The 144,179-nt window shown below is 45.1% G+C and overlaps 1 protein-coding gene across 1 annotated transcript; it reads left to right on the plus strand.

Moving 5' to 3' along the window:
• The first annotated feature begins 31,858 nt into the window (after positions 1 to 31,858).
• On the plus strand, positions 31,859 to 92,796 carry pfkl (phosphofructokinase, liver type). The gene is made up of 22 exons (XM_033024340.1): positions 31,859 to 32,029; positions 45,834 to 45,907; positions 53,871 to 53,948; positions 56,512 to 56,701; positions 58,570 to 58,735; positions 63,541 to 63,585; positions 68,264 to 68,372; positions 68,759 to 68,854; positions 69,241 to 69,333; positions 72,141 to 72,266; positions 74,095 to 74,159; positions 76,049 to 76,112; positions 79,132 to 79,278; positions 79,845 to 79,915; positions 83,540 to 83,627; positions 84,847 to 84,999; positions 85,957 to 86,121; positions 87,626 to 87,687; positions 88,653 to 88,764; positions 89,138 to 89,237; positions 89,716 to 89,821; positions 90,866 to 92,796. Exons 1-22 carry the CDS (start codon positions 31,945 to 31,947, stop codon positions 91,011 to 91,013), a joined length of 2,343 nt encoding a protein of 780 aa, XP_032880231.1. The 5' UTR covers positions 31,859 to 31,944; the 3' UTR covers positions 91,014 to 92,796.
• Positions 92,797 to 144,179: the final 51,383 nt, after the last annotated feature.

Consider the following 144,179-nt stretch of genomic DNA (forward strand, 5'->3'; position numbering starts at 1 on the left):
TCCTCTTGCAATAAATTTGATTTTAGTTTATTGAGCTTGATTTTAGTTTATTGCCATTTGCAGGTACAATGAAAAGCTTTTGTTGTGTGCTTACAGTCAGCAGAAATGCAATACATGATTACAATCGAGTCATCCACAGTGTACAAATACATGATAAAGGGAACAATATGAATAACATTTAGTAGAAACATAAAAACGTAGAAAATAGATGCAGGAGTAGGCCATTTGGCCCTTCAAGCCAGCACCGCCATTTAATATGATCATGGCTGATCATCCAGAATCAGTATCCCATTCCTGCTTTCTCCCCATATCCATTGATTTTGTTAGCCCTAATAGGCACATCCAACTCTCTCTTGGATACATCCAGTGAATTGGCCTCCACTGCCTTCTGTGGCAGAGAATTCCACATAGTCACAACTCTCTAGGTGAAAAGGTTTTTCCTCATCTCTGTCCTAAATGGCTTGTCTCGTATTCTTAAACTGTGACCGCTGGTTCTGGACTCCCCCAACATTTTTTCTGCATCTAGCCTGTCCAATCCCTTAAGAATGTTATATATTTCTATAAGATTCCCTCTCATCCTTCTAAATTCCAGTAAATATTGGCCCCGTCGATCCATTCTTTCGTTGGTCATTCATTCATTCTTTCGTGCAAAAATGTCCCGTAAGTCCAGTAAAGTCCGATCGTAGATAGTCCAAGGGCCTCCAATGAGGTAAATAGTAGCTCAGGACTGCTGCTGTAGGCTGCCATACAATTTAACTTCCTAATTACAATATCTGCAGTACTTGTCTGATAACTTGGTGATTTATACATCAACCAGGTCTGTCTGAACACCAATACCATTTCAAATGCTCACCAAACCTTATTTACATGCAGCAAGCAAGCTGCCAGGTTGTTTCGCCTTCACTTCAGGAATGCCCAGGAGTCAGCAGAAACTGAAATTTAAGAAACCCAGGAGAATAAACAGCTGGTTTTATTACAATTTCTTTGAAGACATTCATTAGTTATAAAAACATTTGCAATAATTGGAAAAGGGCTATATAGCTGAGACTTAAAAAAACATCCAATTGAGCAACGAGCCTGTTGAACCAAAGGTGGAACATCACAACGATGGCCATGCAAGACAACCTATAGTGGGAGTAAAACAGTTGGAGGTAGAAGTTAAGCTAGATTGCAATTCCACACTAGCTCCTAAACTGGGCTCGGAGGCAGCTTGCCTGTTGCGTGCGGAATTTGTCAAATTAACCACTTGAGATAGAGCGTGGATGGGTCCATACCTAATACATTACCAATATGTCTTTTCCAATGTGACTAATCTGCTTCTGTGCTTCCATTTTGCTTTGGTTGTTTTATTTAATCCATGTCTTTAAATTTTTGTGTGATTTTTTTATTTTCTTATTATTGTGCTTCAGCAGTATTGAATGTGGATGGCAAATACCTGATATTCTTTCATACCATTTGTTACCTTTAAACAGTCTCAGCAATATGCTATGGTATTATGCAGCAATTGGAATTCCATTATCAAACAGTGAAGGTTGTGCAATGACCTTTACAGAAAGTCATTATGAAATACATTAGGCTCAGACACAAATGTCAGGCGATGGATTTACAAGTTAATTAAAGTGCCCACGATCGATGCTTAAAATTGCAGCAATATTTAGTCACGCATTGGTCATCGTTAATGTTGAGATTCATGATAAGAATTATTGACTGAAGTGATTGTGGTTGTTTTGCCTGCATTAAAGTAGAAATCTGTGATCAAGACGAAGTGAATGCTGCAAAATACTAAAATAAATTTTGCTATCTTGTTGATAAATTATACTTACTACTCCACAGCCAACAATTGTGCTTTATCTGATAACAATTGTATGGCATGGCACCTTTTATTTCCAATGATTCAGTTACAGATGATACTGAACTGAACTAAAAGTCAAGAGTCAAGAGTCAAGAGTGTTTTATTGTCATATGTCCGGGACAGGACAATGAAATTCTTACTTGCTGCAACACAACAATATGTGATATGTAAACATTGTATATAACGGGAAAAAAAGAAAACGTTCACTAAATAACAAATATAGTGCAAATAACAAATAATAATATAGTCATACATCACAAGGAAGATGCATAATGCCAATGCTCAGTTGGTACCAGTCCAATGACTATTTCAGAATGTTGTGGGTTCCAGTCCTATTCCTGAGACTAAAGGCTAAAAGACAAGACTGAACAGTGCTGAACTACCAAAGGTTCTGTCTTTCAACTGAGATGACAAACCCTTTCTGACCTCTCAGATGGACACAAAAGATCCCTCTGCACTATTTCAGAAGAATTATCCCAGGTGAAATATTTACCCTTCAACCCACACCTGTGGTAGATTCTCTACAATGCCACATTCCTAGTGTCCTGGCCAATATTAGGTTCTCAGTCAACATTGCTATATTTTGCGTCTATTATTACTATATTAGATAACTGGTAATTTAGCACATTGGTGTTCATGGAACCTTGCTTGCTCACAAATCTCTTGACTATTTCCATAATTTCATTTAAAAATCAAACATGTTTTCACACAGAAAAAGGATGGGATTCGTCAGCAGTTATATAAAAGGGGATATTGATAACTGGAGACTAACATTAAAGGTGGAGAAATGGATTAGAAAAAAATCTGAACTGTAATATAAGCTGTCAGTTGAATTTTACCAAAGGGTTTGATAAAGTTCCAATAGGAAGAACTGTTCAGAAAAGTAAAACCACATGGATACAATAAAAAGTGAATGACAGATGCAAAAGTATCCCATCTGGTCAGTAGCAGGTTACCAGTGATATGGATGAAGTGTGGTTCAGTGCTAAGAGCATGGATTTCTTTTTGAGACGTATCAATAATTTAGGCTTGAAAGTAAGGAGCATTATTAAGAGGTTTGCTTATGATACCAAGGCTCTTTATGGTATGATATCAAGGCTAATTGTGAGAAAGAAAGCTAAAGATTGCAGGAGGTTATAAATGCACCTCTCAGGTGGACAATAACGTGGAAATAGAAATTTTAATCAAGGGCTGTGTGGTAATGCATTTGGAGATTTAGAGAGCTGAGGGAAATACATAAACTATAGACATTTTTATTTTTCTCAGGCAGACCCTCAGGATTGAGGATGATTTACATCCATTGGTTTTCTGGATTCTGATGAGCCGATGTGGGAACCACTGATTCTTCCACAGTTTGGGCACAAGCTACCTGGCTCTGGGTAATTTAGAAAATAGTGTGCACTTTCTGCCACTTTGGACTTCTATGCCCATGGACCTAATGTTCTCATTGCCATCACATTTTCTCCATCTCTACTTTGAGTGGTCATGGGCCAGATTTATTTTAAGGAGACTTTGAACACATTCTTGAATATTTTCTTCTGTCCACTGATAATCCCTTCACAATTTAAGGGTAACTTATGGAGGCCAAGTCAATGGATATTTTGAAGGCAGAGTTCGACAAATTCTTGATTAGAACGGGTGTCAAGGGTCATGGGGAGAAGGCAGGAAAATGGGATTAGGAGGCAGAGATCAGCCGTGATTGAATGGTGGTGTAGACTCGATGGGCCGAATGGCCTAATTTTGCTCCTATAACTTGTGAACTTAAGGAAATGTTCAATAAATGGCAGCATATTTAGATTTGCAGGGGTGCTTATGTGCAACAAAGGGACTGGTAGCACAGCCTCCTCTAGATAAGCTGGTCATGAAGGCTTATAAGATTTACTAACAGAAGAAGAGAAGGAAGACCAAAGAGGTTAAACCAGAGCAATACAGATATTACGTAGGGTGCAACAAGAGTGCAGCTCTGGTCACAATACATAAAGGAGGTGATAGCATTGGAGAAGACACAGAAGAGATTTATAATGGTATTGTCAGGATCAGTCAAATTTTGTTAGAGGAAAAATGGTATAAACTAGGGTTACTTTCCTTGATATAAAGGAAAGTGTCAGGAGATTAAATTAAATGTATAAATTATGAAAGACATATCATGAAAATAAAGACCTCTTTTCCTTGTCAGACAGATTATTAAGAAGGAGGTATAAATTTAAAACGTTGTGTGGAATAATTAGGTGGGTGATCATGAACAGCGTTTTCATTCATAGCGTAATGGGGTCTAGTACTTAAAGTCAGAAAAGGCTGGGGAATGAAATGCCTTCATCACATTTAAACAGTACTTGAAGAAGAATCTTGCTGAAATGCTCTGGATAGTCAGCCGAAAAGTCGGAACATTGTCGATAACAGTGGCTAGACTTCAGAAATATTTCATTATTTGTTAAATACTTAGGACGTAATATTAGTGTGAATTTTCCCAAATAAATTAAGGTTGAACCGTGCACTGGGTCACCTAGATCAAAGGCTCGTTATTATTAACAGGATATTATTTGAAATGCTTAAACAGGTCATTGGAACCAAATCATAACCTGACTGCTCATATTCACTTTAATCACTGACGCATTGATTGTTTCATATTACTATGGTCAATGCGTTAATCACGCGTGTGGGCATTTAGCAGATAGTGCTTGATCCGTAATGTAAACCATAAGCAGACAGGTACAGTATTTAAGTTCTCACAAACATAGCGACCATCAGTTATTTCCAAAGATAGACACAAAAAGCTGGGTGATGTTTTGGGTCGAGACCCTTCTTCAGACTGTTTAGGGATACTGGTTACCCATTCCTTCTCTCCATGCTGCCTGTCCCGCTGAGTTACTGCAGATTTTTGTGTCTATTGTCAGTTTAAACCAGCATCTGCAATTCCTTCCTATGCACGAGAAATATCCAATATAGTTTCATGGTTGCCATCTTAGATGCTGTAATACCATTTTAATCCAAAACATTGACAGTCATCTGATATGGATGGAATCCAATTCTGTTTTCACCAGCACACTTTTCCATAGATATATTAGATTAGTGGATCAATTATTCAGCAACAGAATTCTGGATTAATTTGTTCCCTTCTATGACAGAGGAAATTCAAGTCTTATTGCAGATCATATTCTGCTTTCCTTATTGAGGTTAGATTGAAATTCAGACGTAATCTTCTCATTGTGCATGGCAAAGCCATTCAATTTCAGTCCGTTTATTCACCAACTGCAATCAGGCTGGTACAATATATTCATGATGTGGGTTTAAAAAGTATATTGACAACATTTTGGTGATAGATGGTGTTAAATAATTTGGGAATTATATCCTTATGCGCTAAGAATAAATTGAGGTAAATCCCAATCACATAATCCAAAGTGAATGCGTTTTACAGTCATGGAAACCGTATCTAGCTCTGTGATCTGTTTTTGCCCCCCAGAAATCCAATTTCCTTTTATTTTGGCCTCTCATGCATATCTAATTTCCTCCACTTACCAGCAGGCCCTTTGAACAAAAAAGAACAAAAATCTGAATAGTATTTATTCAAAGTTCAGGAAATTACAAAAATATTATGAGCTATTATAAAAGACATTAGAACATAGAATAGTACAGCACAGCACAGGCACTTCTGCCAGAATATGGTCTATACCCCTCCATTTTCTCTTTCTGTATATATCTGTCTAAATGCTTCTTAAACATTGCTATAGTATCTTCTTCCACTGCTGCTCCTGGTAGCACATTCTAGACACCCTCCACTCTTGTGTGTAAAAATCCTGCCTCCTAAATCCATTCTCTCACCTTCAACCTCAGCCCTCTAGTATTTGATATTTTCACGCTGAAAAAAAGACTATCTCATCTGTCTGTGCCTTTCATAATTATATATTTCTCTATTAAGGTTGCCCCTCAGTCTCCAACACTTAAGGGAAAACAACCCAAGTTTGTCCAATTTCTTCATATAAATAATACTACCTAATCCAGGCATATCCAAATGAACCTCTTCTGTACCCTCTCCAAAGCCTCCACATCCATACTGTAATAAGGTGACTACAAATGCACACTGCTTTCCAAATGTAGCCTCACCAAAATTTTATAAAGCTGCAACATGACTTTCCAACTTTTATACCGAACATCCTGACCTGTGAAGGCAGGCATGCATTTGCTTTCTTATCACTCTATCTACTGTGTTTCCATATTCAGGCAGTGATAGACTTGCACCCCAAGATCCCTCTGTACATCACTGCTCCTAAGGACCCTGCTATATAACTATGTACTTTCCTCATACTTTTGACTTCCCAATGTACAATACCTGAACACTTGTCCAGATTAAACTCTATCTGCCACTTCTTTGTCCACATTTCCAACTGGTCTATAGCCTCATTTGACAACTATCCTCGCTATCCAAAGCGCAAATTTATGTTGTCTGCAAACTTACTAATCAGCGCACCATCATTTGTGTCAAAGATAGACACAAAATGCTGAAGTAACTCAGCGGGACAGGCAGCATCTCTGGAGAGAAGGAAATGGTGACGTTTCGGGTCAAGACCCTTCTTCAGCCAAATCATTTATACAAATCACAAACAGCAGTCTGAGCACTGATGCCATACTTCCAATCAGAATAACATGCCACCACCACTATCCTCTCCCTTCTTTGGCCAACCCAATTTTGAATCCAAACTACCAGTCTCCATGGTTCCCACGTGCCTAAGTTTTCTGGATCAGCCTACCACAAGGGACATTGCCTAAAGCTTTGCTTAATTCCCTGTGTAATCTACTGCCCTATCCTCATAATCTGCAACACCTTGCCCAAAAACTCATTCATGTTTGTAAGAAATCATCTCCCCCATATAAAGCCATGAAGAACATTCCTAATAAGCCTGTTTTCACTTGTTGGGGTATTATGGGGTATTGTGTGTAGATAGATGATTTAAAAAAAAGAATTATTCCATTTTAGAATAAGGCTGTAAGGTAACAAAATGTGGAAAACGTGAAGGGGCCTGAATACTTTCTGAATGTACTGTAGGTAGAAAAATAAAGAAAACAGTATGTAATGTTGTAAAGATGAAACTGTCTGTTTAAGCAAGAAAATTGAAAGCTATGTGTAGATTGGCTATTGCACGTTAGCCAATTAGAGTGTTTGTTAGTAGTAGCCTTGCCTAGTACATGTTTTATAATATTAGGAACTTGCCTGCATCAGACAGTAGATGCAGCAGCTTGGACATGTAATGTACTGCATATCCAATTCTGTGGAGTTCAATAAAGATGTGTTGTACCTTTAATAGTGTACGAGTCCGGTAATTACATGGTGTCGGAGAAGTGAACCGGTCCCATACCGCGATTTATTTCTTTTGTCAGTTTTATTTTATCACATTTCTCCTCGTTATGGCCAACACCTGCCGCAAACCTAGCCCTTTGATCTTTGATTCAGACATCGCCGAGCAATGGCGTATCTTCGAACGTGACTACTCATTATATTCGCATTGCTCATCGTAATGATGCTGATGATTTAAAGGCCTCGCTACTGCTCAATCTAGCGGGTCCAGAGGCAATGAATCGCGCAGACAACTTTGAATTTGCTCCTGCCATTCAAGATGCGAATGGCCAGGTCCTAGTGCCTGCTGAGACCATCGACAACCCAACATTTCTGCTCAGAAAATTCAGAGAGCTGTGTGACCTACCCTCGAATCGCATACTTGATAGAACAAAGTTATTTGCCCGTCAGCAACAGGTCGACGAACCTGTCGAACGATTCATCAGTGATTTACGACACATGGCTACACGCTGTTGTTTCAGTGAATTGACGAATGAACTTGTGAGAGATTGTGGGGGGTTTGATCGATCGCAAACTGAGGGCTGAGCTCCTTCGCAACCCAGAATTGACTTTGGAGCAAGCTATCCATTCATGTCGTACGTCAGAACTCGTTGCCCCACTTGCAGACTCTGCGTCTCTCAGCCCACGACAGCAGCATAACGTCAATCTTGCTAATTATTCTCCCCGCAAAAGCTCAAATGTGCCTCGCAAAAGCCCAAATGTGCCTGCTGCGCGATGTCCGAACTGCAATTATTTCCACTCGAGGGGGCGCCAGTTTTGCATGGCTTAAGGTAAAACCTGCCATCACTATAAGAAGCTTAATCATTTTACGATGTTACCGTTCCCTTGAGTACAGCGCTTCAAGGACAAACCTGCACCTGTTACGACAAGAGCTCTCGGACTCTGACTCCCAAGAGCTCGACAATGCCTCCCACGAGAACAACTCTGATAATGCTGACACCAGCTCTGCGATCCACTCCCTCCTACGATCCTCTGGCAAACTGCTCGACCCTGCAGTGACCATGTTCATAAACAACAGGCCCCTGATAGCCAAGGTAGATACGGGGGCAAAAGTCAACGTTATGTCGTTAAGGGAGTTTAATAAAATCCAGAACACCGAATGAATGCAAAATGACTCCTCCTCCTCACCCTCATGCTTATGGGAGTGAGGTTCTGCATCCACTTGGAAAAGCTGATTTAAAGTGCACGGTAGACGACCAGACAAAAAGCCTGCAGTTTTACATCGTGCAGTCAAATTCCGAGACCCTGCTTAGTATAAATGCATGTCATGACCTGGGCCTGGTGTATTTTGGATGTGCCGTCCACAAACTGTGTCTAACAGAAGAGCCAGCACAGCAGCTGCTATCCCAGTAGAAAGACCTGTTTGATGATGGACTTGGCAAGTTACCCACGACGTATAGGTTCACTGTGGATCCTACAGTCACACCTGTGGTCCGTGCACAACATCGCGTTCCCCATGCCATGCGGGACTGAATACACAATGAACTGAAACGCATGGTCTCCATTGGAGTAATTGTTGAAGTTAACGACCCGTCTGATTGCGTTTCCACCATGGTCGTGGCGACTATGAAAAACAAAGACGAGGTACGCATCTGCATCAACCCCAGGGACCTGAATACTGCAATCAAGCGCCCTCACTACCCGATGAGAACCACAGAGGACGTCGCTGCGCAGATTGGAAACGCAGCAGTGTTCTCAGTCCTGGATGCTAAAAGCTCTTTATGGCAAATACCACTAGATCCTGCATCATCCAACCTGACTACTTTTGCCACACCATTTGGCCACTACAAATTTTTAAGGATGCCCTTCGGCATCTACTCCGCCAGCGAAGTCCTTCAACGCGCAATGGACCAAATGTTTGCAGAACATCCGTGCGCTATCATTGTTGATGATATACTCGTCTATGGTCGTGATTTGGCTGAGCACGATGCTAACCTGAAGAAGATACTGAACCGTGCCAGAAACATTAACCTCAAACTTAATCCACTTAAGTGCAGATTTCGTGTTCTGGAGGTCACTTACATCGGACATGTTTTCACCACCAACGGCCTGATGCCAGATCCGCTAAAGACTGTAGCCATCAATGAACTCCCTGTTCCTACCGATGTCACCAGTTTGCAACGATTCCACGGTATGGTGAACTACCTGGGCAAATTTATTCCCAACCTCAGCGACCTGTCGGCCCCCCTGCGCCAATTGACACATAAAGACATGGTCCTGGTTCCCGCAGCACCAACGGGTTTTTGACACACTCAAACTTCAAATTGGCCAGCGCGCCAACACTGTCGTATTTTGACCTCAAATTTCTGGTCACCATCACATGCAATGTGTCCAAGTACGGGCTAGGCGCGGCATGCCTACAGCGACGGCGACGTAAGGCCAGTCTCATATGCATCCCGTACACTGACGGATACCGAACAACGTTATGCCCAGATTGAAAAAGAACTGCTTTCTGTAGTTTTCGCCTGTTCCAAATTCAAAGACTTCATTTTTGGTAAAACAGTCACAGTTGAAACTGACCATCAATCATTGGTCACTATTCTGAACAAGCCCATCCACGCGGCCCCGACACAGCTGCAGCGAATGATGATGCAGCCGCAGCGTTTTGACTTCCGCATCGTCTACAAGAAACGTAAAGACATGCACATAGTAGACACGCTTTCCAGAGCCCCGCGCACAACCAGCGAATGGCACCTCATCGAGCAGGACAAATTCTCGGTCCTGAAGGTCTCGTTTGTGCCGACAGATCGTTTACCACGCCTTGCCAAACACACGGCTGCAGACAATTGATGTCTACCATCATACGGAACGGTTGGCCCCACAAACCGCCGAACACCTCGCTCAAGATACGGCCATACTTCCTAGTTCGTGACGAATTAGTGCTACAGGACGGAATAGTCAAAGGTCACAAAGCGGTGGTTCCCTCCGCACTACGGGGCGAGTACTACGATGACATCCACAGAGTCCACCCCGGCATGGATGCCACCCTCCAACAGGCCCAAAGCATGTTCTACTGGCCCAGGATGACAAGATTCGTACGTGAAAAGACAGAAACGTGCGCTATCTGCAACAGTCTAGCACCACACCAGCAGAGGCAGCCTCTTCTGCCTCAACCAGCTCCTTCCCTCCCATGGTCCTCACTGGCCGCCGACATTTTTGAATAGCATGGACAACACAACCTTGTTCTTGTGGACTCTTACTCGGGTTGGTTCAAATTAGATTTACAACAAACTATTTCCTCTGAGTCTGTGATCGAGAAGCTGCAGCGACACCTGTCCATGCATGACTCCCCTGTGCGCATTCAGACTGCCAATGGCAGGCAATTCACCAGCCAACTATGCCAGAACTTTGCCAAAAGATGGAACTTCCAACACGTCACCAGTAGCCCAGAATTCCCGCAGTCCAACGGACTAGCCGAGCGCGCTGTTCGGAGTGCTAAACAACTTATGGAACGGTCCTACCAAGCAAATTCAGACGTTTACCAGGACTTGCTCAATCTACGATACATTGCACGGGACAGCGTTCTTGGCTCCCCCGCCCAGTGACTAATGTCTCGCCAGACACGTCCATCCTTGCCTGTCTCCCAGCAACAGCTGCAGCCGCGTGTCCGCTCCCAGCCCGCGGTGTAGAAGCAACTGCAATTTAAACGCGACACACAAAAGCGTTTTTACGACAGGTCCAGCAAGCCGCTTAAACCACTGACACGTGGACAAGTGATTCACCTGCAAACTGACAAAGGACATACCCGACTGGGGCACATCCATGGCCCTTCCAAAGAACCACGTTCCTACCTGATCGATGTGGACGGTGTCATCTACAGACGCAACCATCAACATATCCTTCCAGTGAAGGAACTGCGTCCTGTGCCTACAGGTCCTGATGCCCCGCCTATCGTGTTTGCACCAACGCCTGCTCCAGCTACTCTACCAGCTACCCGACCACCTGTTGTAACTGCTACCACGTGTTCCCCGCGTCGGTCTACCCCTGGCTCGCCTGTGGCGATTTCTCCCACCAGGGTCGCTGGTCGTGTCCCCACTCCCGGTTCCCATTTCTTCTCCCGCAAAGGAGGGTGAGGCGGTCTCTTACCGCACAAGGGCCAGACGGGTTTGCAGGCCACCCATCAGATACGGTGATTTTGTATAATCCTGTTAGATTCCCTCAGTGTATTGCTTAAGGCTCCGTATTTGCTTTTCATCTTCTACAAAAAGATATGTAGATTGGCTATTGCATGTTAGCCAATGAGAGTGTTTGTTTGTTGTAGCCCTGCCTAGTACATGTTTTATAATATGCATCAGGCAGTAGATGCACCAGCTTGGACATGTAATGTACTGCATATCCAATACTGTGAAGTTCAATAAAGATGCGTTGTGCCTTTAATAGTGTACGAGTACGGTAATTACACGATGTATATCATTTAAATGGTGAAAGTTGTTGAAGTCTATGATGTGCAGGAATCCGGGTGTTGCAGTGCATGATTCAAGTGACTAGTGTGAAGGTACAGAATTCTCGGGTACAGAACTAATTAGGAAACCTACCAAAATGTTATTGTTTAATGCATGGGAAATTGGATACAAGATGAGAGAAGTTGCACTTTAGCTACAAAGTCTTCTGGTGTGATCATGTCGGAGGTGTTGTGTACAACATTGGTTTTCATATCTAAGGAAGGACGTTCGTGCATTGCAATCAGTACATGTTTAATAGAATAGCAGCTAGAATAGGAGAATTACCACTGTGCCGCCTCTAAAGGTAATTAATGCAAGTTAATGCAAACGATGCACGTTCATTTCATTGTGTGTTATGATAACATCAGAGCAGCAAGATCTGGGATTTTGTTTTATATTCTGATGCTAGATCACCTGTAATTGTTTCGTCCCTCAGCTCCACAGATATTGCACTTTATTCTTCATCTTTGGTGGTGGATATATAGAATGAGCTGCCAGAGAGGGTAGTTGAGGGAGGTACGATAAACACATTTAAAAAGCATTTGGGCAGGTAATGGATAAGAAAGGTGTAGAGGGATATGGGCCAAATACAGGCAGGTGGGTCTACTGTAGATGGTGCATCTTGCTTGCAAATTGGGCCGAAGGGCCTGTTTCTATGCTGTATGACTCTACGACTCATCCAAAATTCTATAGCGCAAATAAAATATTTGTTCCTAATTTACAGAAATTGCCCCCCTGGCACATCTAGCTGTGTTCTTAAAACCTGAGTGGACCAACTGGCTGATTGGTTGCAGGCATCTTCATCCTCACGCTAAGATCCAAGGTTCCCACCTGCTTTAAAATGGCATCAATAATTCCAGTTCCCAAAAATCATAAGGTGACATGCCTCAATGACTACCGACCTGTGATAGTGATGTCCATGGCAGTAAACCGACCTGTAAAAGTGATGTCCATGGCAGGTTGATTATGACTCGCATCAACTCTTACCTTAGTAAGTACCTGGATCCATTACAATTCGCCTGGCGCCATAATAGATCAACCGACAGTGCAATCTCACTGGCTCGCCAATCTGCACTCGACCACTTGAGCAATAAGAACATATACATCGGCCTGTTGTTCATTGACCACTGCTCGCCATTTACCACCAACATCACCTCCAAACATACTATCAAATTTAAAGATATGTGTCGCTGCTCATCTTTATGTAATCAGATCCTTGACTTCCTCGCTATTAGACCACAAACAGAACAAATTGGCACATCACTTCATCCTTGATAGCCATCAGCACAAGAGCACAGGTCTGTGTGTTCATACTCTTGCTCTATACTCTCTATACCCATAAATGTGTAGACCAAGGAGCTTTGGTTGACTTCAGGAGGGAAAAACCGAGGATCCACAAATGTGTCTTCATTAATTGGATGGTGGTGGAGAAAGTAAACAGCTTCAGCTTCCTAGGTATGCATATCTCTGAAGATCTGTCTTGGGTCCAGCACATTGATGCAATCACAAAGAAAGCTCATCAGAGTCTCTACTTTCTTGGAAGATTGATGAGATCCAGTATGTTAACTATTAAGTTTCCACAAGTGTATGGTGGAGAACGTACTGACTGTTTGCATCACTGGATGGTTTAGCAACTTAAACGCCTAGGAACAAAGGAGATTAGAGTAATAGGCACTGCTCAATCAAAACGAAAGATGAAGCGTACAAATTAGCCAGAAAAAGCAGCCTACCAGAGGACTGGGAGAAATTCAGAGACCAGCAGAGGAGGACAAAGGGCTTAATTAAGAAAGGGAAAATAGATTATGAAAGAAAACTGGCAGGGAACATAAAAACGGACTGCAAAAGCTTTTATAGATATGTGAAGAGAAAAAGATTAGTTAAAACAAATGTAGGTCCCTTGCAGTCAGAAACGGGTGAATTGATCATGGGGTACAAGGACATGGCAGACCAATTGAATAACTACTTTGGTTTTGTCTTCACTAAGGAAAACATAAATAATCTGCCGGAAATAGCAGGGGACCGGGGGTCAAATGAGATGGAGGAACTGAGTGAAATCCAGGTTAGCCGGGAAGTGGTGTTAGGTAAATTGAATGGATTAAAGGCCGATAAATCCCCAGGGCCAGATAGGCTGCATCCCAGAGTACTTAAGGAAGTAGCCCCAGAAATAATGGATGCATTAGTGATAATTTTTCAAAACTCTTTAGATTCTGGAGTAGTTCCTGAGGATTGGAGGGTAGCTAATGTAACACCACTTTTTAAAAAGGGAGGGAGAGAGAAAACGGGGAATTACAGACCAGTTAGTCTAACGTCGGTAGTGGGGAAACTGCTAGAATCAGTTATTAAAGATGGGATAGCAGCACATTTGGAAAGTGGTGAAATCATTGGACAAAGTCAGCATGGATTTATGAAGGGTAAATAATGTCTGACGAATCTTATAGAATTTTTCGAGGATGTAACTAGTAGAGTGGATAAGGGAGAACCAGTGGATGTGTTATATCTGGACTTTCAGAAGACTTGCGACAAGATCCTTGCATAAGAGATTAGTATACAAACTTAAAGCACACGGTATTGGGGGTCCAGTATTGATGTGGATAGAGAACTGGCTGGCAGACAGGAAGCAAAGAGTAGGAGTAAACGGGTCCTTTTCACAATGGTTTGTACTCGCTAGAATTTAGAAGATTGAGGGGGGATCTTATAGAAACTTACAAAATTCTTAAGGGGTTGGACAGGCTAGATGCAGGAAGATTGTTCCCGATGTTGGGGAAGTCCAGAACAAGGGGTCACAGTTTAAGGATAAGGGGGAAATCTTTTAGGATCGAGATGAGGAAAACTTTTTTCACACAGAGAGTGGTGAATCTCTGGAATTCTCTGCCGCAGAAGGTAGTTGAGGCCAGTTCATTGGCTATATTTAAGAGGGAGTTAGATGTGGCCCTTGTGGCTAAAGGGATAAGGGGGTATGGAGAGAAGACAGGTACAGGATACTGTTGGATGATCAGCCATGATCTTATTGAATGGCGGTGCAGGCTCAAAGGGCCGAATGGCCTACTCCTGCACCTATTTTCTATGTTTCTATGTTTCAACCTGACAGGTACTGAACTCCCCACATTAAAGGGATCTATAGGAGGCACTGCCCATATTACCCTGGCCATGCTCTCATTTGCTCCTACCCTTGGGAAGAAGGTAAAGGAGTCTCATAACCATGACCACCACCAGGTTCAAGAATAGTATCTTTCCAACTACTGACAGGCTCTCATACACTGTACGACACTTTTGATCCTCTATCCTATTTTGTAATACAAGTAGAAAATGCAAACTTTCAAATAAAGTGATCTTCTTGCGTATGGCGTGCACAGCCTAAAGTTGTAGGACAACTTGTTCTATTTGATTTTATTTGATTGTGCATGCCAGGTTGATTGCATTTGTCGAAATAGGGCGGACCACGTGAAGGTTACAATCTCCTACCCCAAAGAAAGTGATAAAGAAACAAATGCTCCAATGATATTTCCACTGAGTTTCTCACAGCGATGTGCTAAACTAAGCTTCAATTCCTGGAAGGTGGACAATAGTAAGCAAGCATTGTGGGAAAATGAGCAGATTCCCGAAAAGGGATGCAAGGCCTTAAAACTTTCTCTGATAAAGATGCACATATATGCAATTTCATTCTAGAGGCTGTTATTCATAGGAATGATTCTGATGGATCTGCTAATAAACTGTCAATCACGAGGCACTATTTCAGGAAGATAAAATGGGTCACCCACTGTCTCTATTGTTTCACCATTCTTGGTGCCTGCTGGCAGAGAAGCTTGTTCAGACATTGGGGATATTATTAGTTTAATGAGGGAATACAAAAGTCAGCCCATTTGAAATCCTTAAATTTCTCATCACATGTTTGACCTTGTGTTTTTGAACTGCAGACAATAGACAATAGGTACAGGAGTAGGCCATTCAGTCCCTCGAACTAGCACCACCATTCAATGTGATCATGGCTGATCATCCACAATCAGTACCCCGTTCCTGCCTTCTCCCCATATCCCTTGAATTCACTATCTTTAAGAGCTCTGTCTAGCTCTCTCTTGAAAGCATCCAGAGAACCGGCCTTCACCGCCCTCTGAGGCCGAGAATTACACAAATTCACAACTGTGTGAAAAAGTTTTTCTTTATCATATTCTAAATGGCTTACCCCTCATTCTTAAAATGTGGCCCCTTGTTTCTGGACTCTCCCAACATCGGCAACATATTTCCTGCCTCTAGCGTGTTCAAACCCTTAATAATCTTATATGTTTCAATAAGGTCTCCTCTCATCCTTCTAAATTCTAGAGCATACAAGCCCAGCTGCATCATTATATCAATATATGACAGTCCCGCCATCCCAGGAATTAACCTGGTGAACCTACGCTGCACTCCCTCAAAAGCAAGAATGTCCTTCCTCAAATTGGGAGACCAAAACTGCACACAATACTCCAGGTGTGGTCTCACTAGGGCCCTGTACAACTGCAGAAGGATCTCTTTGCTCCTATACTCAACTCCTCTTATTATGAAGGCCAACATGCCATTTGCTTTCTTCACTACCTGCCTGCTTACTTTCATTGACTGATGAACAAGGACCCCCAGATCCCGTTGTAGTTCCCTTTTTTCCGACGACACCATTTAGATAATAATCTGCCTTCCTGTTTTTGCTACCAAAGTGGATAACCTCACATTTATCCACATTAAACTGCATCTGCCGTGCATCTGCCCACTCACCCAACCTGTCCAAGTCACCCTGCATCCTCATAGCATCCTCTTCACAGGTCACACTGCCACCCAGCTTTGTATCACAGGTCACTGCCTGCCATTCTGAAAGGGACCCGTTAATCCCTACTCTTTGTTTCCTGTCTGCCAAACAATTTTCTATCCATGTCAGCACCCTACTTTTCCATTTACCCTTTTTCTTCCTTTCCTTATACTAACCTTCTTTCAAACTGAGAACTTAAATTATTTTCCTTCCTTGTAGAACCCTCTAACAATAAGGACCAGCATTACGAATCTTAGCTTTTTCAAAGCTTGTTTATTAAAGCTTGTATCTAGGAGCCTGAAAAAATGATGCACGTATACGCCAAAGATTCAACGTTTTGCATAAACAATCACTGTTTAACCCTGTCATTGGCCTGATAATTGTAGATCAGCGACTCGTGTTATGAGTCATACTTTGTAGCTACGCCCACTAGTTTAACAGAAAGCCTCCCTTCCCTTTCTCTCTCACTTTTTAGAGTAACGTGTTATGATGAAGTTACCTATGCTGTAACGTTAATAAAGTCTTTAGATCTTAGTGTGTGTGTGTGACTTAAGTTATTCCAACAACATTGCTCAACATGGTGTCAGAAGTGGGATACGAACCCTGCCTCCAATTGGAGACCAGATTTCAGGGATATATGTGATAGCCTAGTCTGTGACCGTTTGGTCTATGTTGTTCGCAATGATAAATTACGCGACGAGTTAATGCGAGATGCTGAGTTTACTCTAGAGACTGCTGAAAACCGCTGTCGCATTGCTGAAATGGCTGATGCTCATACAAAAGTTTTAGGACACTCTACTGGTCATGAAATTAATGTTGCCTGTATGTCTTATCAAATTTCTCGCCATTCTCCTCAAGTGCCCGACAACTCTATCGTGATATTAATAGACAATTGTTTTAACTGTGTGGGTTCACATGCTGCTGTTCGTGACCTTGCCCTGCGTATGGAAAATTATGTCGATTTTGCAACAAAAGAAATAATTTCTTCAGACGTTGTCGTTCACGTAGCAACAGAGTTCAAACAAGGCAATCTGTTCATTCTCTTGGCCATGAGAACTTGCTCTCAGAATGCTCTCAACCAGCTCCCATGGATTTGCAGGCTGCTGGCGAAGGTTTTTACTTCGACGTACATTCCTTGTCTGATTTAATGCATAAACAAGTAGACCACAAGGTTGCTTTGCTAGTTAATGGCAAGAACTTTTATCTGAAAATGGACACGGCACAAGACGTAATGTGATTTGTCTAGCTGTGTTTAAAAAGTTACGAAAAACAGAGACTGTCACTCCTACGGCTGCCTCTCTTCTCCCATTTGGCAGGTGGTCCAGTGCACCCTATCAGTCAAGTTGAGTTACTCTGCTGTCTTAAATCACGTGTCCACAACCTGAGTTTCTATGTTGTTCGTGAGGATGTGCAGTCTCTGCTGGATGCCAACGCATGTCAAGACATGGGACTTGTCTCTTTCAGCCCTTCTGTTTGTCATCTGACTACAGTCTGTGACTTTAGCCAACAAATCCTGACACAATACAAAACTTTGTTTCACGACAAGCTGGGCAGGTTGCCTGTCACGTACACAATTACCATTGACCCTGAGGTAATTCCAGTTGTTCGTCCAGCTCATGCTATGCGTGACCGTGTTCAAAGTGAACTCAACAGAATGGTGTCTCTAGGTGTGTTTGCTCCCGTCACTGTTCCCTCGGATTGGGTTTCCACCATGGTCGTGGCAACGAAGAAGGATGAATAAAGATGAATAAAGAAGAATAAAGACGAAATAAAGACGGATTTGTATCAATCCTAAGGACTTAAACACAGTCATTAAACGACCTATCCCATGCACATTGTGGACGAGATTGCAGCGCAGATGGCTGAGGCAACTGTATTCACAGTACTAGATGCCAAGAGTTCATTCTGGCAGATTTCGCTGGAACACAGCTCCTCCAAGTTTACCACTTTCAGCACACCGTTCGGGCGTTACAGATTTCTTCGCATGCCCTTTGGCATATGCTCTGCTAGTGAAGTATTGCAACAAGCTATGGAGCAGTTGTTTGCAGGTTACCCATGCTCCATTGTAGTGGATAACATCCTCGTTGCGGGATGAACTGTCGAAGAACACGATGCTAATCTGACGAAGGTCCTGGATCGCGCCAAGGCCATCAACCTCAAGCTAAACCCTCAAAAATGCAAATTCATGGTGAGGTGAAATACATAGGCCATGTGTTTACTAAAGACGGCCTAAATACTGATCCGGCGAAAACAAGTGCTATCAACTAGTTCCCAGCACCCACAGACGTGCTCGTTCTGCAGAGATTCCTTGGCATGGTTAACTACTTGAGCAAATTTATTCCGGACTTCAGTGAAATTGCTCACACTGCTTCTAACAGTACTTTACAGTCACTTGCCTCCGTCATTAAGCGTGGCTGGTCAGACAAACACTACAACGTTCCGCTGCCAGTTCGGCCTTTCTTTGCCGTCCGTGATGAGCTAGTGCTGCAGGATGGCATTATTGTAAGAGGACACAAGGCTGTGGTCCCTGCTTCGCTGCACAGCAAGTATTTTAACGCTGTCCATGCAGGGCACCCAGGCGCTGAAGCTACCGTCCTATGGTCAAGAAACATGTTTTACTGGCCTGGCATGGCCGAATACATCACCGAGAATTCGGTGTCCTGTGCAGTGTGCAACAGCTTGGCACCTTATCAACAAAAGCAACCACTTCTTTCACATCCTGCTCCTGCACTCCCATGGTCTACAGTGGCAACTGACATATTTGAGCGGCATGGCAAGCAGTACCTGGTATTTGTCGATTTGTATTCAGGATGGTTTGACATTGATTTTCTTAGCAGCCCCACTTTTCGTGGGGTTGTTTCGAAGCTTGCTCGCCATTTTGCAGACCACGTAGCTCCGTGCAAGTCAATTTACCAGCCAACACTTCAAGGAGTTTGCTGCACGCTGGGGTTTTTCCCGCATCACCAGCAGCCCTGAATATCCAGTCAAATGGATTAGCTGAGCGAGCTGTCAAGAGTGCCAAACAGCTCATGGAACGTTCGTATAGAGCTAACTCCGACGTGTTCCTGGATATACTCAACTTACGCAACATCTCCCGCAACCCCATTTTGGGTTCACCTGCTCAACGTTTATTGTCGAGGCAGACCCGAGCCACGGTGCCTGTGGTGGATCATGCAATGATCCCACAGGTGGTTCCACCATCGGAAGTACAGTCCAGGTTGCAACAAAAGCGTGACATTCAAAAACAGTGGTATGACAAAACAAGTAGGCCACTGCCACCATTAACCATGGGGCAGGTGGTTTGTTTGTAGACTGACAAAGGCCATGACCGTATCGGTGTAATTTCTGGAACTGCTACTGAGCCACGCTCATATCTGGTCAGTGCCGATGGCAGCACCTACAGGCGTAACAGACAACATATCCTGCCTGTGAATGAGCCAGCTCCACCTCCATGTTATCCAGACCGTACAAGTGTCCTTCCATCCGTGTCCAGCACAACAACCCACTCCTGGAGCGGCTGCTTTGCCAGTGGCGATGTCCCCTCCGCCAAGGTCCCTTGTTTTATCACCGGGAATGCTAGTTCAGTCTCCGTCACCTGTGAAGCCACGGGCTCTGTCCCCGGTGGGAAAAAACAGAGATGGTCTTTATCGCACACGTGCTGGTCATGTTTGCAAGCCCACCGTGAAGTACTCGGGCTATGTTTGACTTTCCTTCAGCTTATTATCAATTGCTATGCATGCCTTATTTAGTCAATGGTTTTGTACTGACATTTAATTCTTTAAAAGGGAAGATGTAGATCAGTAACTCATGTTATGAATCATACTTTGCAGCTACGCCCATTAGTTTAACAGAAAGCCTCCCTTCCCTTTCTCTCTCACTTTTTAGAGTAACGTGCTAAGATGAAGTTACCTATGCTGTAACGTTAATAAAGTCTTTGGATCTTAATCACGGTGTGTGACTTAAGTTATTCCAACAGAGGCTCAACAATAATGAAAAAACATTCAAAGGTTTCATTATTAGTCACATACACCAATTGGTGTAGTGAAATGCTTGTTGCCAATGCAGCACATAAAAAAATACAGACATGACAATAATAAAGAAATTTAAACATAAAAAACATCCCCCCACAATGCTTTCCATTATGAGGGAAGGCACAAAGTCCAGTCCCCATCCCCATGTCCACCCATAGTTGGGCCTATTTTGGCCTCCGCAGTCGCCTTTACGGAGGCCCGATGTTCCAGGCCGTTCTCGCCGGATGATGGTGCTCCGGCGTTGGGAGAAACCTCACAGCAGCTTGGGTAACCCGGAACGGCCGCCTCCTTACTCGAGACCACGGCTTCCGAAGCCGGCAGGCCGCGCTGGATGGAGCTCCACCACTGGTGATCTCGGCGAGAGATCCCAGGCTCCCGATGTAAAGTTCAGCGCCACCGCCCGCAGCTGGCCGCTCCACAGACCCGCAGTTCCGCAATGTTTTTCTCGGCGGTCTCAGCTCACCGGAGTTCCAGCGCGGCGACCCGGGCAAGGCATCGCCCGCTCCGCGATAGCGCTCCAGCGCTGTGCCGCCGCGGAAGCCGAGGATCTGGCCAGTCCCGACAGGAAACGCCGCTCCAGGCCCGCTGGTAGGCCGCGAGGACGGGTCGAAGGTGCTGCCCGGAGAAAAGCCGCCTCTCCGACCAGGTGGGGACTCTAAAAAGCAGTTTCCCCCTCCCCCCCACATAAAAATAACTAGAGCTCCAGAACAAAACACTTTAACTAACTAAAAATTAAAAAAAGAGATGAAAAAAATGGACAGCTGCAGGCTGGGCAGCCATACCATACAGGACGGCACATTTTTACAATTCTTCTCTCACACCACTGGAGTAATTGTAACTCAGCTCCTCTGTGCACGTACATCGTGGAGATCAAGAGGCTGAGAGAGGCAGTGTCAAAGGGGAATAACTTACTTTATATAGTATCTATCCCACCACATGGAAGAAGTTACCTAAATACTTAGCACTGTCATACTATCAGCTATGTCTGGCTTGTTAATGTCTAGCCAGCCCAGTTAAGCTTTTAGCCTATATTGTGGTAGAAATCTATCCTGAGCACACTCAAAGTCAGTAACTCTCAGAAAGGAGAGTTAAAGTTAAAACTTAAAATTAAAATCCCAAACTAAAAATCACTTTATTTGCTGAATTATTGACTAATTTATATATTTATAAATGGTGCCAATTCATAACTATGACTAACAGTGCATAATTCAACTATTATGATCATAAATCATTTCCATTTTCCTTGTCTGCCTACAATTTCTGTATCAGCAGCAGGATTATACATCACCTCATGGTTCCTTCATTCTACCATTATTATCAACCCGAGGGACTAACTCTGTTTCAATGCAGAATGCAGAGGGGAAAGATGGACGACACGATACGATAGAACTTTATTTATTCCAGGGGGCAAATTAATTTGCCGACAGTCATAAAAAACACAAAATACATGAAACATGAAAATAAAGTGACGAATAGTAAGGCTTTGGGGATGTGCAAAGATTGAGGTGGTGGGTTCAATCTCACTCATACTCCATGACAGAAGGGGGAAGAGTTGTAAAGTTTGATAGCCACAGGGAAGAAGGATCTCCTGTGGCGTTCCATCCTGCATCTTGGTGGAACCAGTCTGAAGGTTCTCCTCAGGTTGACCAGTGTGTCATGGAGGTGGTGAGCTGTATTGTCCAAGATGCTCCGCAGTTTGAGGAGCATCCTCCCTTCCAAGACCACCCCCAGGACGGAGCCAGCCTTCCTGATGAGTTTGTTTATCCTATTGGCTGCCCCAGCACATGGCAGAGAAGAAGGTGGCACTGGCTATCACCGAGTGATAGAACATCTGCAGCATTTCACGAAGGGGTCCAGGTAAGGTTTAACCAGGGGTCGCAGGTGAGTGAGCACCAGCCTCTCCAGGGGCTTCATGATGTCTGAAGTCAGCACCACTGATCTGTAGTCATTGTAGGAGCTGGAGCAGGTCCTCTTTGGTACAGGAACCAGGCAGGATGTCTCCCATATCACAGGAACCCTCTCCAGGCACAGGTTGAAGATATGCTGTAGCACTCCACACAACAGGCTGGCACATGCCTTGAATACCCTAGGGCTGACATCATCGGGACCCATCGCTTTGCCTGGGCGGAGTCTACTCAGCTCATTCCTCACCTGCTCAGCCTTGGTGATCGGGCTTGGCAAAGAAAGGGCAGAGGAAGTGAACCCAAGGGAATTGAGGGGGAGATACTGTTGGGGAGCAGAGGGGAGGGTGGACAGAGGCCCCACCATCAAATCTATTTTAAAAAACAGGTTTAGCTCATTGGTTCTGTACAAAAAAGGAACTGCAGATACTGGCTTATAAAAAAAAGTCACAAAATGCTGGAGTAACTCAGCAGGTCAGGTTGCATCCCTGGAGAACATGGATAAGTGACATTTCAAGTCGGGACCTTTCTGCTCTCTGACTGGCTGGGGGGGGGGGGTGGGGGGGAGAAAGCTAGAAGAGAGGGGGGAAAGGACAAAGCATGCTAAGTAATTGGTGAACCCAGGCGAGGGGGGGGGTGTTTCATCAGAATCAATATGAAGGCCTAGATTCTTGGCTTTCTCAGTAGTAACTTTGATCTGGAGGTCTGTTTGACAAAATATTTTTGTGCAAAGTGAAAACAAATGCAGATCAAACTGTAACAGTGGGCTGTCTGATGGAGGACATAGTGGATGGTCAGATCACCCTTGAATATTTGTATTATTTAACCACTGATTAAAGTCCACCAAAGCCTCAAACAGCTCGGCAATAAAATCCTCTATAACATAATCATTATCCTATTTTAATTTAAAAGTCATCTCCAATCATCTCATTGAAAACATGGGCAGATGATGATCTACAATAGGTAATGCACAAAAGTTGGTCAATGCTGCCGTCGTGAAGAAAAATGTAAAAAAGAACAAAGTCCATTTTTAAAACAGAGAAATTGCTGTAAACATTCAGCAGGTGAAGCAGAGTTAACATTTCAGGTCAGAGACATTTTGTTAAAACTGGCAAAGAGAGAACAAACAAGTTGGTTTAAATTTGCAGAGAAAGAGAGGGGTTAGGATAGATATGGCAGGAGGAATATCTGTGATAGGATGAGAATGGATTAAATAGATTAATTGGGACCATGAGAGAGGGAAAATATGCTTATTTATGTCATGGGTTGCCAAATACCATCTCCTCCCTGTACAGGGACCCAACTTTTTCCCTGTCGGGTCTCTGGTGTCGTTGGGCCCAACATTGTGGAGCCGGCGGCGGCCTCCAACCGGAACCAACCTGCGGACTTGCCATCGCGGAGCTGGCCAACTTCGGAGCGGGGAGAGCTGTGGTGGCGCGTGGCTGCAACCCGACTTCGGAGCTTCGCAGGTCCCTGGTGGGAGATCGCTTTTCGGAGCTCCTGCAACGGCAACTTCTTCCGCCGGAATCGCGGGGTTTTAATGACTCGGAGCGGGACCTAACATCGCCCCGCACGGCTTAAACGGCCGCGGGACTTACCATCGCCTGCCGGGGGCTTTAACATCGTGAGCCCCAGTCGCCTCGACGCTGCAGTTGGACTGCTGGACCGCGAGAGAAGAACAAAGGGAGGAGATAAGACTTTTGCCTTCCATCACAGTGAGGAGGTATTGGAGATTCACTGCGATGGATGTTTGTGTTAAGTGTGTGTCTTGTTTTTTTTTGTAATGTCATGACTGCAGGAATGAAATTTTGTTCAAACCCTGTCTGTTTGAATGACAATAAAAGCCATTCTATTCTAAGGAACAGTTTATAACTCTTCCATTCCTACCAACCATTCATCTTACAGCATTAACCGTGAAGAGAGAGTGGACGCTGGCGTGCTTTGGCTGCCGCTGCCGCTGCTCTCTCTTCACACTGTGTTTTTGATTTTCTGTTTTTGGATTGAATTTTGTTTTTAATTTGTGTCTCCGTGATGTCTTTATTACTTGTTATATTCCGATTATATGTTATTCCGATTACTATGTAAGGTGTCCTTGAGATGTCTGAAAGGCGCCCATTAAATAAAATTTATTATTATTATTATTATTAACCCATTTGACTCAGCCTCACTTTATAACAAATATTCCCGACCCTTGTTAAAGCTTCTTTGCAACATAAAACTAACCTATTTGTCTCTTTCCGATTCTGAAAAAAGGCCTCTGTACCGAAGCATTAACTTGGTTTCTCATTCCATAAATGTTGCCTGATCTACTGAGTATTTTCAGCAATTCTTTGATTTTTGATTTAGATTTTGCAGTGTTTGCTGTTTTGTTTATGGTGTTCTTTTAAGAAAACATGAATGCCAATGCTTAACGCCGAGAGGCTGTGGATGCGCCTTTATTGGTATATTCATGTCCAAGATGATAGATTATCACAATTAATTAGAACGAGGACCAATAGGAATCAGGCAGGAAAGTGGAATTGAAGCCATGATAATAAACGGTGAAACAGGCTAGTAGTATCTTATGCCTGGCTCTTAATTCTGATATCTCAGACCACATGTCCTTTGTTACCACTCCTCTTTTTCTCCAAATTTCCTTCCCTCCCCTTATTCTTTTTGCACTTCTTACTTCTCCTCCTTAATACAATCTCTGCTTCGTGTGTTTGCTTAACTTCCTTCACAACTCAACCACAAAGCAGAATTGTCAACTGAACATCAATTCACCTTATACACCGAATACAACACTGATGAATGTATACCTGTAAATGCCGAGTATGTCAGAAGAGCTGTTGCACTGTTCTTGTTTTGTATATATTGTTTATTATTCTGAATAGTTTGTTTTTTGAAACAAAGAGTTTGAACTGTGCATGGGTTCAGCAACCACACAGCAAGTAATCGGATCATCCTATCCTCACAGCAAGTAAGCCATTTGCACAGTATATTTTCATTTATGAAATTGCCCTTAATACTTATGCCTGTAATAAAATTAGAGCATTATGACCTTTCAAGGACAGAGGCAAAAACAAAACAATCCTGACCATAAGGCACTTTGGATATACTGTGTTTGACAGCAGGGCCGCTCATGGAGTTTGAAAAGACGATAGAAGACAACAAATGCACCCTCGCAAAAATAAAATCAATCAATCCTAACCACAGCCTGCAATTTTGCCTAAAGAAAATATAGCCCAATATTACTGGAGACTTGAGACTGAAGATACTGTAATATTGAGCGACAAACTGCTAGAGGAACTCAGACTGATGATGGGTGGCAACCAGGGCCGGATTTACGTATAAACTAGACAAGCTTAAGCTTAGGGCCTCGAGATCTAGGGGGGCCTACTCACCTCGCTGCCTTGCCGGACCCGTCGAACCTCGCCCACCCACCGAACATCCGCCCACCGGGACCTCCTACTCTTTGCTCGCTGACCCTGGCCACTCCACCGTCCTCCAGCAGCCGTCGCCTTACATGCAGCCTGGACTCAGCACCGGGCCTGGAGTTTCCACGCTGCAGACTCCCACTCCCCCGGGTTTGACTGCGCTGGGTTCTAGTGCTAGTCCCCCAACCCTGGTATTCTCAGTGGCTGTTCCACTGGGTCTTCCCCATTCCCCTCAAACCATGTGACCCCAGCTCTTCCCCACCCACACGACAGCCGTCATACCCCCCTACCCACTGACCACCCCTCCACCAGATATCGCCTTGGCCTCAGTCCACTCACCTGCCTTCCTCCGGCCCCAACCCCCAACCCTGCCGTGTGTTCACCATCCACCCTGACCTCCCCCTCTCTGATACTGAATGGTCTGTTCTCAGCAGAGGTCTCACCTCCGTCCCCACCTCAATGAGTTCCGCACCCGCCACGATTTGGAGCTCTTCTTCCCTCGCCTCACACCGTTCTTCCATGGGAAGGAGTCCTCGACCCCATTGATGATCCCTTTTCCCATCTCCAACGGACCCCCTTCTCTTGGACACCCCCTCATGGACATTGGTACAATGAAATTTAGGGGTCACCATCCGACGTCGGAATGGGAGAACATTCTCAGTGGCTTGGACTTCTGAATCGGCCACTTCCTACCGGAGACCGCGGTTCCCAAAGTCCACAGGCTGAGCTGGGTGGAGATTCACGCTGGCGGCCCTCGGCAAAGGGATCCCAGGGCTCCGCGATATTGAAATCAGTACGGCCCGATGCTGGGAGCTCTGCAAACCACAGCTCCGTGATGCACGTGGAAACGAAAAGCCATGGATGACAGCAGAGGTGCGCTCGCTGCTGAGGGCTCGTGATGCAGCCTACAGAGCCGGTAACACAGCCGCTCTTCGATCTACCAGGACTGCACTGGAAAAAGGAATCAGGGCAGCGAAACGTGCCTACGCGGGGAAAATCCAGGGACACCTCTGTGACACAGGAGACACCAGGAGGATGTGGAAGGGAATCCAAACACTGACGGGGTACAAGGCAAGGCAGCAGGTAACTGACACGGACACTTCTCTCCCAGATGAACTGAACAACTTCTTTGCATGTTTTGATGCAGCAAACACCACACCCAAGGGGAGAGCCAGCCCCTGCTTAAGTACCGACCAGCCAGTCCTGACCATAGACTCAATGGACACACGGAGAATCCTGTCTAAGGTCAACCCGTGGAAAGCAGTCGGACCCGACAACATCCCAGGACGTGTGCTCAAGGAATGTGCTGAGGAGTTAGCAGATGTGCTAACAGACATCTTTAACATCTCCCTTAGTCAAGCCATTGTCCCCACATGCCTCAAAACTTCCATGATAATCCCCATAGCGAAGAAACCAGTGGTTGCCTGCCTAAATGACTACCGCCCTGTCGCCCTGACCCTAATAATAATGAAGTGTTTTGAACGCCTGGTGGGGCCAAGGAAAGAGCGTTCACGTCGCGGCCCTGTTTCAACCAATCTTTCCACCACCACGCACAAGAAGCACAAGAAGCGCAAGACAGACACCATTGTGCAGATGCCGAGAAGTGTGTTCAGCTCTGGCCGAACAACTTCTAATCTTGTGTGTGGACTCGATAAGAAGAAGAACGCCTGGTGAAACCCCACATTACTGCCAGCCTCCCCTCATCGTTAGACCCCTTCCAGTTTGCCTATCGCCCCAACCGTTCTACAGAGGATGCCATCTCTACCACGCTGCACACAGTACTCACTCATCTGGAAAACAAAAACACATACACCAGAATCCTGTACATTGACTTCAGCTCAGCGTTTAACACCATCATCCCACAGAGACTTGTGGAGAAACTAACCCTGCTGGGCCTCAACACCACCCTGTGTCACTGGATCTTGGACTTTCTGACAGAGAGACCGCAGTCAGTCCGTGTTGGCAAGAACACTTCAGGCTCGATCACGCTGAGCACCGGCTCCCCTCAAGGCTGTGTGCTCAGCCTGCTGTTGTTCACATTGCTCACACATGACTGTGCTGCCAGATTCAGGGACAATAAGATCATAACATTCGCGGATGACACAACAGTGGTGGGACTCATCAGCGGAGATGACGAATCAATGTACAGGGAGGAAGTAAAACAACTAGTGGACTGGTGCAGGCAAAAATAATCTAGAATTAAATGTCGACAAAACGAAGGAGATGGTTGTCGACTTCAGGAGGGCGCAGCCAAAGCATACACCCCTCAACATCAGTGGCACTACAGTGGAGAGAGTGGAGAGCATAAAGTTCCTCGGTGTGCAAATTACAGACAGCCTCACCTGGTCCAGGAACACCACTGGGACCGTCAAACGGGCCCATCAGCGACTGCACTTCCTGAGGAAACTAAAACAGGCCTCACTCCCCACCAACATCCTCAGGACTTTCTACAGGGGTACGGTGGAGTCTGTACTCACGTACTGCATAAATACGTGGTACTCCACCTGCAACTGCTCGGACAGGAAGGCTCTGCAGAGGGTAGTGAGGGGAGCAGAGAGGATCATTGGCGTCTCCCTACCCTCGGTACAAGAACTGTTCCAGAGCCGCTGTCTGAAAAAAGCTCAGAGAATTGCTAAGGACAAACTGCACCTCCTCCACATACACCTGGATCTCCTGCCATCAGGCAAGAGATATCGAAGCATCAAAGCCCGGACTACAAGACTGCTAAACAGCTTCCTACCACAGGCTGTGAGGCTGCTAAACAGTCACTCTGTACTCACAGTCACTTGATTCTGCGGCTGGCACGGATACTTTAATAACTGGCACTGGCCACTTTAATAACTGGCACTGGCCACTCAAATCTGCTGCCCCGGACATTTTATGATTGGTTTATTGTATTTTAACGTTGTGTTTTCCCCGCTTTTAACTATTTATACTGTTCCATCAGGGACTGGATTGTTTTTAGTATTATGTGTGAAATGTTTTAAATTTCATGTGCGATGCTCCGCTATTCCCTGGGAAACGTCTTTTCATTTTGCACTGTACAACTGTTGCTTGCAAGATGACAATAAAGGTTGATTGATTGATTGATTGATTGATTGATTGAAGCAGCAGGCCCAACACTCCAGAGTTTCAAACAGCGATCCAGGTGAAGCATCGTTCGCTCCGCGGTGAATCCAATATGTATTTTAAAACCAACTGTTTAATGATCTAAAAGTGTCACACTGTCGGGTAGTCATGGTCCTCTAGTCGTGGGGGTGGGGGATTGGGGGGCCTCACAAGTGAAATACCTTAGGGCCTCTCTTCATCTAGAAACATAGAAACATAGAAACATAGAAATTAGGTGCAGGAGTAGGCCATTCGGCCCTTCGAGCCTGCACCGCCATTCAATATGATCATGGCTGATCATCCACTCAGTATCCCGTACCTGCCTTCTCTCCATACCCTCTGATCCCCTTAGCCACAAGGGCCACATCTAACTCCCTCTTAAATATAGCCAATGAACTGGCCTCGACTACCCTCTGTGGCAGGGAGTTCCAGAGATTCACCACTCTCTGTGTGAAAAAAGTTCTTCTCATCTCGGTTTTAAAGGATTTCCCCCTTATCCTTAAGCTGTGACCCCTTGTCCTGGACTTCCCCAACATCGGGAGCAATCTTCCTGCATCTAGCCTGTCCAACCCCTTAAGAATTTTGTAAGTTTCTATAAGATCCCCTCTCAATCTCCTAAATTCTAGAGAGTATAAACCAAGTCTATCCAGTCTTTCTTCATAAGACAGTCCTGACATCCCAGGAATCAGTCTGGTGAACCTTCTCTGCACTCCCTCTATGGCAATAATGTCCTTCCTCAGATTTGGAGACCAAAACTGTACGCAATACTCCAGGTGTGGTCTCACCAAGACCCTGTACAACTGCAGTAGAACCTCCCTGCTCCTATACTCAAATCCTTTTGCTATAAAAGCTAACACACCATTCGCTTTCTTCACTGCCTGCTGCACCTGCATGCCCACTTTCAATGACTGGTGTACCATGACACCCAGGTCTCGCTGCATCTCCCCTTTCCTAGTCTGCCACCATTTAGATAATAGTCTGCTTTCCTGTTTTTGCCACCAAAATGGATAACCTCACATTTATCCACATTATACTGCATCTGCCAAACATTTGCCCACTCACCCAGCCTATCCAAGTCACCTTGCAGTCTCCTAGCATCCTCCTCACAGCTAACACTGCCCCCCAGCTTAGTGTCATCCGCAAACTTGGAGATATTGCCTTCAATTCCCTCATCCAGATCATTAATATATATTGTAAATAGCTGGGGTCCCAGCACTGAGCCTTGCGGTACCCCACTAGTCACTGCCTGCCATTGTGAAAAGGACCCGTTTACTCCTACTCTTTGCTTCCTGTTTGCCAGCCAGTTCTCTATCCACCTGGGGATTTATCGGCCTTTAATCCATTTAATTTACCCAACACCACTTCCCGGCTAACCTGGATTTCACTCAATTCCTCCAACTCCTTTGACCCGCGGTCCCCTGCTATTTCCGGCAGATTATTTATGTCTTCCTTAGTGAAGACGGAACCAAAGTAGTTATTCAATTGGTCCGCCATATCCTTGTTCCCCATGATCAACTCACCTGTTTCTGACTGCAAGGGACCTACATTTGTTTTAACTAATCTCTTTCTTTTCACATATCTATAAAAACTTTTGCAGTCAGTTTTTATGTTCCCTGCCAGTTTTCTTTCATAATCTATTTTTCCTTTCCTAATTAAGCCCTTTGTCCTCCTCTGCTGGTCTCTGAATTTCTCCCAGTCCTCCGGTATGCTGCTTTTTCTGGCTAATTTGTACGCATCATCCTTCGCTTTGATACTATCCCTGATTTCCCTTGTTATCCATGGATGCACTACCTTCCCTGATTTATTCTTTTGCCAAACTGGGATGAACAATTTTTGTAGTTCATCCATGCAGTCTTTAAATGTCTTCCATTGCATATCCACCGTCAACCCTTTTAGAATTAATTGCCAGTCAATCTTGGCCAATTCACGTCTCATACCCTCAAAGTTACCTTTCTTGTAAGTTCAGAACTATTGTTTCTGAATTAACAATGTCACTCTCCATCCTAATGAAGAACTCAACCATATTATGGTCACTCTTGCCCAAGGGGGCACGTACAACAAGACTGCTAACTAACCCTTCCTCATTACTCAATACCCAGTCTAAAATAGCCTGCTCTCTCGTTGGTTCCTCTACATGTTGATTTAGATAACCATCCCGCATACAATCCAAAAAATCCTCTTCCTCAGCACCCCTGCCAATTTGATTCACCCAATCTATATGTAGATTGAAGTCACCCATTATAACGGTTTTGCCTTTGTCGCACGCATTTCTAATTTCCTGTTTGATACCATCTCCAACTTCACTACTACTGTTAGGTGGCCTGTACACAACACCCACCAGCGTTTTCTGCCCCTTAGTGTTTCGCAGCTCTACCCATACCGATTCCACATCTAAATCCAGCCCTGGTGGCAACCTGATAAGTCTTCTGTCCATGTCCTCTACAGAGGCTGCCTGACCCACTAAATTCCTCCAGCAGATTATTGCAGCTGAAAGCTGCCGGATGGTGTTGCCTCTGATTTTAAGGGGGATGGGAGGATTCGCTGGAAGGGGGAGGGGAGGTAAAGGGTGGGGGTGTGAAATTTGGGTGTGAAATTTTGCTGGAGGAGGACGACGAGGGTGTGGGGAGAGAGCGAACAATCGCCAGGGGATCACCGGGAGGGGAAACCAGGAGACGGGCAGGTGGACTGGGAGGGGACGGGATGTTAGCATTCGCTGATGAGAGAGGAGTACGAGGGTGGGGAGAGGGGGAGATAGAGAGAGGGTGGGGAGAGGGGGAGATAGAGAGAGGGTGGGGAGAGGGGGAGATAGAGAGAGGGTGGGGAGAGGGGGAGATAGAGAGAGGGTGGGGAGAGGGAGAGAGAGAGAGAGAGGGTGGGGAGAGAGAGAGAGAGGATGGGGAGAGAGGTGGGGAGCGAGTGAGAGGGTTTGATGTAGGGGAGGGGCGTGGAGAGCCGCGGCGCGCATTGGCGAGTACGAGCCCGGGAGCAGCCGGAGCCAGATAGAAGCCAGCGGAGAGCGGACAGACAGACAGACAGACGGCCGGCATCCATCCATCCCGCACAGGACACCATGGCGCATCTCGACATCGAGCAGCTGAGGAGCAGGGGCGCCGGCAAGTCCATCGCTGTGTTGACCAGCGGGGGAGACGCGCAAGGTGAGACCGCCATGTCGGGGTGTTGGTCTGCCGCCCTCACCCTCCATTCACAGCAAACCCTCCGCCCTATCCCTCACCAGCCGGGATAGGGAGGGAGGGGGGTGAAGCCTTGTACCTTCTTCGCAAGGTGCAGGAGATGGGATCAGTCTGAAGAAGGGTCTCGACTCGAAACGTCACCCATTCCTTCTCTCCAGAGATGCTGCCTGTCCCACTGAATTACTCCAGCGCTTCCATCCTTCCCCCGCTGACCAGTGCCGGGCCGGGCCTCCTCCCTCCCCCTCCCCCTCCCCCCTCCCCCCTCACTCGCTCACTGACCGGTCACTAACGGACTTCCCTCGAGCCCAACGGCTGCGGCCGCCATCACAGAGACAAGCAACACACACACACACATTGCGATCGTGCATTTACTTAAAAACCTGAGTGTCTCTCAAGACCCGAAAGGTGGAAACCCTTGTTTAGTGCAAGCTTGTTTTTTTGGTTTAAAGACGTGTAGCTGACCTGCATTGAATGGGCTGTAAGGGAGGAACTGCAGCTTCCCGAGTTGCCAGTATCAAAGATGGCGACTGTGGCAGGGGAGACCACGTGGTGCGGACGTGCGTCCCTGCAGGTTGTCCCTGACACTCGGCAGCTCCTGGCGGAAGACAAGGCACCAGGGGCACACCGTACCTGCCCTCTAAACATTTCATCCAAGGTTGCTGCATGTTCAGACCTGCCATTTTGCTCTCACTGTGTTTAAAAATTGTAGCCAGTTATTACTTGTCTCGCAGCTCCCTACTGATGAGAGATACAGCGTCTGGGGAAACAAATTAGCACATCATTGTAACATCTTAAAACATATAACTTGATTCAATAAAACCACAGCTGATCTGAACATGCTGATCAATTAATTTGCTTTTATTCAATATGTGTCGTTTTGGTTCTCTTATTAAAGATAGTATATTCAAGCATTGATGCAGATCAGAAGAAATTCATTATTCCTGGGATTAGGGAGCTGGCGTTACATGGAGAGTCATAGAGTGAGTGATAGTGTGGAAACGGGCCCTTTGGCCCAACTTGCCCACATCGGCCAACAATGTCCCAGCTACACTAGTACCACTTTCCTGCACTTGGTCCATATCCCTCCAAACCCGTCCTATCAATGTACCTGTCTAACTGTTTCTTAAACAATGGGATAGTCCCAGCCTCAACTACCTCCTCTGGCAGCTTGTTCCATACACCCACCACCCTTTTGTGTGAAATTGTAACCCCCTCGGATTTCTATTAAATCTTTTCCCCTTCACCTTGAACCTGTGTCCTCTGGTCCTCGATTCCCCTACTCTGGGCAAGAGACTCTGCATCTGCCCGATCTATTCTTCTCATGATTTTGTACATCTCTATAAGATTCCTCCTCATCCTCCTGCACTCCAAGGAATAGAGACCTAGGCTACTCAACCTCTCCCTATAGCTCACACCCTCTAGTCCTGACAACATCCTCATAAATCATTTCTGAATCCTTCCAAGCTTGACAATATCTTTCCTATAACATGGTGCCCAGAACTGAACACAATATTCTAAATGCCGTCTCACCAACGTCTTATACACTGCAACAGAGTCTGAAGAAGGGTTTTGATCGAAATGTTGCCTTGCCTATTTCCTTCGCTCCATAGATGCTGCTGCACCCGCTGAGTTTCTCCAGCATTTTTGTGTACCTATGAATGGTTATAACATGAGTTCTGTATATCTATGCACCATTTCAGTATTTAAATTTGCTGGTGTCTAGACATAGAAACATAGAAAATAGGTGCAGGAGTAGGCCATTCGGCCCTTCGAGCCTGCACCGCCATTCAATATGATCATGGCTGATCATCCAACTCAGTATCCTGTACCTGCCTTCTCTCCATACCCCCTGATCCCTTTAGCCACAAGTGCCACATCTAACTCCCTCTTAAATATAGCCAATGAACTGGCCTCAACTACATTTTGTGGCAGAGAATTCCAGAGATTCACCACTCTCTGTAAAAAATGTTTTTCTCATCTCAGTCCTAAAAGATTTTCCCTTTATCTTTAAACTGTGACCCCTTGTTCTGGACTTCCCCCAACATCGGGAACAATCTTCCTGCATCTAGCCTGTCCAACTCCTTAAGAATTTTGTAATTTTCTATAAGATCCCCCCCCAATCTTCTAAATTGAAGACCGAGTCTATCCAGTCTTTCTTCATATGAAAGTCCTGACATCCCAGGAATCAGTCTGGTGAACCTTCTCTGTACTCCCTCTATGGCAAGAATGTCCTTCCTCAGATTAGGAGACCAAAACTGTATGCAATACTCCAGGTGTGGTCTCACCAAGACCCTGTACAACTGCAGTAGAACCTCCCTGCTCCTATACTCAAATCCTTTTGCTATGAATGCAAACATACAATTTGCTACACCTGCATGCCTACTTTCAATAACTGGTGTACCATGACACCCAGGTCTCGTTGCATCTCCCTTTTTCCTAATCGGTCACCATTCAGGTAATAGTCTACTTTCCTGTTTTTGCCACCAAAGTGGATAACCTCACATTTATCCACATTATACTGCATCTGCCAAACATTTGCCCACTCACCCAGCCTATCCAAGTCACCTTGCAGTCTCCTAGCATCCTCCTCACAGCTAACACTGTCCCCCAGCTTAGTGTCATCCGCAAACTTGGAGATATTGCCTTCAATTCCCTCATCCAGATCATTAATATATATTGTAAATAGCTGGGGTCCCAGCACTGAGCCTTGCGATACCCCACTAGTCACTGCCTGCCATTGTGAAAAGGACCCGTTTACTCCTACTCTTTGCTTCCTATTTGCCAGCCAGTTCTCTATCCACAACAATACTGAACCCCCAATGCCATGTGCTTTAAGTTTGTATACTAATCTCTTATGTGGGACCTTGTCGAAAGCCTTCTGGAAGTCCAGATACACCACATCCACTGGTTCTCCCCTATCCACGCTACTAGTTACATCCTCGAAAAATTCTATAAGATTCGTCAGACATGATTTACCTTTTGTAAATCCATGCTGACTTTGTCCAATGATTTCACCACTTTCCAAATGTGCAGCTATCCCATCTTTAATAACTGACTCTAGCAGTTTCCCCCATGTTAGATTAACTGGTCTGTAATTCCCCGTTTTCTCTCTCCCTCCCTTCTTAAAAAGTGGGGTTACGTTTGCTACCCGCCAATCCTCAGGAACTACTCCAGAATCTAAAGAGTTTTGAAAGATTATTACTAATGCATCCACTATTTCTGGAGCTACTTCCTTAAATACTCTGGGATGCAGCCTATCTGGCCCTGGGGATTTATCGGCCTTTAATCCATTCAATTTACCCAACACCACTTCCCGGCTAACTTGGATTTCACTCAATTCCTCCAACTCCTTTGACCCGCGGTCCCCTGCTATTTCCGGCAGATTATTTATGTCTTCCTTAGTGAAGACGGAACCAAAGTAGTTATTCAATTGGTCCGCCATATACTTGTTCCCCATGATCAACTCGCCTGTTTCTGACTGCATGGGACCTACATTTGTTTTAACTAATCTCTTTCTTTTCACATATCTATAAAAACTTTTGCAGTCAGTTCCCTGCCAGTTTTCTTTCATAATCTATTTTTCCTTTCCTAATTAAGCCCTTTGTCCTCCTCTGCTGGTCTCTAAATTTCTCCCAGTCCTCCGGTATGCTGCTTTTTTGGCTAATTTGTACGCATCATCCTTCGCTTTGATACTATCCCTGATTTCCCTTGTTATCCACGGATGCACTACCTTCCCTGATTTATTCTTTTGCCAAACTGGGATGAACAATTTTTGTAGTTCATCCATGCAGTCTTTAAATGTCTTCCATTGCATATCCACCGTCAACCCTTTTAGAATTAATTGCCAGTCAATCTTGGCCAATTCACGTCTCATACCCTCAAAGTTACCTTTCTTGTAAGTTCAGAACTATTGTTTCTGAATTAACAATGTCACTCTCCATCCTAATGAAGAACTCAACCATATTTTGGTCACTCTTGCCCAAGGGGGCACGTACAACAAGACTGCTAACTAACCCTTCCTCATTACTCAATACCCAGTCTAAAATAGCCTGCTCTCTCGTTGGTTCCTCTACATGTTGATTTAGATAACTATCCCGCATACATTCCAAGAAATCCTCTTCCTCAGCACCCCTGCCAATTTGATTCACCCAATCTATATGTAGATTGAAGTCACCCATTATAACGGTTTTCCCTTTGTCGCACGCATTTCTAATTTACTGTTTGATACCATCTCCAACTTCACTACTACTGTTAGGTGGCCTGTACACAACACCCACCTTAGTGTTTCGCAGCTCTACCCATACCGATTCCACATCCTCCAAACTAATGTCCTTCCTTTCCATTGCGTTAATCTCCTCTCTAATCAGCAACGCTACCCCACCTCCTTTTCCTTTCTCTCGATCCCTCCTGAATATTGAATATCCCTGGATGTTCAGCTCCCAGCCTTGGTCACCCTGGAGCCATGTCTCCGTGATCCCAACTATATCATAGTCATTAATAGCTATCTGCACATTCAACTCATCCACCTTATTACGAATGCTCCTTGCATTGAGACACAAAGCCTTCAGGCTTGTTTTTACAACACTCTTACCCCTTATACAATTATGTTGAAAAATGGCCCTTTCTGATTTTTGCCCTGGTTTTGTCTGCCTGCCACTTTTACTTTTCACCTTGCTACCTATTGCTTCTACCCTCATTTTACACCCCTCTGTCTCGATGCTCACACATTTAAGAAACTCTTTCCCTTTAACTCCATCCTCCACTATCCCATTCGACACCCCACCCCCCTTATTCAGTTTAAAACCACCCGTGTATCAGTGGCAAACCTGCCTGCCAGAATGCTGGTCCCACACCTGTTAAGATGCAATCCGTCCCTTTTGTACAGTTCCCCCTTACCCCAAAACAGATCCCAGTGATCTAAGAATCTAAATCCCTGCCCCGTGCACCAGTTCCTCAGCCACACGTTCAGGTCCCGTATCTCCCTGTTCCTGCTCTCGCCAGCACGAGGAACTGTAAGCAAACCGGAGATAACAACCCTGGAGGTCCTGCTTTTCAGCATTTTTCCGAGCTCTCTAAAGTCACGCTGCAGAATAGTCATCCCCTTCTTTCCGACATCGTTTGTGCCGACATGCACTACCACTTCCGGATGTTCACCTTCGCCCTTGAGGATTTTCTGCACTCTGTCCGTGACATCCTGGATCCTGGCACCAGGAAGGCAGCACACCATCCTCGCATCCCGTCTGTTGCCGCAGAAACCCCTGTCCGTACAATGGAGTCTCCCACTACAATGGCGTTGCCTGCCTTAGGCCTTTTTGGTTTTGGCTCAACAGCCCTATTCGCATCACAAGCCAGTCCGCCGCCCAGTGTAAACACCTCTTCTGTCCCTACAGCTTCTAAGTGGGCGAACCTGTTCACAAGAGGTACAACACCCGGGGACGTTGGCATTCCATGCTTCCCTCTCGTTCTCACTGTCTCCCACCTTCTCTCTTCCAGTACCTTAGGTGTAACAATCGTACTGTAGGACTTGTCGAGGAACGACTCCGTTTCTCGGACGAACCGGAGGTCATCCACTTGCTTCTCAAGTTCCCCAACACGGCCCTTGAGGAGCTCTACCTGGATGCACTTCTCGCATTTGTAGCAGCCAGAGGCTTATAAGGGCTTATAAGTGTAGTGTCATTTTTGCTCGGCGATTTTAATAGATGTCCTTTAGGCATTCGAGCATTTTTGTATATACAACAACTGCTGTCACTTTTATGTAATTGCTTACACACAGAAGTGATTTACTTTTGCAATAACAAGTTTCAATGCCATTTCTCAATATGTCATCGATCCTTTCAATTTTTTTTAGGCTGTCTATTCAAAACCAGATATTTTAAGAATGTTTATAGGGGCTTGACATTCACGTTCTATTGTCTCATGAAATAGAATTAAACCTGTACAAAAACCTTGTGAGACCTTTGTCAACCAGCATTTGTGGTTCCTTCTGTTTAACTTGTATAATATTTTTATTATCGAAGTATAGAAGTTGGGATGTAATGTTAAAATTGTACAAGGCATTGGTGAGGCCAATTCTGGAGTATGGTGTACAATTTTGGTCGCCAAATTATAGGAAAGATGTCAACAAAATAGAGAGAGTACAGAGGAGATTTACTAGTTGCCTGGGTTTCAGAAACTAAGTTACAGAGAAAGGTTGAACAAGATAGGTCTTTATTCTTTGGAGCACAGATGATTAAGGGGGGACTTGATAGAGGTCTTTAAAATGATGAGAGGGATAGATAGAGTTGACGTGGATAAGCTTTTTCCATTGAGAGTAGGGAAGATTCAAACAAGAGAACATGTTTTGAGAATTAAGGGACAGAAGTTTAGGGGTAGATTTGAGTATAGGAGCAGGGAGGTTCTACTGCAGTTGTACAGGTCCTTGGTGAGACCACACCTGGAGTATTGCGTACAGTTTTGGTCTCCTAATCTGAGGAAAGACATTCTTGCCATAGAGGGAGTACAGAGAAGGCTCACCAGACTGATTCCTGGGATGTCAGGACTTTCATATGAAGAAAGACTGGATAGACTCGGTTTGTACTCGCTAGAATTTAGAAGATTGAGGGGGGATCTTATAGAAACGTACAAAATTCTTAAGGGGTTGGACAGGCTAGATGCAGGAAGATTGTTCCCGATGTTGGGGAAGTCCAGAACAAGGGGTCACAGTTTAAGGATAAAGGGGGAATCTTTTAGGACCGAGATGAGGAAAACTTTTTTCACACAGAGAGTGGTGAATCTGTGGAATTCTCTCCCGCAGAAGGTAGTTGAGGCCAGCTCATTGGCTATATTTAAGAGGGAGTTAGATGTGGCCCTTGTGGCTAAAGGGATCAGGGGGTATGGAGAGAAGGCAGGTACAGGATACTGAGTTGGATGATCAGCCATGATCATATTGAATGGCGGTGCAGCCTCGAAGGGCCGAATGGCCTACTCCTGCACCTATTTTCTATGTTTCTATCAGGGGGAACTTCTTTACTCAGAGAGTGTGGAATGAGCTTCCAATGGAAGTGGTGGAGGCAGGTTCGATTTTATCATTTAAAAATAAACTGGATAGGTATATGGACGGGAAAGGAATGGAGCATTATGGTCTGAGTGCAGGTAGATGGGACTAGGGGAGAATAAGTGTTCGGCACGGACTAGAAGGGCCGTGATGTAATTGTTTTATGGTTATCAGATCTACTTATTGATTTTATTATCAGATATCAGATCTACTTTTCTTCACATCAATTGATCTTTTCTAATCAAACAATTATTTGCTGCCTTTTTGGGATATGTGAAAATATGACTTCTGTTTCCACTCTAGACCAATTGATTCTGAAGCAGTTAAGTTCTTTTTTAGGGTAATGCTTGCTCACTCTGGATTAATTAACACAAGCAGGGTCTCTGTACCATCTAAGCTAAATCTTTTATAGTTTAAACATCTCAAATAAATAACACATGGCCTTCTAAACAAAGAAAGCTTTCCTTTGCCTCCACCTACACTCCACCAAAACTTTTCCAGTTGTCTTGGCCAGACCCAATTTAAATCCATGAATCACTGCAGATGCAGGAATCTTGAACAAAAAATAACGTGCTGGAGGAACTCAGCATCTGTGGGGGGAATTGACGAATGACGTTTTGGGGTAATGGTACAATATAATATTTATATCAAATCCTGATCTGTTAATTTCATCATGGCCTACTTTTGTGGTGCCATTCATAACTTCATGATGTCAAGAGCAACAAAGTAATTTTGAAATACAATTATTGTTCCAATGCAGTCAGCCTCTTTATGCTCCAGAAAGTCCGACAAAACAGCAATGTGATAAATAACAGATCGTCTCTTTTAGAGGAGTCTGATCATGGGATCAATATTTGGACAGGATAATGAGGAGGAATTCTCTCTGAAAGAATAAACAGAGTTTAGATGTAACATCTGAATACCACCATAACCAGTTCTGTACTGACACGACACTGCTTTAAATTCCATGCAGGTCTGTGCAATGGTCCTTGAACATTGTTTTTTTCCGCAAGTGCTTCAAATGGAGGCAGATTTGATGCCACAGTGTCTTCTAATCGGCCAAAACAACAATTGAAATTTTTATTAATGTGATAGTTTTACAAATCGGGTCAATTTTATCTTGTAAAAATAAAATAAACTCAAACTCTTTATCTATTTTTCAATTAATTTCCAATAAGACAGTAAAATACTCGATGGGTATTTTCATTAACTCCACTAATTTTACCTTCCCCAATTTTCTCCTTATGCCCTACCTCAAACATAGTATTTGAAAAATATTGATAAACAAGAAGTTCAAGTAACAAGTGAATTGTTGTGTGGAAATACTCTATTAAGAGACAGAGGCCAATGATTCTGTAGCATTAAGTAATAATAAAAGGTAAAGAACATTATAGGATTAAAATTGTTCAAAGCTTCTGAAAAGAATTGACTTTGCCATGATATGCAATATCTTCCTCCCAAATCGATGGGTTTAAAGAACTTAAACTTTGAGGGTATCACAAACCAAAACCTAGCTATCTGGTTGGTATTGAGGTTTACTTAGGACCAGATTACACAAGTACAGAGTGTAGGGACGTTGCAAATCCAGATGAAATCAGATGTGTACTTTAATGTTATGCCATTGTGTATCTCTGCCTGTTCCCATTATTCCCATTGGCACCAGCCTATAAATGGCTTCACCCCTCGGTAAAACTCACTGGAAGCGCTGAAGGACCAAATCCATTGTATTTTAATAAAACCCTAATTGAAGACATTATTTTCGCTCTGAGTTTGAATTGATCTCTGCACAACAATTATTCTTGTTATTTTGTGATCAACTAAATACTTTCTAAGGTAAAGGCATTCTAGATATAGGATAATGCATTGGTTACAGATGCAGTTATAGTTGAGCTCTGAAAATATTCTGTAAGTAGCCTTTCAGCGTTGGAAAGAGTGCTGAGGTGTGAAATTTTAATTATAGCTTGCATATCTGCAATACCCTCTATAAAAATAACTGGGGGGGAAAATCATTTTTTCAGTTAGCACTATTTCAGCTGTTAGGGGACTGAAAATAAAATTGAGAGCACATATTTAGTTAGAGTTGTCCAGGAGCATTTTGCATGAAACCCAAAAACATTTTAATTAGCGTCACCCATTCCTGCCTAAACCACAGAACCCTCTTCTCCACAGTGGGCAACCTCCTCAAGCCTCGAGCCAACACTCTCCCTACCTCTACTCCGGATCTCTGCAACTCATTCCTCCACTTTTTCGCTGATAAAATCAGCACCATCTATCAATCTTTATCCCCTGTACCCGACTCCCCAGCATCTACTCCACCACCTACCACGGCCCCTCCTTTCAACATCTCCACTGACCTCCTTACCCCTCCTCCACACTGCTTCCTCTCCCAGTTTGACCTGGTCACCCCTATTGAAATCTCCAAACTCATCAGCTCTTCCAAACCCACCACCTGCTCCCTCGACCCTCTCCCCACTCCCCTGTTGAAGTCCTGCCTCCCCGTACTCTGCCCCTACCTCACTAATCTCTTCAACTCCTCATTGTCCCAAGGAATTGTCCCCTCCGCTTTCAAAACTGCTGCCGTTACACCAATCCTAAAGAAACCTGGTCTTGATCCCTCCTCTCTCATTAACTACCGCCCAATCTCAAACCTCCCCTTCCTTTCAAAAACCCTGGAGCGTATCGTTGCGTCGCAACTTCATTCCCACCTCCTTGCGTATAACCTACTTGAACCCCTCCAATCTGGCTTTCGCCCCCTCCATAGCACAGAAACTGCTCTCCTCAAAGTCCTCAACGACCTCCTCACCTCTGCTGACACTGGTTCCCTCAACATCCTCATCCTCCTCGACCTGAGCGCAGCCTTCGATACAGTGAACCATAACATCCTGCTCACCAGACTCAAGGACCTCGGCATTGAAGGCTCTGCACTCAGCTGGCTCCGTTCCTACCTTTCCAACAGATCCCACTTCATCTCTCTCCACAACCACACCTCTGCTACAGCCGCAGTCACTCAAGGCGTTCCCCAAGGCTCCGTACTCGGCCCCCTCCTCTTCATCATCTACATCCTCCCCCTTGGTCAGATACTCCGCCACTTCAATCTGGACTTCCACTGTTACGCTGATGACACCCAGATTTACCTTGGCACCAAATCCCCCCACAACCCCCCCCTCTCCCATATCAACTCCTGCTTGTCAGCTATAAAAACCTGGATGCAACATAATTTCCTCAAACTCAACAGCGATAAGACAGAATTCCTCCTCATAGGCTCCAAAGCCACACTCAGCAAAATCAATAACCCCACTCTCACCATCGACGGCACCACTGTCTCCCCATCTCCCCAGGCCCGCAACCTTGGCGTGATCTTTGATTCCACCCTCTCCCTTGAGCCTCACATCCGCCATGTCATTAAAACCTCCTTCTTTCATCTCCGCAACATCGCCAAACTCAGACCCTCTCTCACTCCGCCTGCTGCTGAAAGACTCATCCATGCCTTCATCTCCTCCCGACTGGACTATTGCAACTCACTTCTCCTTGGCATCAGCTCCACCTACATCAACCGACTCCAACTGGTCCAGAACGCAGCCGCCCGACTCATCACCCACACCAAATCCTGGCATCACATCACTCCAGTCCTCAAAAAACTTCACTGGCTTCCCATCTCCCACCGGATCACCTACAAAATCCTGGTCCTCACCTACAAAGCCCTCCACCATCTGGCCCCCACATATCTCATTGACCTCCTCTCCCCCTACCAACCCTCACGGTCCCTCAGATCCACATCAGCCGGTCTCCTCTCCATCCACAAGTCCAACCTCCGCAGTTTTGGGGACAGAGCCTTCTCCAGGGCAGCTCCCAGGCTCTGGAACTCCCTCCCCCAACTGATCCGCAATTCCGTGTCCCTCCCCATCTTCCAGTCCCGCCTCAAGACCCATCTCTTCACCTCTGCCTATCCTTAGCCCCACGTCCCCGTCCCTTTTCATCTGTGCATTAATTGCCTCATGCTGTGTTTTGTATTGAATTCTGTCTTTACTTTGTGTACTAGTCATGTCTCTACTATTTATTTCATTCCCCTTACATGTTTTTCCTATACATGCTCAATTTTTGTAAGGTGTCCTTGAGACTCTTGAAAGGCGCCCATAAATAAAATGTATTATTATTATTATAACGTCATGAGTGATAGGAGTAGAATTAGGCCATTCGGCCCATAAGTCTACTCCGCCATTCAATCATGGCTGATCTGTCTCTCCCTCCTAACACTATTCTCCTGCTTTCTCCCCATAGCCTCCGACACCTGTACTAATCAAAAATCTATTCATCTCTGCCTTAGAAATATCCACTGACGGCCACTACAGCCTTCTGTGGCAAATAAATCCACAGATTCACCACCCTCTGACTACAGAATTTTCCCCTCATCACTTTCCTAAACGAACGTCCTTTAATTCTGAGGATATGGCCTCTAGTCCTGGACTTTCCCACTAATGGAAACATCCTCTCCACATCCACTCTATCCAAGCCTTTCACTATTCTGCATGTTTTAATGAGGTTCCCACTCATTCTTCTAAACTCCAGCGAGTACAGGCCCAGAGCCGACAAACGCTCATCATAAGTTAAATTCCTTCTCTCCAAAGATGCTGCCAGTTCCGCTGTTACTCCAGCATTTTGTGTGTATCTTACCTAAAGATCACTTGGATTTCTTCTGATCACTTGGATTTTCTCAATTGCCTTTGGAATGTCATTAAAGCATCAGCTGAGATCATGAGATAAAAATGCAACAGATGAAGTACATTTAAAATATATTGATTAAGGCTTTTTATCTCGTTTAAATGAATTCCTGTGTAGTGGCAATGCTAATTGTAATGTGTCTCAACTCAGTTGATCATAAACCATTCAGTCCCGTTGTCAGCTGTTTCCTCATTCGCAGACCACAGTCTATCCGTATTGGTGGAAATGTGTCATCCTCGATAACAATCAGTACAGGAGCACCTCAAGGCTGCGTGCTCAGCCTGCTGTACTCTATACTCATGACTGCATAGCCGACATAGTGCGAACTCCATCATCAAGTTCGCCGTCAACACCACTGTTGTGGGACGTATCACTGATGGGGACGAGTCAGAGTATAGAAGTGAGATCGATCGATTGACCAAATGTTGCCAGCACAATAACCTGGCTCGCAACACCAGCAAAACCAAGGAACTGATTGTGGACTTCGGAAGGGGTAGGATGGGGGCCCACAGTCACTGTTTATATCGGGTCGAAGGTGGAAAGGGTCAAGAACTTCAAATTCCGAATCTCTCTCCTGGTCCCAGAACATTGATGCAATCATAAAGAAAGCACATCAGCGCCTCTACTTCCTGAGAAGATTACGGAGAGTCGGTATGTCAAGGAGGACTCTCAAACTTCTACAGGTGCACAGTAGAGAGCATGCTGACCGGTTGCACCGGTTGGCTTGGTACGGCACCCTGAGCGTCCAGGAGCGGAAAAGGCTGCAAAAAGTTGTAAACACTTGCCAGTCCATCATCGGCTCTGACCTCCCTACCATCGAGGGGATCTATCGCAGGCGCTGCCTCAAAAAGGCTGCCAGCATTATCAAGGACCCACACTCATCTATCCGCTGCCATCAGGTAGAAGGTACAGGAGCCTGAAATCTGCAACATTTAGGTTCAGGAACAGCTTCTTTCCCACAGCCATCAGACTATTAAACACAACTTCAAACAAACTATGAACTATAACAGCCTATTGCACTTTATCTGTGTATTTATGTGTGTGTATATATATTCTATGGTATATGGTCACACTGATCTGATCTGTATATATGCCTAAAATATTCTGTTGTGCTGCAGCAAGCAAGAATTTCATTGTCCTAACTGGGACACATGACAATAAACTCTCTTGACTTGAATGAGCTCTTCATTCCTACTCGACTTGTCCTTTCCCATGCATATTTTATTTTTCAACTATATCGTTCCTTCTGAAATTTAGGCACACGGAACTGCAGATGCTGTTTTACAAAAAAAGACGCACCTTGCTGGAGTAACTCAGCGGGTCAGACAACATCGGTAGAGAATATGGATAATCGATGTTTCAGGTTGAGACACTTCTTCAGACTTTCAACTCCTAGTCCCCCATTTCCTCAGCTTTACCTTGGATGTCCAGCCCCTTTACACCTCCATCCTCCCTCTACTAACATTCACCTGGCCCTCAACAACTTCTCTAATTCCCCTCACTATCTTCATTAAAGGTGTGCACTCACTTGGGTGCCCACCTTTAATGTGGGCACTCACTTGGTATGCCTCCAGATATGCCTGCATTTTTGTTGGTTACGTTGAACAAAACGTACACCAGCACTGTCCTCCAACTCTTTCTCCTCTACGTCGCGATTGCACCTGTGCAGAACCCTTTGATTTAATTAACTTTATCAAAAGTCGCCTTTCCATGTTCTCCAGAGATGCTGCTGACCCACTGTTACTCCAGAACTTTATGTCTCTTTCCGAAATTTGTTTCTGTCATCTCTTTAGGCACGGAATTTCAGATCTTCACTCCTGCTAAAAAAACATCTCACTTTTCCCCTCAGACATCCCTGCCCCCTTCCTTTTACGAGTTGTGTGATCTTGTTACTGCACTCCCAGGAGGTGTAAATTGTTTCATATTTACTCTGTCTTAAATATCTCATTGTTTTAAGCACCGCTATTAATTCTTCCTTTCAGATTTTCTGGTCTAACTACATGTTGTAATCTACAGGTATGAATGCTGCCGTGCGAGCAGTAGTACGGATGGGGATCTATGTGGGCGCTGATGTTTATTTTGTGTATGAGGTTAGTGTCACTGTTGGCCTAGATGTCTAATATTGACGATTTGATCCATATCAGGAAGGTTTCCATCCTATTATCTTGCTTTATTTGACTACTCACTTGTTTACAATGAACTTTGGTGCTCTGACCTTAGTCTCTAACTTTTTGCATGCCATTTTATTTTGTAAGGAAGAAGAGCAGATTAAAACAGATACAGTGCTCTCCATAATGTTTGGGCCAAAGACACATAATTTATTGATTTGCCTTTGTACTCCACAATCTGCACATTGTCAGATTTTATACATTTTGGTTTCACCATGTAGAAATTACAGCTGTGTTTATACACAGTCTCCCCCCCCCCCCCCCCCCCCCCCCCCCCATTTCAGGGCATCATCATGTTTGGGACACGTGGCTTCACAGGTGTTTGTAATTGCTCAGGTGTGTTTAAATGCCTCCTTAATGCAGGTATAGGAGAGCTCTCAACACCTAGTCTTTCCATCACCTTTGGGAAATGTTATTGCTGTTTATCAACATGAGGGTCAAAGTTGTGCCAATGAAAGTCAAAGAAGCCATTATGAGACTGAGAAACAAGAATAAAACTGTTAGAGACATCAGCCATACCTTAGGCTTACCAATGTTTGGAACATCATTAAGAAGAAATAGAACACTGGTGAGTTTACTAATCGCAAAGGGACTGGCAGGCCAAGGAAGACCTCCACAGCTGATGACAGAAGAATTCTCTGTATAATAAATAAAAATCCCCAAACACCTGTCCGACAGCTCAGATACACTCTTCAAGATTCAGGTGTGGATTTGTCAATGACCACTGTACGCAGAAAACCTCATGAACAGAAATACAGAGGCTACACTGCAAGATGCAAACCATTGGTTAGCTGCAAAAATAGATGGCCAGGTTATAGTTTGCCAAGAAGTGCTTAAACGAGCAACCACAGTTCTGGAAAAAAGTCTTGTGGACAGATGAGAATAAGATTAACTTAGATCAGAGTGATGGCAAGAGCAAAGTATGGAGGAGAGAAGGAACTGCCCAAATTCCAAAGCATACCACCTCATCTGTGAAACACGGTGGTGGAGGTGTTATGGCCTGGGCATGTATGGCTGCTGAAGGCACTGGCTCACTTATCATCATTGATGATACAACTGCTGATGATAGTAGCATAATGAATTCTGAAGTATATAGATACATCCTATCTGCTCAAGTTTAAACAAATGCCTCAAAACTCATTGGCCAGCAGTTCATTCTACAGCAAGACAATGATCCCAAACATGCTGCTAAAGCAACAAAGGAGTTTTTCAAAGCTAAAAAATGGTCCATTCTTGAGTGGCCAAGTCAATTGCCCGATCTGAACCCAATTGAGCATGCCTTATATCAGGGCTGCCAACTCTCACGCTTTGAGCGTGAGAATCACGCCCTCAAGCAAACTCTCACGCCCTCTCAGTCGCTCGCTGCAGCTTCGGCCATGGAGCACTCCGGACAGTGCGAGTGTCCCGGGCCGTCGGTGGCGTCGGAAGCACCGCTGCCGCGAGAGTCTCCGTGCCGAAGGGACAGACTCTCAAAGGGAGGTGGAGAGAGAGAGGGGGGAAGAAGACAGGGGGGAGAGACAGAGGGGGGGAGGGGGGTGAATGGAGAGAGAGAGAAGAGGTAGGGGGGAGAGTGAGGTGGGAGAGGGGGGGAAGAGAGAGAGGGGTGAGAGGGAAGAGAGGGGGTGGTGAGAGGGGGAAGAGGGAGGGGTGGTAAAAGAGAGAGGGGCAAAGAGAAAGAGGAGATAGAGAGAGAGCAAGGGGGAGAGTGATGTGGGAGGGAGATATGGGGGAGAGAGGAGAGACAGAGAGGAGAGACAGAGAGGGGAGTGTATGGAGAGGGAGGGAGAGAAGAGGGGGGAGAGAGAGGGGACGGAGAGGGGGGAGACGGGAGAGAGAGGGGTGAGAGGAGAGACAGAGGGAGAGAGGAGAGAGAGGGGAAAGAGAGATGGAGGGGAGAGATAGAGTTTGAGAGGAGAGAGAGTGCATCCTGGAGGACAACCAGTGGCTGCTGGAAGTAAGTACCAAGCACTGGGTAGAAACGGTGGAAGATAGTGGACTTCAAATGGGGGAGGTTGGAGAAAGCATCCTGCTTGCCTGCTAGATTTTCACTGACTGTAACTGCAGAAAAAATGTTCCCGATGTTGGGGGCATTCAGAACCATGGGTCACAGTTTAAGAATAAAGGGGGGGGGCAGTTAGGACTGAGATGGAGGACAAACTTTCTTCACGCAGAGAGTTGTGAATCTGTGGAATTCTCTGCCACAGAAGGCAGTGCAGGCCAATTCACTGGATGTTTTCAAGAAAGAGTTAGATTTAGTTCTTGGGGCTAACAACATCAAGGGATATGGGGAAAAAACAGGAAAGAGGTACTGATTTTAGATGAATAGCCATGATCATATTGAATGGCAGTGCTGGCTCGAAGTGCCGATGGCCTATTCCTGCACCTATTTTCTATGTTTCTATGCTTGAGAATATGGCAATAAAACTCGATCACTTGATTTTGAAGCATTCATGCATGGTGGAGGTATAATGTAGTCATAGAGTGATACAGTGTGAAAACAGGCCCTTCGGCACAACTTGCCCACACCCGCCAACATGTCCCAGCTATGCTACCTGCTTTTGGTCCATACCTCCAAACCTGTCCTATCCATGTATCAGTCTAACTTTTTCTTAAATGTTGGGATGGTCCCTGACTCAACTACCTCCTCTGGCAGCTTGTTCCATACACCCATCACCCTTTGTGTGGATAAAGTTACCCCTTAAAAAGTTACCTCTTAAAAATACTTCATACAAAAAACATTGAAATCATACTTCTACAGTGCACTAAAACATGATTTTAATACATCAAATTTCAAAAAGTTCCTACCCTTGGAGGGGGGGACCCCCTTCTTCCACACCCTCTCCCCACTCGGTTGCTCCACTCCCTCACCGGGTGCCCCCAAGGCCAGTGATCGCACAGTCTCCCCCCTTTCAAAAACGCTCCAATCCAATTTAAAGCATATATATTGTATTCAAGTGTAAGTTAAAAGACTCGCTGCAGTATACACCATATTGCACAATTCCAATGGGATTGTGCAATTGTCCTCCCACACCCACACCCCCCACCCCCGCCGGTCGCTATGCTCCCTCGTGCTTGGTCTCTTGCAATTTCTTACTCCCAACTCTCACCCAATGTTGGCAGCCCTGCTTATATGCTGGAGAGAATGAAGATGACTAGCCCCCAAAACATGCAGCAGCTAAAGATGGCTGCAATACTGGCCTGGCAGTGCATCACCAGAGAAGACACCCAGCAACTGATGATGTCCATAAATTGCAGACTTCAAGCAGTCATTGCATGCAAAGGATATGCAACAAAATACTAAACATGACTACTTTCATTTACATAACATTGCTGTGTCCAAAACATTATGATGCCCTGAAATGGGGGGACTATGTATAAACACAGCTGTAATTTCTACAAGGTGAAACCAACATGCATAAAAATTGCCTTTATTAAAATCTGACAGTGTGCACTTTAACCACATGTGATTTTTTTTTTTTGTATTACAAATCTCAAATTATGGAGTACAGAGGCAAATAGATTAATGATGGGTCTTTGTCCCAAACGTTACGGAGGGCATTGTATGCGTTTCAGGACATTAGCCTAATACCATTTTATGTGTGTTTACTCGTTATTGAGTGCTTTTCTCTGACCAATAACTCTGGCATTTTGACTACATCGCACTCAAAGATAGGCCCAGAATGCTTGTGTTTTTGGCAGAATATTCAACTCTAATCCTGTTGTTACACGGACATTTTTCTCTAGCCAGGCTGCCAAAGAAACAATTGAGAATTAGTACTTGTGTTTATCTGTACACTAATAGCCACATTTACTGGTAATGTTTTGAGAGTGAAGTGCTTATGGACAGGCTATAGAATTTTTTTTTTTCGCTTTCCATCCTTGGTTTTAGTCATGTAGATTTAAAACACACTCCTGGTGTCTGAAATTTCATGCCGTCAACAGTTCACTTGGATTAATGTCCTTAATTCCTTCATAAATTAAAAAACTTAATTTCATCTTGATGCTTGAAACAAATACCATATTCCCAGTTTCAGCAAGCCGTTCACTTTCTTAACTTCTGAACAATTTAAATAGTTCACGCTTAGTTTGCTATCTAGTAAGTTGTTACAGATTTTAACAAACTGAATTATTTGAAAAGTAAACTTCTATAACATGTCTGCCTTTCCCATGTTGAATTTAGTCCTGTTATATTCCCAATTTTTGGTTGAAATTGAGTGTTGCAATCTGGCTAGGGATTTGTATTTTCACTAACAGGGGCAAGCATTCAGCATCTTCCCAGAAAACTCTACGAAAAGGAAAGCTATTTTATTTGTTCTTTGGCCATGAAGCTCTGGAGTTACTCATGGGAACTTGAGCTGTCACTGAAACTCACAAAGTGAGTTAAAAGCAATTAGGATTTATATGCCTTTGTTACAGGAGTACAACCTCCCGAGGAAGTGTACAGGATTGTTAACAAACTGAATTTGACATCAAGCATCACAGGGAATATTAGTAGGAAATAACTGCAGATGTTGGTGTAAATCGATGGTAAACACAAAATGCTGGAGTAACTCAGCGGGACAGGCAGCATCTCTGGTGAGAAGGAATGGGTCACATTTCGGGTCGAGACCCTTCTTCAGACTGATGTCAGGGGAGTGGGCGGGTCAGAGATAGAATGCAGTCGGAGACAGTAAAACTGGTGGGAGAACTGGGGAGGGGAGGGGATGGAGAGAGAGGGAAAGCAAGGGCTATCTGAAGTTAGAGAAGTCAATGTTCATACCGCTGGGGTGCAAGCTACCCAAGCGAAATGTGAGGTGCTGTTCCTCTAATTTGCACTGGGCCTCACTTTGACAATGGAGGAGGCCCAGGACAGAAAGGTCAGATTGGGAATGGGAGGGACAGTTAAAGTGCTGAGCCACCGGGAGATCAGGTAGATTAAGGTGGGCTGCGCGGAGTTGTTCAGCGAAACGATCGCCGAGCCTGCGCTTGGTCGCGCCGATATACAGGAGTTGGCACCTGGAACAGTAGATGAGGTTGGAAGAGGTGCAAGTGAACCTCTGCCTCACCTGAAAAGACTGTTGGGGTCCTTGGATAGAGTCCTCCTTCCCAGTTCTCCCACCAGTCTTACTGTCTCCAACTACATTCTATCTCTGTCCTGCCCACACCCCTGACATCAGTCTGAAAAAGAGTCTTGACCCAAAACGTCACCCATTCCTTCTCTCCAGAGATGCTGCCTGTCCTGCTGAGTTACTCCAGCACTTTGAGATTTGTAATATAAAAAATCACGTGGTTAAAGTGCACACTGTCAGATTTTAATAAAAGCCAATCTTAGGACAGCTCGGTCAAAGAGATGGCTTGTAAGAATCTATGCGGGATAGTTATCAAATGCATGCGGGATAGTTATCTAAATCAACATGTAGAGGAACCAACGAGAGAGCAGGCTATTTTAGACTGGGTATTGAGTAATGAGGAAGGGTTAGTTAGCAGTCTTGTTGTACGTGCCCCCTTGGGCAAGAGTGACCATAATATGGTTGATTTCTTCATTAGGATGGAGAGTGACATTGTTAATTCAGAAACAATGGTTCTGAACTTAAAGAAAGGTAACGTTGAGGGTATGAAACGTGAATTGGCCAAGATTGACTGGCAATTAATTCTAAAAGGGTTGACGGTGGATATGCAATGGAAGACATTTAAAGACTGCATGGATGAACTACAAAAATTGTTCATCCCAGTTTGGCAAAAGAATAAATCGGGGAAGGTAGTGCATCCGTGGATAACAAGGGAAATCAGGGATAGTATCAAAGCGAAGGATGATGCGTACAAATTAGCTAGAAAAGGCAGCATACCAGAGGACTGGGAGAAATTCAGAGACCAGCAGAGGAGGACAAAGGGCTTAATTAGGAAAGGAAAAATAGATTATGAAAGAAAACTGGCAGGGAACATAAAAACTGACTGCAAAAGTTTTTATAGATATGTGAAAAGAAAGAAATTAGTTAAAACAAATGTAGGTCCCTTGCAGTCAGAAACAGGTGATTTGATCATGGGGAACAAGGATATGGCGGACCAATTGAATAACTACTTTGGTTCCGTCTTCACTAAGGAAGACATAAATAATATGCCGGAAATAGCAGGGGACCGCGGGTCAAAGGAGTTGGAGGAATTGAGTGAAATCCAGGTTAGTCGGGAAGTGGTGTTGGGTAAATTGAATGGATTAAAGGCCGATAAATCCCCAGGGCCAGATAGGCTGCATCCCAGAGTACTTAAGGAAGTAGCTCCAGAAATAGTGGATGCATTAGTAATAATCTTTCAAAACTCTTTAGATTCTGGAGTAGTTCTGAGGATTGGCGGGTAGCAAACGTAACCCCACTTTTTAAGAAGGGAGGGAGAGATAAAACGGGGAATTACAGACCAGTTAGTCTAACATCGGTAGTGGGGAAACTGCTAGAGTCAGTAATTAAAGATGGGACAGCAGCACATTTGGAAAGTGGTGAAATCATTGGACAAAGTCAGCATGGATTTACGAAAGGTAAATCATGTCTGACGAATCTTATAGAATTTTTCGAGGATGTAACTAGTAGCGTGGATGGGGAGAACCAGTGGATGTGGTGTATCTGGACTTCCAGAAGGCTTTCGACAAGGTCCTACATATGAGATTAGTATACAAACTTAAAGCACGCGGCATTGGGGGTTCAGTATTGATGTGGATAGAGAACTGGCTGGCAAACAGGAAGCAAAGAGTAGGAGTAAGCGGGTCCTTTTCACAATGGCGGGCAGTGACTAGTGGGGTACCGCAAGGCTCAGTGCTGGGACCCCAGCTATTTACAATATATATTAATGATCTGGATGAGGGAATTGAAGGCAATATCTCCAAGTTTGCGGATGACACTAAGCTGGGGAGCAGTGTTAGCTGTGAGGAGGATGCTAGGAGACTGCAAGGTGACTTGGATAGGCTGGGTGAGTGGGCAAATGTTTGGCAGATGCAGTATAATGTGGATAAATGTGAGGTTATCCATTTTGGTGGCAAAAACAGGAAAGCAGACTATTATCTAAATGGTGGCCGATTAGGAAAAGGGGAGATGCAGCGAGACCTGGGTGTCATGGTACACCAGTCATTGAAAGTAGGCATGCAGGTGCAGCAGGCAGTGAAGAAAGCGAATGGTATGTTAGCTTTCATAGCAAAAGGATTTGAGTATAGGAGCAGGGAGGTTCTACTGCAGTTGTACAGGGTCTTGGTGAGACCACACCTGGAGTATTGCGTACAGTTTTGGTCTCCAAATCTGAGGAAGGACATTATTGCCATAGAAGGCGTGCAGAGAAGGTTCACCAGACTGATTACTGGGATGTCAGGACTGTCTTATGAAGAAAGACTGGATAGACTTGGTTTGTACTCTCTAGAATTTAGGAGATTGAGAGGGGATCTTATAGAAACTTACAAAATTCTTAAGGGATTGGACAGGCTAGATGCAGGAAGATTGTTCCCGATGTTGGGGAGGTCCAGGACAAGGGGTCACAGCTTAAGGATAAGGGGGAAATCCTTTAAAACCGAGATGAGAAAAACTTTTTTCACACAGAGTGGTGAATCTCTGGAACTCTCTGCCACAGAGGGTAGTTGAGGCCAGTTCATTGGCTATATTTAAGAGGGAGTTAGATGTGGCCCTTGTGGCTAAAGGGGTCAGAGGGTATGGAGAGAAGGCAGGTACGGGATACTGAGTTGGATGATCAGCCATGATCATATTGAATGGCGGTGCAGGCTCGAAGGGCCGAATGGCCTATTCCTGCACCTAATTTCTATGTTTCTAATCTACTTGAATGGAGAAACAAACGAGCAGGAAGTATGGTTACCAATGGAGGGGCAAGGACACCTAGGGATTCTCAAATATCTAACAGGTTTGTCTTTGCTTTGCAGGGTTACGAAGGGCTTGTTGGTGGTGAGCAGTACTTGAAATTAGCAGAATGGGACAGCGTTTCCAATATCATCCAACTTGTAAGTAATAGACATCTCGTCATTCTGTTCCATAGGTCTTGCACAAGAAGATTCTGGTTTAGAAAATATAGTTAAATGTAATCCCTGCAGTCAAATATTTTTAAAATTTGTGTAAGATATGTGTTGTTCACTTTCACCTCTACTGTAAACCAGAGAGCAGACCTGTAGCTACAACACTAATCCTTGTCTGAGGAATCCACACTCAAATTTAAGATGAGTTACTCCTGTGAGATATTATACAAGTCTTGGTTACAGCCAAGCTTTCCAGCACTATCTTATCCACTTTTACTGCATCTTGGAGATCATATTTTGTACATTTGAAAGTATGATTGTACATACGTGGACATCTCTCTTAGTATCGCCACCTGATTGCAATCGCACCTTTCAAATTATGTTCTCTCTCCAACAATCAAACTGAGCCCAGGAACTTCTCAGAATTACACAGCATTCGTTGCTTAAATTGGCAGCATATCTTGAGGAAGGAAATTGTGGAGCAAAGGCACGGTTGCCTCAAATCAAACTGCTGAAGGCTGTGGCTGTCTTTAGACTCCATCCAGATGGGATGTTTTACTAACCATTTTCCAATAAGCTAACTTTGGCAGCCGTGCAGAATGTTTTTGCATAACTTGACCTATGACAGATACTGTAGCTGTCAGAAGCTGTAATCATTGGACAGTGAGTGAAATGACCTGTGAGTGCAGAAATCATTGTGATTAGTCTGATGTTCTCATAGTACAGGTGGTCTGCATGGTTAGCAGTTGGAGAATTTAACCCAGCTAAATGATGAAAGGGATGGGAGAAATAGTTCCTTGATGGTTGAGCTGAAATCTTGTTGGATTTCAGGTTGGATTTAAAAAAAAAAAATTTGAATTACTTGCTCACGTTTTTTTTAACCATATATGTTATAGGTATCCTTCTTTCTGTACAAATTGTCATCTATCTCTGCCCCAGGTTGCATTCATAGTGAAATTTCATCATTTTCACTTGTAGTGATGGAGTGCCATCAATGGTAAGATCGTTCTGTTTCTGGCATTGGTTGCTTGTGCCATTGCAACATTGTAGCAAATGGGGGATTTGTTTGGTGTTGGGTGCAGGAGGGATTTGGAGGTGGGTTGTGAGACAGAATGCTGCTTGTGGAACATGATGATTGTGTCTGCAACCCACTGCTGCTGCTTCCATTAACTGCAAATGGTTGGCTCATCATTTTATGCTAGAAACTATTCAATATAGAATAGTTAGCAAGCTTTATTTAACAAAAACATGATCAAAGCCATTCACACAATTGTTATTACCATGCCAATACATTTAATTAGTGCTGTTTATTGTTATTTGTTGCTTGGCCAGAGGAATCATTGTGCTCGGGAGATAATGGACAGATTGTGTTTATCGTAGTTTATTTGTAATTTCCGTTTTAATGTCTGTCCTGCTGCCTTTGGGCATCGTGTCTCAAATTAGCATGTATCTGTGTGGAATGATATCCAATCCCCATTGCTTGTCCAATCCAAACAGCTGCCTCTGTGAGACTTGCATCAACATGTCTGGAAAATGCTTTGAGATTCTTGGGGAAGGGGACAGTGGGGTGGGGATAGTTGGTGTGAGGGTGGGCAGTGTAAGACAATCATCACTTAAGGAGCATGCCAATATAGTCCATGGCTCCAGCCTCACATTCTAGTGCCAAAACCTGGAGGTTGACTACATTTAAAGGACTGTGAGGCTAAGACAGCATGTTGTCCAATTTGAACCTGTCTGAAAGATTTCTGGCATCAGCGTAGAAGAATCAAGAAGTAACCCTCCCCAATAAGGCACTCCATGGATGGACTTAAACTGTCAGAAATGGCCAGTGTGTTAACAAAAAATAATGGCATTAGAACGTACATTTGTTTAAGAGAGACAAAAATATTGTGTTGGCAAAATCAGTGAGTGGACTTTGACAGTATTATTAAACACTTGAACAGTGGTGGGAGGAATGCAGTAGGAATGCAGCTGTTGATAGTGGCCCGATCTAAAGTCTGAGCAATTAAAACAGCAAAGCCAGGGTTGAAAGGGCAGATCAGATAGAGGGAGGTGCATGGCAAAAGGGTGAGGAATCCAGAGGGAAAAGCAAACTTAAAATGTACACATTAAGAAAACAATAGTAGATGATCATTTTTTTTTTAAAGAAAATATTTTTTATACGTATGTACAGAAAGATATACATTTATTGAAGACAAGAAGGTTCAGAAAGAAAATTAAAGTAGATGTAGAAACTTGTCTCAAAATGGATTCTGAAACTGAGAAGTCACAAGCACACTGAACAAGCCTTCCAGTTATTCCATGAGAAACCCATGCTGCCTATTTAGGCTCCAGAATTGGTAGCGCAATCTGAGATGGTGATCAGTATCTTGCAAAAGATACTAGAGACTAGGCTTAATATAATCAAGACTAGCTTTTAACATCCATTGATTTCCTTTTGCATGAGCCTGATTAGCTTTCAATGCATCCTCAACAAATGAACATTCATACCCAAAGCCGTAGTAGCGCATGGGCAAGTCTCAGTAGAATCTTTCCTTTCTCTGGTGGACAGGGTGGAACTATCATTGGCAGTGCCCGGTGCAAGAGTTTCCGCACCCGAGAAGGACGCCTGGCAGCAGCTTACAACTTAGTCCAACATGGCATCAACAACCTGTGCGTGATTGGGGGTGATGGCAGTCTAACTGGGGCCAATATCTTCCGGGCTGAGTGGAGTGACCTGCTGGCAACTCTTGTTCAAGAGGGTAGGTGCTGCATCTATTATCTTGACTGCTACTAAAACCTGAAAAATGAATTGCCAGCTGAAAAATGTACTGGACTTTTCTAATATTAACTAGCAATTCTGCGCAGAATTACCAACATTTCTCAGTCTAAATCCAACAATTTTTTTTGTGATTGCCCCAGGCAATTAATCATTAGATGTTGGTATCATTGAGCACTGCTGGAGATAGTAACTTGAAGGGGTAGGAGAATCTGGGCAGCTTAATCCATACTCTCCATCACACCATCTGGATAACTGTGGGGGGAGGAATTTTATAATTTGAGGAACAGGGCATCTTGTAAACTAGATTGAGAGCTCCATATGTTTCTTGCTTACCTTGTGTAGAATGGGGGAACATTTTGAGGTGGCATGAAAGGATATTGAAGAGGGAGGGAGGGGGGCATCTGGTTTTATTCTGTATAGGGGCTATGTAAATACCAGAGTGCCAAATTATCCTATTTGGAGAGCACCAATTGCTCAGAGTAAATCAAAGGATGGGCTTCGGAGGACGGGACTTCTTGGATTATTATCTCTGGATTTTTCGCTTGAGAGATTGAATCATGGTGAAGTGGCCCGGGAAAGAGCAATTTCTTGTCATGGGACACTGGCAACAGTTTTGAGTTAGGAATGAACATGATTGAATGGATGGGCCGAATGGCCTAATTCTGCTTGTATCACTTACGACCTTATGCACATGAAGGTGTCCATTTGAACTGGATCATGATTGTTATCCAAGCAAAAAGGATAAAAAGACTGATATGGGTTCTTTAAACTAGTAAATGCTGGGGAGTGGAGCACACTACCTCACACAAATTGATGTCAGGTCAATTGTTAATTTTAAATCTGAGATTAACATTGGTGATAATGAAGGGCATTAATGGATATGGGAAAAAGGCAGGCATTTCAAATTGGGTCACAGACTAGCTATTATCTAGATGAATGGCAGAACAGGCCTGTTGCCTTGCTGAATTGGCCATTTATGTTCTTGCATTCCTCCAGTTCTCTGTTCTTTCTTGTGACAACAGCATGGTTGCACTGAGCTTAAAGTTAAACCTGTTGATTAGTGAGGAGGTCCATGCTGTGAGCAATCTTTTTGTAAGAATGTATGAGATAAGAGTAGAAATATGCCCTTCGTCCATTCATTAAGACTATTGCACATTTTCTACCTAAACTGAAATATCTTTCCCACGTCCTCTACATCCCTTGATTTCCATATAGAATCCAAATATTTGTTGTTTTGTGCCCGGCATATACTCAACATGACAATTCTCTGGACAAAGGCATTTTCCCCACCATACTTCATAGTGGGGAAAACTCTTTATTCTGATATTATAGGTTTCAGTCCAAAACTCCTTGGCCAGTTTCTACCCTTCTAAGCACTGCAAGAAAGTTGTCTGTTTTAATGAGATCATCCTTCAAATGTACATCTAGACTACTCAGTCTTTGCATCATCTCAGAAACTGCAGAGTGAATCTTTACATAATTCCCTGTGGAGCATGTATTGGTAAACAGACTAAAATTGTATAAAGTTCAACAGTTGCAACACATTCCCATGTAACTGGAACAATATGTTACTTATGTCCTCTAGTTCCTTTCTAATAATGCCCAACATTTAATTTGCCTTCCTAATTATCTGCCATATCTGCGAATTAACTTTCTGTGATGCATGTACAAGACTGATATTTTCCTGTCTTTTCTATTTTTCCGGTAAAGGTGATACCTTTGAATTATAGGATAATCTTAATCTGGGAACCAAGCAATTGCTAAATTTGAACTCTATCCCTGATGTGTAAACACCAACGTCAAGTCTTTGTGCACCAGATACATTTGTATTTCCTATTTGTCATTCAGGTAAAATCACTGAAGAGGTTTCCCAACAATATTCCCACTTGAACATTGTTGGGATGGTAGGATCAATTGATAATGACTTCTGTGGAACAGACATGACTATTGGTACAGACTCTGCCCTTCACAGGATCATGGAGGTGATTGATGCCATAACCACCACGGCACAGAGGTATGTCTTCTTTTGAACACGTTCAGTGGCAAGGGTTTGGGGATAGTTGCATGCTACACAATCTGCCTGATGTTACTGCAGTTATTTTGGGAAACAGGCTCCACTGAAGAAAAGGGAAATCATGAATCTCCATAAACTGTCAAGGTTTGAGCCAGGTGATAACCAGAGGTTTGTGTTGGAAGATGCCAAATAACTTTAGACACACTGCTTCTGGTGCTTTCTCCAATGACTCTCCTCTAACTATGGTGTTCATGTTTCCTTGCTGGAACCCACCAATATTTAGAGCGCGTGTGTACCTCAAAAAAATAGATCCTGATCCTAGTTGACTCGGAGTGTTATACAGCACAAAGACAGCTCTTTGGCCCAACTGATGTATGCTGACCAAGTTGCATATTTGCCCTCTCTCTCTCTGTTTTCTCTCTTCCTTTCCCCTTCCCTCTATGGATGTGTCTGCCTGTCTCTCAATACCTCTTCCCTTCTTTATTCCTCTTTCCCTTTCCTCCTTGCATTTGAATTGAAATAAGTTGAATTTCAATTGTAGCTTTTGCAATCTCAGCACATCTGTTAACAATAGTTAAATATTTTTTATCACAGATGTAAGATAGGACAAGCAACAATTCAGCCGAGTCTCGCCAATAAATACTGATAATGACTAATGTTACTGAAGTTGGTTAAGCTTCAATATTGGGGAGTTCACTGGGGAGAACTTGCCTGCTGTTCTTCCAAATACCTCTGGGACATCTTTTGAATAAATCTACAACCATCTGAACATTCCATCTGAAAGGTGATACCTCAGAAAGTGCAGTACATACTCAGTTCTGCGCCAAAATATCAGACAGGATTTTGTGCATTCAATCTCTGGCATGCTACATTGTGACTAGGACCCACACCCTACCTCTGTGCCAGGATGTCAAAGTATCTGAGTCAGGCTTTGAGCACAGATCAGTAGAATTAGTGTATAATACTTTGTATCCCATTATTTAATTTCTATACATCACAGATAGCAATCCATCTCTGTTAAGTTCAAGCACGGCACATTCAAAGTTAATTGTCACTAATAATAAAACATTGTTGGTGTAGCCAATCTATGGCAGTGAAGGGAGCTTCTATAAATTAGCTGGTTGAAATTAATTGGGGATATAGTTGTAAACACTGAGAATTTAATAATCCTATACTCAATTTGTTGCTTAGAAGTTGTGTACCTGGAAATTGGATTGTGTAACATTGGGAAAGGAAAACACATGATAACAATTTTGATTCTACTCGGAATAACTCACGTTGGTGACAATTTTGATATGAAACCACACCAATGGCAAAATTGGGTCCGACATTTAAGAATGACGTTCACAGCAGCTCAGTTCACTTTCCCAGCATCAAATGCACACTTAATGATGTCACTATTCATGCAATCTCTGCACCTATGACAAAATAAATTAGACTCCACTCATAGGAACAATCTCCCTTAGATTGCGCTGGGATTTACCAGCAGTGCTGTCTTTGCACTGGTACAGATAGTCATTGACTGCAATCCTGCCAATAGCACTTCCTTGTAGGCCCTGACTTCTTCATCAACAAAAAGGGCTTTCTCTTCCTATTGTGCAGCTGATAGTGGATCATGAGGATTTCCTCAAGAAGAATGCCATGTTTTTAGGAAACATGTGACTCCCTCCTCTTGTTGGAGTCTGCACTGCTGGTTGTTTTCAGCAGCCAACACTGCCCAGATCGATGGATCCCAGGAGTCCAGTGCTGCTCATTGAGGCTGCTTACACCACTGTACCCTCCAAACCTACCAGACAGATTTCCTCAATGTGAAATTCCATTAGCTGCATCAATTAGAGGGGCGTCTTGCACTAAGCACCCAGCAGTGTGGAGACTCATCGTAGGGCATGTTATCCTGCACAATCATGCAAACATAATGCAGATGAAGAACAGCAAGGAGAACCAGAATGAAGAGCATGGGGTAGCCCTTGAAGGAATGCAGGACCAAAAGGTCTAGAAGTAAGCTGCTTGCCAGTGAGTTGTCTCCAGTCATCACCTGGGCCATGAACATGCCATTTGGCTCTTTAAGCCTTCGCTGCCATTTAATACCACACCTCCCGGCTGAATGGAGGAGGTCAACGATGGGTTGCACAATGGGTTATGAGGAATTCCATTACAGAGACACTTTTCCCACAGAGCCTGAAAAATCTTGATCCTCAATTTAGGTTAATGCGTACTAGTGACATAGTACAGCAGTGATTGTGCACAATAATTCCTCTCATCCTGCTTTGCAGATTCATCTACGCTGAATATGTTACATGACCCAGTTACTTAAATGGATTGCTAGTACTCAGGATTTCTTGATGAACGGCACCTCGCTTCAAAAATTAATATTTCTACTCTGTAGTTACCAACAGTGGTCCAGAGCTTCAACACTGTAGCTTGCTGTTCAATGTTGTGGGTGTGAGGCTGTGAACATCATCACTGATTATATTTATATTTAAGAAGAAGATAGATGTTGAGATGCAAAAGATATCAAAGGCTTTGGGGAGAAATTAGGAATATGGCATTGAGATATCAGATCAGGCATAAGGGGGCATTAAATGAATGAGAAGGCTTAAAGAGCTGAATGGCCTGTTCCTGGTACAATTGTATTTTTCTATGGATTCTGGAGGATGTGCAGAAAGATAACATGAATGAGAGAAATAAAGTTTCTTGGACAAGAGTAAATATCAAGAGTTGGGAATTAATAAATTAATTACAATTATTTTTTAAACTTTTAATGCATTCTTCTTAATGAAGGAAATCCTCAGAATTGGGCAGTTCTGTATCAATGAAGATGAAAATTTCTTCCTGTTTCTCGAAAATCTGCTATTAAAATATTATAGGCAAATAAAGCAAGGGTTATGGGAAGGAATTTGAAGATTTCATTGAGGCCTCTGTGATATAATGGAAATATAAATGATCCATTTTTGGACTCGAATCATCATATTTTCATTTGCCTCTGCCTAAATGAATGGTCAGTTATACTAATCACTCTCTGTCTAAGAATGCCAGGCAGTGATGCATTGCTGCTTTCATGTTGGGGAAAACACAAACAGAATATAATTGTTTCGAGTTTGGCAGTGCGAAATCAAACCCTGGAATCCTCTAAGGACTCTAGAGTGTACAGGTCTTTCTGAGTCCTCACAAGAGGAAATATGTTTTTTTATATATCTAGTACAATTGCGCCTTAATCTTCCAGTCTCCGAGCAATGTTCTCCCTGTGTTTTTGAAAAATAATTCACAATAATTAGCTACATTGTCATAGATAAAAACATAATGCAGCAGGAACAAATCCTTGACTGCAATGACTGGCTAATGCAAGATACCAGTCCCCTTAATAGTCATCACCCTTAGATTCCAGGTAAAATGGGTTACTCTGTATTTATGACTTGGTTGTCCCCAAGAATTACTTGCTGAAGATAGCTCAGGAAGTCAAAGTCAATTTTATTCGTCACATACAGCCAAAGGTGCAGTGAAATGAATATCCCAGCAGCGATACACTTAATAAGAACACACAATACACAATAAGATTTAACACAAACATCCACCACAGCATTCTTCACTGTGGTGGAAGGCACAAAGTTCAGCCAGTCCTCCTTCCTTGTTCACCCTCGGTTGGGGCCATGAACCCTCCTTAGTCACCGCTACAGATGGCCGGATGCACAGGCCCTTTCGTCGAGATGATCTAAACTCCGACGTCGGCACGGTCAAACACACTCGGAGTGTTTTGCTTGGAGTATCCGAATCGGCACTTTCTTATCGGAGACCGCGGCTTCAGGATGTTGTAGGCTGGCGGTCGGAGCTCTTCTCCGGCGATCCCCGGCAAAGGATCCCAGGCTCCGGATGGTAAGTCCATGCCCCGCCCGCGGCTGCAAGCTCCGCAGACTGCGGCATCAGGATGTTATCGGCTGGCGGTCGGAGCTCTTATCCGGCGATCCCCGGCAGGGGATCCCAGACTCCGCGATGGAAAGTCCACGCCACGCCTGCGGTTGGAAGCTCCGCAGACCACGGCTTCAGGATGTCGTCGTCCGCGGGCCTGCGATCGGATCACTCCTCTCTGGCAACCCCCGGCAAGGGTTTGCCCACTCCGCGATGGAAAAAGTCCACGCTGCGCCTACTGCTGATGCTCTGAGCCCAACTCCAGGAAAGCTGTTAGGCCGCGAGAGGGGAGGCTGAGAAGCGACATGGAAAAAGTCGCCTCTCCATCGAGGGTGACTGAAGAACGGTTTCCCCACCCACCACCCCCACCGAGAAACACCCAAAATAAACACTTAGACAAACCAAAAGAAAAAGACACGCTGCTAGCAGGGCATCCGACTCGCAGCACCCCCACCGACCCCAAATACAGGATTGAAAGAATTCTTAGAACCTTAGTGAAACACATTATTGGAGGACTTCTATGCATAAGCAAGACCCTATGGGGACAGCAATTCGTTTGCTCCAAATTATGTATCTATGTAACAACTTTTACTAATAATCAAACTTTCTTGAAACACTTCCACATTGTGATTTGAACTTAAATTCTCTTTATTGGTAAGGCCTCAATTGACTTAGTATTGTGCCATTGTGACAGCGTGTTGCATTCATTCCCACCATAGCCATTTATGTGGTTGAGCTACATTGCTAATAATGTGCTGAAATGTGTTTATTTGACATGCATTAACTGACCCATGACTGGGCGATAGAAAGGATTTTACTCTTGGCTCTTGCACCTGAGAGGCAGGATTCAAACTGGTAAATGAACTTTGTCTTGCAGTAATAAAGTTATTTTCACTCCACAGTCACCAACGGACCTTTGTGCTTGAAGTCATGGGCAGGCATTGTGGGTAGGTGGCAATTTATTTTTTTATTTCAATACTTAATCTAAAAGTTAATAATTCAAGAATATTATTTGAAGTCATCAAGTTTTCAGAACAATGCCGTAAAGTAATTAAGAGCTCATGAAATCCTTTGGAAGTATTGCCACGATAGTAATAGAGGAAATGGGATGGTCACTGTTAAGTGTGACATATAATTAAGATATATGATGTCTTGTGCAATGGTACACATGCGCAGGAGAGACTCAAGGTGGCGGCCTGGAATAAAAAAGCTTGTTCGTTTACTCCCGTGTTCGAGTATTAATTAAAGCCATTCCAAGCAACAAATACACAACAATTGGCGACGAGGATAAAAGAACAGAAAAGAAAAGGACGGTCAAGAAAAAGAAAAAAAGTTAAAAAAGAGGTTGTATTTGGAGACAAAGTGGAACAGCACCAAGCAAAAAGATTTGGCGCCAAATGGTTTTGAATTGGAAGCTAGAAGCCTAACCAGCAGGACAGCGACAGTGTCAACTTACCTGGAATGTTTTCCAGGGCTGTGCAGCCCACAGCCAGGCCCAAGCAGCCGGCGCCGACTTCGGGTGAGTTCCTGGGCTGTGAAGCTCACGGCCAGGCTCAGTAGCCGCCACCGACGTCGGGTTAGTACCGTGTAGCCCACGGACAGGTCCAGCGACGACAGCCGAGTCTTCAGTCCGGCTGGGAGCAAAGTCAGCCCGGTCGAGAGATGGCCGCGAGCGGAGTCAGCCCGGACGTGAGAGAAAGTCAGGCCGAGAGAGAGGCGGGTCTGGCCTCGAGAAAAGAGGGTCTGGCCGCGCGACAGAAGCGGACCGGCCGAGTGAGAAAGCGGACAGGCCGAGAGAGAAAACCCGCCCCGCGAGAGAAGCGGTGATACAGCACTTCGCCAGCCCCCGCCGGAAGACACAGTCCCGGCGGGCGGAGCAGCTGGGGCCAGCAGCAGCTAGGCCAGGCCGTGGAGCTAGCAATGAGCAGAGCAACGGGGGTCAGCAGAGCGAGGCTGCGCCGTGGAGCCAACAGGCAGGCAAGTCGGCGGAGCAGTGGGCCAGCGGCAGCAACGGCACGGACAGTAGCAACAGTGACGGTGGGGACAGCCCGAGAGTCGCGGAGGCACCGGAGTCCATAGGCAAACAAGCTGGACCGGTGAATTCTTTCACAGTAAAAGCGGGACTGTTTGGATGTAATGCATTGTTCACTGTTAATAGTAAATCTGTGTGTCTAGCAGGAATATGGTTTAAAATGTTCTAGTTGGCTATTAACATGAAATGTTGGTTTATTAGTATAAATCTATTATTATAAGAATTAGTAATAGTCAGTGGGCTGGATAATTTCTTAGAATGTAAAAGGATTAAGTCCAGGGCAGAAAACACAGTGAGAGAACAGAATACAGTGCACCTGAATAGCAACAGGGTAGCATGGCTTTTCAAATTGTAGGAAAGTTGCCCCAGTTAGATTCTGGGTGTAATTTTGAGAAATGGACCGAAGTCTTGAAGGCTTGTTTCATTTCCAATGATATCACTGCAGAGGAGAAGAAGAGAGCATGGTTCATATTAGGCTTAGGAAGAGAGGGTTATCACACCTTACGTACGTTGCTGTGGCCAGCAAAGCCCACGGATAAAACATACGAGGATTGGAAGGAGGCATTAATGGCTCATTACTCGCCAAAACCTCCAAGAGTATCCAGAGGCAAGAAGCTTGAATTAAAGAGAGCAGAGAGTCCCTCAAAGGACAAACGTCAAGTGCAAAGGGATAAAAGTCAAGTGCAATGGGGAAAAAAGTCAAATGCAAAAGGACATTGCCATCCAGAGGGCAACCCTAACTATTCAAGCTGCATACAGGGGTATGAAGGTACGGAGAGAGAACCGGAACAAACAGAAGGCAGCAATGGTAATACAAGCAGCATTTAGAATGCACAGAGTATACCGCCCATACAGGGCAATGAGATTGGCAACTATAATATTACAAACCCATTATAGGGCACACCTTCAAATGGAAAGTAATCGCAAAACTTACATGAAGGTAGGCAGCAGCGTTGTACTGCTTCAGGCTGTCTACCTGAAATGGTTGTTCGAAAGCAATTGTGGTGCATGCACAAATCTGCCAAGGTCATACAGATTTATTGTCAGATGCATAAACAGCGTCAGTATTTCAAGGAACTACGCTGGTCTGCCATTGCGGTACAGCAACGATACAGAGCTTGCCAGATAAGAGATGTCCACGTGAGACATTATAACAATTTGAGAAAAGCAGTGGTTTGTATTCAAGCCTACTACCACGGGATTAAAGCCAGAGAATTGGTTGAGAAAATCAAGGCAGCACGCCATATTAAGTCATTCTTAATGATGTGCATTACAAGAAAACATTTCTTGAGGCGGCTGTAGTCACTTGGCAAGCTTCAGTCCGTGGGTACCGATCAAGTGGACGCTACAGAGCTATGTGACAAGCAATCCAGAGATGGTACAAAGCATGCAAAATAGGGCATTCCCAGTTTGTGCAATATTAGTCAATGAGGTATGCAACTATTACCATTCAGGCTGCCTACAAGGGTATGGTGGTTAGGCAGTAGGTTAAGCAAAAGAGGGCTACTGTAAAAGTTCAGTCAGTACTCCGTATGAGTTGGTATAGGAAAGACTTCCTCAAACGGAAATATACAGCAGTTGTAGTGCAGTTTCACTACCTTGCTTATGAAGCAAGAAAACTATACAGAGTGCAAAACAAAGCCGCTGTTGTATTGCAAAGACAATATAGATCCTACTTGATGAATAACCAGAAATGTGACTTAAGAAGACAAATAGATGAACAACAGAAAAGCCTTAAACGATACAAAGAACGGTTAAATAAATGTGTGACAATGAGTAAAAAGCTGCTAATAGAAAAGTATAAAGAAGAGACCCTTGTCGGTCGAGACAAAGGTATGCAGGACCGATTGTGATTAGGACACTTCACTACAGTCCAGCATGGAGCCTCCTTCATTGAGCAATGGACAGATTGTTATGCATTGCAGAATCTCATTAAACAACAAGAATCTCATTAAACAACAAGAACAACAACAAAAACGCAGCGCCAGGAAATTGAGCGACAGGGGAAGCTGCTAGAAAACGAAAACCTGCAGCCATGTGTCCGATCCCACCTACAAATAATGAACCGAAAACAAAGCAAATATATGAAGCAGAAAATGAAACGTTAACTTTAGCAGAATACCAGGAACAGGAAGAAATCTTTAAACTAAGATTGGAAAATTGAAAAAGGGAAGAGGCAGAGATACAGGCAGAGCTAGAGTGATTAGAAAGAGTTCGCAATTTACACACAAGGGAACGGAAAATGATAACACATAAAGCAAGGGGTAATGTATTTGGTTTAAGGAAGACGGGTAGAATGAAAAAATTATGTGCTAAGTTTAGATATGATTATTACAGTGATGTAATATTGTAAGATGACTGTAAGAATACAATTTTGTAACAGTGTAATAATCAATTATATTTTAGGTAACGAGCATATACCGTGGTTTAGATATGATTATTACAGTTATGAGGATGTATTGTAAGATGACTTTAATAATACAATTTTGCAACAGTGTATTCATCAATTATGTTAGGTAAAGAGCATAATCCGTGAAGGTGAAATTGAGTTAAAAGGGGAGGAGTGCTGTGTATGTAATAGAAATGGGGTTACCTGCCTCCAAGTTAAAGGGGGAGGAGTGAGGTGTATGTAACAGAAATGATGTTACCTGCCTCCAAGTTAAAAGGGGAGGAGTGTTATGTATGACATATAATTAAGATATGTGATGTCTTGCGCTATGGTACGCATGTGCAGGAGAGACTCAAGGTGGCGTCCTTGAATAAAGAAGCTTGTTAGTTTACTCCCGTATCCGAGTATTAATTAAAGCCGTTCCAAGCAACAAATACACAACAGTCACTTTACACATAGTAAGGCACACGATGCAGAAAAAAATTAGATCCAGAAGAAAGTAAAAATCTTCATTCCAGCACCACAGGGAGTAGTTACAGTGAACACTAAATACATTTAAGCAATGAATGGGGTCAAGGAAAAAGCGTTCATGTCGCTTAGCTCTGGCTGATCAATTTCTAATCTTGTGATGTGGACTCGATAAGAAGTCAAATGAATGTGAGAGAAAGAATTCCAAGGTAGTTCTGATGGGCTAAGAAGTTGCCAGTGGGCTTCATGACTTGTTTCACTGCTATAACGTAATTAATTGTCTTCTCCTGACCAAAGATTCTGATTGTTGACCCTAACTCCTATCCCCCAGTTTGTTATACACAAATTACAAGAGACTCGTCATGGGTTGACATGTTGTCTGATCTTTGTTCTTATTAAAGTTTGTAAAGAGTAACATTGGATATGCGTTCTCGATTAGTGAGTTGGGTAGATTAAATTTGCTTGTCCCAACCAAATTAAACCATTCTCTCAAGGTGTTGAAAATGTAGCCTTCATTATCACAACATACAATATCCATAAAAGCATAATCCATTGTAAGGAGAAAGCTTGATTAGCATTAAAGAGGAAAATATGCCGTTTAAGGCAAGTTGGGGAGTGAAAATGATATTGATCATTTTGAGCAGAATGTCCTGTCATTGTGCTGCTTGCTTTTATATACGTGGTTGCATTATCAGCTAGAGTTTTTCATTTACTGTTTGCCACAATCTTTTTTTAGATACCTTGCGCTGGTGTCTGCATTGGCTTCTGGTGCTGACTGGCTCTTCATCCCAGAGGCCCCTCCAGAGGATGGCTGGGAAGATTTTATGTGTCAGAGACTTGGAGAGGTATGCAACAGTTGGACATTTGATGACGACGAGTCTCTTGCAATTTCTGCAAGTCTGAATTATGATCACGACTGTTTTTTAAGGGAGCAAATCCAATAATACAACTTGATCAAGTGTCTGAATGTTGATTAGTTCTATTAGCCATGTCTGTCATCAAGAATATCACTGCTAAGGTTGTTCGGTGTGAGTAGAAATGCTTACACACTTTAAGCAAGTGCACTGTTGAGGACACATTGGTAATTTGATAGACTGCTTTGGAATAATGTATACTGATGGTCTTGACCCCTCCGTATTCTGCACTACGTGAGAATGTTACCCACTAAGCCACGGGTGATACCAGCTAATTTCTAAGTCTGACTAACCAACTGAATGTGTTCTTTTTTCAGAGTCGCAGTAGAGGCTCAAGACTGAACATCATCATCCTTGCAGAGGGCGCAATCGACCGGCATGGAAATCCCATCAGCTCCAACTATGTAAAAGATGTAGGTATGAGAGAATCAGAGGCAGTGAGAACATCATTGAAATGGTTTCATGAAATAGACTGTTCCCGGGAAATGTCCTTTTAATTATTGGACTTCTAAAAGAATGCAGATCCTAACTACTTGACACACAAGGCCAGTGAATTGTTTGTAGAATTAATATAATTCTTGGGGCAACAACCAAGTTATTTGAAGTTATCTTGGGGTAACAACCAAGTTATGTGGAGACTGGAGTCTACATGATTAGGTTCCAGTTCATGGATGTTTAGCACGTGGATTCAGTTTGTAGTAATCTATGAGGATAACCTCTCTATTCCATGTTCTTGTATCCACCTTCCCTTCCTCTCCGGGTAATTTTTGTTTTTCTGTTTTATATATTTTTTTCCCAGCTTGTTTCCAAGCGCCTCGGATTTGACACACGGGTCACTGTCTTGGGGCATGTTCAGCGAGGAGGAACACCTTCTGCGTTCGATCGAATTCTGGTGAGTGAATGCAATTATTCTGAGTGTTATTGACCAGCAACATCTTCACCAGGCGACTTCCCCAAATGGCTCTTACAAACACCCTCAACATGTTAGTTGGGAAGCTACAAGTTCTATTCCCTAACTGCAGTTGGATAAATGTTGTTATAGTACCGGCCTCAGCTATCTCATCTGGCACCTTGTTCCATATACCCACCTTGAGTGAAAAGGTTGCTCCTTAGCTTCCTATTAAATCTTTCACCTCTCACCTTAAACCTATGTCCTCTGATTTTGGGTTCCGAAGAAGAAAGTCTTAGCTTGCCCAATCTCTCCCTATAACTCATGCCTTTGAGTCCTGACAACATCCTTGTAAATTTTCCCTACACTCTTTCCAGTTTAATAATATGCTTCCAGTTGTGACCAAAACTGAATACAATACTTCAAATGCAGCCTCGCCAAAATCTTGCACAACAACAACAGAACATTCTAACTTCTATACTCAATACTCTTATTGATTAAGGCCAATGTATCAAGAGCCTTCTTTACCACCCTATCTGCCTGTGACGCCACTTTCAAGGAAATGTGTACCTGTATTCTTAGGTCCCTCTATTCTACCACACATCCCTAGACCCTACATCACTGTGACGGTCTTGTCCTGGTTTGACTTCCCAAAATGTAAAACGTCGCAGTTATCTGCATTAAAATCCATTAGCCATTCGTCAGCCCACTTGCCCAGCTGATCAAGATTGGCTGTAATTTTTGATAACCATCTTGGACATTATTGCTATTGAGGGAGTGCAGCGTAGGTTCACCAGGTTAATTCCCGGGATGGCGGGACTGACGTATGATGAAAGAATGGGTCGACTGGGCTTGTATTCGCTGGAATTTAGAAAGATGAGCGGGGATCTTATAGAGACATATAAAATATAATAAAGATTAGACAGGGTAGATGCAGGAAAACATTTCCCGGTGTTAGGGGAGTCCAGAACCAGTGGTCACAGTTTAAGAATAAGGGGTAGGCCATTTATGACTGAGATGAGGAAAAACATTTTCACCCAGAGAGTTGTGAATCTGTGGAATTCTCTGCCACAGAAGGCAGTGGCAGCCAATTCACTGGATGTCTTCAAGAGACAGTTAGATTGAGCTCTTTGGGCTAAGGGAATCGAGGGATATGGGGAAAAAGCCGGAACGGGGTACTGATTTTTGATGATCATCCATGATCATATTGAATGGCGGTGCTGGCTCGAAGGGCCGAATGGACCTATTTTCCTGCACCTATTTTCTATGTTTCTATCTACTCTTTCTACGTTACCACGTGCTTTAGTGCAGGGGTCTCCAAACTCCAGGGGCCATATCCGGCCCGCCACGAGATTTTATCCGGCCCGCAGCAAGCTCTTAGCACGTTCCGTGCAGCGGGCTATTTAGCAGGTTCTGTGCTAGCGAGATAAAACAGCGCCCCACTTGCACCGCCCCTCCCGTCTGCAACCCAGGGGTGGGGAGACACCGTGCCGGGTACCTTCAGCCACTCCATCCCCCTCCCTCTCCCTCGGCTCCAAGGACACTCGCCCCCCCCAGCCCCACCCGACATCATTACCACCCTGCTGGAGAAGACTGGGCCCGTGGTAGTTTTCATCAAAGATCATAGAGCGGAGCTTCTTTGGTTTACATTGAGACAGAGATAAAGAGTGAGAGAGAGAGACACACACAGAGAGAGAGACACACAGAGAGAGAGACAGACAGACAGGTAGAGATATTAAATTTATAATACTGACATTTCTTTATTTTTTCCTACGTCCTGCAAAAATGTGCTGAATATATAATGTGGCCCTCATACTGAAAGGTTTGGAGGCCCCTGCTTTAGTGTCATCTGTGAACTTACTAATCATGCCTTGTGCGTTGTTACATGCATTCTCATTTAAGGTTCCTATTTATTGGTGATAACATATTTCATATTTGGATAAAATATTTCTCTGATCTTGTTTTAAAGCAAATCAAAATGAAGTCGGGTAAATTCAGAAAAGGTCCCGTATTTATTTCACTCATTACGACGGTGCAGTAAAACAGATCTAGCTATGAAAATAACAAATGTGAAGTTATCTGACCAATAAGAGATATTTATACTGTTTGGAGAAGAAAAAAAGTCTGGTGTGATTTTCCTTGGGAAGATGGAAATTCCCCTGTTGTACGTTTGTCGGAACAGTTATTTTCCAGGAGTATACCCAAAGGTACAGAAGGAGATCAGACAATTTCCATTAAATGCCTCGGTCTTGTTTGCTGATATTTGAATTGGTTAAAGCTGAGATGTAAGGTTGGCAGGTTTCATAAATATTAATGTTATAGTCATTGTATGCAATCAATTGCCCATTCATATGTTGCTACTAGTAGATGCCAAGGGTTTTTAGATAAACTTTAGGGCATTTTGTTTAGGAACCTATCAGCATTTCAGGGTACGTCTTTAACATTTCTACATCACAGCATAGAAATGAGCACAGAAATGGGTAATTCAGTCCAAATGGCTGTGATGGTATTTGCATTCTATATGAAACTGCTCAAACCCCAGTTTATCTTATCCAGTCTGAATTGTTTCTCCCTCTAGTTAGATAGAGGGAGAAAGAGAGAGAGTTAGATAGAGCTCTAGGGGCTAGTGGAATCAAGGGATATGGGGAGAAGGCAGGCACGGGTTATTGATTGGGGGCGATCAGCCATGATCACAATGAATGACGGTGCTGGCTCGAAGGGCCGAATGGCCGCCTCCTGCACCTATTTTCTAAGTTTCTTAGTTGTTTTCTCCTGCTGTCTGATGATATTTCTCCTTTCTCCATCCTCAGAGCAGCAAGATGGGCATGGAGGCTGTACTCACACTGCTGGATGCTTCGCCAGAGACCTCGTCTTGTGTCGTCAGCCTCAGTGGTAACCAGGCCTTGCGACTGCCGCTGATGGAGTGTGTGCAGCTGGTGGGTGCTTGATGCTTTCCCTGTTGAGATTTATTGCTGAAAGGACTACCCCAATGCCTGTCTCTTACTCCAAACTATGAGTTTGATGCTGTCCACTTCATCCCTTTGTGCTAGCGAGATGTAAGGAAATGGAAATCATAGTACTTTCTAGAGAGTGAGCAATTTGAAACTTGGATAAAGCAGAGATATTTGAGAATTTATTGACAGGTTTCTTTTTCATATAACTGTAGAGCGAGAGTTTAACATTTTGCATCTAGTTGTTGGAAGAGGGTTGTGATATCTCCATGGGTATGGATTGCACATTGGATTGTTCAGTGTTCCACTGTCTGTTCCTGATTGTGGCAGTCACATATTGCAATGGTTCTTAATTTCCAGCTATACAGCCAGCTGCCGCACCTGCCATGGTGTGTGTGTGTGTGTCCCTCTCTCCCTCACTCCCTCCCTCTCTCTCTCTCCCTCCCTCCCTCCCCCTTCTCCCTCCCTCACCCTCCTCTCCACCCTCACCCTCTCTTGTACAAGGTGCATAGTAATCGCTTCCAGTTGGCCTTTCAAGCTTCATTGGAGTTCTAATTGCCAAGGTCAGGTGCGTGGGCGCAAAGGCTTTCTCCTGATGAATGAGGAGGTATTTTTCTTTGTTCACTGGAGTTTAGAGAACCTTGAACCATCCCAGTTTATGGCTGGAGAAATGGCATTTGCCAGCACAGGCACCCAGGATATGGGATTGGACAAGTGTTCCAGAGGTGCACCACTCTGCAGTATTAAGTGGTATAACAACAAGGTTGTTAAGACTGCATCTGGCCGATACCACTGCTCAGTATGTGGCTATTTTGTTCAGAAGCGCATCTATGAGGGCCTAACGGCATAATTTGTTAAGTGAGAGATCAACATGTACATCAAGCATCAATAACAATCTTCGCCTTTTCATAGTGATAGGTATCATTAGTAACCATAGATAAAAGCGATTGGTAGAATTAGCTCAAGCAGACTAAAACATATAGGCTTGCAAGACTCTGGAGGAGATGAGAGGTCTAGGCTCTTGTCTTCTAGTATGCCTTTTAATCTTGGAAGAGGAACTATACATGTTTGCCATTGTGATACTTGAGCTGATAGGGTTAAATTACGCATGGTTGATCGCATTGCCTTGATCCAAGAATGTTAACGAATTAACAATTAACTAATTAATATGTTGCAGATGATTAAAGGATCAATGTTTATAGAGACAATGTTTCCAAAGGGTTGTTTAAAGAGATTAGCTGTGTGAATGAGGGGGGGGAGAGAGAGCAGGAGGCAGAAAGGATTGGACTGAAGGCTCAGCTGTCAAAGCGGAGCATTGAAAAACTGGGATATGTAAGAGGTCAAAATAAGAGTAGTGTAGAGATTCCAGTTGGTTGTCGAGAATGCAAAGATAGTTGAGGATGAAGTTGTGGAGGAATTTGAATGTAAGGATGGGAATTTTAACATCAAAATATGAATCAGAATGGTAATAACCAATCTTCCAAGATCTGACATTAGACCTATGTTCTGACGATTTGGCTGTGCTCTGTTGACCAATGCTTCTGAGCTAATGAAGGGAAAATCTGGGACATATGACAATCAAACACTCTTGACTCGTATAATTACCTCCCATTCTCACTCATTAAGGGTGAGAGCAAGACTAGCGACAATGGTGCATTTCGTAGCTCACTTGCTGAAGTAAGTGCTGGTATTCATGGAACTGTACATATTTGGAAGAGATTGAGGAGAAAATGTATTTTTTCATCATTGGGCAAGTTGTTTGAACTTGTGCAGAGGCCAGAAACTCACTTTCCTCATTTTGCTTCATTTCTAGACCAAGGATGTTCAGAAATCAATGGATGAGCGGAGATTTGATGAAGCCATCACACTACGTGGAAGGTAAGGCCTTGCTTCTGTTCTCCCCCTCGATCTCGGTTGCAATCTATCGGTTAAACTTCCATTTGTATCCCATCCATCATGGCCTCCAGATGTTGCAATCACTTTGTAAACAATTGAGTACTTTTTGAAGTGTATTCAGTGTTGTTCAGGGAGAATGTTGCAGCCAGTTTGTGCACAACAAGATCCAGTAAACTAATGTGGTGACCAGATGGTTTGCTTTATTGATATTGGTTGAGGAATAAATGTTCATTACATCAATGGGAATAAATACCCAGCACTTCAGAATAATTCTATAATTGGATAAGTAATATGAGAGAAGAGGGATCAATTAGGAATAAAGAAGGTGGGCTTTGCACAGAGACAATGGGCATGACTGCAATACAAAACAATATTACGTATCACTTTTTACCAAGGAAAAGGATGCTGCAAAAATCTCAGTAGAAGCAGAAGTAATAGAGAGAGGTCATGGAAAGGGTGAAGATTGATAAGGGCGTGGGTGTTAAAGTTAGCAAGCCTCTGGGTCTGGATACAATGCAATTGCTTAGGGATGTAAATTGAATGCTACAGAAGGGCTTGCTATAATTTTCTGGATCTTCCGAGATACTGAATAGTTGACAGATGTCTGGATCAAGTAACCTCCAGTTTGGGGTTTGTTGACTTGCTAGGTGACTGCAGATCAGCTGGTATAAGCTACTTTTAGAAGCAATAATCTGGTGAATCATTTTTTCGCACGTGGAAAGATTTGAGTTGCTAAAGGCAAGCCAGTGTGGACTATTCAATGGCAAATTACATTTGCTAACCTGATTGGCGTTTCTGTCAATGTATTAGAGAAGGTTGATTAAAGGACTGCAGTAGGTGTCAAATGGGTGTTTGGGGGAAAAAATTTGGTTGACCTCTGTACAAAAGACTTCAGTAGAAGGGTTTCGACCCAAAACGTCACCCATTCCTTCTCTCCAGAGATGCTGCCTGTACCAATGAGTTACTCCAGCATTTTGTGAGCTGTCACATTGATGTGCTGGGAAAAGCATCTCACTGTTCAGTAATCTGCATTGTATAAAGGGTTTAGCTGCAGATACTTTCATTGTTTGCTGCTACTCTATCCTGTCAGTTGGGAACTGCATTGTCTCCTTGAACAGCTCTGAGGCAGAGGTGGCCACTAGAAGCACAAGAATCCTTGTGTGATTAGAGGATTCGAGGATGTATGCACATACACTGGAGAACCCAGCATCTTCCCTCCCTCAATGGCAGCCGGCCCCAACGCTGCACAGTTACAGGAGGCTTTAAGCATTGGTTTACTTCCCAGGGGTCAACATGGCAAGCAAAGCCATGTTTTGGCACACAGTTTGGGCTTAAACACTGCAAATGACCCAGTCATGATCTAGTACGTTTCTTTTTATGTATTGCAGCTCAATTTCGTAAGTTTTAGTTTCAGTTAAGCATTAGCGTTATTGACAGCACATGTTTTGTAGACCAAGTAAGAGTGAAATCCAATTTGAAGACAATGAGTTTTAAAAATTCACAGTTATTTACTCAGGGCCTTTTTTTTTTAAAGGTTCTGAATAGAACTTTATTTTATGCAGCCACAAGAAAATGTAGTAAATGCTGTGTTTTTCAATTTAATGGAGATGCTTAAACTTGCATTAAATGCAGCATAAACAGTTAGGAGCTCCAGTTTTCCATGCTTTCTTCGCAGCTGTACAATGAGCTTTCCAACTGTTCTCACATGATTTGCCTTTTTGGCGTAGTTTATGGAGCAATACTTTTCTTGAATATTCTCCATTCAAATTAAAAAGGAAGTTCAAGCCCTGCCCTGTTAGTCTGTGATTTAGAATACAATCCAGGTGGAATCCAAACCCTGATTGAGCACTTTCTTATTCCTTTTGTTGCAGGAGCTTTGAGAATAACTGGAATATCTACAAGCTGCTGGCTCACCAGAAGCCTGCTATGACTAAGGTAAATTTGTGACCACAATGCGTCAAGTATACAGCCAATTAGGACCTCTTGTATTAGAGCATCAGGAGAACCACAAACAAAGCCACGGTGTTTGTTGGCACTTGCATTGCATAGGATTCAGTCACCAGCAGGTGCTAAAATGGCAAGTAATGTATGGGCTGTGGTTGGTTGCAGATAACATGTGGCTTCCTCCAACTGCAGAATGAAACCTCATAAGAGACTATATATATATCCACGACAAACTGTGCGGAGGGGGTTGAATTGTTATTCAATAATTATACACAGTGTTGCTGAATGCACATTTTTTGAGCTGCTTTCAGATGAAAGTCCTCCTTTCATGTTCATAAGTGATAGGAGTAGAATTAGACCATTCGGCCCATCAAGTCTACACCACCATTCAATCGTGGCTGATCTATCTCACCCTCCTAAATCCATTCTCCGCAGGAGAATAATCCCCCATAACCCCTGACACAAGTCTGGCCTCTGCACCAGAGGAAGGATACGTTAACCTTGCAGGCAGTGAAGGTCAGGCTCACTGCAGTAACGCTGGGATAAAGGGTTCATGAGGATTGGGTGCATTGGTTAGACTCGTGCTCCATTGTAAGGAGATGATTATGAAATCGCCCAATTGAACTGCTTGAAAAGACTGTATTTAACAGTGTAAACTACACTACACAAAGTGCTGGAGTAACTATGGCAGGTCAGGCAGCATCTCTAGAGAACATGGATAGGTGGTGTGTCGGGTTGGGATCCTTCTTCAGACTGATGATCGGTCTGAAGAAGGATCCCGACCTGAAACATCATCTCTCCACGTTCTCCAGAGATATTGCCTGACCCACTGAGTTGCTCCAGCACTTTTGTGTAAACCGGCATCTGTAGTTCTTTGTTTCTAGAGCAAACTATTTCCTATTGTGGGAGAATGTGACAAGATAGGGAATAACAAAATGGAAGGTTTGACCGAATGGAGAGACTTCCGGAAGCATTTTTTTTTCTAACTGAACATGCAATGGAACTGAACAACTGTCCCCAAAATTGTTTTGGAGGTCAATTAGATTAATTTTATTTTATTTCATCGGGATATTAAATATGGAACTATGGTGTAAAAGGAGTTGGATACAGATCAGCCAACTAATTGAATGGCAGAACATGCTTGAGAGGTTTATTAGCCTCTTGTGAGTATCATCTGGTTTTAAGCACAGGTCTCCTCTTCTGCTACATCCAGCATGTGGGCATAGCGCATGTGTAGCAGGGCTAATGTGGCTAATGTGGTGTCTGTTGCCAGCTATTAACCACCAGTTCTGATGTGACTGAGTTATCTCAGCTTTTTTAGCACCTTGTGAAAGGGCTCTGTTACAGTAGAGCTATTGTTTTGGCAGGTACCATCCCCTTTACTACATAGATCTCTCATCAAGAACCAAACGCAGTGATCTCCATATTTCACCAAATATCTGATATCTCCTCTGGTCTTATGCCTGTATATTGCCAGACTGATTCCTGGGATGTCAGGACTTTCATATGAAGAAAGACTGGATAGACTTGGCTTGTACTTGCTAGAATTTAGAAGATTGAGGGGGGATCTTATAGAAACTTACAAAATTCTTAAGGGGTTGGACAGGCTAGATGCAGGAAGATTGTTCCCGATGTTGGGGAAGTCCAGAACAAGGGGTCACAGTTTAAGAATAAGGGGGAAATCTTTTAGGACCGAGATGAGGAAAACATTTTTCACACAGAGAGTGGTGAATCTCTGGAATTCTCTGCCACAGAAGGTAGTTGAGGCCAGTTCATTGGCTATATTTAAGAGGGAGTTAAATGTGGCCCTAGTGGCTAAAGGGATCAGGGGGTATGGAGAGAAGGCAGGTACAGGATACTGAGTTGGATGATCAGCCATGATCATATTGAATGGCGGTGCAGGCTCGAAGGGTCGAATAGCCTACTCCTGCACCTATTTTCTATGTTTCTAAATCTCCTCAGCAAATCTAGACACATCTATTACAAACCCACTGACTCCCACAGCTATCTAGACTACGCTTCTTCCCATCCTGCTTCCTGTAAAGACTCCATCCCCTACTCCCAATTCCTCCGTCTACGCTGCATCTGCACCCAGGATGAGGTTTTCCATACCAGGTCATCGAAGATGGCCTCATTCTTTAGGGAACTCGGGTTCCCCCCTTCCATTAGGCTCTCACTAGGGTCTCCTCGATATCTCGCAACTCTGCTCTTGCTCCCTCTCCCCCCATTCGTAACAAGGACAGAGTCCGCCTTGTCCTCACCTTCCACCCGATCAGCATACAGCATATAACCCTCCAACATTTTCGCCACCTCCAACGGGATCCCACTACTGGCCACATCTTCCCATCTACACCCCTTTCCGCAGAGACCGTTCCCTCCACAACTCCCAGGTTAACTCGTCCCTTCCCACCCAAACCACCCCCTCCCCAGGTACTTTCCCCTGCAACTGCAGGAGATGCAACACCTGTCCCTTTACCTCCCCCCTCGACTCCATCCAAGGACCTTGACAGCCTTTTCAGGTGAGGCAGAGGTTCACTTGCACCTCCTCCAATCTCATCTACTGTATCTGCTGTTCCAGGTGTCAACTCCTGTATATCGGCGAGACCAAGCTCAGGCTCGGCGATCGTTTCGCTGAACACCTCTGCCCGCTCAGTCCACCTAAACCTACCTTATCTCCTGGTTGCTCAGCACTTTAACCCCCTCCCATTCCCAATCTGACCTTTGTCCTGGGCCTCCTCTGTTGTCAGTGAGGCCCAGCGCAAACAGCACCTCATATTTTGCTTGGGTAGCTTACACCCCAGCGGTATGAACATTGACTTCTCTAACTTCAAATAGCCCTTGCTTTCCCCCCTTCCCAGTTCTCCCACCAGTCTTACTGTCTCCGACTACATCCTATCTCTGTCCCGCCCACTTCCCTGACATCAGTCTGAAGAAGGGTCTCGACCTGAAACATCACCTATTCCTTCTCTCCAGACTTGCTTTTCTGACACCTGTGCTTTCCCATTTCCAGAGTAATTTCAATATGGCCATCGTAAATATCGGCGCTCCAGCGGCAGGGATGAATGCAGCTGTACGTTCGGCAGTCCGAGTTGGGTTATCAGCAGGACACGTGGTCTACACTGTTAGCGATGGGCTGGAAGGCTTTGCCGCAGGACAGGTAAGAGGCTCTTAAGTCCAGTGCAACAACCCCCCCCCGTGATCTTGTTTGTGTGAGTCACAGCAGTGATGTAACTCTATCCAGGTGGACGTGAGTTTGTCAGCATTGGCATTGCTCCTGTTCTGAGACCATGGAGGAGTTTACCTGGAGATAGATATGCTGTATCAATAGGTATTTTCCACTTCTGGTGGTGAGACCTTTATTTAAATGCTGTTGAGAAGAGCGATCTCAGAATTGCTCAGTCGGTGGAGGTGTTGATAGCTGATGGCATTGCTCGCTGCGTGCTTGTGCAGGGAAAGATGTAGTAGGTCTTCAGTGCAATTGACCAGACTTGGAGAAGAGTTATGTTTATAGGGAGATGGGTGTTGGTAGATCACCAGGCTACTGCAAATTGTGCTTCCATATAAATGTTTGTAGCATTGTTCACATTCAGAACAAAAGATGGATGTTAAGCAGATCTTGGGGGCAATGACTATTCACAGAAGAGAGGTCCAATACATGGCATTACCAATGTGCTTACACTCTTATGAAAGTAACCCAGGGATTGCCTTCTCTTCTTCCCGCAGATTAAGGAAGTGATTTGGCGTGATGTTGGAGGCTGGACTGGACAAGGCGGGTCACTGCTGGGCACTAAACGGTAATTATTACCACAATCCTAATGATCTATATTGACTGTGTGGATGCAATGCTGCTCTCTGCAGCATCTGAAAAACAGAAGAGGTTGTTTTGGGGATCACTCATACTGCTAGTTTCAATAGTGGTGTCCAATCATTAGCTACTATCACGCGGCCAAAGTGGACTCTAACAGTGGTGTCCAAAGATACTAGAGGAGCAGTATCTTTGGTGGTGTCTGTAAGAAAGGATGATTGAGCCAGAATCTCCGTCAGTTTGTCATTATGACAGCAATACTTCATCACGATAACATAAATCATAGAATCTCAGAGAGACAGCACTGAAACAGGCCCACTGTCCACTCCAACCACCAGAAACAACCCATTTATATTTAGCTTACATTAATCCCATTTTCTATTCTTCACAAATTCCCGTCAGATTCTCCCCTTCACCTACAAACGGGGAACAATTTGCAGTTGCCAAGTAGCTCTCAACCCATATGTCTTTGGTATCTGGGAGAAAACCGGATTAGGGGGCGGCACGGTGGCGCAGAGTTGCCACCTTACCGCACTTTCAGCGCAGATACCCGGTTCGATCCCGACTACGGGTGCTGTCGGTACGTTCTCCCCGTGACCACATGGGTTTTCTCCGAGATCTTCGGTTTCCTTCCACGCTCCAAAGACGTACAGGTTTATAGGTTAATTGGCTCAATATAAATGTAAAATGTCCCTAGTGTGTGTAGGATAATGTTAATATATGGGGATTGCTGGTCGGCGCTGACTCGGTGGGCCAAAGGGCCTGTTTCGGCACTGTATCTCTAAACAAGACTAATCTGGAAGAAACCAATGTGGTCACAGGGAGAACTCCACATAAGCAGCATTGAGGTCAGATCGAACCCATGTCTCTGGAGCTGTGAAGTTACTAACTGTGCCTTCCTCAAAACTTAACTAAACTAAGGTCCTCTGCCAAGTTATCTCATCTGAACAACACTGCCTCTGAAGCTTGTACAGCTTTGTGCTGGAGGAGGGAACAATAGCAAACTTGAGGCCTCTGGAGAGATACAAGTGAGCAGTATAGATGTATTGTGGCATTCTTTCTATATCATAGAAGCCGCTTCTTATCAAAAGTAAACAACAGTGACAACATTTACTATCACCTTCAGTTCGCCACCAGTGAAAGAGTAATCAACGTCCATCATACTTGGCACAAAGCTCAGTGTCTACTGCACGGCAGCAACCTCTACCTCCTTTGTCCTTCTGCGGCAGGAACTATATTCAGCAGCCATTGTGAAGCCCCAGCCAATGAAGGCAAGCATTCCATACCCCTTGTTCCCTGCGTTGCCACTTTTGGGGAACTATATACATGTACCCCAAAGTCTCTCTGTTTAACAACGCTCCACAAGGCCCTCCCATTCTTTGAGTATTCTTAAGCTCTCCTGGCTTAACTTCCCAAAATACATCATTTTGAGTTAAATTCCAGCTGCCACTCCCTCTTCCACTTTTGTGGTCTATACAGTAACCCTCACAATAACAGACCTCTATACAGCAGATTTTGGTTACAGTGGACCAGGGCACTGTAACCCCACCCTTCCACCAGTTGCCCAATAAGCTGGCGTCAGGCACCCCAGCCTGTGAATTCCAGGAATTCCAGCAACCTTCTACACTGTCCAGTATAGCACCAATTTACCATTAGTATCAAATTTGGCAAGTACTAATTACTGATTTATTTGGCAGGATATTCAATCGCAAACTGTCTGTACTCAGTCCAAACAGTTTTCACCCATGCCCTCAAAGGAGATGGGCGGATGGTGCTCTTAATCTCCCCCCATCAGTCATTGGTGCTCACCTTGGGGTGTGAATCTGGAAGGGCCAAAACCCCAGATTATTCAGGCTGTCCACTTTAATAGTGAGATCCTCGATTCATCAGTGGGCGAGATCCAGTGCATTCAGAAAGTATTCAGACCCCTTCACTTTTTCCACATTTTGTTACGTTACAGCCTTATTTTTAAATGGATTAAATTCATTTTTGTAATCTTCGATCTACACACAATACTCCAGAATGAAGAAGCAAAAACAGGTGTTTAAAATTTTTTGCAAAGTAATTAAAAATAAATAACTGAAATATCACATTTACATGAGTATTCAGACCCTTTGCTATGACACTCAAAATTGAGCTTAGGTTTATCCTGTTTCCATTGATTATCCTTGAGATGTTTCTACAACTTGATTGGAGTCCACCAGTGGTAAATTAAATTGATTGGACATGATTTGGAAAGGCACACACCTGTCTATATAAGGTCCCACAGTTGACAGTGCATGTCAGAGCAAAAACCAAGCCATGAAGATGAAGGAATTGTCCGTAGCCTCCAAGACAGGATTGTGTCAAGACACAGATCTGCGGAAGGGTATAAAACAATTTCTGCAACATTGCAGGTCCAGAAGAGCACAGTGGCCTCCGTCATTCTTAAATGGAAGTACTATGGAACCACCAGGACTCTTCATAGAGCTGGCCGCCCAGCCAAACTGAGCAATCGGGGGAGAAGGGCCTCGGTCATTTCATCTACAACCCCGAGGAAGAGCGAGGGCCTCGGCCTTGCCTGCGCCAGAGCACCAGCCTGGGCTCAGCCTTCTCCGGACCGGCGCTAGACTCTGCCGCGCTGCAGGCGGCCTTCAGACCCAAGTTGGAGCTGGACCAGACTCTGGGCTTGGGTCTGGGCAAGGGAGGGGGAGGAGGTTGCTGCAGCCGCCAGCACCACAAACAGCTCCAGCGGGCGCCCGGCCTGCCCATGGCCAGCAGGAGCCCGTCCGCAGACTCTCTCTCCGACCAGAACGACTCCAGCAGCGCCCGTCTTCGAGCAGGGCCGGCGGCTGCCCATATTCAACATGATCTTGGTGTTGGACTGAGGGTGGGGGGTGGAGGTAGAGGACTGCCGGCCAACCCGGCGGGACAGGCAGAGCCGAGCTGGGGCCAATGGCTGCAAGTCCGGGGTCGGGACAGGAACGGGTCACTGGGGAGGGGACGAGGACGGCCCAACAGCAAATCAACAGCATCCGCAGCGACGGAGAGCCGAGCCGACCCCGACCCCGATTACGGACGAAAAGCAAACCTGCAAACAATGCAGCAGCACCGTTACCGAGATTGTTTTATAGCTAATGACCTATGACCTGGGCATGCGCAGTTGGAATACGAAACTCGCTTATTTGTCCTTTTCCCTGTGGCCCAATGGTCTTTATCCAGTCAGCTTCCAATTGAATCTGCTTCAGATAGTGGGCTTCATATTGCAGCAACTCGCTATCCCTTCCGGCAGTGACCTTGTTCCCAGATCCCACTCTAAGGACGTGCAGGTTTGTAGATTAATTAGCTTCGGTAAAAATTGTAAATTGTCCCTTGTGTGTACATAGGATAGTGTAGTGTTATTGTTTGGGGATCGTTAGTCGGCACGGACTCGGTGGGCTGAAAGGCCTCTTTCTGTGATGTATGTCTAAACTAAACTAAAAGACTCCTGACCCTCCTGCTGCACAAAGCTTGCTCCTCATAATTTTCATCATTACTCCTCATAACGGTTGCATTCTAACACACAGTGCTAACTCTTCTAATTTTGGATCAACGGCTTACTTCATCTGGCTTATTTCATCTGTTTTGTATGCAGAACACTCCCTGAAAAGTGCATGGAAAAGCTTGTGCAACAAATACGCAACTACAAGATCCACGCTCTCCTGATCGTCGGAGGCTTTGAGGTGAGTACACGTTCTCATTCCTGTGCTTCCCTGTCGCATTTTCCTTTGGCTATTACAGTCACGGTACTGCTCCCAGCCATTTTCACTCCATCCAAATGTTTCTATGCTCGTGCAGTATCACGAGATTGCTGCCAGGGGGAGGTTTCGAGCTGCTTGTAACCAGCCCTCAGCACTGCCACCTGCTGATATGTAATGGCACTGCAGCCATGATTTTTCGAGTGCTGCGGAATTGTTCAGTCTGAAGAAGGGTTTAGGCCCGAAACGTTGCCTATTTCCTTCGCTCCATAGATGCTGCTGCACCCGCTGAGTTTCTCCAGCATTTTTGTGTACCTTGAATTTTAATTTTGTTGGAAGCCGTCTGAAAAACTCAAAATATGAAGTGAGGAGATGTCCGAAACTGCAGATGCTGGAATCTCGAGCAAAACAAAATGCTGAAGGAACTCAGCAGGTCAGGCAGCATCTGTGGAGTGAATGGACAGGGACTTGCCTATCCATTCCGTCCATGGATGCTGCTTGACCTGCTGAGTTCTTTTGAAATGTGATTGATTAGTTGCTTCTAACTTTAAAAAGTTATTTTCTCAATCCCTCTCCTTGTTCCTACCCCTCTGCTGAAAGGTCAGACGGTGTGATACAACACCAGGTTAATGTGCATTTCCACAGGTGGAGGTAGCTCTCGTAGCCAAGTGTGGTGGTGAGCATCACTGTGTATGGCTAGTGCTTGCTGCATGGACTTGAGCACACACGTATTCCCACTCTGCCGCATTGTTTCCCACCATAGATTTTAGGGGTATTCGGTGGATTTTTAATAGTCCCCAACCTCTCTACATTTTTCACACTTTGAAGTGAAAAGACTACAGAAATATCTGAAATAGACTGAAACAGTTGGGAATATAATTCAGCAAGTCGGGCAGCAAGAGAGAAAATCATAGTCAATATTTTAGGTCAATGACCATTCCTCAGGCCTTTCAGCAGGTCCGTTGGAAGATCATTGACCTGAAATGTCGACTGTTTCTAAATCCACAGATGTTGCATGACCTGCTGAGTGTCTCAGTTATCATTGCTCTTCACCTTTCTCTTCCTCCCACCTTTCCCAGAAGTTTCCTGCATTCCTGTTGTTCTCCATCTCCTGGGCCAGCCTCCTCTTCCAGTGGGCTCCCACCTTTATATGCATTGGTGGTGGGCATGCACAGGTTAATGGGGACTGCTTCTCCCACTGCAGGCTTTTGTCGCAGCCCTGCAACTGACCGAGGGCCGAGAACACTACGAGGAGCTCTGCATCCCCATGTGCGTCATCCCCGCCACCATCAGCAACAACGTGCCGGGAACTGACTTCAGTCTGGGCTGCGACACCGCTGTCAACGCAGCCATGGAGGTACGGTCGGGGGGAGACTGGGCAGCACAGGTCATTCGGCCCGTCGAGAAGGCCTATCTGGGAGGCCATTCAGACCAGCTAGCAGGTTAATAAGAATTGGGTCCATTCAGCTCAGCGAGCAGGTTAATAGAATGGATGGTCATTCAGCCTCTCAAACCTATTGATGTATATGGGGCGGCAAAGTGGTGCAGCTGGTAGAGCTGCTGCCTCACAGTGCCAAAGACCTGGGTTCGATCCTGATCTATGTATGGAGTTTGTACGTTCTCCCTGTGATCGAGTGGGTTTCCTCCGGGTGCTCTGGTTTCCTCTCATACTCCAAAGTTTGTGGTTTAATTGGCCTCTGTAGATAACCCCTTTTGTGTAGGGAGTGGATGCAAAAGTGGGATAACGTAAAACTGGCATTTGGCATGGACTTGGACGGCCAAAGAGTCTGTTTCCATGCTGTATCTTTCAATCAATTCCATCTACATAAATCGCCAAAGCCCATTGAGCTTGTTTATCCAGTTGTAGTTAGCAACAGTCTCTCTGATGAAGGTATCCCTCCAGGATAGGAGTTGTCACTGGAAAGATGATTGGGGTCCTTGTGTGGGTGGGGTGATGATGTGGAGGTGGGATGTTGCCCTGCGGACTGTGGGGTCAGGTTGGATGTTGGTGTTGTGAAGTTGAGGGAAATACTGATGGGGATTTACCCCTTGCCTACAGCAGCCACAGTCGAGCAAACCAAGTTCCCTGTGACTGATGTGGGAGGTAAATCCCTCGGAGTCCCTCATCACGGGGGTCAGTGAGGTGTAGTTGCTGCTGCCTTCCAGTCTGGGTGAGATCCTCTGGCAGTTTTATGGGGAAGTCGGTCTCCATTTGATGTGGGATTTGGTAGACGGGTCAGGATAGCTCGGTTCTCGGGTGAGCTGGTTTAGACCCTGATGGACCCTGTACTGACTGTGATGTTCCTCCCCACAGACCTGTGACCGCATCAAGCAGTCGGCCTCAGGAACCAAGCGGCGGGTCTTCATTGTGGAGACCATGGGGGGTTACTGCGGCTACCTGGCCTCTGCCACTGCCCTGGCTGTTGGGGCCGACGCTGCCTACATCTACGAAGACTTGATCAACATCCACGACTTGACGGTGCGTTCTGCTCTATCCCTCCTAGTGGGGGAGGCATGGTGCTCAGTCACTTCTGACCCCCACCCTGAGGGCACTTACTTGCTGCAATCTGCCATCGTGATTAGGGGGACTGTATCCAGTGGACATCATCACCTGATTGGGGCATCACATCCCATCATATCGCACATTCCAGCTGGCAATTTGGTTACTTTGTGTTGCAGGCTAAGCCCTGGCACGAATGGTGTTCTCCACCCCCCCCCCCCCCCCCAGCCATGTCTCCAACATCTAACTATATAATACAATACAATATAATACCGTTTATTTGTCATTTGAACCTCACATGAAGTTTCTGCAGTCATACAACAAGAAAAGAACCAAGACACACACCAACACAATCCACACAAACATCCATCACAGCGAATCTCCTCCTCAATGTGATGGAAGGCAAAGTCTTGTCTCTCCCCTGCTCTCCATTCTTCTCCCGATGTCAAAGTCAAAGCCCCCGGCGGGCGCTAGAAAGTCCCGCGGCCACTTAAAGCCGCGCAGGGCGATGTAAGGCCCCGCTCCAGGTCACCTTTAACCCCGCAATTCGGGCGGCAGAAGTCGCCGTTGCCGTTGCCCCGCAAAGCGGTCTCCCACCGGGGACCCGCGAGCTCCCGGTGTCACCATCCACCGGAGTCGGGTCGCAGCAGCGCGCCACTGCAGCTCTCCACGCTCCAAAGCCGGCCAGCTCCACGGTGGTAGGTCCGCAGCTCCGCCGGCTCCAGGACTTGAGCCCCCAGGTCGTTCCGGTTGGAGGCCGCTCCACGGCGCCAGGCCCCAACGACAACGGAGACCCGACAGGGAAAAGGTTGGGTCCCCGTACAGGGAAGAGATTTTAAAGTTTCCCCCATCACCCCCCCCACACAGTCAAAAACCCACTACAAACTATACCCTCAACAGGACAATAAAATAAAAAAAGATAGACGGACTGCAGAGGCCGCTGCGACGTCGGTCACGCCGCCCATAAATAAGAAAAGCCACTTAGCTTATTGTAACCATGCCGGCTCTCTGACACTGTTCACTGGCTTGCTTTTTCTCTGCAGATCACTCCCTCCTCAATTATTCATACAATTCTCTTAACCCACTTCACCCTCTTCTGGCCATGCATTTCAGATCCTCTGCCTGTTCCTCCCTCTCCCACTTCCCGGATGCTCTGAAATCTTTGCCCTCCAAATCCGCAAATCTTTGCTGGGAGAGCCCTTCCTCTGGTGTTATTCCATCAGCAGCTGGCCATTTGTTTCTGGGGTGTGGGCCAGGAGGGGATTAGGCTGGGCCAGGAGGGGTTGGGGTTGCGATGGGCAAGGTGGGGAGTGGGTGGGCCACGTGGGGAGGGTGGGAATGTGTGGCGATGGGGGAGGGGTCGTGAAGGGCGAAGGTTGGGGTGGGCTATGAAGGGTGGGGGGAGAATGTGTGCTGATGGGAGGGGTGTGGAGTGAGTGCTTCTTTTCCGTGGTATTCACCTTCTGACTCTGGGTTTCCCCAGGCTAATGTGGAGCATCTGACGGAGAAGATGAAGACAACAGTGCAGCGAGGGCTGGTGATTAGGTGCGTTCCGCTGGCAAATGCAGAATCAGCAAAAGCTGATTCTGATCTTTTTTCCCCCCCTTTGATGCGGAGAGCAGATCAGCGTGACCCCCAAACGGTGATGTACTCCAGTGAAGTCCTTCACTGAACATTCAGCCGAGTTCCCCACCCTACAGCAGTGGCACCACTCGGGGCTGGCCACCAGGTGGGGCCTCTGAGCTGGTTACCAGGGAGCAGGTCACCTCTCTCTCTCTCCTGTTTACTCAAGCCGACCTCCTTCAGGGGACTCGAATATGACAAAAGCATTGAACCAAACTTATCCCATGATCAATTGTGGGGAAAGTTGCTGCTGCAGCTACTGGGGGCCATTCACCTTGATGGGGGATTTGCTGTGGTTATTAGCCTCTCGTTCAGTGGATTTCCCTGCCTTTATGTTTGGCAGCTCTGGTGGTGTGTGGACAATGAGTCCCTCCCAGCTGTCCACCCGTACCGTCCTTGCTCTGCTCCTGTACTACTTAATGCGACTGAAAGGCCCTCCCCATCCTGATTTTCATTCTCTCCTTGAAGGAGCTTTTGCCTGACCAAAACAAGGCCACTCGTTCCACCCGTGGCAGGGATTGTGGTAGAGCTTGACTCTACCGTCACCCAATCCTCTAATTTCTATGATGGAGCATTGTGTGATCAGCAGGGGGTTGCCGGGTCATCACCAGATTTCCCATGGTTTAGTAGATGAGTGCAGCTTGTTTAGGGCCCATGCAGTGCCCAACACACTGGGCCTGAGCCTAGGTCTGGAAGTCAGAGCTCCACATACAGGGTTGAGCGCCAGTCAGCCACCTTCCTTTGACTCCCAATCTCATCCTTGGTAGTGAAACAAGATGGTGTACCCTCCCTTCCACCTGCAAACCCAAACCCAATCACTGGGCTATCGGACATGACGGCTCTTATGTTTCCATATAAACATGACATGATCTTTCTTCCTCCTCAAGAAATGAAAAATGCCACCAACACTACACCACGGAATTCTTGTACAATCTGTACTCTGCTGAAGGGAAAGGTGTGTTTGACTGTCGTACCAACGTGTTGGGCCACATGCAACAGGTGAGGCTCGGGGCACTGACTATGGGCCTCGCTATAAAGCTTCAGTAATGAAGTAACGTTACAACATTGGACAATAATTTGACAATACCTCTCCCAGCTTAAGCTCGGGGATTCCTAGTAATATACACTGTTCCTGATAATTCCCAATCCCACATTCTGCTCCTAATATCTCCAAATTCAAGACGCAGGCTGTGGTGGAGGCAGATACAAAAGTGACATTTAAGAGTTTTGGACAGGCATATGGATAAGCAGGGATACGGATTACGTACAGTCAGATAAAAGTTGGTTTTAGGATCATGTTCGGCACAGACATTGTGGGATGAAGAGCCTGTCCCTGCGTCACATATTATATGTTCTTTGCTCTCTGTCACAGGGAGGAGCACCTACCCCGTTTGATAGGAACTTTGGGACAAAGCTGGGCGTGAAAGCTGTGCAGTGGCTAACGGAGAAGCTCCAGGAATCCTACAGGAAAGGTGTGTTGTAACGTGGGCTGGCTGGGGGATGGGAGTGGGGGTGGGGATGGTGGTGGAGGTGAACTATCCAGGCTGGACTGGGTCAGGCACAGCACAGTCGTACAGAGGGAACCACTGAAGAAGTGGCGGTGAAGAAGCCTTGGCTTCCATGCAGTTTAGGGGGTTTTGTGGTGGAGCCGGAGCAGAGGGAGGGAACCAACAGAACCCTGTGAGACATGGAGGGAGTTGCAAGCAACCCTAGGTAGTGTTCCTGGATCTGGGAGCACTTCAGATCTTTTGAGCAAACTGAATCTTGAAAATGTTCCCTTTGGGCTTCCTGAGCAACGGAATGTTTCCTTGGCAATGGGAAAGAAAGACCAGGAATGGGACAGGGAGTTGACACCGTTACCATCACCGGTGGGGGTGAGCGCGGTAGGGCTTTCATTGTATTAATGTTGTAATCATTGTCTGTGTAACCTGCTTGCCTTTACTTCGATAGGGGCAGTCTTTGCAAACTCTCCTGAGACGGCCTGTGTCCTGGGAATGAATAGGAAGGCCCTGGTGTTCCAACCCGTCGTGGAGCTGAAAGGACAAACCGACTTTGAGTAAGTTGCTGGGGATTTTGGGGTGGGTTTAGGGGTCAGGATGCTGAGACTTCAAGGACCTTTTGGGTGAAAGCAGGAAACCATAGGTGATGCTCGGGTTGGTGGAGTTCGTGGGACGGTGGTGAGCTGAAGGGGTGCTCGTGAAGGAGGCGGGGATGGTTGCTTGCACCGAGGAGGTCATATCCCAGCATTGGATTTCATGTGATTAATTATACACTAGTCGTTATTGATATAATAAAAGTGTATCCAAGGACTTTGCAAGAGTGTAAAAGACAAAATTTTTACTCTGAGGCATTGGGCAGGTTGTCAAGGGCTGGGACAAAAAGCTGGGTTTTGCGTGAGAGAGGGAGTCCCTGGATTTGGTTCTTCAGCAGTTAAAGGCACGGCTAGCAGCCCAGAGATCAGTGGGTGGTGATTAAATACAAGAGCTGGTACCAGTATCAAATACTGATTCAGCACTGTGCCTTGGGTCACCGGAGAAGTCAATTCATACTCCTAGTGTAGCTGCCCTGCTCCCAGAGAATGCAGGTCAAGTGATGCCATGCTGTCCCTCACAGTCACTGACCCCACAGTTCTCCCTCCAGGGTTTGCAGTTCCCCTTCAGGTCCCGTAACCATGAAGCTGTATGGTGTAATCAAATGCCGTTGGAACAGACACTCCATGTGTGCTTGCATTGCTTCTGATGTATGGCAGGTATAGACATTGGACGGGAGTTTAGCACAAAGTAAACCTTTGTCCCATGAAATCAGGTTGATGTGCATTTGTTATTAACTATACAAATCCCTAGCGCCAGCGGGAAGCCATCAGTCTGAGCTGGATCTTTTCACTCCACAACTTGTGCGTTTTGGAGCCGGGAATTACCCAGAAACATGGAGACCCGGCTGCTGCACTCTTGAGGTGTGAGCAGGTCAGACCCTGGGCTGACCAGTGGGAATGGGCACTGTTGCTGGAGATGGGGATGTGAGAGGTCCACTGGAAGGGTTGGCATGGAGGCTGTTGCGGTCTGGAGTGGGCCATTTAATTGTGCGTGTGTGTGTTGGACAGGCACAGGATGCCGAAGGAGCAGTGGTGGCTGAGGCTGCGGCCTCTGCTGAAGATGCTGGCCAAGTACCAGACCCACTTCGACAACTACATCACGGGCAAGGTCGAGCACGTCAACAGAAGGAGCCTCAGCGTGGAGTCCGGCTTCTGAGACAAGCAGCTCCGTGCATCACTTTCTACTGTATTTCATCCCCTTACCATGTTGACTGTGAGTTAGTGTACAACAACTTGCCCTGCACTAGCTCCACAACTTAGTACATCCCCGGGTGCTTCAGGCACACTCTCAGACTAGTGGGAATTTTCAGCCGAGGTGGCAGCAGATATGGTCCTGAAGGGGCCGTGTCCCATCTACTCGAAGGTGTCTCCATGTTTCTGATCACTATGTCCCTTCCGACACATCTGTACTGACTCCCACACCTCTACATTCTACTGTTCATTAAACGCACAGGACAACTTGTGTTGGTTGTGATGCCAACTCCTCCACGTCCTCTCACATATTTCTCTCTCCCTTTTCCTCTTTCCCTCTCCCAGCTCTCTTTCCATTCCCTCCACAGTAGTCCTGAAATCACAGGAGCTTGACACAAAGTAAAGTGTTCTCAGTGTTTTTAGATCTCGGGTATAAATAATCCAACACCATCCCTTCCACTCAGCGCAGTAACTGGAGGCTGTCTTGAGGGTTAAGGCGTAAAACCAGGAGTTGGGAATGCTGAAAAAGTATTCTTTAAATGTCTCTGGTGAAGCAAATGTGACGGAATGAGTGGGGATGGATATAGGAGGCGTATTTAAGTAAATTCAGTCTGAAACTCAGTACCCTCGCCAACCTCCAGTGGCACATAGGAAATGCAGGGCTAGCACTGATATGACTACCTTCCCATGTCTAATTACTGTAAGATATCTCCTGAAAACAATGTTGCGTTTTATGCATTCTATAATCTGAGTGTTGATCATGTAATCCTAGTCAAGCCTCTGGCTGCATGTAACTGTCCTATACACTCCTACATTAGTACTTGTTTTGAATACAATTTATAATGTTCACATCTTCTGATAATGTACTGTAGAAATTAACAGGGATCATCCGTTTCATTGCAATGAAGGCTTCGAAAGTGAAACATTCCAAGTAATTCCCTTTACCAGAAATGTATTGATCCATGGATTAATTGTGGCTGATTATACAAGATTCTTTTAATAACAAGATTTTTTTTAATCCTAAGTAATCTTATAGTTACTTTATCTTAAGAAAGTATTGGCAAGGACACAGCCATGGAGTATTATTGTCGCTCCTCAATAATATGTATTACATTTATTCCAGTGTTTATTTTGAAATGAATAAACATTTGTTTAAATATTAAGGTTGCATTTCCCTTTATGTATTACCATAGTATACTCTGGTTATATGGCCACTCCAGCTAATCCCCTGTGGATCTGTCCCTTGTGTTGTCACAAGAGGGGTCCAATCAAGGCAGGGTGGCAGGATGAGTTATGGCTCTGTCCATCCAACCCAGATGGAAAGAGTGAGAGTCGTCCTTGCCAGCTGGTGAAGCCAGCCCTGCTGCTGATGCATACAAATACAACTTAGGATGTCCGGTCTGCAGACTGCCAGGCTGCTGTAGAGGGAGCCTTTCATTCGGGATTGGGCACCGGACCAAAGTGAAAGGGTTTTACTTCATACCTGATCAAAGGTTAGTACTCGCACATGGTGAAGAAAAGATTTCTGTGCCAATATAGTATTTTACAATCTCCAACAATGGTTCAATAAGGTACAGTGACTGTTATATAGCACCACCTTTAACATAGAGTACACCATCATTAGCCAGTGTGTCTAATCTGTACTACAGCTATTTGTGGGATTTATATATATTATCTGCATCATGTACTGACCATGGAATTTGATTTGCTAGATTATGTGTTGTGATTAAATTTGTATTGCACAATGACTAGTCTGTAGAGTTGTTGATTTTTGGATTTTTGTAAAATTCTGATATTTTCTCGGCCTTCTTCCAATTTACCTGAAATATCAAGACATTAGGATTACCTGTCTTCAAAGAAGATGCCCATATAGTGAAGGAAGGAACTGCAGACACTGGTTTAAACCGAAGAGAGACACAAAAAGCTGGAGTAACTCAGCGGGTGTCTGAAGAAGGGCCTTTACCCCAAACGTTACCCATTCCTTTTCCTTCTCTCCAAATGCTGCCTGTCCAGCTGTGTTGCTCCAACTTTTTGTGTCTATCTGCCCATATAGTGATGAGAGTGGGTACTGCGAGGACAGCAGAGTGGTTCCTGCTACCCCGTGTGTTACAAATCCCCTGTCACTTTATCGCTTCCCCTGAATCCAAGCCCAAGAGGAGCACATATGATACCAGGAGGTAAGGATTGCTCAGGTCTGTCTGTCATAAAGGTCTACTGTGCATTAATATTTCCTCTGAAATTGTTCTTGCTAGCTAAGTTAATGGATCACGTCAGAACAGAGAATAAATTGAATAAACTATTGCCAGCCTCTAGGGAAGGGGCAAGGTCCATCCCTGAAGCAGTATCGGTAACATCCGGTGATGTGCTCACTCAAAAGAAAGAGGTATCAAAAAGTATACAGTAATATATATTTTTGGGCAGTACCTTGAGGTCAAGGATGATTTGCTTCCACTCGAGTGCGGTGGGTTCTGATGAGGCCAATATAGGACTGCAGAGCTCTGCCCCAGGTAGAGCAGGTGGCAGTCCTGGAATTACCTTGTGTGTCAGTAATGAAAACATAGATGAGTGTTTCAGCAGCTGATGAGCAACAAAATGGAAACTGATGAGAGGTTCAATAAACTTGAGTTGTTTTCTCTGGAGCTTTGGAGGCTGAGGGGTAGTCCGATACATTTGTAAAACCATGCGAGGCCTAGTTAGAATAGATAGACTGGAGAGCATAGTTTTGAAGTTTAACAATGAGCTGGGTCATTTTTATTTATAGATTGAAGTGTGTGCTTGGCATATGCTGGCAGGAGTAATGGTGGATGCAGATAGAATAGTGACTTCGAAGAGGCTTTTAGAAAGGCACATCATTAGACAGGGAGTGGAGAAATATGGATCCCGTACAGGCAGAAAGGATTAGTTTCACCTGACTTTGTGTGCAACAATGGCTTAGTGGGCCGAAGAGCCTATTTTAGAGATACAGCATGAAAACTGGCCCTTCTGCCCACCAAGTCCATGCTGACTATCAATCACCCATTTACATAAGTTTCTATGTTATCCCACTTCTCAATCCACATTGCACATTATGGTGCAATTTTACAGAGCCCCCACGTCTTTGAGTGTAGGAGGAAACCTGACCATCTGGAAGAAACCCATGCAGTCACAGGGAGAACGTGCAAACTGTACAGACAGCACACAAAGTTAGGATCGAACTCTGGTCTCTGGCACTGTGAGGCACCCGCTATGCTGCACTGTTCTTTGATGGCATATTCAGAATGCATCTCACTCTCAACTCCCAACCCATCATCTCTTTATTTCTCCATTACTGCTCACATTCAATCAAATTAGGATATGTAACTTTTGTGACAGGAGTGTTAATCTGGTGAAAGCAATGCACCAGGGCTAATCCCACCAACTGCTTGCTGCAACCCATCTGCTCAGTAGACCCTGCATTGCCAACCATCACTAAATTGTGTATATCGATGCTGAATGGGGCAGTGGAGAGCAGGAGCCCATATGCTGCAACATAAGGGTCCTTGGTTGCGGCTTAGAACGTCTTGAAAGCTAAAATTATTATGATGCTTGACAATAGCATCCGTTCCAATTAATAAATCACAGCCCCTTCCATTGACCATAATGTCACATACATGTGTAAAATTAATTACTCCCATCCAATAAACGCTGACTTAATTATGGTTTAATTTGCCTTGCAGTCGGTTTTAAATCCTAACCTAGTTGGAGAGGTTTTGATTAATATAACAGTGAATTATTACAAGTCCACGACAAGAGGCTGTTCTGAATAATTGATTTCCATCATAGCTAATCATCTCACACATTCAGTGTGTCCTGATACTGGAGGGCACACTCACTGTGAAGCCAAAGGAAGGAACCCCTATTATGTGGATGAGTTCAATGAGAAGGGTCTCAGTAGTGAAAGGCATAGGTAACCTTTATCCCTGCTTGCTCTGCATGTGTCAGTGATCTTCTGAGGCCACATTTCATGGATGCTAGCAGGAGAACGGAATCAGAGAGCAGATCTGACAGCCTAAAGGAGCTGTCCCACTGAGGCGACCTAATCCACAAATTAAGAAGAGTATCTTCGACCTTAAAGCTCGAGGGCACTCGCCTGGAAAACCTCGAGCTGGATCGACCGTCAGCGTTGAAACCGGGAGCTGGATCGACCGACCACACACACGCACACACACACACACACACACACACACACACAAACACATCGCAAAGGCGGGGGGCCAAGTAAAGCGGGGGAGCACTGTCTGAAATTCACACCCACGATGAAGAGGAAGGTAAAAGACGGCTGCACAGTGCACGGTAAGTCCTTTAGAGAGGGGGGAGGGGGAGAGAAGGAGTGGAGACACTTTTAACAAGTATAATAAGGTTTAGCGGGTATTTTACCTACCGGTCGGTTTTCCTTGGTCCTGAAAACTCCAATAAGCCAATCAAAATGCCAGGTCAGCGAAGGAGATTGTCTACGGCTGCTCTCAACTGCTTGTAACTAAATAGCGACCCCACTCACTGCACTACAGGTTAAATAGAACCATGCCGACCACATTTTACTCGCGGAAAATTTGTCAACACGCTGAAATTTCTTCCACGACCTAGCTGAGGCCGCGAGTATGCGGGAACATCCCTCGAGCATGAAGGAGAGTTCCAGTGACCTACTAGGACCACGTGTCGACCATGCTGCGAGTTTGAGTCGAGGGCAAACGCTTATGAACTCGCGGATTAGGTCGCCGTAGTGGGACAGGCCCTTGAATCATTGCGGTATTCATCCAGACGATGTGAGAGAAGCTGAAACAAAACCAAACAACCTCGTCCCCTCTTCCACAGTCATCCAGCTGTTACGATGCAGTACCACAGCTCTGCCTCACAGTTCCACACACCCAGGTTTAGATTAGATTAGATTCAACTTTATTGTCATTGTGCGGAGTACAAGTACAGAGACAACAAAATGCAGTTAGCATCTAACCAGAAGTGCAAAAACAGTGCATGTGGTGGAATAATGTCTAAGAAAGTGCAATAGAGCAAATAGGCAGTAAGAGTAGGATATATACAGTCGATAAGGGTACACTATAGGTGGGGAAATATATGTACAGTGGGACATTGTAGTATGGATACACTGGGTGGGATATATGCAGTATAGACAGAAGTATTAGTGCAGTAAGCATTAAGTGCGTTGTGGATGGATATATACAGTATAAACAGAGGTAGAATATATACAGTAGCAGTAGTGTAAGGAACAGTATAAACAGTAGTGCAATGTTCCGGGGGGGGGAAGGAGATCAGTCACTGGGGGAAGGAGTGTGCGGAGTGTCCGAGGCAATCACCAAGGCGTAGAGTTAAGTAGGGTGACAGCCGCAGGGAAGAAGCTGTTCCTGAACCTGCTGGTCTGGGAACAGAGAGACCTGTAGCGCCTCCCAGATGGGAGGAGGCTAAACTGTGTGTGGCTGGGGTGAGAGCAGTCCTTGACGATGCTGCGCGCCCTTCGCAGACATCGCTTGCTCTGGACAGACTCAATGGAGGGGAATGAGGAACTGGTGATGCGTCGGGCAGTTTTCACCACCCTCTGCAGTGCTTTCTGTTCAGAGACAGAGTAGTTGCCATAACATACTGTGATACAGTTAGTAAGGATGCTCTCCATGGTGCAGCGGTAGAAGTTCAACCAGAATATAAGGAGACAGATGGACCTTCTTTAGTCTCCTCAGGAAGAAGAGACGCTGGTGAGCATTCTTGATCAGAGTTGAGGTATTGTGGGTCCAAGAGAGGTCATCAGAGATGTTGATACCCAGAAACCTGAAGCTGGCAACACGCTCCACCTCCATCTCGTTAATATGGATGGAGGTGTGTGTGCCACCTTTAGTCCTTCTGTAGTCCACAATTAGCTCCTTGGTCTGCTTGGTGTTAAGGGCCAGGTTGTTGTTGGTGCCTCACGCTGCTAGGAGATGGACCTCCTCCCTGTAGCCGACTCATTGGTGTCGCTGATGAGGCCAATCAGAGGTTCAATGCCGACCTCTGATAATGTCTGTGTGGGGTTTGCATGTCACCCCTGTGACCACATGGTTGTCTTTGGATGCTCTGGTTTCCTCCCACACCTGGGTCAGTATGTTAATTGGCTGCTGTAAATTCCCTATAATGTGTAGGTAGGTGAGTGGCAGAAATTGGGAGGAATTGATGCAAAATGGAAGAATAAAATGAGAGTTATGACAGATCAGTGTAAATGGGTGCTTGACACCTGGAACTGATTCAATGGCTGAAGGGCATGTTTCTGCACTGTATGACTCCATAAGTAATCAAGAACTGGAACGCTGGCTGAGGGAACTGGGGCAAGGGATGGTGCAATGTGGATCACAAACAGGCGAATTGGTCCAATTAATGCAGCTCTGCATCAATTGAGATCAGGTTTGCTTTGTTCTAACCATACTTTTAATACTGCCAAAAACTGTTCTGACGAAGAATCTTGGAACTGAAACACTAATGGGCCTGTCCCACTTACACGACTTTTTTGGCGACTGCTGGCACCCGTCATAGGTCGTTGCAGATCGCCGAAAATGTTCAACATGTTGAAAATTCAGCGGCGACCAGAAAGACGCTACGACTCTATGGGCGACTGAGGAGACTACTCATGACCATACAGGCGACACCCTGGCGACATGTCGCGGGGTGAAGCCTGTATGATCGTGAGTAGTCGCCCAAAGAGTCGTACCTTGTTCTGGTCACCGCTGGATTTTCAACATGTTGAAAATTTTCAGCGACCTGCTGTGACTATGACAGGTGCCCGGCAAGTCGCCGAAAAAATTGTGTAAGTGGGACAGGCCCATGACCGTTTCTCATTCCACAGATACTGCCTCACCTGAGTGTTGCAACATTTTCTGAGTTTATTTTGATTTTCCAGCAGTTGTTTTATTATTTCCATGGCTTTCTGCTAGTGTCCCAGGCAGGCTGGGTTTGTTTTGTGTGTGAGACGCAATGGGAGCCACTCACTGTGAAAGCAGTAGCAGTAGAGCCGGCCACACTGCACCTCTCACCACAAGCTTCAGGCTGCCACCGTCCCTTTGTGCCTCTGTGTTAGAGAACGATTGGTCTCTCGATATTAGTCAGTGAACAGCGCACTATGCAGACTGTACTCCAACGAAGAAGCTAACTGAAAGCTAAAATTAAAGAAATTGCCGTGTGAATGTAACATGGTGAGATATAATCACTTTCCATTGACACAACTTTCATTTTTTAATTTAAAAAGATAAAACTTGTTTTTATTATTTTTCATCTTTTTCAACAACAGGAAAAGGCTGTCCCGTCCACTAATGCTGGTTCTTGGAGCACTCCGTTTCCCCAACTATTTGCTTACCACTCGTTCTATTTCCCACTGCCAACTTACGTACCAAGGATAAGGATGAGAGAGAGGTAAACCAAAAAAGAGGAAAAAAGGAACAGAGGATGAAAGAGGGAAGCAGAGAGAGTGAGAGACTAAGATAAACAAAAACGGGAGAAAGGGTGAGGGAGGTAGAATCATACAGGACCTGTGATGTTAGAATATTAATTAATAACTAATCCTACCCTCTGGGGCTACAACCACAAACCACTCATATTTGGGATGCGGGAGTGAACCCTCACGGTTACAGGGAAAACATGCAAACTTCACACAGACAATGCCCAAGGTCAGGATTGAACCTGGGTCACTGAAGCTGTGAGGCAGTGGCTCGACCAGCTGCACCGCTGTGCCCACAAAACTGCTCTCAATAGACTAACTTCTTGTCTGGCATCCCATATTTTGGAAGTGATCAATTTACCATTTTATTCTTTATAAAGTTGGAGAACCCACAAAATAATATTTATCCCACTTGCAGAGTTTCCTGGATTAAATGTAGCCATGTTTTAAACTGCCCACTCCCTATGTATTAAACGATGTAATAGAGAAACCAAAGCTAACATTGAATGCAATTCAAATAAACATTGAATGCTTAAAATGCATTCCACTCAAAATATGTTTCTGGTATAGTGTCATTGTCTGGATCATCATTGTTTCTCTCTCCATGTTTGCTGGCAAACCTGCTGAGTGCTTTTGACAGTCTCTGTTTTTATTTCAGATTTTTAGCATGTGGAATATTTTACTTTTGGTTTGTCACCTTGTATCTGGCACAGACAATAGAGAACTCTCTTTCAATATCTAGGCTATCACCATGACCTGTCTGTTATATGGATATTAGAAATCGAAGTAGGAGTAGGCTATTCACCCCCTCATGCCTGCGCCACCATTCACATCGTGGCTCAGCTCAACTCTCCTGCACCAACCCCATATCCCTTCACTTCCGGTGGGCGGCGCGACTCACGTCGCAGCGGCCTCTGCAGTCCGTCTGTCTTTTTATTATTTTTTGTCTCGTTTGAATGTAGTCTTTATTATTTATTTTTTTGTGTATGTGTGTGGGTATGTGTGTGGGGGGCGGGGGGTGGGGGAAACGTTTAAAATCTTTTCCCTGTAAGGAGAACCCGACCTTTTCTCTGTCGGGTCTCCGTTGTCGTTGGGGCCGAGCACCGTGGAGCGGCCTCCAACCGGAACGACCTGGGGCTCCAGTCGCGGAGCTGCGGACCTACTTACCATCGTAGAGCTGGCCGAGTTCGGAGCGGGAGGAGCTGTGGTGGCGCTCGGCTGCGACCCGACCCCGGAGATTCGGAGGCTTACCGCAGTTCTGGTGGACGGTAACACCGGGAGCCCGTGGGTCCCTGCTGGGAGACCGCTTTTCGGGGCTTCCGCAACGGCGACTTCTCCCGCCCGAGTTGCGGGGTTGAAGATGACCTGGAGCAGGGCCTTACATCATCGCCCGGCGCGGCTTTAAATGGCCGCGGGATACTTACCATCGCCCGCCGGGGGCTTTGACTCTGACATCGGGAGGGGAATGGGGAGTGCAGGGGAGAGATAAGTCTTTGCCTTCCATCACAGCGAGGAGGAGATGCGCTGTGATGGATGTTTGTGTAAATTGTGTTGTGTCTTGGTTCTTTTTCTTGTGTGTATGACTGCAGAAACAACATTTCGTTTGAACCTCAATGAGGTTCAAATGACAAATAAATTGTATTGTATTGTATTGTCCTTTGACATCTAAACATCTAGCTATCTCAGGCTTGAATACCACTCAGCAACTGAGTTGGCATGGCGGTAGAGTTGCTGCCTTACAATGCCAGAGACCCAGGTTTGATCCTGTCTACGGGTGCTGTCTACGGAGTTTATAGGTTCTCCCTGTGACCGTGTGGGTTTTTTCCGGGTGCTCCAGTTTCCACCCACACTCCAAAGACCTACAGGTTTGTAGGTTAATTTGGCTTTGGTAAAAATTGTAAAATGTAAATTGTCCCTGGTGTGTGCTGGTGTAATAGGGATTGCTGTTCGACGTGGACTCGGTGGGCTGAAAGGCCTGTTTCCACACTGCAACTCTAAACTGAGCCTTCCCAACCTTCTTGGGTAGAAACTCCAGTGAAACTCCAGAGATTTGCCATTCTCTGCGTGGACGTTTATTCTCATCTCTATCGTGAATGGCTGACCCTTTCTTCTGAGACTATGACTTCTGGTTCTGGACACCCAGACGAGGGGAAGTATCGATCTAGCATTTACCCGTCAAGCCCATGAGAATTCTAACGCACTTCAATGAGTTTTCCATTAGACAATAGACAATAGGTGCAGGAGTAGGTCATTCGGCCCTTCGAGACAGCACCGTCATTCACTGTGATCATGGATGATCATCCACAATCAATACCCCGTTCCTGCCTTCACCCCATATCCCCTTGACTCCGCTATCTTTAAGAGCTCTATCTAACTCTCTTGAAAGCATCCAGAGAATCGGCCTCCACTGCCTTCTGAGGCAGAGAATTCCACTGATTCACAACTCTCTGGGTGAAAAAGTGTTTCCTCATCTCTGTTCTAAATGGCCTACCCCTTATTCTTAAACTGTGGCCCCTGGTTCTCTACTCCCCCAACATCGGGAACATGTTTCCTGCCTCTAGCGTGTACAATCCTTTAATAATCTTATATGTTCCAATAAGATGCCCTCTCATTCTTCTAAATTCCAGTGTATACAAGCCCAGTCGCTCCATTCTTTCAACATATGACAGTCCAGCCATCCCGGGAATTAACCTTGTGAACATATGCTGCACTCCCTCAATAGCAAGATGTCCTTCCTCAAATTTGGACACCAAAACTGTACACAATACTCCAGATGTGGTCTCACCAGGGCCCTGTACAACTGCAGAAGGACCTCTTTGCTCCTATACTCAATTCCTCTTGCTATGAAGGTCAGCATGCCATTCGCTTTCTTCACTACGTGCTGTATCTGCATGCTTATTTTCAGTGACTGATGTACAAGGACTCCCAGATCTCGTTGTACTTCCCACCATTCAGATAATAATCTGCCTTCCTGTTCTTGACACCAAAGTGGATATTTATCCACATTAAACTGCATCTGCCCACTCCCCCAACCTGTCCATATGTTATACTTCTCTTTTATTTTTATACTGTCCTTGACTTCCCTTGCCAGCCACGGTCGCCTCTTACTCCCCTTAGAATCTTTCTTCCTCTTTGGAATGAACTGATCCTGCAACTTTTGTATTATTCCCAGAAATACCTGCCATTGTTGTTCCACTGTCATCCCTTCTAGGGTCTCTTTCCAGTCAACTTTGGCCAGTTCATCCCTCATGCCTCCATAGTCCCCTTTGCTCAACTGTAATACTGACACTTCCGATTTTCCCTTCTCCCTCTCAAATTGTAGATTAAAATATCATATTATGGTCACTACCTCCTAATGGCTCCTTTACCTTGAGTTCCCTTATCAAATCCAGTTCATTACACAACACTAAATCCAGAATTGCCTTCTCCTTGGTTGGCTCCAGTACAAGCTGCTCTAAGAATCCATCTCAGAGGCACTCCACAAACTCCCTTTCTTGGGGTCCAGCACCGACTCAGATTTTCCCAGTCTACCTGCTTGTTGAAATTCCTCATAACCACCATAGCATTACCTTTGTGAGATGCCAATTTTAACTCTTGATTCAACTTGCACCCTATATCCTGGCTACTGTTTGGGGGCCTGTAGATAACTCCCATTAGGGTATTTTTACCTTTACATTTCCTCAGTTCTATCCATACTGACTCTACATCATCTGATTCTATATCTCCCCTTGCAAGGGACTAAATTTAATTCCTTACCAACAGAGCTACCCCACCTGTCTGTCTTTTCGATAGGACGTATACTCCTGAATATTCAGTTCCCAGCCCTGGTCCTCTTGAAGTCATGTTTCTGGAATTCCCATGACATCAAACTTGCCAATCTCTAACTGAGCCTCAAACTCATCCACTTTATTTCTTATACTATGCACATTCATATAAAACACCTTAACTTCGGTATTCACTTCCGCTCTCACTATTGCCCCCGACCTTACTCTCTTATCCCTTCTCGAACTTTCCTTCCCATTAATTCGGGAGCCTTTTGTAACTTTTCCTGTAACTCCATCTTTATATTCCCAATTTGTCAGCCTATCTTCCAAACCCAAAGGGGATGCATCCTAGTGGGCAATGTCTCCTTTTTTGACAAACACACTACCCCAAAAATAGACCAGGTGAACCTTTGACCCCCTTTCTCCGTCACAAGAACATCCTTGTGGACCGAACTGGGTGGTAAATTCTGCAATGAATCCAGGATGTCACAATCGGACCTGATGTTAGAACCTGCACCCACATTAAACAAATGTCACCATAACTGTAGCAGATGCCAACTGGGTCTCTCTGCAATGGAGTTTCTACAGGCTGTTTCAGACCCGGAAGAGGGCCGCAGAGTGGTGAAATGTGTCCGTGTACCTACACTGCTTTCAATCTGCAGCCGACAAAAGCTCGCAGTTGACAGACACAAAATGCTGGAGTAACTCAGCGGGTCAGGCAGTAGCTCTGGAGAAAAGGAATAGGTGATGTTTCGGTTCAAGACCCTTCATCAGACTAAGAGTCGAGGAGCAAACTAGAGGTATGGGAAGGTACAGAACAAAGCAGAGCCTGTATCAATGACTCAGGAAAGGTTGAGCCCCTTTGGCTGTTGGCTATTTGGAATTTGAAACAGTTAGCTGTTTGCTCTACTGTACCAGACCTAGCTTGTGCCAGCAATGACGTGGCGGTGATGGAGTGACAGCTCCTCGTGTGCCTTTGATATCCAGACCAATTAATTCGAAGCCCCATTGACAGTCATCCTTCTGCTTATACACCACCTCAGGAATATGCATTTACCTTATCGGTTCAGAAACAGTTTACGGAGCCTTGACCTTGGGGGGGGAGCTGGGCAATTTTGGGATCTATCACTCACATGCATAGGCTCTCAAACATCTGGAGTGTCAGACTGCATGCTTGAGTTTAGTTTATTGTCACGTGAAAAGCTAAGTGTCGCCTGCTACTGTGATAAATGTCACCTCCAAGTAGCTACCCTAACCCATTCTTTTGTATCCTGTATAAAAATACAAAATTTCTGGATAGGAATATTCAATACCATTTCTAAAACACTCAAAATTCAATTGGAGTCGGGCTCAAAATTAATAATATTAGGAATGTCAGAGTGCTGCTCTAAGTTAATGATATTCCAAAGACGTTTCCTTGACTACGGTTTAATAACTGCGAAAAAACATACTTAAATTCTGGAAAAAGATAACAGTCCCCACAATAAAGATGTGGATCACAGAAATGACCGAGACACTACATCTAGAAAAAAATAAGGCTTGCTTTGGCTGATAAATCAGGCCAATTTTCCAAAATATGGTCTCCTTTCATTGAATTTCTTCAACAACAGAATGGTTGAACACAAATTCAAAGCCGATGCTAGGGTTGGGTGAGCGGGTGTAGGGAAGGATATATCACCGCTTTTCCTTTTTTTTTCACTTCTTTGTTAATTCAGGGTATTTTTTCTTCTTTCTTTTTTGTATCTTTCTTCTTCCTCTTCATTCTTTCCTTTTTACTTTTCTCTGATGCACTTATCAGTTTATATAATGTTAAAACTGAAGCTGTACGAAAATTGTATAATTGTTATGTCGATTTCTTTCTTCTTCTACAATTCCTTCTAATAAAATAAACATTTTTTTTTTTAAGTGTCGCCTGCTAACCAGTCAGCGGAAAGACAATACATGATTACAATCGAGCCATCCACATACATATGATAAAGGGAATAACGTGAATTAAATATCAGGGTTAGTGCAAGATAAAGTCCAAAGGAAGTCCAAGGATCTCCCTTGAGGTAGAGGTAGATGGTAGTTCATTACTGCTCTCTAGTTGATGGTCCTGAGTCCTACATTTTGATATTCTGCAGAGCCCTGGGCTCCTGCAATTGTCTGCACTGACCTACCCCAGGAGCTGAACCTGTCCTACTACCTGTGCACAGCTCAGCAGTCTGCCTGAGGCACAATATTGTTCAGCCCAGTGGACGGTAGTTCAGGAGAGCTGGACTGGAGGGAGTTGCACTCCCAGCACCCAAGTGAACAGAGAGAAGTCATTAATCATACAATCAGTTCTTAATTACTGTTTATACCAAGCTGTCTGCAGCCGCACTGCAAGAATGTCTATCGCAGTGCAACTGAAACTACTGCTGGGTGACGTTAATGTGTTAATTACATTTTGCGTTGCCTTAGCACTATGCTAATTAACCCAACATGCTCAGCCACAAATGTTAATCGACAGTTAAGGAGAGCTCAGTCGCTGTCGCCCTGCCGACCATTGGGATGGCAGGGGAAGGACAGATGGGAGGGGGCAGCTGGCCAGCTGCTGTGACCTGCCGCATCCCTGGGACCCCCGGCCCAGTGACAGGAGGTTGATGGTCGCTGAGCTGGGGGATGAGAGCGCGGGGCCAGACACTTGAATCTTGGCCCGTTCTAAGCCAGCAATAGGCCTCAGCTCATCTCTATGGCAACTTCATATTTTCCTCCCCTCTGCGTTACGTTGTGTGTCTCTCCTCTCTCACTCCCTCTGTGTCTCTCTCTCCCCCTCTCTACTTGCCCTCTTTCTTTCTCCCCTCTCCCCATCTTTCTTTACCTTCCTAACTCCCCCCATCTCCACGTTTCTCTTATGAGCCTGTGACCGACGTCGCAGCGGCCTCTGCAGTCTGTCTGTCTTTTTTTTCTTTTTTTGTCCCGTTGAGGGTATAGTTTGTAGTGGGCTTTTAAATGTGTATGTGTGGGGGGCGGGGGGGGGGTGGGGGAAACTTTTAGATCTCTTCCCTGCACGAGGACCCGACCTTTTCCCTGTCGGGTCTCCGTTGTCGTTGGGGCCTAGCACCGTGGAGCGGCCTCTAACCGGAACGACCTGGGGGCTCCAGTCACGGAGCCTGCAGAGCTGCGGACCTACCACCGTGGAGCTGGCCGGCTTCGGAGCGTGGAGAGCTGCAGTGGCGCGTGGCTGCGACCCGACTCCGGTGGATGGTGACACCGGGAGCTCGCGGGTCCCCGGTGGGAGACTGCTTTGCGGGGCACCGGCAACGGCGACTTCTCCCGCCCGAATTGCGCGGTTGAGAGTGACCTGGAGCGGGGCCTTACATCGCCCGGCGCGGCTTTAAATGGCCGCGGGCTTGCTAGCGCCCGCCAGGGAGCTCCAACATCAAGACCCGGAGCAGAGCCTTACATCGCCCGGCGCGGCCGCGGACTTGCTAGCGCCCGCCGGCGGCTTTGACTTTGACATCGGGAGAAGAATGGAGAGCAGGGGAGAGACAAGACTTTGCCTTCCATCACAGTGAGGAGGAGATTCACTGTGATGGATGTTTGCGTAAATTGTGTTGGTGTGTGTCTTGGTTCTTTTCTTGTATGACTGCAGAAACCAAATTTCGTTTGAACCTCATGTGAGGTTCAACTGACAAATAAATGGTATTGGTATATTGGTATTGGACCTGACTTGACACTCCCCTCCCACAATGTAGTGAAAGGGCTTCATTCAGGAGGGGGTGGTATTGTCATTTTTTCGTTATCGCTTGGCCAGGAACCTCCTGCCCAACACCACTGTGGTGCCACCTTCACCAGAAGGATTGATTCAACAAGGCAGCTCCCCACCATGAATGAGTGGTAAATGCTGGCCTTGCCCACACCCCAGGCATCTCAAACCCCATCATTTCTAATGCTAGTGGACAACTTTGCTTGAATGGACTTGCTAAAATTTAACTGAAAGTTTAGCAAAGCTTGATATAATATTTCCAGCAAATGGAAGAAACAGAAAAAGGTGCCCAGTCCCAACTTAAACATGGAGGACCATCAGCCAGAGTTAGCAACAGGCAGCACTGGGAGGGCAGGAGTTGGAGCTCGGTGGATCTCCCAGTCACCAGCAGGTGGCAGTCAGCACCATTCTTGCAAGCGTCTGTGTCCTGACCCAAGCCGCTGTGGTTTCCTTTGTCCTCAGTTCAAGCGTGCCATTCCCAGTGTTTTCCATTTTCTCACTTTTGTCTGAAGCTTCAGCTTCCCGGGCTTTCCATCATCATCTCTGGTCCCCATGTACTTTCCATTGAGGATCCGGCTAGATTGTGGTACGGGATATTCGACTATGACATTGATCCTCTCTTTACCCATAATATATTACACACACAAAACACCAGATACGCACCTAATATACACATATTAATATAATCCACACACAAACACCTCTTGAATACACACAGACAACACAAACAGCCAATATACAATCCCCATCACATGCACACCCACAAACATTAATACACACCTTCACACTCTCAAAACACACAAAAATCCAAAACATATAAACAAAATATCTAATATGCACAGAAAAAAACACACACACACACACACACACACACACACACACACACACACACACACACACACACACACACACACACACACACACACACACACACACACACACACACACACACACTGCACACCCAAACCAACCCCATCAACACACAGAGATCCATACACATTCACCCAGTATATACACACAACAAATGCCAATATGGTGTAGGAAGGAATTGCAGATGCTGGTTTAAACCGAAGATAGACACAAAATGCTGGAGTAACACAACAGTACAGACAGCATCTCTGGAGAGAAGGAATGGGTGACGTTTAGGGTCAAGGCCTTTCCTCAGATGCTTTTGAAGAAGGGACCTGAAATGTCACCCATTCCTTCTAAATGCTAATATGTGATTCACACTCACACTCACACAGACAAATTCACCCAACAGACGTGCACTAGCGTACCTCCACACACCTTGGTGGGTGTAGCAGAAGGTGTGTAATGATACGTAGGGAGTTTTAGGATGGAGCCTGGGTGAATACTATTTTACAGCATGAAGGAATTCACAGTCAGGTTAGGTACAGACTATATTTGTGTTTGAAAACACATTGGGGTGTTTGGAAAAAAAGGGAAACAAAAGGTTATGGAAATAGAGAATGCTACTCGTGAAAAATGAAAACCAGCACAGATTTACTGGGCCAAAGGGTCTGTTTCTGTGCTGCTTTCTAGGAGGAGATTCTCAGCCCTCAACTCCACAGAGTTTCTCCAGTGTACGGGCAGGGTCACATCAATCCCCAAAGACACCACCACATCCCCACCCCTTCTTATTGTGGCTACTTCGAAGTAAGTAGTGATAGAGCTGTGGATCCATGTACAAAGGCAATGAACGAGAGAGGGGGGGGGGGAGGGAGAGAGAGAGTGAGAGGAAGTGAGAGGGAGAAGGAGAGGGTGGGAGAAAGAGGGAGAAAGGGAGAGGAAGAGAGGGAGAAAGAGAGAGAGAGAAAGAGAGAGAGGGAAAGAGAGAGAGGGGGGGAAAGAGGGTGAGGTGCAGAGAACACAGCGGAAACTGAGAGTAAAGAGTAGAGAGGTATAGATAAAGACAGAGAAACAAAGGCAAAGATATGAAGAGCTAACCAGAGTGGGGAGCAAGTGTTGCACTGTGGTGCGGCTGATAGAGCTGCTGCCTCCCAGCACTGGCAACCTGGGTTCAATATTGACCTCCGGCGCTGTCTGTGTGGAGTTTGCACATTCTCCATGTGACCGCGTGGGTTTCCTCCGGGTGCTCTGGTTTCCTCCCACATCCCAAAGACTTGCAGGTTGGTGGGTTAATTGGCCGCTGTAAAATGAGAGGTGGAACCTGGGGGAAGTTGGTGGGAATGTGGGGAGAATAGGTTTCAGGGATTGGGACTGATGGGAATGGGCCGAGAGTTGGCATGGAGTCAATGGGCTGAATGGCCTTCTGCTACACTATGGATAAATATGAGCAAGGTAGAGAGGGTGAGAGCAAGAGAGAGTAAGCGAGGGAGAGAGAGAAAGAGAGTTTAGAAGGATGAGGGGGTCTGAAACATAGAATTGTGAAAGGCTGGATAGAGTGAATGTGGAAAGGATATTTCCACTAGTGGGAGAGTCTAGGACCAGAGGCCATCGTCTCAGAATAAAAGGGCGTACCTTTAGAAAGGAGATGGGGAGGAATTTTTTTAGTCAGAGGGTGGTGAATCTGCAGAATTCGTTGCCACAGATGGTTGTGGAGGCCAAGTCACTGGATATTTTTAAAGCAGAGATTGATACTGTATGTTCTTGATTAGTAAGGGTGTCAGGGGTTACAGGGAGATGGCAGGAGAATGGGGTTGAGAGGGAAAGATAGATCAGCCATGATTGTATGGCGGGGTAGACTTGATGGGCCGGATGGCCTAATTCTGCTCCTATAACTTATGAACTTATGAAAACAGAGAGAAAGAGAAAAAGGGGCAGACTGAGACACATGCCCACACAGGGCAGAAACAGACAGGGGTGGTAAGATTGAGGTGGGGTGACGAGGTCAGGAGTAGCACTGGTAAATATCAGGACTTGGTGGAGTTGAGCTACAAGTCAGGTTGTGGTTTTTTTGCTTGAGGAAGTTGGGAGCTTGAGTTTGGACACGGCTGTGTCAGCTACTGGGCAGCAGGGCTGGTCGGAGTAATGCTACAGGAAAACAGGTGTCTGATTAGGCTGAAGACAAAATGTTTTGCCCTGACACAGGTACATTTTAAAAATTATAAGAAGCAATGTATTTCAAAATGATCGAGTGCGTTCAGACTTTCTCCGGAAGAAGGGAAGGAATGGCTTCCCCAGGGACCGCATTGATGAGTTTAATGGCCCAATTAGCTGGCAGTGGAGAAAAAGAGACTTGCTGTTCCTGACAACAAGATGAGCTGTTTTATTCATACTTCCCATCGCCATGGTAACCGTGGAAGGGAAGATCTTTCGGGGATAGTTTGATCAGCAATCTCTAAAGCTGTCCTGTGGGAAGGCGGAGAAACAATTGACTTGGCCTTTCAGCCTTTGGCTTCCGTTGAGTCAGGCTAGGGTCGGCTCTGCAGAAGGTTGCAGTGACCTGTGGCTTGAGTTTGTCTTGTAAACAGCGAGGAATAAGGGTTTGCTTAATCCAGCAAGTGCTGTTATCCCCCTGTAGCTGAGCTAGGTTGTGTGGAGGGGGAAGCCTGCTGTGGTACGTCCAGTTATTCTCTTTCCCACTGACACCCTGGGTGAAGAAGGGTCTCGACCCGAAACATCACCCATGAGTCTGAAGAAGGGTCTCGACCCGAAACGTCATCCATTCGTGCTCTCCAGAGATGCTGACTGTCCCGCTGAGTTACTCCAGCATTTTGTGTCTATCTTCAATTTAAACCAGCATCTGCAGTTCTCTCCTACACCCTGGGCGAGGCAGGAGTCACAAGTGACAGCATCGCTGGGGGTTCATGTTCATAAGTAATAGGAGCAGAATTAGGCCATGTGGCCCATCACACCTACTCCGCCATACAATCATTACTGATCTATCCTTCCCTCTCAATCCCATTCTCCTGCCTTCTCCCCATAACCCTGACACCCATACTAATCAATCTTCGCCTTAAAAATATCCATTAACTTGGCCTCCGCGAACGTCTGTGGCAATGAATTCCACAGATTTGCCGCCTTCTGACTAAAGAAATTCCTCCTCATCTTCTTCTAAAGGTGTTGCCTGTAATTCTGAGGCTGTGGTCTCTGGTGATAGACACTCCCACTAGTGGAAACATCCTTTCCATATCCTCGGTCAGAAGCAATCTCTCTCACAGCAGCCCTGGGCATGGGTGTTGTGCTCATGTAACAGAATCGTGGAGTTGTAGAGCACAGAAACAGGCCCTTCAGCTGTGCCGCCCTTTTTTGCCCATTTACGCTGATCCCATTTAGCCATTTCTACAGCTTGCCCATTTAAGAGTCTGTTTAAATGTCTCTTAAACACAGTGTTATATGGTCTGGATTGTGTATTAAACTTACAGTCACAATGCATGGCTGGCATTGGCTTCGTGAAAAAGTTAATTTCAGCCTTATCAAGGCCTCTGCTGGGTACAGGAGAAAATAAAATTCACATGGTAAAAGTTCTGAGGTTAAAATCTTGCAAGCCAGGTCCTAGTGAAGTCAGATTTGCAACCAATTCCCAGGGAACATTGAGATATTTCCACCTTTTTTTTACATTCATAAGTTTCCTTTTAAAGATTTAACTATATTTACATAGAGACCGGGAGGTCTATATTCATTGTGTATTTTGACACTGGTCTCATATTAGGTTATACATGTTATTAATGTAATCCTGATCCCTATGTATCAATACCATTGTTATGTTTATCATTATTCTTTTTGCTCTGTTTTTTATGTTTTATTTTTGCTTTTTTGGGGAAAAAAACAATAAAAAGATTTTAAAAGAAAGAAAGAGATATTTCCACCTTCCTGACCATCTCTCTCCGTCCTGATCCAACTGCTATTGGCAATTAGTGGTACATTAACACTCTCCTAATCCATAATCTGCCATAAACCTTTAATTAAGATTAAAGCATTGCCCTTTCAAGGAACCAAATTTCATTTTTCAGCTTCTCTGTAGCTAAAATGTCAGGCCCTGTCTGTACTGGACAACATGGAGATCGAGAGAGAGGTGGGACAGGCAGACAAAGCGAGATAAACCCAGAGAGAGAGATACAGGTGAGCTGATGGCGAGATGGTCGAGTTTATGTGGGGGCAAGCTGAGAAATGGGCATTGGAGAGAGGTTGGCAGAGATGGACAGGTCGAAAAAGTCAGTGAGAGAGGAGATAGAGGGAGAAACAGGGCTGTGCAAACAAAAGACAGGTGCAAATGGCACGAGAGAGGGGAGAGGGAGAGAAGAGGAGGAAGGAGGAAGACCAAGATAAAGGAATGGTGGAGAGCGTAAGGGAGAAGGAGGGAGAATGAGGGAAAGAGAGTGAGAGAAGAAAGCGCAGAGAGAGAGAGAGAGAGAGAGGGAGAGAGAGAGAGAGAGAGCGAGAGAGGGTGAGATGGAGATAGAGTGAAACAGGAAAAAGAGATACAGAAAAAGTGAGAGAGGATGAGACAGGGAGGCAGAGAGATGAAGAGACCAAAGTAAAACAAAGAGGAGAGGAAAAGAGGGAGGGAGGAGGAAACAGAATCATATTAGTGTCTTGTGACTTTAAGAATATTTATTAATAACCAATTATACCAATCAGGGGCAATTTGCAATGGCCCTTTAGCTCCCAACCCACATATCTGGGCACTTGGTGGAAACCCATGAGGCCACAGGAAGACCATGCAAGCTACACACAGACAGCATCGGAGGACAGAATAGAACGAGAGCTGTGACAGCAGCTCTTCTAGCTGTACAACTGTGATATCCATCTCCATGTGTGAGCCTGGGAACAGCCTGCACACACATGCTGGGGATCAGCCTCGATATGTAACCCTGCATCTCTTCCAGAATCTTCCAGGCAAGCACATGATCTAGAGGGAGATGGACGGCGATGTTGTTTCCACCACACGTGACGTGACAACAGCAGCCAATGGATGAAGTGGGATGCAAAGGTTCAAAGTACAAAGGATTCAACCCGGAAGCAAAAGCAGAGGAGTTGCTCGTCTGGTTTCCATGGTGATGCTGTCCAGGAAGAGGCCCGCTGACTATTCAACACTTTTTTCAACAGTGTTTTATGAACATATTTACATGGTTCTCAGTTCAGCATTTGTGGGGTGGTGGAGGGCTGTAAAGTAGCGGCCTCAGTCTGGTCTGGTTATACATGCATGGCCATCTCATAGTGACCACCATGTCATGACACTAATCCTTGTTGCCCCAATCCAAACATGCAAACGCTGGCTTCCTGGTGCAAAAGAAGACCTCACTGGCAGCAATAACTCCAACGTTGTCAAATCTGCGCTGGAGTTTGATGCTTGACAGAACACGTTGTGGACACGACAATTTCAATTCCTTCCTTCCACCAATTCCATTTCCATTTGACAGCGAATGAAAGATACCACGGCAAATACTTCAACTGGTTTTAGTGGCACAGGAACCTGGACTTATGGCTCGGACAGCTAAAAATAACCCTGAAGGTTACCTGAAGGTGTCTGAAGAAGGGTTTCGCCCCGAAACTTTGCCTATTTCCTTCGCTCCATAGATGCTGCCTCACCCGCTGCGTTTCTCCGGCATTTTTGTCTACCCTGATGGTTACCTCCCTCGTTTCCCCCTCCCCCATGCTCACTGGCTCCCACTCTTGTTCTGCCTCACTCTCCAATTTCTCCCTCGGTACATCAAGCCATAACTCTTCTGCCCCTCATCTCAGCTGTTTGACAATAGACAATAGACAATAAGTGCAGGAGTAGGCCATTCAGCCCTTCAAGCCAGCACCGCCATTCAATGTGATCATGGCTGATCATCCCCGATCAGTACTCCGTTCCTGCCTTCTCCCTATATCGCCTGAAGTGGGATGGAAAGGTCAAAGTACAAAGGATTCAATCCGGAAGCAAAAGCAGAGGAGTTGCTCGTCTGGTTTCCATGGTGATGCTGTCCAGGAAGAGGCCCCTATCTTCAAGAGCCGTATCTAGCTCTCTCTTGAAAGCATCCAGAGAACCGGCCTCCACCACCCTCTGAGGCAGAGAATTCCACAGACTCACAACTCTCTGTGTGAAAAAGTGTTTCCTTGTCTCCGTTCTAAATGGCTTACCTCTTATTCTTAAACTGTGGCCCCTGGTTCTGGACTCCCCCAACATCGGGAACATGTTTCCTGCCTCTAGCATGTCCAAACCCTTAATAATCTTATGTGTTTCAATAAGATACCCTCTCATCCTTCTAAATTCCAGAGTATACAAGCCCAGCCTCTCCATTCTCGCAGCATATGACAGGAAATTAGCCTTGTGAACCTACGCTGCACTCCCTCTATAGCAAGAATGTCCTTCCTCAAATTTGGAGACCAACACTGCACACAATACTCCATGTGTGGTCTCACTAGGGCCCTGTACAACTGCAGAAGGATGTCTTTGCTCCTATTCGCAACTCCTCTTGTTATGAAGGCCAACATGCCATTCGGCCCAACTTGCCCACACCAACCAACATGCCCCATCTACACTAGTCCCACTTGCCTGCATTCAGACCATTTTCCTCTAAACCTTTCCTATCCATGTACCTGTCCAAATATATATATATATATATATGTATATATTTTTTTTAAAGGTGTGATAGTCCTTGGCTCACCTATCTCCTCTGGCAGCTTCCAGCCAAGAAGGGCAAGAAATTGCAACAAATTGTGGACGCAGCCCAGACCATCACACAAACCAACCTCCCTTCTATTGAGTGTGAGAAAGAACTGCAGATGCTGGATAAAATTGAAGGTAAACACAAAATGAGTCTCTTCTGTTTTGGTTGGTGTTCTTTCCCTCATTCCCATCTCTCTTCCCTTCACACTAACGTTGCTGAGTTATGTACCACTCCTACTCTCCTCCAAGGTTCTCTCCTTCCTCCAAATCTGACTTCTGAATCATCTCTCATATTAATCCTTTCCCGTGCCCCTGATGCAACAAACTCTTCACTTCCCTCCCTAACCCTCACTGCCCCTATCTCACTACCTCTTAAAACACTGGTTAAAACGCATCTGCTGACCAAGATTTTAGTCACAACCCTGGTATCTCTTTGTGTAGCTGGCTGTCAACTCTATCGATTCCCCCTCCTGTGAAGTGTTTTGTATTCATATGTCAAGATTCAAGAGAGTTTATTTGTCGTATGCACTGAAACAATGAAATTCTCACTTGTTGCAGTTTTACAGGCACATCAGATGCCACAACAGCAACAATAAATATAAAATAAATGATCAGTTATTTGAAGTGAACAGTAGTGCATAGTCCTAGTAGTTCTGTGCTGAGGTAGGGTTGTGGTTAGGGTTGTGGAGGGTGATTCAAAAACATGATGGTTGATCATTCTTCAACCTGGAGATTATAGTTCTCCATCTCCTGGACCTTCTTCCCGATGATCGCAGCGAGTTGAGAGCATGGCGAGGGTGGTGTGGGCCTTTGATGATATTAGCAGCCTTCTTGAGGCAGCGCTTCCTATGATTCCTGGGATGTCAAAAAGGCACAACAGAGGATGTACTTCCTGCGGCAGCTGAGGAAGCACAATCTGTCACAGGCAATGATGGTCCAATTCTATATGGCCATCATAGAGTCTATCCTCACCTTCTCCATCATGGTTTGGTTTGGCTCAGCCACCAAGCACGACATCCAGAGGCTGCAGCGAATCGGCCGATCAGCTGAGAAGGTTATTGATTGCGACCTACCCTCCATTGACGAACTGTACACTGCGAGGGCCAGTAAGCGAGCCGGTAAGATCATCTCTGACCCCTCTCACCCTGGCCTCAAACCCTTTGAATCACTTTCCTCTGGAAGGCGACTCCGGATTGTCAAAGCTGCCACAGCCAGACATAAAAACAGCTTTTTTCCACGAGTAGTAGCTCTACTCAATAACCAAAATCTGTAGCCTCCTTTTACTCTGGTATTTTTATTTAATTCACATGTTTAATCGATAATATTTTATTATTAATGTTTAATGTTTTATGTGTCATACCTAACTGTCACTGTATGTCATGTTGTCACTTGCGGGCGGAGCACCAAGGCAAATTCCTTGTATGTGACTACGTGACCAATAAACTTATTCATTCATTCATTCAATCATTCAATCATTCATTCATTCATGTTGGGGAGGTTAGTACCTGTGATGGACCGGGCAATGTCCACCACTTTCTGCAGAGCTCCCTCATTATTGAACGTTCAGATTTATGAACCAGGCCAGGATGCAACCAGTCAGCATACTCGCTCCTGTACACCTGTAGGAGTTCAACAAAATCTTCCCTCACATGCCAAATCTCCTTAAACATCTGAGAAAGTACAGGCATTGAAATCTCTCAACAAACATAACCACATTTCACAGCCCCTTTCCTCTCCATTTCTCTTCAAGTTGTTTCCATTTTCTATGTTAACCAGTTCTGATGACCTGCAACATTGCCTCTTGTCCTCTGTCCACTGACACTGCTTGAGCTGGATATAAGGGATGCAGGAATGAGATGCTGGCATAGATCCAATGGGCAGAATAGCCTCCTTCACTGTTGTAATGGGTGAGCTATTAAACCAACTTTGGGTGTGTGCAAGTTGCTTTATTCCTGATGTATAATTGGATAAGTAAATAATTGTGCACACACTTCCTCATCCCCGTGTTGTTGACCAATGGAGTATTTTTTAATACTCTGGGACTAAGCCTCTCCACAGCTCCTGCACTGAACTAGAAACTGCAATAGCACCCTTCCTGCACCTGGGACTCACTCGGCTTCACTGCTATCAGCCTGCCAAGGTGCTGAGTGATGGTGCCTTGACTGTTGACGTGGATCAGGAGCCGAAGGCAGGGAGAGCAAATATCACAGACCCTTGGATGGCGGATCACGTGACAGGAAATGGAGGCGGGTAACATGGCGACCGTGAACTGTGGATTATCAGCTGACAGGAAGACGGCATTTGATTGGAGAATGATGCATTCTGTTTCCCCGCTATACAATACCCCAGTGTACAAATTATCTGTAGAATTATTGAAGGAGCTGAGTGAATAATAGAGGTATAGTTACCCTAGGGCTTGAGATGACATCAGAAACCTTGAGAGGCGGCTCAGGTGGCTTATGAGGTTGTGTGACCTTGATCATTCAATTACAGCTCTGAGTCTACGAGTTTCCTTTATTAAGGGCTCTGCAGTCCAAGTGAATGAAACTATTGTAAGCACTGCTTCTATTACTTGAGGTACAATGTGTGATTGAATGATCTCACAATCCCACCACCTCCCGTGGCTTGAGGTGCAGGGGCTAGATGGAAACTAGGGTCTAATGGATGCTCACTGTCAGGGTTTGCCTCAGACCAGTCCTATCTACAGGCAGTGTGGGGCCATCACAGACAAAGAGTCAAACAAAGCAGAGACCCCATCTACCGTATCCAGGTGTGGACTCTTATATATTGCTCTCTAAGCGCAGACTGGGCGATCATTTCACTGAACACCATCGCTCAGTCCGTCTTGGCCAGCACAATCTCCTGGTTGCCAAACACTTTTACTCCCTCTCCCATTCCCATATTGACCTTTCTGCCCTGGGCCTCCTCCATTGTCAGATTTCTTTCTATATCTCTTGTTTCCCCTCTGCCCTGACTCACAGTCTGAAGAACGGTCTCAACCCAAAATGCCACTCATTCCTTGTCTCCAGTGATGATGCCTGACCCGTTGAGTCACTCCAGCTTTTTGTGCCGATCTTTGGTGTAAACCAGCATCTGCAATTCCTTCCTACACAGAGCCAAGCCCTTCAGCCCATCATGTCCATGCCAACCATCATACCAATCCCATGCAGAACCCATTCCTAGATCAATATCTTTTGAAATGTTACATACAAACATTTTGAACCTACATTGTGGAAACTGGTTGTTTGGTCCAATTGCTCGGGAACACTTCACAAGAGTTTCATCTAATCAGACCTGACTAGCAACTCCTCCTGTTCCCCTCCCTCCACTTTCTCAGCTTCCGTTCATGTGTCACTGCTCGAGGCACTATCTCCTGCCCCCTCTCTCACCTACATAGAAGTAAATGCCCTCATACAGAGTGGTAATGTTTTAGAATTCTCTACCCTGGAGGATTGTGGAGACTAGATCACTGGAGATATTTAAACAGGTGGCAGATACACACATGGGTAATTGCAGGGGATTTGACATCAGCTTAGATCAGTGGTGAACATATCGAATGGTGGGACAGGTTTGAGGGGCCAAGTGGCTTGCCCTTTTCTTCTTGTGAATACCTTATGGTTTTTAATAGCGATCTTCGCTGTGGACCCTCCCGCCTCCCCGTCATTCCCCCATGAGTACGTCACCTCCATGACTGTCTTACCTACTTTAAGGCAGTGATCCCATCACCCCACAGACTCCTCTGGAGGAATTAGTTAAGGCTTGGTTTCACCGTTTGTTGATAAGTTTGAACCGCATGGTGAAAACTGGGAAATGTGTGACTCTCCCTGGAACCTGATCCTCAGGAACATCGTTATCTTTATAAAAAGTCTCAGGCTTCCAAACCCTTGTATGTGGGCAGGTCCACCAATCAGGAACCATCGTACAAACAGAGACCACCAATCAGGATACTCATGCAGATGCCCACCAATCAGTTCACTTGTGTTCAGGCATCCACCAATCAGAACCCAAGAGGACTGAAACCCACAAACGAGGAAGATCCCCACCAATCAGGGTCCGGTAACAAACCTTCTTCCTTGTAATCCCCCCGATAACCCACCTTCCTTCTGCTAACCTTATCTCTCTCCCTAGTAACTCACTCTCGTCCTAATAACCACAATCTCCCTAGTATCTCACTCTCTCCCTGGTAACCACAATCTTCCCTGTAACCCACCACACCCTTCTAACCCCCTCCCCCCCCCCCTGTTAATCCCAGCCAAATTGGAGAGGCTATTACTTTAAAATGGGGTAAAAGCTTCAGGGCTGCTGGGAGATTTGGTCAATTTGGGATTGCTCTCTGCAGAACTGGGACAAGCCGTGGAGTGGTGCCAGTTTGTCTAGAGCCTAGATCCAAGCTGCAGGAAAAGAATAAGAACATCTGCAGACCCTGTCAATTAGGTGCAAAATGCATAGAATGGATAGGATGACTGCAAACCAGACATACACCTTGTAAATAATGTTGCAGAGTTCTACTTTGCCGAGTGTTGATTGGATGAGGTATTGAGCCATGTCTGGTTTTCTTGCAGATCAGGGTAAATGATGCTATGTTTGCTTCCTTGAGAAGCCCTGTTTGAATACAATGTATTAGCTGCTGTATTATTGCGTTAGAGAAATGTCTATTATGTATGGGGTTAATCGATATCTGTAATTGAATTGTAAAGAGACCACCCCCATGTGGTTCGGCCCCTCGAGGTCCCGGGACCTATAAAAGTCCGCTACCACGAGGTCTCGCGTCGATCATCTGGGAGAGCGCTTAGGACTGTGTGACCTTCTGGAGTGTCTCTGTTTGAGCGAGGCCTAGAGGGCTTGAACCGGCAGATACGAGGATCAAACCCTCGGTGGTTAGGTACAGTAGTTGAACTGTAATTGTGTTTTGTTAAAATAAAGATTAGTTAATCAAGTGCTTGATTCAGTGGCTTTTGACTGAATCTAGACGGTGGAAGCTTAGAACGAGTAATTTACACTCCCAACTCCCCAGTAGCCCACCATCTCCCTGGTAACACACCTTTCCCATGGTAACCCTCACCCTGGTAACCCTTAATCTCTCTAAAGACCCACCTACTAGCTTGTAACCTACAATCTGCCTGGTAACCCATCATCTCCTTGGTAATCCATCATCTCCCTGGTAACCCACCATCTCCCTGGTAACCAACAACCTCCCTGGTAACCAACAACCTCCCTGGTAACCACCATCTCCCTGGACCAGTCAAGGCAGAATGTCTGGTCCTTTTCCCTGTGGGATCTTGCTGTCTGGGGTTGGCAACCATGTTTACAAGTGCGTGTATGCCTTGAGCTGATGAATGTGTGGAGGAGCTAAGTCCTTCCCCTTCCCCTCCTTCTGGCAACCTGTGTTACCTTCTCCCCATGGGGAATGCTGGGAACTATGGATCACCACTCAGCCCCAGGCTTTGTCTATCTTCCCTTTGTGCAACCCCCTCATCCCAGCCCAACACCATCCGAGGATGACCTCAAGACCCGGTGAGTTATGAACAAGGCCCAGCATGTTGCACTGAGCCTGTGAATTGTTGCCCCTCTTTCCCTGTCTCACTGCTGTACCCCCTCCTCAGATGAAAGCCAAGTGCTAATAGGTCACTGCGCATCAGTTTCTCTGCTCTTGAATAATTACACATGGTGTTTCATCCCTTCATGAACATTGAGAGCAGAGTTGAATTGAATACAAATTTCTTGCCTTTTAAAAAAGTGTTAACAACCTTGATGATTGAAAACATGGTGTTCCATACATCTGAAAAGAATAGCTTTATTCTCCAGTTTAAATAAGCCTTAAAATAGCAAAGGTTTCCCAAGGAGTTTCTGATCAATTATTAGCAGCTCTGGCTCCGGTTGCCAAGGAAACAGCAAGTAGAAAATGCTGCTCTGTTCTTTTGGGAAATTGCAACCCAGTTTTTTACATTAGCAGGTGGAGTAGGACTGAACCTTGCAATCATTCTGTTTAATTGAGAAAGTGTCTGTGAGAGTGTGAGCTTTCATGTGCAGGTAAACGTGTGAGTAAATATGCTTGTGTATATGTGTGCATGTGTGTGCACCCATCTGTTGTATGTGTGAATGAGTGAGTGCACATGTGCTTGTGTGTATCTGACTGTGTGCCTGTATGAGTCTGCATGTGTATATGTGTGTGTGTGCAAGTTGTGCATGTTTGTGTGTGCATGTGTATGTTCACATGTATGTATGTATGTGTGTGCATGTGTAAGTGCACATGTGTTTGTGTGAGTGTGCATGTGTGTACATGTCAGTGTGTATGTGTGCATGTGTGTGTACGTGTCTGCTTGCATGTGTGTGTGTGTGTGTGTGTGTGTGAGTGTGCATATGTGTGCCTGCCAACACTAGGGAGGATTATCCTTCAGTATCCAAGAATAAAAGATTAATCACTCACCACGCTACAGATGTTTCAGAAGGAGTTTATGGAGAAGTTGTATTTACTAATGGTACAGGAATGTTTATAAGATCATAAGGTCATAAGGGATAGGAGCAGAATTAGGCCATTTGGCTCATCAAGTCTACTCCGCCATTCAATCGTGGCTGATCTATCTCTCGCTCCTAACCCCATTCTCCTGCTTCTCCCACTTAACCCCTGACAACCATATTAATCAAGAATGTATCTATCTCTGCTTTAAAAATATCCATTGACTTGGCCTCCACAGCCTTCTGTGGCAAGGAATTCCACAGATTCACTACCCTCTGACTAAAGAAATTCCTCCTAATTTCCTTCCTAAAGGAATGTCTTTTAATTATGAGGCTACAACCTCGTATTAGCCTCATAAGACTCCTAGACTCTCCCACTAGTGGAAACATCCTCTCCACATCCACTCTTTCGAAGCCTTGAACTATTCGGTACGTTTCAATAAGTGCCTCCTCATTTTTCTAAACTCCATGGCCGCTGCAGGTATTGGGGGCAGGGGTCACGACAGATACTGGATGTGGGTCACTGATGGAATCTCCACAATGTGTCCCACCCAGGTTAGGCTGAGTTCCGTAACAGGACCTCTCCACAACCCGTGTAACCTAGACGCCAAGAGGCTCATTCACAGCCAAACTCTACCCTTCTCGCAATAGGGTGATTTCACGAAAGGTCACTGGAGCGTAGATCCGCACCCACGTGACCGCAAAATTTAACTGGGGGACAAGCGTCACTTCCGGTACATGTTAGTGAATGGGAAAACACGCACTTTCACACCCGTTAAAAACATCGAAAACGGCCAGTTTTTGAGCTGCAATTTACTGTACCAGTCGGGGTGACCGTGAGGCACAGCTACCTAAATTTACAGTTAAAAAAAAAGATAGAAACTAAGGTAAATTCAAGAGGGAGCTGAAGGTGCAAAAACAGCGGAAGTTAGCGGACATTTGTCGTGGAGATTTAAAGATCCAAAATATCGGGAATTATTGCATTTGCTCGCTGCATTTCATCAAAAGTAAGGCATTATTGGCTTTGTTATCTTTATTCATTTGTTAGATGAAAAGTTTTAAAAGTGAAAAATCCGTCAGTAAAATTGCAAAATCGCCCATGGTTCTCAGGTAGGTCTTAACATGCAAAATGAAAATGCTTCTGAAGCTCCATTTACCATTTAAATAATCGTTCAAAGTTCAGCATCAACTTGCAGAGCTATAGATGCTTGAGCTGCGACCAAATCAGCTTTAATACTCTCTTCTTGTTGCACGTGCATGGCGTTCTTGTGCACATTGTCTATCCTGCTCACAGTGGGTGCCCAATCAGGATTGTTGACATCATTCCATGCTGCAGGCTTGTCTGTTATTAGATGATAAATAAATAAGTAGTTTGGGTGATTGTGCAGGCTTTAAACAAGAAACATTGAGAAATATATTTTGGCAAATAATAAAATCTCCTGATTTTGTCCAACTAACAGCTGACAATTATCCCATTCCTTAGCTTGCATCTGAGTAAAATTTATTTCCAAACGCATTGAGAGTTTACGATTATTTAAATGGTAAATGGAGCTTCAGAAGCATTTTCATTTTGCATGTCAAAACCCACCTGAGAACCATGGGCGATTTTGCAATTTAACTGAAGGATTTCTAACTTTTAATACTTTTCATCTAACAAATGAATAAAGATAACAAAGCCAATAATGCCTTACTTTTGATGAAATGCAGCGAGCAAACGCGATAATTCCCGATATTTTGGATCTTTAAATCTCCACGACAAATGTCCGCTAACAACTTCCGCTGTTTTTGCACCTTCAGCTCCCTCTTGAATTTACCTTAGTTTCTATCTTTTTCTTTTACTGTAAATTTAGGTAGCTGTGCCTCACGGTCACCCCGACTGGTACAGTAAATTGCAGCTCAAAAACTGGCCGTTTTCGATGTTTTTAACGGGTGTGAAGGTGCGTGTTTTCCCATTCACTAACATGTACCGGAAGTGACGCTTGTCCCCCAGTTAAATTTTGCGGTCACGTGGGTGCGGATCTACGCTCCAGTGACCTTTCGTGAAATCACCCTATAGAACAGATCAACGGTCTTCAAGGCACAAGAGACTGCAGATTCTGGAATCTTGAGAAAAACTCAAAGTGCTGGAGGAACTCAGTGGGTCAGCCGGCATCTGCGGAGGGATTGAACAGGTGAAGTCTCAGTTCGGGATCCTGTTGCAGGGTTCTGACCTCAAATATCGCCTGTCCATTCTCTCCGCAGACCTGCTGCGTAACTCCAGCACTTTGTGTTCGGGTCAATGAGCATCCTGCCGTTCTGGGGTGGAGCAAGTAGTTTTAGTTTAGTTTAGTTTAGAGATACAGCGTGGAAACAGGTCCTTCGGCCCACTGGGTCCGTGCCGACCAGAGATCCCCGCATATTAACACTACCCTACACACACTAGGGACAATGTTTACATTTACCAAGCCAATATACCTACATAGTAACTCTGGCCAAACCGAATGATATCAACAAGCAGCAAGACAGCAGGCTGTTTGGGTCATTGTGTCTGTCCCCGCTCTTTGAACAAACTGTCTAATTATTCTGGATACACAGGAGAGAGCAGAAGTTGAAACCTTGTTGAAGTATTGACCTGCTGGAAGAACTCGTTAGGTCAGACAGCATCTGCGTCAACGTTTCGGGTTGAGACCCTGCATCAGGACCTGATTATTCTCCTTTCGTTCTCCACCCACCAAGTCTCCACCAACAGCTCTCCAGCTTTGCAGGTATTTATCCAATTATCTCTAGGATGTTACTGTTGGATCTTTGCATTCCAGGTCATACCTTTGGGGAATGTGCGCAAGAGGTTCCTATAACCATATAACAATTACAGCACGGAAACAGGCCATCTCGACCCTTCTAGTCCGTGCCGAACACGTATTCTCCCCTAGTCCCGTATACCTGCGCTCAGACCATAACCCTCCATTCCTTTCCCGTCCATATAACTATCCAATTTATTTTTAAATGATAAAAACGAACCTGCCTCCACCACCTTCACTGGAAGCTCATTCCACACAGCCACCACTCTCTGAGTAAAGAAGTTCCCCCTCATGTTACCCCTAAACTTCTGTCCATTAATTCTCAAGTCATGTCCCCTTGTTTGAATCTTCCCTACTCTCAGTGGGAAAAGCTTATCCACGTCAACTCTGTCTATCCCTCTCATCATTTTAAAGACCTCTATCAAGTCCCCCCTTAACCTTCTGCGCTCCAAAGAATAAAGCCCTAACTTGTTCAACCTTTCTCTGTAACTTAGTTGCTGAAACCCAGGCAACATTCTAGTAAATCTCCTCTGTACTCTCTCTATTTTGTTGACATCCTTCCTATAATTAGGCGACCAAAATTGTACTCCATACTCCAGAATTGGCCTCACCAATGCCTTGTACAATTGTAACATTACATCCCAACTTCTATACTCAATGCTCTGATTTATAAAGGCCAGCACACCAAAAGCTTTCTTTACCACCCTATCTACATGAGATTCCACTTTCAGGGACTGTGCACAATTATTCCCAGATCCCTCTGTTCACCTGCATTCTTCAATTCCCTACCATTTACCATGTACGTCCTATTTTGATTTGTCCTGCCAAGATGTAGCACCTCACACTTATCAGCATTAAACTCCACCTGCCATCTTTCAGTCCACTCTTCCAACTGGCATAAATCTCTCTGTAGACTTTGAAAATCTACTTCATTATCCACAACCCCACCTATCTTAGTATCATCTGCATACTTACTAATCCAATTTACCACACCATCATCCAGATCATTGATGTACATGACAAACAACAGTGGACCCAACACAGATCCCTATGGCACCCCACTAGTCACTGGCCTCCAACCTGACAAACAACCATCCACCATTACTCTCTGGCATCTCCCATTCAGCCACTGTTGAATCCATCTTGCTACTCCACCATTAATACCCAACCATTGAACCTTCTTAACCAACCTTCCATGAGGAACCTTGTCAAAGGCCTTACTGAAGTCCATATATACAACATCCACTGCTTTACCCTCATCAATTTCCCGAGTAACCTCTTCAAAAAATTCAAGAAGATTAGTCAAACATGACCTTCCAGGCACAAATCCATGTTGACTGTTCCTAATCAGACCCTGTTTATCCAGATGCTTATATATATTATCTCTAAGTATCCTTTCCATTAATTTGCCCACCACTGACGTCAAACTAACAGGTCTATAATTGCTAGGTTTACTCTTAGACACCTTTTTAAACAATGGAACAACATGCGCAGTACGCCAATCCTCCGGCACTATTCCCGTTTCTAATGACATTTGAAATATTTCTGTCATAGCCCCTGCTATTTCTACACTAACTTCCCTCAATGTCCTAGGGAATATCCTGTCTGGACCTGGAGACTTATCCACTTTTATATTTCTCAAAAGTGTCAGTACTTCCTCTTCTTTGATCCTCATAGTTTCCATAGCTACTCTACTTGTTTCCCTTACCTCACATAATTCAATATCCTTCTCCTTGGTGAATACCGAAGAAAAGAAATTGTTCAATATCTCCCCCATCTCTTTTGGCTCTGCAGATAGCTGTCCACTCTGACTCTCTAATGGACCAATTTTATCCCTCGTTATCCTTTTGTTATTAATATAGCTGTAGAAACCCTTTGGGTTTACTTTCACCTTACTTGCCAAAGCAACCTCATATCTTCTTTTAGCTTTTCTAATTTCTTTCTTAAGATTCTTTTTACATTCTTTATACTCCTCAAGCACCTCATTTACTCCATGCTGCCTATAATTATTGTAGAACCAAGTGTCCAATTTCCCATGTAAACCATGGCTCTTTCCGATTTTTACTATTTCCTTTCAACCGAACAGGGACATAAAGATTCTGTGCTCTTAAAATGTCACCTTTAAATGTACTCCATTTCTCTTCCACATCTTTCCCATAAAACAAAATGTCCCAATTTACTCCTTTTAAATCCTTTCGCATCTCCTCAAAGTTAGCCTTTCTCCAATCAAAAATCTCAACCCTAGGTCCAGTTCTGACCCTCTCCATAATTATATTGAAACTAATGGTATTGTGATCACTGGTCCCGAACTGTTCCCCAACGCATACCTCTGCCACCTGACCCGTCTCATTTCCTAACAGGAGGTCCAGCACCGTCCCTTCTCTAGTAGGTACTTCTATGTATTGCTGCAAAAAACTATCCTGCACACATTTTACAAACTCCAACCCATCCATCCCATTTACAGAATGTGTTTCCCAGTCTATGTGTGGAAAATTGAAATCTCCCACAATCACTACCTTGTGCTTACTACTAATATCTGCAATCTCCTTACATATCTGCTCTTCCAATTCTTGCTCCCCATTTGGCGGTCTATAATACACCCCTATAAGTGTTGCTACTCCTTTCCCATTTCTCAGTTCCACCCAAATAGCCTCCCTAGACGAGCCCTCTAATCTATCCTGCCAAAGCACTGCTGTAATATCTTCCCTGATAAGCAATGCAACACCTCCACCTCTTGCCCCTCCAATTCTATCACACCTGAAGCAACGAAATCCTGGAATATTTAGTTTCCAATCACAGCCCTCCTGCAACCATGTTTCACTGATCGCCACAACATCATACTTCCAGGTGTCAATCCAGGCTCTAAATTCATCCACCTTTCTTACAATGCTCCTAGCATTAAAATATACACATTTAAGAAACCCACCCTCTCTTATTCTCTGTTTATTGTCTTTTTCTTCTCTCTCCCCTACATTTTGGGTCAGAGTGCTACCATTCTCTGCCTCCTGCCTCACACACTGACTGCTAGCTTTCCCAATTTGAGTCCCTCCCCCCAACCATACTAGTTTATAGTCTCCCCAGTAGCCTTTGCAAATCTCCCCGCCAGGATATTGGTCCCCCTCGAGTTCAAGTGCAACCCGTACTTTCCTTTCACTCACAAGGTTATTGGCTGAGGAGTGGGGAAAGAGTATAATTGGCAAACTTGGATTGTTTTCTCTGGAGCATCAGAAGCTGAGGTTGACATGATAGAAGTATATAAAATAATGAGCGGCAGAGACAGGGTCAACAGTCAGAACCTTTTTCCTGGGATAGAAGTAATTTACTAGAGGACACAGATTTAAAGTGAGGCGGAACTTTAAAAGAGTTTTGAGAATCAAGTTTTTTACACAGAGTGGTGGGTGCCTGGGACATGCTGCCAAGGGAGGTGGTGGGAGTAGATACAATTGCAATGTTTAAGAGGCATTTAGGCAGACACATGAATAGGTAGGTGATGGAGAGATACAGATCATGTGCAGGCAGGTGAGATTAGTTTAGATTGGCATCATGGTCGGTATGGGCTGAAGGGCATGTTTCTGTATGCAAATGTTGATACATATACAACGTATACATGCACAACAGCACTCTACAATACATGCCCTGATGTTCACTGAAGGAGAAACCATGGAGTGGAAGTGAAGCCTTGCTCATCATTGAGCAACATCTCTTTAAAATCCACCTGTGTGATTGGGGAGCTTGTTTAACATCTAGGCATTCTACTGGAGGGCCAGTGTGGTTGGATGGATTGAGACTTGATGGTTAAAGAGATGAGAGTTGTTAACTGAGTCAAACTGGCCACTTGTGTCGGGAACTATTCAGTGCATGGGTCCAAGCCAGCACAAACCAGTTCAAATCCAACGCAAGCGTGGGTTCGAGTCTTGCTTTTGTTTCAGGCATCCATGCAGTATGTCCCAAGCCGCTTTGAAGCCCACCAAGTATTGTCAAAGGATGCCTTTTATTGGTGATTCAGAGAACACGGGTGCCATAGGTTATGGGGAGAAGACAAGAGAATGGGGCTAGGAGGGAGTGATAGATCAGCCATGATTGAATGCTGGAGTAGACTTGATGGGCAATTTCTTTCCTATCATTTATGATCTTCTGATCTTATGAACACAACACACTTGGCACACTGGAGATTTACTCAAGCAATGCAAACCATCACCATGTAATCTGACTCCATGATATAGGGATTGGATAGCACTGTCAGCACTAACTTCCCTCCACAACAGACCTATGGGATCCTTGATATTTAGTTTGGGGGGGTTGGGGGGTGGGGGGGGGGGGTTGGGACCACGATTTAAGATTGCGTTTGTAAGGTAACGCCTTTGACAACACACCAATCCCTCAGTGAAACCAGGATGATTAGCAGAGATTACATGCTTCACTTCTATCATTTCCTACCCAGAGATGAGAATTATACAAACTGAGCAAATCAAATCGGACAACACCCTCTTTCCAGTCGCTGAGCACACTGCTGCTTAACAATGGCTGGCCAATTGAAATTTAGATTTACAAAAGATCTTCTTCATTGAAACCCTTCAAGTAATTTTCTGGGGATAAGTGTTTAAGAACGAACTGCAGATGCTGGAAAATCGAAGGTACACGAAAATGCTGGAGAAACTCAGCAGGTGCAGCAGCATCTATGGAGCGAAGGAAATATTTCCTTCGCTCCATAGATGCTGAGTTTCTCCAGCATTTTTGTGTACCTTCTGGGGATAAGTGTCAGACTCGGGTGTGGGAGGAGGTGTTATTCCCAGAGTTAATTTTGTAAATTCACAGTGAAATGAATGGAGCCCCTAACAGATGAGGGATGATCGGAACTCATTCCAGGGACTGGAAAACCAATCACCAGCCACCGAGAGGAGGGAAACAACCAACTCATTGCAAGAGATTCACGTATGTGCATCCCATCATCTCCCCATTGGCAAAATCCCTGCCTCACACCCTGATGAACATCTGGAGCAGCCCAGCTGAGGAAACATCTGCCTGTTGATGAGGAGGGGAAGGTTAAAGGTGACATCAAACAATAAACAATGGTAGACACAAAATGCTGGAGTAACTCAGCGGGACAAGCAGCATCTCTGGAGAGGAATGGGTGACGTTTCGGGTCGAGACCCTTCTTCAGACCTTCTTCAGGGTCTCGATCATGAAACGTCACCCATTCCTTCTCTCCAGAGCTGCTGCCAGGCCCGCTGAGTTACTCCAGTATTTTGTGTCTATCTTCGGTTTAAGCCAGCATCTGCAGCTCCGTCCTACACAATGAACAATGGTTGCAGCTTATGGTTACTCACTGCTGGATCAGGGTGCAGCGATGATTCATCCTCACACAGCCGTGGAGGCAATCTGGAAACAGATGGGATGGAGACGAACCCCTCCCATCTTTCACCACTTACATCAACTTACAAAGTCATCAAAGCTCTGTGATGGCCACAAGCAGCATTCACGCTGGTGAACAAGTCTGTATTTCCTTATTAAGGTGATTGGGACAGTTGGGGGGTTTCAGTGCTGGGGAATAAAAAATGTACAAAGCACTTCAACGATCCAGGAGCCTCTACCATTGCATTGGGGTCTCCCAGTTTCCCACCTCGTCTAATCTTGTCCTGGCAGGTTAGTGTACAAAGATGCATCACACGGACATTGTTTGAGAGTGCGTTGAGCTGCGAGAACTGGAAACAATAAGTTCAGAAACCCGACTGAATCTTGGAAGCAATTTTAAGCTGACCTTATCCTTTGCCTTCTCTGTTCTAAGGCAATCAATCCCAACTTCTTCATAAGCAAAGTCCTCAATACCCAGTACCACAGGGAAATATTCCTGCAATAATGACCATAATAAAATATACTTTAATATGATAATAGAGGCCATAATTACGGCAAAAGTCTGTTTGATGGAGGAAATCTGATATTGAAGGGCTGGAATTAGAACAGGAAAATGAATGAGCAACACAGTTGGCAAACAAATATGTGGAGCACAATAGGAACTATTTAAAGCAGTGTTCAACCGAATGCAGGAAAAATATATTCCATTAAAAATGAAAGAGCAAGCTAAATACTCATGAGACATTGTGGATGACTAAAGACATCAGGAAATGATTAAGGATAAGGAAAGGAGTACACAGAGAACAGGGGAGTGTGTGATAACACAGTGTGAAAGAAGTTAAAGAAAAGAAGCACAATTAGGAAGATACAGAACAATGCAATAAAATATTTTACAGACACATCAGTAAAAGTAGGAGGTACACAAAATTGCTGGGGAAACTCAGCGGGTGCAGCAGCATCTATGGAGCGAAGGAAATAGGCGACGTTTCGGGCCGAAACCCTTCTTCAGACTGGGTTGGTTTGGGAATATGGCTGACAAAGACAGGCGGGACACTGCGACAGAGAATTACTGCAAAATCATGTTGAATTTACTAAGCAGGTAGAACAGGCAGACATGATGAGAACTACTGTGTGAGGCTACTGATGGACGCACTCATAATGGATAAAAGGGATGTTAAATAAACTGATAAAACCCAAAGAGGTGTAAATTCCTGGTCTGATGGATTGCATCTCACGTTTTAATATAATCCAGGGAAGAGCTAGCGGAGGCAATGGCACACAGATTTAATAATTCACGCTTAGCCAGAGGCTGGCTATTGTAATCCTACATTTAAGAAAGGGGATAGAACACATTCATTGCATTACAAACCAATCAGTTTAACATCAGTGGTAGGATAATAATGGAACCTAATAAAAGAGGAATGAATGGTTAAAGCAAAAAACAAACTGCCGGAGAGAGTCACTTGTTCCCACCCCCTTCCTGGTGCTCACACCTTTCTCCAACCATCTCTCACCCCAATCACCCTGCTCCTTCATATGCTCATCTCCCATTTCCCTTCCCCCCCCCCTCCCCCACCCCAACCCCTGCCCCCCACTCTTTTCCCACCCCTTGTCCCCTTCCACCCATATCCCTCCCTCCAGCTGTACATGTCTTACCTCCTCTTAGAAGCATAGAAACATAGAAAATAGGTGCAGGAGTAGGCCATTCGGCCCTTCGAGCCTGCACCGCCATTCAATATGATCATGGCTGATCATCCAACTCAGTATCCTGTACCTGCTTTCTCTCCATACCCCCTGATCCCTTTAGCCACAAGGGCCACATCTAACTCCCTCTTAAATATAGCCAATAAACTGGCCTCAACTACATTCTGTGGCAGAGAATTCCAGAGATTCACCACTCTCTGTATAAAAAATGTTTTTCTCATCTCAGTCCTAAAAGATTTCCCCTTTATCCTTAAACTGTGACCCCTTGTTCTGGATCTCTTCTTATCTCTTTTGTTTCCTTGTCTCCTGCTCTAGCCTTTGTCACTCGCCCCACCTATATGACAATCAGACCACCCCCCACAAATCCACCTATCACCCGCAAGGCTTTGCCCTGCCTCATCTCTCTTTTGCAGCTTTCTCCCCCTTACTCCAATGAGTCAGAAGGCTCTCCACATGAAATGCCACCTGTCCAATCCCTCCACAGATACTAGCTTACCACCTGAGTTCCTCCAGCACTTCTGAGTTTTGCTCAAGATTCCAGCATCTGCAGTTCCTTATATCTCCAAATGAATAGTTGACACCAGTTTCGAAGAAGAAAATGTTGCTTGACCAAACTTACTGAATTTCTTTGGGAAGGTAACCGAGGGATGAGACAATGAGAAAATAGGAGATGTTGTTTTTCTAGACTTTCAAAAAACTGAGAAAAAGAAACTCACAAATAAGGTAGGAGAATGCAGAGCCAGGGGACAAGAGTTGCGAGACAAGCAGGAAAAATAGCTGTCTTGGAAAATTAGTCGGTGGAGAGAAAACTGTTTCCATGTAACCTTCCAACAGTAACCATGCACTATTCTCTTTTAGGAGCACAGGCAGTCAATTTCACTGCATTTGGCTACTAAAGTTGAGAAGCAATCAGTTCTATTGGCACTTGTGCAATTATACCCTATTAAACAATGTAATATGCAGTCTTCAGTATTTAGTACATTCAGTAAAATTGAGAGGCATGCAGAGAACGAGACAAAGTGTTGTTGTACTTCAGCAGGTTGGGCAGCATCTCTGGAGAACAAGGATAGGTGATGTATTGGGTCGGGATCCTTCTTCAGACTGATTGTAGGGGGATCCAGCAGGCAATGGTGGACCCTCTGCAACTCCTTGGGTCAGTCATCCCTTCCCACCCTCCCCCTAGGTACTTTCTCCTGCAACTGCAGGAGATGTGTCTCCTGGTTAGTAACTCACCTTCCCATCCCATACCCATCCCATGCCCCCCTCCCCCCCCTCCGCCGCCCACCCCCCCCTCACCCTGTGCCCCTTCCCTGGACTTGCACCTATTTCTTGCCTTCCACCAACGTTCCTTTCTTTGGCTTCACAATTTGTTATCTTTTCTAGCCTTATCTCACACCTTTTGTCTTTTTATGTCAGGCCTTTGTCCTACCATCTGCCTAGCAAAATAAATCCCCACCAGTATCCACCCATCACTTGCCAGGCTTTGCTCTGCCCTTCCTTTCTCCCAACTTTCTTTCTCCTCCCCGTCACCACAATCAGTCTGAAGGAAGGTCCCTACCCGAAATATCACCTATACATATTCTCCAGAGATGCTGCCCGATCCGTTGAGTTACTCCAGTCCTTTTTGTCTTTTTTTGTAAGTCAGCATCTGCCGTTCCTTGTACCTGCTGGCTGCGGTGATACCTTGTAGAGCCACAGCAGGTTACAGAGAAAGGAAGGATGATACAGTGGGTACAATTTTAAAATCAAGATATTACTGGTCCAGGAACTAATGTGGATTACTAGTCTCTGGAGATGCGAGAATGGGCCTTGATACAAGCTGGCACACAGGCAGGAACGTTGATTGAACCAGAAGAATGAGGTTGGGGTGGTAAAAGCACGATGATATATTAGGAGAGAGCAGCAGCAAAGAAAACTGATTCAGCAGCGGGAGTACAAGCAGAGTGAGTGTCACGGCCCTGTTTAAAGACGTGCTCCAGTTTTCCCTGTGAAGGATGACCCCATTCTTTCAGTGAAGTGATCTTGCTCACTCGGGAGATGGTAATGCTACAATGTATGCGCAATGTATTAAATCCAGCCTGCTTGAGTGGAGAATGGGGGAGGGATCTGTGCAGGTTGGAAGAGGTGACACTTGGATCTTAGATCTCCCTGGAATTGCAGAAGGGGAACAAGAAGGTGACCGCAGGTACACAAAAATGCTGGAGAAACTCAGCGGGTGCAGCAGCATCTAAGGAGCGAAGGAAATAGGCAACGTTTCGGGCCGAAACCCTTCTTCAGACCGCTGTGGGTGTACGGGCTGTGAAATGCCCTAGGGTGTGACTCTCCCACACTGTGTTAGAATCACAGCATTGGGCACCTTGTCCGCAGAGATGTGAAAGGCCAGGACTGGAGGATGACGGACCTCAGACAGTGGCAGGGTTGAAGGAGCTACAGTACCCGTAATGTGATTAAAATAAATCCCAAGGCATGTGGCTGAGGTATTATCACTGTCGATACACCAAGCCACAGTGACAAGAGTGAGAACCCTGACACTGAAGAGGTTTCTCAGGCCTTTCAACTTCCCTCTCAGGCTGTGATGGAGCTGGCCTGTAGCAATTGTAGGAGATTCCCCCTGTCCACGCTTGTCCATTTCCCTTTCCACACTCTGATCGCATGCCACAAATTGGGACCCCAATCCCATACAATATTAACAGGCTCGACATAAACTCAACAGATCTTTCAGTAAATGATTTTGTGGATCCACAGGGAGTGTGGACTAATGTCTTAACCTGAAGGTAAACCTACTTGGAAAAACATAGGATTTGAATTATACATAGTGCTTGGCCAAATGTAGGTAAGATTTTAAAAAACACATAAAAATCCTAAATTGGACCGTTCTGAAATGCAATGAACAATTAATGGAGTGGGATAGGGTTACTTAGCAATTAATAGAATCTGCAGAGACTTCATTAACACTCCAGGAAGTGTCTTTTTATAACTACAAGCTGGTAAATAATTTCACAATCAAAAAAGGTTGCAAATTGCCTTTTTGTTTCACAAAGGATCTAGCTCATCTATTAAGTCTTCTCACAACCTTATTAGGATGGAAATATTCCGTTTCCTAATGAAGTCATAATTTATCCCAGTCCTAAATCACATTTTTCTTTCTGTCCTGCTTTGAAATTTCACTGGGGAAGGTAGCATTTACATGGCGGGATTCAGTTCAAAGCTGGTTGGTCAAGGTAGTAACAGAACAGTGATGTGATTCTCGGTCGTTCATGTAACTACGGGAGCGTGGCACGCTGAGAACAGTGCCACTGGCTGGAGGAAGGACCTGTAGGTTACGACGCTAGTCCAAGTGCTCTTTTTCCCCGGAATGGATATTCAAGCTTCTCACATATAACATTACCACCAATGCTAGAAGAGTTACTCATTTGGCTGGGGAATGGGTGCAGAGTCGATGTACATATGGATGGAGGGGGGAGGTACATCGAATATATAAGAAAATCACATCAATCTGATAGGCAGAGCAGGCATATGCATAATAAGATACCTAGGAGGAGGGTTAATTGCATCCATTTTAACTCATTGGGTCTGAATAGTCAGGTTGATAAACTTAGACCATTTGAAGGCATATGGTAATATGGCTATCACAGATATATAGGTGAGAGAGGAGTTGGGTTGGTGACAATATACTGGGGGGGAGGGGGGGCAGGGTAGAGCCCTCAGATACTAGGGCAGCACTGTACACAGCGAGGATGGCACAGCGATGCAGAGGGAGATGTCCTGTCTTACAGCACCAGAAACCTGGGTTCTATCCTGAATATGGGTGCTGTCTGAATGAAGTTTGTACATTCACTCTGTGACCACGTGGGTTTTCTCTGGGTGCTCTGATTTCTTCCCACATTCCAATTTGTAGGTTAATTGGCTTGGGGGAAAAGTGTGAAAATTGTCCCTAGTGTGTGGGGTAGTGTTATCGTACGGGGATGATCGCTGGTTCGCTGGTCAGCACGGACTCGGTGGACAGAAGGGACTGTTTTCGCGCTGTATCTCTCAAGTCTAAAGTAAAGTCTAAAGTTTACTATTGGTATATAATGTTCCTTGGCCTTGATGATTTCTATCCCAAGTTGTTATGGAAGGCAATATGATAGATTACAGAGGCTCTGACAGAGATTTTTAAATCATCACTAGCCACTATTGAAGTTCCAGATGAATGGAGAGCAGCAAATACTGTGCCAGCAGGGATGAGAGGAAAATGACAGGACTGTGCGTTGAACATCAGTGGTAGTGAATTTACTGGAAAAATTCTGTTGGACAAGATTAATCTACACTTGGAAAGTCAGGGATAAATGAAAGTTAGTCTGCGGGGCTTTACTGAGGGAATATCCTCTGTGTATTGATAAGGTTCGTGCGGCTGATGTTATCTCATAAGGCCTTTCACAAGGTACCACAAGGGACACTGGCCCAGAAGGCTAAAGCCCAGGGTGAGCTGGCAAATTGGATCCAAAACTGGGTTGATAGTAAGAGGTAGATGGTGGAGAGCTGTTTTTAGTGTGTGGACATCTGTGGGCAGTGGTGTACCACAGGAATTAGTACTAGAACCTTTGTTATATAGTTTAACAGTTTGGATGTCGGACGTATGATTATTTTGCAGATGATAGGAGCATCATTGGTGCAAATAACAGAGATAATCTGATTCTAGAAGATAAAATTGATCAGTTGGTGAGACTGTCCTGGATACTGACATGGCGTTTCAAATGTGGGCGAGGCGCGGACTTATAATCGTGGAGCTTGTGATCCCTTTGCCGTGGATCGACTGTGGAGAGTTCCAACCATGGGCCTGTGGACTTCAACTTCATGGAGCACGCGGTCCCCGGTTAGAGACCGATTCGGGAACTCCAAGCCGCGGAGAGTTTCAACCATCCCGACGCGGGAATTTCGATCACCCTGACACGAGGGCTTCGGATCGCCAGCTGCGGGAGTTTTGATCGCCTCGACTGCGGATGGTTCGACAGCCCCGACCGCGGGAGAATAAAGAGGGAGAAGATTGGACTTTATTACCTTCCATCACAGTGAGGAATGAGAGGAGCCGCTGTGGTGGATGTTTATGTTCATTTTTATTTGATGTGGCTGTGCGTCTTGTTGCTTTTCACTTAGTATGGCTGTATGGTCACTCAAATTTCACTGTACCGTATGTGTACATGTGACAATAAACTGACCTTGAAACCTTGAGGAATAGCAGTTTGGAATTTAATTCTGATGTTTGAGGTGATGCATTTTAGGCAAACTACTAGGGTAGATATATTATGAATGGGATGACCCCAGGAAGTATTGAGGAACAGAAAGACCTTGATGTTCAGGTTCAGAGTCATGTGAAGGTGAGGCAGGCATGAAGAAGGCATATGGGACACTTGCCTTTATTAGTCTGGGGTTAAAGCAGGAGGGTTCTGGTACAACTTCATAAAACATCTGCGGCACGGTGGTGCAGCGGTAGAGTTGCTGCCTTACTGCGCCAGAGACCCGGGTTTGATCCCGACTACAGGTGCTGCCTGTTCGGAGTTTGTACGTTCTCCCCGTGACTGTGTGGGTTTTTTCCGATATCTTCGGTTTCCTCCCACACTCCAAAGATGTACAGGTATGTAGGTTAATTGGCTTGGTGTATGTGTGTAAAAAAATTTGTCCCTAATGTGTGTAGGATAGTATTAATGTGGGGGATTCACATCTGGTCGGTGCGGACTTGGGGCCGAAGGCCCTGTTTCCACGGCTGTATAGAAACATAGAAACATAGAAAATAGGTGCAGGAGTAGGCCATTCGGCCCTTCGAGCCTGCACCGCCATTCAATATGATCATGGCTGATCATCCAACTCTGTATCCTGTACATGCCTTCTCTCCATACCCCCTGATCCCTTTAGCCACAAGGGCCACATCTAACTCCCTCTTAAATATAGCCAATGAACTGGCCTCAACTACCTTCTGCGACAGAGAATTCCAGAGATTCACCACTCTCTGTGTGAAAAAAGTTTTCCTCATCTCGGTCCTAAAAGATTTCCCCCTTATCCTTAAACTGTGACCCCTTGTTCTGGACTTCCCCAACATCGGGAACAATCTTCCTGCATCTAGCCTGTCCAACCCCTTAAGAATTTTGTAAGTTTCTATAAGATCCCCCCTCAATGTTCTAAATTCTAGCGAGTACAAACCGAGTCTATCCAGTCTTTCTTCATATTAAAGTCCTGACATCCCAGGAATCAGTCTGGTGAACCTTCTCTGTACTCCCTCTATGGCAAGAATGTCTTTCCTCAGATTAGGAGACCAAAACTGTACGCAATACTCCAGGTGTGGTCTCACCAAGACCCTGTACAACTGCAGTAGAACCTCCCTGCTCCTATACTCAAATCCTTTTGCTATGAATGCTAACATACCATTCGCCTTCTTCACTGCCTGCTGCACCTGCATGCCTACTTTTAATGACTGGTGTACCATGACACCCAGGTCTCGTTGCATCTCCCCCTTTCCTAATCGGCCACCATTCAGATAATAATCTACTTTCCTGTTTTTGCCACCAAAGTGGATAACCTCACATTTATCCACATTATACTGCATCTGCCATGCATTTGCCCACTCACCCAGCCTATCCAAGTCACCTTGCAGCCTCCTCGCATCTTCCTCACAGCTAACACTGCCCCCCCAGCTTCGTGTCATCCGCAAACTTGGAGATGTTGCATTCAATTCCCTCGTCCAAATCATTAATATATATCGTAAATAGCTGGGGTCCCAGAGCTGAGCCTTGCGGTACCCCACTAGTCACTGCCCGCCATTGTGAAAAGGACCCGTTTACTCCTACTCTTTGCTTCGTTTTGAAAAATTATCACTAATGCATCCACTATTTCTGGGGCTACTTCCTTAAGTACTCTGGGATGCAGCCTATCTGGCCCTGGGGATTTATCGGCCTTTAATCCATTCAATTTACCTAACACCACTTCCCGGCTAACCTGGATTTCACTCAGTTCCTCCATCTCATTTGACCCCCGGTCCCCTGCTATTTCCGGCAGAGTATTTATGTCTTCCTTAGTGAAGACATAGCCAAAGTAGTTATTCAATTGGTCTGCCATGTCCTTGTTCCCCATGATCAATTCACCCGTTTCTGACTGCAAGGGACCTACATTTGTTTTAACTAATCTTTTTCTCTTCACATATCTATAAAAGCTTTTGCAGTCAGTTTTATGCTCCCTGCCAGTTTTCTTTCATAATCTATTTTCCCTTTCCTAATTAAGCCCTTTGTCCTCCTCTGCTGGTCTCTGAATTTCTCCCAGTCCTCTGGTAGGCTGCTTTTTCTGGCTAATTTGTACGCTTCATCTTTTGTTTTGATACTATCCCTGATTTCCCATGTTATCCACGGATGCACTACCTTGCCTGATTTATTTATTTGCCAAACTGGGATGAACAATTGTTGTAGTTCATCCATGCAGTCTTTAAATGCCTTCCATTGCATATCCACCGTCAACCCATTAAGAATCAATCGCCAGTCTATCTTGGCCAATTCACGTCTCATACCCTCAAAGTTACCTTTCTCTAAGTTCAGGACCCTTGTTTCTGAATTAACGATGTCACTCTCCATCCTAATCAAGAACTCAACCATATTATGGTCACTCTTGCCCAAGGGGTCACGCACAACAAGACTGCTAACTAACCCTTCCTCATTACTCAATACCCAGTCTAGAATAGCCTGCTCTCTCGTTGGTTCCTCTACATGTTGGTTTAGAAAACTATCCCGCATACATTCCAAGAAATCCTCTTCCTCAGCACCCTTGCCAATTTGATTCACCCAATCTATATGTAGATTGAAGTCACCCATTATAACTGTTTTACCTTTGTTGCACGCATTTCTAATTTCCTGTTTGATGCCATCCCTAACTCCACTACTACTGTTAGGTGGCCTGTACACAACTCCCACTAGCGTTTTCTGCCCCTTAGTGTTTCGCAGCTCTACCCATAACGATTCCACATCCTCAAAGCTAATGTCTTTCCTTTCTATTGCGTTAATCTGCTCTCTAACCAGCAACACTACCCCACCTCCTTTCCCTTTCTATCTATCCCTCCTGAATATTGAATATCTGTCTCTAAACTAAACTAACCTAAACTGTATTGGTTAGGCCACAACTTGACAGACATTGCCAAACATTGGGAAAACCAGATTGCTCTAAAGAGGATGCAATGAAGCTTCACCAGGATGGAGTGTTTCATCTATCAGGTGAAACTAGATTGGCTGGGTTCGATTTCTGTAGAGAGGGGAATTGACCTGCAGAAGTGGACTGACCTGCAGAAGTGTACAATATTATGAGGGGGCTCGATAGGATAGATAATGGGAAACTTTCCCATAGCAGAAATGGCAAACATTAAAGGGCATGGATTTAGGGTACTCTGTGGAAGAATGTTTTCACCCAGAGGGTGGTTGTAATCTGGAATGCACTGCCCAGAGAGAGTGGCAGAGGCACGTACTCTCACAACATGGAACAAATATCGAGATCAGTTCTTGAATTGTCGAGGCATGGTGTTAATAAATAGGATTAGAAGGGAAAGGCCCAGACCATCACACAAACCTTCCATCCACATCACACTGCCTCGGCAAGGCCGCAGCATAATTAAAGATGAATCTCACCCCGATCACTCCCTCTTCTCCCCTCTCCCATCAGTCAAAAGGTATAGAAGTGTGAAAACACACATGTCCAGACTCAGGGACAGTTTCTTCCCAGCTGTTATCAGGCAACTGAACCATTCCATCAACAACTAGAGAGCGGTCCTGAGCTACTATCGACCTCATTGGAGGCTCTCAGAATTGGACTTTATCTTGCACTAAACGTTATTCCGTTAATCATGTATCGGTAGATTGTGGATGGCTCGATTGTAATGATACAGTCTTTCCGCTGACTAGTTAGCACACAATAAAAGCTCTTCACAGTACATCTGTACTTGTGACAATAAACTAAACCACTACTACCAAGATATTTGATGATCAGTATAAACTTGGGGAGCTGAACCCCTTTTCTTTCTGCTGTATGTCTCTATGACTATATTTTTGGATATTTTATGCATTCATTCGGATCAGCATGGGCTCAGATTGGGTAACCAGATCCACAGCGAGGTCATGCAGAGAGAGTTGGGAACAGCTCCCTGTGCAACCTGCGTTCCCCCGGCCATTTGCTCGTTTAAAGTCCCACACTGTGTGAACCTCAGTGCATTAATTGACCAGTAGCTGTGCCAATCTGATCCATCCCCTCGTTCGATCCACCAACCGCAGTCCAATCTGGTGCAGTCCAATCCACTCCCTAGTCCAATCCCAGCGAGCAGCAGGGCTGGGAGTGTTCCCGGAGGTCGGATGGGCCGTGGGAAGCAAAGGGGGTCCCAGTGTGGAGGGGGTGGGGCGTCAAAAACAAAGAAGGACCATTGGGGACTGTAATGAACACTGAAGAAGGGTCTCGATTCGAAATGTCACCCATTCCTTTTCTCCATAGATGCTGCCTGTCCCGCTGAGCTACTCCAGCTTTTTGTGTCTCTCTCTGAACACGTAACTTTGTTGGCACACTATACATACGACTCTTTGCTGGTGTATGGTATGCAAATCAAAGAATTTCACTGTAACATGTCACATGTGATCATAAAGTATCAATCAATCCACCCCAGTCTAATCCACCTCAGTCTGATCCATCCCAGTCCCATCTACTCCAAGGACAACAGTGATCTAGGATGGGTGACCCGAAGCCCACCCCGACAGACAGGATGGGGGGCCGGGGGCCAAAGCCGAGCAGCCGGGCGCCAGGTGGGGGTCTCTGGAGCACTGTTGTTGCCAGCCCTGATTACCAGAGCTCAGGGTGAATTATCCAGTCTGGGAAGGACGATGCAAAGATGCAGTGGAGTGCTCGCTGCCTGAACCCCTGCATTTCCCTTGCATCCCCTCTCTCTCCACCCCCCATCCTAGTCATCATACTAGTTACACTGTCACCCTGTTGAGTTTAGAAACATAGAAAATAGGTGCAGGAGTAGGCCATTTGGCCCTTCGAGCCTGCACCGCCATTCAATATGATCATGGCTGATCATCCAACTCAGTATCCTGTACCTGCCTTCTCTCCATACCCCCTGATCCCTTTAGCCACAAGGGCCACATCTAACTCCCTCTTATATATAGTTTCAGTCTGTATAACTCATATTCACCTATCCCACAGCCAACAATGGACCATTGTGGGCTCCATTGTTCCTTGGTCATCGTTGCTTTTTGAATATCTTTCATTCATTTGTTCTATGTACCTTCCATATCTCTCGTTTCCCTTTCCCCTGACTCTCACTGACAAGTGTCTCGCTCCGAAACGTCACCTTTCTCCAGAGATGCTGCCTGACCTGCTGTGTTACTCCAGCTTTTTGCGTCTGTCACTGTTCTACCTGGTGTGTTGGAGCAGCTCTCCCGCACTCTGCACCACCTGCCCTCTGTCTCTGACACCAGTCCCCCAGCCATCAGAAGAAGAGACTCCAAGAGTCCCCCCCTCCATGCAGATCATCCTTCATGAAGCACCCGTAATCTCTCCTTGTTCTGGGGTTCTGGTTCCTCTTGGTTAGTTAGGAGCTGCAGGGTGAGCTCTCTGTAGCCCTGGTGGGTTGGGAGGGCAATGACACCCGGCCCGTGGCGGAAGAGCCTCTCTGGCTCGGATCACTGCTCTGGGTGAAGATTCACAACTGCATCCGGTTGGGTTGGGGGGGAATCTTGAAACCTTTATATATCTCAAAACTTCCCAGAGACATTGCCGAACCAGGCCCTGATGCAAACAGTCAGGATATTGTCTACAGTGCATCTACAGAGTGGTGCTGTGTGCCTCTCAAGCCTCATTCATCAGAGTGCACGATGTACACTCTCCAGGTTGGGGTCTGTGGGCTGGAAAATTCCTCCCCAATTCCAGCACCCCCCCTGGCCGGGATTGAACAGTGACAAATAATCCATTAGATATTCAGAAAATATGGGCTTAAGTATTAGATTAAACTGAAAAACTAAACTGATTAAAATTAAAGATTAATCTGTCTAGACACCAACTCTAAAGTTACAGGTTGTCCAGGAATGGCAAGCGCTCCTCTGATTAAATCACTCACCTCAGTTTGCTGAATCAAGTCAAGTTTAATATCATATGACCAGGTATATGAGGTGTGGGTAGAATGAAAATCTTGCTTGCAACAGCATCACAGGTACATAGACTCCGTCAACACGTAAGACAGACACAAAATGCTGGAGTAACTCAGCGGGACAGGCAGTATCTCTGAAGAGAAGGAATGGATGATGTTTCGGGTCACCCATTCCTTCTCTCCAGAGATGCTGTCTATCCCGCTGAGTTACTCCAGCATTCTGTGTCTGTCTTCGATTTAAACCAGCATCTGCAACTCCTTCCTACACATACAAACATAAATGATATATCGATGACACATATATTCTACGAGTGTGAAAAGAAAAAGACTGTGCCAAAAATCAGTGTAAATATATACAGTTAGAAAACAAGTCAATGGAAGAGCAAGAGTGGGTCTGTGGTGTTCCATTGCTGAGGTAGGATTAGGATTTTGTGGGTCATTTCAAGAACCTGATATTTGTAGGAAAGTAGCTGTTCCTTAACCTGGTGTTGCGGGACTTCAGATTCCTTTGCCTCTTGCCCCATGAAGAAGAGAGAATGGTCTGGGTGGTGAGCATCCTTGATGATAGATGATGACTTCTTGAGGAAACGCCTGATGTAGATGCTTTTGATGTTGAGGAGGGCTGTGCCCATGATGGACTGGGCTGAGTCCACCACTCTGCAGCTGCTTGCATTCCTGTGCATTGGAATTGGCAAACCAGGCCATGATGCACCATCAGGATATTTTCTACAATGCATCTAGAGAGGTTTGTTAGAGGTTTGACCAGGAAAGATAGTGATAGTTTTTCCAAATCAGGATGGTGTTTGACGTGTTTGGGAACCTAGAGGTGGTGGTGTTCCCATGAGTTTGCTGTCCCCGTCCTTGACTGGCAGAAGTGGCAGGTTTGGAGGCAGCCAGTGGAAGGAATGGCAGTGCTTACTATAGACAATGCAGCCACTGGAGGTTATAAATGTTTAGTGCAGTGAATGGGTTACTGCTTCATCCCAGATGGTTCCAGCAGACTCCTGACATACGTTGTAGTTGTTGAAAAGGCCCAGGAGTATCAGGAGGTGAGTCACTCACTGTAGGGTCCTCAGTCGTGACTCTGGCCGACACAGTATTCCTTGACAGACCAATGCTGGCCCAGGATGGCGATGGAGATGGCAATGTCATGGAATGTCAGGGGCATGTGGTTAGACTCGCTTGTTGGAGATGGTCAGTGTCTGACACGTGTGTGTGATGCTAATTCTCAACCATACGCATATCTCCCTTTGTAAGTTTGGCTCTTGACTGATAGCCTCTCACCGTCTTTCCATTCACATTGGAGCCATTGCTGGGACAGATGAAGAATCTGAGGCATGTGTTTGCTAAGTTACGTGATGTGGCCAGCCACCTACCTCACAAACCCTGTTTCAGCTAAGAAGTTGCACAATTGAGAGTTAAGAGCCTGTCCCACTTAAGCGATTTTTTCAGCAACTGCCGGCGAATGCCATATTCATAGCAGGTCGTCGAAAAAACGCCGACTGGACCCCCCCTATGACAATGTCTACGACAATGTCTATGACAAGCTACAACAACCTATTACCTAGTCGATATCAAGCTACGGCAAGGTACCGACAATCGGCGACCTATTAGGACATCCACCTACGACCACACCTACGACAACCTACGTCCACCTGCGACAAGCTATGACAAGCTACGACCCTGTCGGCAACAACTGAAGACAATTCAGTCGACGGTACCTGTGGCCGGTTGACGTAGGTTGATGTAGGTAGTCGCCAATGGAATTCACCAAAGTCAGCATCGGCAACAAACTATGTCACCTGGCGACAACCTATGTCATCCTGGCGACAACCCTACGACAGCACCTACGTCAGGAGAAGTCATGCTACGCTCATTGGTATCAAGCTCATTGTCGCCGAAATTTTTTGAACACTTCAAAGTCCAGCGGCAACCAGAAAACGCTACGACTCTTTATGAGACTATTCATGACCATACAGGTGACACCTCGGCGACCATGTGGCGACAGCCTAGTCGCCTAAAAAATTGCCTAAGTGGGACAGGCCCTTTATGCTCCAGCCCCACAAGGTACTGCACTGGTGGGAGCATCAGTGTGCGCACCATGGCTGCATCTCTGTGCAGTCCTCTGTGTTGCTGTGAAAAACTGAGAGGAAGAGCTTTACTTTGGAGAGATTACATAACCTGGCACCCCGAACAAAGACTTAATTTCCCCTTTTCACCTTCAAGAATTTAGTGAGCATAATATAAATTTCAGCTGTCGTCTCCGACTGGTTAATATCTCTGAGGGTTGAATTATTATGTTTGTTCTTCCCCACCCTACCTTCATGCTGTCACAGGGCAAATTCCCCACCACTGTGCAACATACCCACAGCTGCATTTGCAAAGTTAGCATCCACTAACCAGTCACTAATTCAGTCACAAACCAGATAGATGGAGCTACAGTGAACAAAACACAAAGTGCTGGAGTAACTCAGCGAGTCAGGCAACATCTGTGCGTGGACTGAATAGGCAACATTTTGGGATGTAACCCTTCTTCAGACTGCTACAGTGAAGATCTACTACAATTAAACTGAATGGTAGAATAGGCTTAATGGGCGGAAAGGTCAGTCTTTCCATTACATGCAGTTTTTTTTATGGTGAGGAAATTAATATAAAGAAAGCCCACATTACTTTAGTATCAAGGCACCCTGTTACCAAGCGCTAGATGAATAATCAACAGGAATTTCAATGGAAACTTTGTTCATGGTTTGCATTTTTTTAATTACGTGTTCATAAATTGCACACATCAAAATAAAAAAAGGACAAGCCATATATCCCAGGCCGAGCATATTCTACTGTATTCCACACATATTACATTCTTAAATAAAAATGCTCCACATAACAAATTTTGCATAGATATCTTACAATACCAATTTAAAAAAGAATTAGGAAACAGACCAGTAACAAAAATAAATTTTTCTTCTGTTAATAATTTTGTAACATTAACGTACTACCATCATATAATACAAAGAATATTTTTTCCTTAAGACTCTTTGTACAGTAAAACTGACAAACAGCAGAACAGAAAAAGAAAACAAACAATAGAAAAGGAAGACAAAGAACAAAACATACAAAAAAAATGTTTTTGGGGGCAGGTGCATGGGACTCCAATGATCTAAGCAAGGGCATCTCACGCTTTTCGAGATCCAATCATTTCTACCTTCTTGAGTCCAATATATATTCCC

The sequence above is a fragment of the Amblyraja radiata genome, chromosome 7 (assembly GCF_010909765.2).
Source record: "Amblyraja radiata isolate CabotCenter1 chromosome 7, sAmbRad1.1.pri, whole genome shotgun sequence".
Lineage (NCBI taxonomy): Eukaryota > Metazoa > Chordata > Chondrichthyes > Rajiformes > Rajidae > Amblyraja > Amblyraja radiata.

Coding starts and splice junctions, on each gene's coding strand:
- pfkl (XM_033024340.1), top strand. CDS start 31,945: ATGGCGCATCTCGACATCGAGCAGCTGAGGAGCAGGGGCGCCGGCAAG. Junction 58,736..63,540: donor ATAACCACCACGGCACAGAG/GTATGTCTTCTT, acceptor TTCACTCCACAG/TCACCAACGGACCTTTGTGC. Junction 88,765..89,137: donor TGTTGGGCCACATGCAACAG/GTGAGGCTCGGG, acceptor TCTCTGTCACAG/GGAGGAGCACCTACCCCGTT.